This window comes from Denticeps clupeoides, unplaced genomic scaffold, assembly GCF_900700375.1.
Source record: "Denticeps clupeoides unplaced genomic scaffold, fDenClu1.1, whole genome shotgun sequence".
NCBI classification, from domain to species: domain Eukaryota; kingdom Metazoa; phylum Chordata; class Actinopteri; order Clupeiformes; family Denticipitidae; genus Denticeps; species Denticeps clupeoides.
In genome coordinates, this window is record NW_021630087.1 from 354506 (window position 1) to 494646 (window position 140141).

The 140141-nt window shown below is 42.6% G+C and overlaps 8 protein-coding genes, 15 non-coding genes and 1 pseudogene across 32 annotated transcripts in view; 21 read left to right on the forward strand and 3 right to left on the reverse strand.

Moving 5' to 3' along the window:
* Nucleotides 1-8750: 8750 nt before the first annotated feature.
* LOC114782952 (parvalbumin beta-like) lies at nt 8751-11317 on the forward strand. The gene is made up of 5 exons (XM_028968612.1): nt 8751-8829; nt 9709-9789; nt 10434-10566; nt 10684-10793; nt 11033-11317. Exons 2-5 carry the CDS (start codon nt 9729-9731, stop codon nt 11062-11064), a joined length of 336 nt encoding a protein of 111 aa, XP_028824445.1. The 5' UTR covers nt 8751-8829; nt 9709-9728; the 3' UTR covers nt 11065-11317.
* A 782-nt stretch (nt 11318-12099) lies between these two features.
* Nucleotides 12100-13450, forward strand: pvalb4 (parvalbumin 4). The gene is made up of 5 exons (XM_028968613.1): nt 12100-12194; nt 12619-12685; nt 12792-12924; nt 13007-13116; nt 13197-13450. The coding sequence occupies exons 2-5, from the start codon at nt 12625-12627 to the stop codon at nt 13220-13222; spliced, it is 330 nt and encodes a 109-aa protein (XP_028824446.1). The 5' UTR covers nt 12100-12194; nt 12619-12624; the 3' UTR covers nt 13223-13450.
* Nucleotides 13451-25110: 11660 nt separating this feature from the next.
* Nucleotides 25111-27450, forward strand: pvalb8 (parvalbumin 8). Its single transcript, XM_028968581.1, has 5 exons — nt 25111-25179; nt 25359-25423; nt 26109-26241; nt 26344-26453; nt 26760-27450. Exons 2-5 carry the CDS (start codon nt 25363-25365, stop codon nt 26783-26785), a joined length of 330 nt encoding a protein of 109 aa, XP_028824414.1. The 5' UTR covers nt 25111-25179; nt 25359-25362; the 3' UTR covers nt 26786-27450.
* An 11955-nt stretch (nt 27451-39405) lies between these two features.
* aimp2 (aminoacyl tRNA synthetase complex interacting multifunctional protein 2) lies at nt 39406-43105 on the forward strand. Of its 4 annotated transcripts, none has more exons than XM_028968598.1 (4): nt 39406-39543; nt 39780-39989; nt 40080-40314; nt 42517-43105. In XM_028968598.1, the coding sequence occupies exons 1-4, from the start codon at nt 39529-39531 to the stop codon at nt 42903-42905; spliced, it is 849 nt and encodes a 282-aa protein (XP_028824431.1). In that variant the 5' UTR covers nt 39406-39528; the 3' UTR covers nt 42906-43105. The 4 variants fall into 4 exon arrangements, with proteins under 4 accessions (XP_028824431.1, XP_028824428.1, XP_028824429.1 ...); XM_028968595.1 differs by having other exon boundaries at nt 39407-39648; nt 39777-39989; XM_028968596.1 differs by having other exon boundaries at nt 39407-39648.
* A 3062-nt stretch (nt 43106-46167) lies between these two features.
* Nucleotides 46168-55109, forward strand: cacng4b (calcium channel, voltage-dependent, gamma subunit 4b). 2 transcript variants are annotated; one of them, XR_003748281.1, is made up of 5 exons: nt 46168-46465; nt 52277-52360; nt 52458-52598; nt 52767-54435; nt 54918-55109. XR_003748281.1 is itself a non-coding variant. In XM_028968580.1 (4 exons), the coding sequence occupies exons 1-4, from the start codon at nt 46204-46206 to the stop codon at nt 53306-53308; spliced, it is 1029 nt and encodes a 342-aa protein (XP_028824413.1). In that variant the 5' UTR covers nt 46168-46203; the 3' UTR covers nt 53309-54809. The 2 variants fall into 2 exon arrangements, 1 of the variants encoding a protein (XP_028824413.1); XM_028968580.1 differs by lacking the exon at nt 54918-55109 and having other exon boundaries at nt 52767-54809.
* Nucleotides 55110-59770: 4661 nt separating this feature from the next.
* cacng1b (calcium channel, voltage-dependent, gamma subunit 1b) lies at nt 59771-64540 on the forward strand. Its single transcript, XM_028968573.1, has 4 exons — nt 59771-60272; nt 61360-61434; nt 61734-61871; nt 61952-64540. The coding sequence occupies exons 1-4, from the start codon at nt 60032-60034 to the stop codon at nt 62182-62184; spliced, it is 687 nt and encodes a 228-aa protein (XP_028824406.1). The 5' UTR covers nt 59771-60031; the 3' UTR covers nt 62185-64540.
* A 2-nt stretch (nt 64541-64542) lies between these two features.
* helz (helicase with zinc finger) lies at nt 64543-96883 on the reverse strand. Its single transcript, XM_028968572.1, has 31 exons — nt 96616-96883; nt 95620-95811; nt 95109-95145; nt 94194-94318; nt 94056-94112; nt 93930-93978; nt 93764-93839; nt 93292-93490; nt 93082-93189; nt 89776-90082; nt 84359-84626; nt 80158-80494; nt 79795-79925; nt 79477-79656; nt 77573-77674; nt 77322-77497; nt 76327-76445; nt 75743-75888; nt 75494-75641; nt 74982-75165; nt 74146-74374; nt 71236-71443; nt 71035-71089; nt 70455-70639; nt 70180-70378; nt 69795-69874; nt 68047-68596; nt 66161-66365; nt 65691-66087; nt 65411-65606; nt 64543-65311 (listed from the first exon to the last, which is right to left on the reverse strand). Exons 2-31 carry the CDS (start codon nt 95791-95793, stop codon nt 64998-65000), a joined length of 5541 nt encoding a protein of 1846 aa, XP_028824405.1. The 5' UTR covers nt 95794-95811; nt 96616-96883; the 3' UTR covers nt 64543-64997.
* Nucleotides 96884-97327: 444 nt separating this feature from the next.
* slc25a19 (solute carrier family 25 member 19) lies at nt 97328-105072 on the forward strand. 6 transcript variants are annotated; one of them, XR_003748285.1, is made up of 7 exons: nt 97328-97606; nt 98635-98790; nt 98870-99040; nt 99580-99754; nt 99844-103647; nt 103868-103961; nt 104098-104548. XR_003748285.1 is itself a non-coding variant. In XM_028968609.1 (6 exons), exons 1-6 carry the CDS (start codon nt 97475-97477, stop codon nt 104735-104737), a joined length of 945 nt encoding a protein of 314 aa, XP_028824442.1. In that variant the 5' UTR covers nt 97328-97474; the 3' UTR covers nt 104738-105072. The 6 variants fall into 6 exon arrangements, 2 of the variants coding, with proteins under 2 accessions (XP_028824442.1, XP_028824443.1); XR_003748286.1 differs by having other exon boundaries at nt 99844-99974; nt 103562-103647; nt 103868-104548; XR_003748284.1 differs by having other exon boundaries at nt 99844-103961.
* Nucleotides 105073-109888: 4816 nt separating this feature from the next.
* Nucleotides 109889-109995, reverse strand: LOC114782956 (U6 spliceosomal RNA). The gene has a single exon (XR_003748287.1). It is a non-coding gene; the product is annotated as a U6 spliceosomal RNA (small nuclear RNA).
* Nucleotides 109996-121586: 11591 nt separating this feature from the next.
* trnaq-uug (transfer RNA glutamine (anticodon UUG)) lies at nt 121587-121658 on the forward strand. Its single transcript has one exon. It is a non-coding gene; the product is annotated as a tRNA-Gln (tRNA).
* A 487-nt stretch (nt 121659-122145) lies between these two features.
* trnas-uga (transfer RNA serine (anticodon UGA)) lies at nt 122146-122227 on the forward strand. Its single transcript has one exon. It is a non-coding gene; the product is annotated as a tRNA-Ser (tRNA).
* An 826-nt stretch (nt 122228-123053) lies between these two features.
* LOC114782922 (piggyBac transposable element-derived protein 4-like) lies at nt 123054-130913 on the reverse strand (annotated as a pseudogene).
* Nucleotides 130914-133034: 2121 nt separating this feature from the next.
* trnaq-uug (transfer RNA glutamine (anticodon UUG)) lies at nt 133035-133106 on the forward strand. Its single transcript has one exon. It is a non-coding gene; the product is annotated as a tRNA-Gln (tRNA).
* A 516-nt stretch (nt 133107-133622) lies between these two features.
* trnas-uga (transfer RNA serine (anticodon UGA)) lies at nt 133623-133704 on the forward strand. The gene has a single exon. It is a non-coding gene; the product is annotated as a tRNA-Ser (tRNA).
* Nucleotides 133705-134418: 714 nt separating this feature from the next.
* trnaq-cug (transfer RNA glutamine (anticodon CUG)) lies at nt 134419-134490 on the forward strand. Its single transcript has one exon. It is a non-coding gene; the product is annotated as a tRNA-Gln (tRNA).
* Nucleotides 134491-134925: 435 nt separating this feature from the next.
* Nucleotides 134926-134997, forward strand: trnaq-uug (transfer RNA glutamine (anticodon UUG)). The gene has a single exon. It is a non-coding gene; the product is annotated as a tRNA-Gln (tRNA).
* Nucleotides 134998-135513: 516 nt separating this feature from the next.
* On the forward strand, nt 135514-135595 carry trnas-uga (transfer RNA serine (anticodon UGA)). The gene has a single exon. It is a non-coding gene; the product is annotated as a tRNA-Ser (tRNA).
* Nucleotides 135596-136309: 714 nt separating this feature from the next.
* trnaq-cug (transfer RNA glutamine (anticodon CUG)) lies at nt 136310-136381 on the forward strand. Its single transcript has one exon. It is a non-coding gene; the product is annotated as a tRNA-Gln (tRNA).
* A 435-nt stretch (nt 136382-136816) lies between these two features.
* Nucleotides 136817-136888, forward strand: trnaq-uug (transfer RNA glutamine (anticodon UUG)). The gene has a single exon. It is a non-coding gene; the product is annotated as a tRNA-Gln (tRNA).
* A 515-nt stretch (nt 136889-137403) lies between these two features.
* Nucleotides 137404-137485, forward strand: trnas-uga (transfer RNA serine (anticodon UGA)). The gene has a single exon. It is a non-coding gene; the product is annotated as a tRNA-Ser (tRNA).
* Nucleotides 137486-138199: 714 nt separating this feature from the next.
* Nucleotides 138200-138271, forward strand: trnaq-cug (transfer RNA glutamine (anticodon CUG)). The gene has a single exon. It is a non-coding gene; the product is annotated as a tRNA-Gln (tRNA).
* A 435-nt stretch (nt 138272-138706) lies between these two features.
* trnaq-uug (transfer RNA glutamine (anticodon UUG)) lies at nt 138707-138778 on the forward strand. Its single transcript has one exon. It is a non-coding gene; the product is annotated as a tRNA-Gln (tRNA).
* A 516-nt stretch (nt 138779-139294) lies between these two features.
* Nucleotides 139295-139376, forward strand: trnas-uga (transfer RNA serine (anticodon UGA)). The gene has a single exon. It is a non-coding gene; the product is annotated as a tRNA-Ser (tRNA).
* A 714-nt stretch (nt 139377-140090) lies between these two features.
* Nucleotides 140091-140141, forward strand: part of trnaq-cug (transfer RNA glutamine (anticodon CUG)) — a 72-nt gene continuing 21 nt past the window's right edge. Inside the window, exon 1 of the tRNA in view lies at nt 140091-140141. This exon is cut by the window's right edge and continues 21 nt beyond it. This is a non-coding gene — a tRNA (tRNA-Gln).

The following is a 140141-nucleotide window of genomic DNA, read 5'->3' on the forward strand; positions in this document are numbered from 1 at the left end:
CCAGTGCGGCCAAACCATGCTCCAACAAATAAGCTGTTTTCCATTTATTACACCTGGCTTATTGGAATTTACACAATGTGCACTCTGCCTTAAGGGAAAGGTGTTCTTAGTTTCGATGTCATGCTGTACAACATGAGTCTGCGACGGGACATTACCACAAACAGGGAAAAGTCTCTGACAGAGTGACAAGATCAGAGGCTTTATTCATCCGAAAGATGTGCAAAAATAAGATGACAGATCTCAGAATTTCTCAAACAAGGCCCCACAGCCTATGTGGATTCAGTACACTCTTCTCCCACTGTGGAGGCGACTATCCCCACTGTGAGCCGCAACACCACACGGATGTTGTCGTTCGCGTTTAGGGCACAATAAAGGACGTGACAGGACGAAAGGGATGAGTTCAGGATACAGGATCGAAGAAAAGGCAGGAACGGTCTTACTAGGTTTCGACGAGAACGGAGCCGAGTCATGATGACGTAAGTCACTCAATGACTAGCCAATTTATAGGAGTCATGTTACCTTGTTTCTGTGTTACTCCCCCATCCAGGGCCGACCCCCGATGGCCCCGGAGCGGATGCGGTACGCTGCTGGTACTCAGTCACCAGGGAAGTGTCCTGGATAGCCTGAGAGTACGGAGGAATGGCCCCAATGCAGCACATTGGACCGGCAGGTATTGGGGAAGTACAGGCACTCTGGTGTGTTCGCTTAGTCTCCAGGGACCACTGGAGAGGACCCAGGATGCGGTGAGGAGGAAGAATGGGTTCGGGGTCGGACGATTGTGAGTCTGGAGTGTGTCAGCCTTTTGATTTCTTGAACCGGGACGTAGGAGAGCTGGAAGTTAAATTGTTCGAAAAATAGAGCCCACCTCGCCTGGCGGGGATTGAGTTGTTTAGCCGATTTGATGGAGATGAGGTTTTGCTGATCGGTCCAGACCAGAAAGGGGGTGTCACAGCTTTGCCAGCAGCTCACGGTCCCCCACCCCGTAGCTTAGTGAAGTACTTTGCCCCTGAGAGGGCGTCGAGGGCGGTGTTCGTCAGGGGTAATGGTGTTCGATGTTTGATTGTGAGTCCACGATAGTCCACGCACGGTCTCAGACCATCATCCTTCTTGGTAACAAATCATCCGGAGGGCGTGGGTGTCCAGCGGAGTTTTTGCAGCCAGGGTCCAGAATCGTGCGGTGAACTGGCTGACGGTTCAGGAACCCTGGTGCAGATGATAGCGCTGCGACGGCACGTCTTCCACACCGTCCGGATGGCAGAAAGTGTTTCTCAACTCCTCCACGAATTCGGAGTAGGTCATGGACGTGGAACTGGGGGAATTGAGTCGAGCAGCCGCCCACTCCGCCGCCGGACCGGAGAGCAGGGTAAGGAGCAGGTTCGATCTGAGATCGGGAGCTGGGGTAGCGGCGAGGCTGCAACTCGAAAATCAGCAACAGAGTGGTGAGGAGTGCCTCGCCGCTCCCCTCGGTCCCGTTCCAGCGCTCCGGGAGCGCCAAACTGGGTTGGGGAACCACGGGGGGAGAAGCCGCTTCGTGCTCTCGGTGCACGACAGAGACCTCATGTAAACGCTGCCGCAGGACATGTCGCAGGACATGTTTACATCTCCTGCGTTTACATCTCCTGCGACATACATTCAATAAGGATTTCCTGGCGTGCTACTTGATCGCACAAAGCAGCAAAATCGGAGGAATTAACGGGCTCATTCATTCTGTCTGGGATGAGTTCAGGATACAGGATCGAGAAAAAGGGCAGGAACGGTCTTACTAGGTTTCAACGAGAGCGTTTCAAAGTCACTGAATGACTGAGCAGCTGGCAGCTGCTCTCTAGCCAATTTATAGGAGTCACGGGGACCGGACTGGTCCTGATCCATGTGCAGGTATTGTTCAGTGTCTAATGGTGTGAATGTTGTCCCATTGCCCTCAACAAAAGCTACTTCAGGGACAACCCCATCTACAAAAGTATCTGCAAGAGGATACACATTTGGATTGTGCACGAGTACACAGATAGGAAATACAGTCAGCAGCAAAAAGTATCTGCAGGATGAACTACATCCGATACACATTTGGAGTGATGTCAATGGTATATTCGTGGTTGCATAGTTCTGAACAAGTTCTTCAGAGCAATCAGAAAACTTAAAGTGATGTGATACACAGCAGCACAGCACATGGTGCACACAGTGAAATTTGTCTTCTGCATTTATCCCATCACCCTGAGTGAGCAGTGGGCAGCCATGACAGGCGCCCGGGGAGCAGTGTGTGGGGACGGTGCTTTGCTCAGTGGCACCTCAGTAGCACCTTGGCGGATCGGGATTCGAACCGGCAACCTTCTGATTACGGGGCCGCTTCCTTAACCGCTAGGCCATCACCGCCCCACAGAACAGAGGACAGAGCAATCAGAAAAGTTACAGTCATCCAGTCTAGATGTAATGAATGTATGCAGTAATTTTTCTGCATCAGATTTGCAAAGAAAAATGTCCAAACCCTAGCAATATTTCTTAGGTTAAAGTATGCTGTACTGGAAATATTTTAAACGTTTTTGCAGCCAAGCCATTAGCACAATTGCCGTTTGGGAAATAGAAGCTTGTTCTCAAAAAGGGGGACATGCTTGGTAACAGTTATGGAGGCGGTCAGAACACAACAAAGAAGAACATCATACAGAAAATCCATAAGTGCTTCAGATGTGGATCTACTGAATATGCACCTCCCTGCCTCTTCTGGAACTTCTGGTGGGATAATTGTGGGAAATTATGACATTTTGCGAAAGTTGTGAAAGTCAGAGAAGTTGTAATTCTAGACTATTCTCTGTACTTGATGGATGTGAGCTTCGTACAGCCGCTAAAGGCACATGCATTGTGAACATTGGCTACGTGCATGACCTAGAAATAATTGTGGATACAGGAGCTGCTGTTTCACTTCTGTCAAAAGTGATACACAAGAAATGCTCAAAAAACCCTGCTCATCAGTTACTTCAACTTCACATTGTCCTACTGTTCTGGCTTGAGAATGGATTAATACAAAAAGTCTTAATGAAGAAAACTGATGAGTCAAAAATTATGTTAAGCATACGCAAAGACATCTTGGATGCACTTAAGTGTTGATGTGCTGGAATCATTTTGTCAAGTCAAGTTTCTGTCTTTTCTGTATTAATTTCATCAACAAAATCGTTTTTTCTGGAATAGAAATCTTATGCTTAAGACTTCAACTTAACTTTAATAAGGTTATCATGACAAACAGCACATTTATGTTGAATTTAGAAAATAACTGTCAATTACAAGAGCACATTGTTCTTCAGCAGGAGCTGAGTTTAGAGGGGAGAAGAGATTAGGAACATGCATCTGCAATGTCTGGTAGGAACAGTCATACAGGTGCCTCACTGCTCAGGCTCTGAAGCCTCCAGAGATCTAAATACTTAATCTCTGGACTACTCACTGCAACTAATGTGGGAAATGTTCAAAGAAACAGCAGCAGTATCCCAACTGATGTATCCCAACCTCCAACCTGACCTATAACCCCAAATGCATCATACATGCAACAATTGTGGATAACATGTCCTTGGTTGTGCTGCAGCAGGTGCAGAACCTTGTAAAGCAACTACAAGAAATCCTCTCTACTGTGCACATTTCTAAGGCTGGAGAACAATGATGTGTTTAACCCACCATGGAGGAAAACTAGACACTAAACAAGCAGAGCATTTGGGTGAGACCGAGGAGTTACAACGTGATGAGGGTGGCCTTTGGGGACCATAATGACTCATCCTCACCCTGATCCAGGGTCTTCATAGTTGATGCCATATTGTTACAGTGCCATCCTTACAACATCTGAGCACCAACATCTGAGGACAAAATAAATTGTGACAATGGATAGACAGGGAACAGATGAGCAAGGATTTCAATTGATAACACCCACCACATCCCAGACAGTCATGCTGGGCCTCTCCAGGACCTCTGCTCTAAAATGGTATGACTCTAAGGTACTCTGCCTCAAACTCTTAACCTCCTGCTGACTTTTCCATGTACAGAACCCTACATTCCTCAGATGCTTCTCTGGCCTATGATACTACTGACCTGCTCTGTGAACTGAATGGTGCATTCTTGGACTCTGCTCTGCTCCTGTGATGCTGGGTCATACATTCCAAACCCTGCATTTACCTGACAATGTACTGCTCTATCCCTGTGTTGTTATCTGATTCCCCATGCACTGACCTCTGCCTGCCTCTATCTGCTGTCTCAGCCTGAGAGTTTTGCTGCCTGGCTCCATTGCTTCCCTGCTCACTCTCAACTGTTTCTCCATCAGCGATTGTGCATTTTGCCTAATCCTCACTGCAACCTGAAAGATTTTAAGTGTCTTTAATTAAAACTTTTTGATACCAACATGGACCAATACTGAAAACATGTTTGCTATGATACTGGTGAGGCACATTGATTCATATTTTGTACTGAATTGCTGCACGTTGAATATTTGCATATGCAGAACTGGAAAACATACTATAACAGATATAAATATAATGTAAATTTATGATGCCAAAAAATTGTAGGTTACTCAGATTCAAGTCATACATGTTAGACTGTACATAATGAAATGAAACTATGTTTCTTTGGAACCTGGTGCAACAAAAAATCCATAAGTGCTAAAAACAAACCAGGCTACATAAAGTGCAAACATGGAACACAGGCAGTGCATGAATAACATTTAAGGCAAACAAAACAGGTAAAGAACAAGAAGACAGACAGACAAGCAGCACAAAAAAACTGTAAAAAAACAATGAAGCTGCAAAGTAAAAAAAAAATGCAAATACCGCTGTATAGAATAGTGCAATAATAGTAAATATTTTCTAAACATAAAAAGTAGTGTTTGTTTTTCAGTCTAAAGTGGAAAGTACATTTGTGTTCAGTTGTCCACATACAAACAGTTGCACAGAACCAGGAAATTAGGGAAACAGCACAGACAACGTACAAGTCAAGTCAAGTCAATTTTAGTTCTAGAGCACTTAGGCACTTCTAGAGGCATAGAAGGACATACATAAGAGTAACATATAAATAAATAACTAAATAAATAGATAACGACACTGAAGAAAATAACATAAAAATACATAATAGCTTTAAACTTTTAAGCTTTAAAAGTCTGGCAAAGCTAAAGATATGAGTTTTAAGCCTGGATTTAAAAGCAGAGGCTGTAGGGGCAAATTTAATTTATTTTTAGGGGCAGGTAGATGTGAATATCATCAGCATAAAAATTGAATGAAATGTCATATTTTCTTAAAATGGTTCTTAGTAGGAGCATGAACAATAAAAAGAGCAAAGGGCCAAATACAGAGCCCTGGGGATCCCATAGTGAACAGGTGCCCAGGAGGATGTACTGACAGAAAAACCTCTGTCAGAGAGGTAGGATCTAAACCACTCTAGTGCAGTCCCTTTAATACCCACACAATGCTCCAGTTGGGAAATTATACAACTCTAAACTGGAAAAAAATAGGGTGGTAGTAGCCTAGTGGCTAACACACTCACCTAATAACCAGAAGACCCAGGTTCAAATCCCACTTACTACCATTGTGTCCCTGAGCAAGACACTTAACCCTGAGTTGCTCCAGGGGAGGACTGTCCCTGTAAATTCTGATTGTAAGTCGCTCTGGACAAGGGCGTCTGATAAATGTTGTAAATGTAAATGTTGTCAGGATCCGGTCCGGAAGGGGTTACTCCGGATCTGGGGTTCGGACCGGAGTTTCCTTTTTGTCTTGTGAGACTATGTTTCCTGATTGTTTTCACCTGTGACTGCCTGTATAAAGCTGTCCTGTTTGTTTCTGTTCGTCATTGGGTTATTGTATGGTGATGTTTCCCCTGTTGTGTGCTTCATGTAATAAACCCCTGTCTCGTGACGTCGTGTCAAATGCATCCTTCTTCCTTGCCATGTCCAGCCACCTTGACAAAAATGGTATTCTTAATTGTAACTGTTTTATGTTTGTATGTAATGAAGTTGAGTGCCCTTCACAAGGGCAATGTAGCCCTCCAAATCATATAATTAAAATACTGTTAATAAAATAATTACAACTACGATGTAATGTATTCATTACAGCTGTCACAAGCAGGGACAGAGGACCCAGGTGCAAGTGTTGCACAAACAAAACAGATTAGCAGCAACAAAACAAAAAGGCGAGTGACTGCCCAAAACAGGTTTAACAGGTTTAGCAGATTTCATAGGTTTTAGCAGTATAACTGCTTGACACAAGAAACTGCCCTGACATGATAAAAGAACTATTCCTTTTTTCTGTCAACGTCAGTGACACAGTGGTGATGCAGGGTAATGCACGGGCTGATTGGGGCAGACATGTGCAGATGATGAAGTGAGCTGAGATAGGATGAAGGTGAAGTCAGACAGAGCAGGTGAGCTGAGGGCATGACAAAAAGTGAGGATGGACAGGACTGATGAACTGGGGATGTGACAGTACCCCCTCCAAAGGCAGACTGTGGGTGCAAGACCAAATCCCAGAAGGGGAAACAGCACAAAGAAAGACTACCCAAGGCTGCAGCAAGGCAGGAGGCGGCAGAGCACCCCTGCAGACCCGGCCCTGGTGTCATTGGGGTCGTCCTCCGTAGGCTGGGAGTGACTAGGCGGGCCCAGGAACTCAGACACCCTCTTTCCATGCTTCCAGTCAGGAGGCTGGTTCCCCAGCGCCTTTGACGATCTCTCCTTGGGTCTCAGCTTAACAGCCCGTCCCCATGTCTCCTCCAGAATCAAGAATGTCAAGCCCATTTTGTTTTCCTCAATGGTCTGCCCCTTCTCCCCACCTCTATTTGGCCTGTGACCGCAGAAAACAACATAGCATCCCCCCACCTCCCCATGCTGGAAAAGAAAGACTCATTGGGTAAGCTGGCCAGATGCTTGGTCTGTGCCTTGGTCTATGACCAGGCACCAGAGGATTACGTCCCACAGATTTGGATTGCCAGGAAAGGCAGATGCGCAGAGACTGGTAGAGGTGCAAAGGCAGAGACACAGGCAGAGGCAGAAAGATAGGCAGAGACAGTGGGACAAAGTGGCTCACTGTCAGAGACACTTTTGGGAGAGGTGGGGACTTAGTCACAGGTGGACTCACATACTGGGTCACAGGTTAAGTGACAGACTTGGCTGCAGAAGATGCATAGGTGGCAGAGAAGACTGGCTGTGGAGGATTCGTCATGGTCACTTTTACGGCATTCTCCAGTACCTTAGGGAGAAGTTCAGCCCAGTCATGCCAGATTTGTTTGCTGTCAGACTGCATTCCCCATCCTGCTGGAATAGCGGAGAATACAGATGCCTCCTACTTGCAGCCCAGAGGAGTTCCTCACCTCACTGAAGCCTTCAAATACGTTGGGGCAGTGGTGGCCTAGCGCTTAAGGAAGCGGCCTTGTAATCAGAAGTTTGCCACTGCTCCCCAGGCTCCTGTCATGGTGCCCACTGCTCACTCAGGGTGATGGGTTAAATGCAGAGGACAATCACATCACTTTGAACTCCAAAGAGTAGGCATGTGAACCGCTCCTACTTTTCAGTGCTGAAAAACAGGTTGCATTTGAATTGTAAGCGGTGACCGCTGGTGGAGATGTCGGAGGGGAGGTGAAGTGCAGCCTACCTCCCACTCCAGTGTCACAATTTGATCCGCCAACTGCAATAACACCATATTGGGTCTACTCACACAGGTAATTAGTTAAATACAGACATATTTTGTTGTGTGCATCATAAGGACAGTCACTTCACTTTCACAAAGTGGTGGTGCAGGGTAATGCAGGGGCTGAATGGGGCTGTGACAGCAGCCTTATGTACTTTATTTTGCCACATTTTAAAGGTTGATCATGCATCTGTGTCAAATCATGGTGCCTCCAAGACCACCACATGGCGCCCCATATGTGTCTGTCACCCTGTCTTGGTGCCAATTACTAACTCCCTATGTGTCCATCACCTACATGTACATAACCTGCTTTGTATCCTGTCCGTGTCAGTCGTCTGTGTTGATTTTGAAATTTGGGCCTTTTTATGCTCATGTTTAATTAAATCATGTTAAACTTGGGCCCACCTAGCAGCCTTGATGGAATCATCACTCATTTTTTTAATAAAACAATTCATATCATTCTTGGCTGAAAAAGCTAGGCCAGGCTTAGAATATTGAGATTGTAATATGATTTTCTGTGTTGCAATCTGTGATTTGATCTCCTGCAACCTGCTAACAAAATGCAGATTTGTTAGCAGATTGCAGGAAGTGTATGTAGCCAATATAATTTACTGAGCACATATGAAATACTGTAGGTCAGACATGGCCGTCACTTGTGCAACACTGAATTATGCATTCTAGCAGATATGTACTCAATTATTATTAAGATGATAACTAAGTAGCAAATATAATTGTCTCATACATTTGACTGTGTTTTTTTTGACAACATTAATACAAAATAACATAAGAAAAACATAATAAAGCAAAGGAATTTTCTATAAATACATTTTATGACTTATTTTGTGCCTCCAGTTCTGCAGGAAGTGAAATGCTGTGCCACAGTTAATATTAGAATATTTAACATATTGACCACTGTATGAACTGGTCTCCATTATACGTATATGCACATATCTATAGGGGCTGACATATGACAGATGGTTCTCAGCATCTCTCATTTGTAAAGACAAAAATAGCCAGACTTGACGACTGGACACATTTTTTAAACTATTCCTAACCAGTGTAGGTCTGGTATCTATTACTGAGCCTTAAATGCATGTAAATGGTGTTGGAGTAAGGTATATAAGCACAGGCAGAACGATCAGATCACAGCTCAACTTTCCTGCCGGGTTTACACTTGCCTTCCAGAAGTGCTAAGGTGAGTGGCTTGTGCACCCAGACCCTCAGGATACGACTGACTGGTTGAAGGACAGATGAAGAATTTAGTGCACTTTAAATGATTATTTTCATCAACGCTATAATGAAGTACCAGGGTACCTCACATGGAGCAATGCCAGGAACAAGCTACATCAGAACGACTTCCGCTGGGCCTTTTGCTAACACTGGACTAAGGCTTCAGTTAAAAGCTGGATTTTAGATTTATGTGCTCTACAGCAGAGGATTTATTTGTTGCTGAAGGCTTGTGGCTTTGGCTTGGGGTGGGCTTCTTTGAACCTAGCAGCCCATTGCTGAAGCATACAATAGCTGTGGCCAGACAGTACCACAGAATCAGAATCACATTTACTTGAGAAATGTAGTTCTGGGAACTGATGTTTTTATACAATTTAAAGAATGTACAAGAAAATAAGACAAGTTACACTTAAGTTTAGTCTAGTGCAGTGGATGAAATGACAGTCTGAGAGGAATGTTACGCTATTGCAGTTGATGAGTTGATCAGCTGTTTATGAGCTTGATGGCTGAGTTGGCTGGTCCTGGTCTGCAGACTACTGTGTCATTTGCTGAAGGGGAGGAGCTGATGGGTGTGATTTTTCCTGCCTGGGTACAGGCCCTGCAAGTGTGCAGCGCACAAGTGATGGTTTATATGCTGTCTCGACTGTCTACTGCAGCCTGCTTTTATCTAGTTCTATGGATTGGCAGCTCCTATGGCAGATCAAGTTTTTGAAGTTGTCTCATGAAGCATAGTTTCCCTTATTTTACATTTGCAGCATTTTGTATGCATGTATTGCTTATCAAAAGAAATATGCATTCAGGCTTGTTCAGCGGTAGCCTTTAAATTTAAATGTTTGTTGTGTTGCAGCCTAACCAAAAAATATAAAAATGGCCCTTGCTGGTGTTCTCAGTGATGCTGATATTTCTGCAGCCATCTCTGCCTGCTCAGGTACGTTCATTCTATGTATTTGCTAAATTTCTATGTATTTATATATACATTTATCACATAACGTAAAGCTACATTGTAATAATAATAATACAGAGGATTTCAGGAAATGAATTTCAGTGATTCGAATATCACTTTATTGACTTAGACCCTGCTAATGGATGGTCTTGTGATAATATTTTCAAGTTGTGGAGTCCTCAAAGAGTTCTGAATAATATCCAGTGATATCTGTTACCAAGATATTGGCGGCATGTAGTGACATGGGAATCAGACTTGTTTGCCCCACAGATGCTTGACCAGATATTTTTTGCTTCCCATGAGCATCAATGAGCCATTGACGCCAGTGAACTGGTTCTTGAATAAGTTTTGCTATGCTCTCACCATTGTATACCAGGAACATTCATAGAGAGCTGGAGATGTTCTGATCCAGTTATCTATTGACAGATCACAGTCAGATCCTTTACACTATCAATTTTTCCAGTTTCAGGAACTGAGTGTTCAGGATCTGAGGAACAAATGTCATTGTAACAAGAAAATCAATATTTATTGTAGTGACTTTTCAGTTGAGGGTAGTCACAATCAACTCAGAGGCAGTTTGGAACCTTTTATAAATATTATATCATTATTGTCTATTAAACTTGTTCTAGCTGCTGAAAGCTTTGACTACAAGGTCTTCTTCGCCAAGGTTGGCCTGAGCAAGAAATCGGCTGATGAGGTGAAAAAGGCATTTGGCATCATTGACCAGGACAACAGTGGCTTTATTGAGGAGGAGGAGCTCAAGTAAGGACTTAATTAATCAAGGAAGGACACTAATAATTATAATTATATCTGCATTAAAATATCTATTGCATTGTATAACATTTTTGCTCCTATTCATTCCTTCCCAACTCCAAAAAGGCTGTTCCTGCAGAATTTCTCTGCTACTGCCAGGGCATTGACAGACAAGGAGACAAAGACCTTCCTCTCAGCTGGAGACAGTGATGGTGATGGCAAGATTGGTGTTGAAGGTAAATATTAAATCAGTATCTTACTACCAGGTCACTGAAGGCTCTGGCTTTTTACTTAGTGATCATACTCCTCTAAGACTATTCTGATCAATTACTGAAAATGTTTTTAATGATAAAACACCAGTAATCCATTATATGTGCTAATACATTTCACATGTACAATAACATATCTGAATGGTGGTTAGTATAGAGATTGATGGTGTAGATAATTAGAGCTCTCATTTCCTATACCTTCACAGAGTTCACTGCTCTTGTAAAGGCTGCCCAGTGACCAAGTTCCTAAGGGATCTCTTTAAACGGAACCAGAACTCCAAGCAAGCACAACCTTTACAGCTGCCATGTCACCCTTCAGACACAATTTCTGAGTTAATATGGACTGTTTCTCAGCACATAATCTGTCAGTGTTCTGATTATTATTGGGTTGCTGTATTTTATATTGTCCACAAGGGCTTGTGCAATCTCTTTGTGCACAATGGAGGAAGAGTGAAAAACCAGTAATAAATTATAGTTTTGGTGTAAACATATTTGTCATGCTCAGGTTTTTTGTGAATGTTTTTTATTAGTGTGTCTCCTGATTACAGAAAACAGAAACCCTCACACACTTGATGAATAAGAGTCGAAATAATTGACATTTATACATTTTTAAGATGCAAAGAGGAGAAATAAAAAGAGAAGCAATGAATCTGCCACCTCCAAAAACCTAATACAATATTGCACTGCCACCTGTTGTCCACAGGAGAAGAGCCATGCTCCAAACAATTTAGCACTAAAGTACTTAACTTCATTTAAAGTTTACATTACAAATAGAAATATCATTGTTTTGGTTGAAATGAAATATTACAACAAAATTCTACATTGTGACATTTGCAGTGTAACAAATAGTGAAATCTAGTCCAGTGAAAGAATCTATCTATAAATCTCTCTGTTTGTTGGTCGAACTGCCTGTCTGTCTGTCTATCTGCCTGTCTCTCTATTTACAAAAAAAAAATTCAGAGACAGATCTGCAAAATGTTGTTGAGAACATTTTTGACATAATAATAATAACAATATTACTATAGAGACATATTGATGGGATTTCAGTGGAGCTGCTGCGAACCTCATCTGGAAGTGTAGAGCCTGAGCAACTGCCATCAGCCATATGAGTAGAGGGTATTATTAGCATTGCACGATATTAAGGACTTTTTTGAAGCGCACCTTTTAAGCTTCTTCATTTATGAAGTTAAAAATAGTACTGTCCATCCACTGGACAGGAAGACCCCCTCCTTCCCGGTGTCTGTTACATTAGGCCTCATATTTAGAATGAGTGGTGGTATATAAGCCAGAGAGTTGTGGGATCTTGGTTACTGCAGTTGCTCAAGTCTTCTGATTGTACTGAAACCACCAAAAAAACAGACAAGAGAGGTGAGTGCCCTGCTCAAGGACAATAACAAACATAAAATTATTTTCTGGGGGTCCATTTCATTCAAAAGCAAGTATTGAGCTGGGAATATGTCATCTGAACTTCCTATTATCCATTTCTGCCATATAATGGCTTTGTAATATCCAATGAAAAAGGGATGGAATTTTTTGGTCCAATTATCCTTTGGACACCTTCTTGAATGCCAAGAAGGAGTGCTGGGAACCCTGCATTGCTGACAAGAATCTTAATCATAGGTGGTGTAAATGCAATATTGCACGTTATCATAGCAAGAAGACCTAATGGAGAGTTAAAACAGATAATTAGTGCATATCTAGCCCAGCATTTCTTGTCCAGGGGATCCAGGGTAAACATTAAATGCATCTAGGAATCAAGATTTCAGGTCCACCTCTGTTCCACTTCACACAGCTAAAGATGGCATTTGCTGGCGTTTTGAAAGATGCCGACATAACTGCAGCCCTGGAAGCGTGCAAAGGTAAGACATCTTGAAAAGCAATAATATGTCATGAATTTTCATTTGCATACAAAAAAGTTCATTTGCATACACTATGTTCATGAGAAATATTATTGTCTTGGGGCAGCTGCTGATTCATTCAAGCACAAAGACTTCTTTGCCAAGGTTGGACTGGCCAGCAAGTCCTCTGATGAGGTTAAGAAGGCCTTTGCCATTATCGACCAGGACAAGAGTGGCTTCATTGAGGAGGATGAGCTCAAGTAAGGAGTACATTTTAAGACAGAAAGAATGAATGAAAAGTACACAATTTAGAAAGATACATTTGTTCTTTTGTCCCAACAGACTGTTCTTGCAGAACTTCAGTGCAAGCGCAAGGGTACTGACCGAAGCTGAGACCAAGACCTTCCTGAAGGCTGGGGACTCCGATGGTGATGGCAAGATTGGAGTTGATGGTAGGCGGATACTGAAACTAGTTACGTTTACAGATGTATTTCATTGTCTTCATGTATTTAATCTATTTTGATGTTTGCAGAGTTTGCTGCCATGGTTAAGGCATAAACTGAGACTGACCAACACCTCCAACAGGAACAACACTGCCTAAAACCTCTCATGTTCATCTAATTATAAATAATTTTTATACATTTGCTTATGAAGGGTTTCCTCCCATGCTTGTGAATGTAACCTGGTTGTGTTTCATGTCTTAAATTAATTTTGCTTACTGTAAAATCTATAATGCACTTTTCCGGAACGAACAATGAGAAAAGAATAAATATTCTTTTGCAATAACACTGTGTTTTTTTTTTACTCAATGTTATGGGAAAATAATTGCATATACAGAAAAAGACAAAAGAAAAAAGCCTGTGTCACCTCAGATAAAATTGGACATATTTTATGACATGAGGCTCCACAAGCATATTTTTCATAGGCACAAAACCAACAGTGCCTTGAGGTAACTCAGTTAAACCCTTTGATTTAAACCCTTTGACTGTGAAATTTAAGATCCTTTAAGGTCAACTTTTACAACCCTTAATCATACACAGGCATGCATAAGTTCAACAGTGGTAAGCATACTTGTGAACTATAAAAAACATACATTTAATATATTCGAGGGAGGTTTGAAATGACAACAGCATACGTCTAATTTAGTTGAAATATAATGGTATGTGACTGCATACTCTTGAAAAGGTAAAAAAAAAAAAGAAATATATTATTTAACAAATATATGTCCATATTAAATATTGCACTGTTGCATCGTTATTCATTTAATAGTTCCAGCATTTGGTGCCACTGCCATTGTCACAAAGACCAGTGTCTTTTTGTTGTGATGTGACTGACCCTGCTCCAAGTTCACTGGTTTTATTTCCTTGGACCACCTATGGTACAGGTCATTTGAAGTTGAATTTGACTTTTTTTTTTATTTGATGAATATTTTCAATGCATTCTTATACAACAGATATAATAATTGTGATTATCATTGAAAGCCAATAATTATAGATGATAACAGTTTTTGGGATAACAGGGATCTCGCCACTGAAATAGATGGCTTAAAAAGCAGGCAGAGTTTGGGAAGGCAAAAACACACCTAATTTACTTTATAACACATAAAATAGCTGCACAGGTCTGATGAACCAAAGGCCACGCTTCATACTAATGTTTTGTAGAGATTTATTTTTTCATGTTTATAAACACTGTGAAAATGAAATACAAGAAACATAAATAAATTATAGTCTGTTTCTCATTGTCCATACTAAACTATTAACATTTTATCACACGGAAGTGTGCAACAATTTTGCAAAGGCTCTGCAATCACACTTTGCTCGTATAAGCATGTAAACAACATCTGAATCAGAATCAGAATCGTATTTATTGGCCAAGTAAGTGCAAGCACATACAAGGAATTTGATTCTGGTAGATGGTGTACAGAGTAGAAAACAACAACAACAACAACAACAACAACAACAATCAACAATGTCAACAACAATGTGCAAGGGTGTGGTGTTATTGTCCAAGTTGTGGATTGTTTGTGATTTATAAATAAATAACTATCTACTTTTATGAATAAATAGGCAAAAAACAAACTAAATCTTATATACAAGTGAACATAAAGTGCAGTGTGCAATGATGGAGGAGATTTACAGTATCAGCTGTTTATGAGGGACGTGGTGAGGGGGAAGAAGCTGGACCTGGTCTGCAGGCTTCTATAACGTCTGCAAGAGGGCAGCAGGTCAAAAAGTGTGTGTCTAGGGTGTGAGGGGTCTGAGATGATTTTCCTGCCCTGATCTTGAGAGATACAGGTCCTGGATGGAGGGCAGGGGGGCACCGGTGATCCTTTCTGCTGACCGTACAGTCCGCTGCAGTCTGATCCTGTCTCTTTTAGTGGCTGCTCCATACAGGCGGTGATGGAGGAGCACAGGACAGACTCAATGACCGCAGTGTAGAACTGGATCAGCAGCTCTTGTGGAAGACTGTACTTCCCCAGTTGCCTCAGGAAGTACATCCTCTGCTGGGCCTTTTTGAGGATGGAGGAGATGTTGGCCTCCCACTTCAGGTCCTGGGAAATGGTGGTGCCCAGGAACTTGAAGGTCTCCACAATAGACACCGGGTTGTCTGATATGGTGAGGGGGAGCAATGTTGACATCAGACGGAAAAAAACATTGATACCGTGTGGACCAAATGCACATCTATGCTGGGTCTGATTTTCCTCTCCTCTGTCCATGAAGACCCACAATGCAGCACACGCTCTCAACCAAACGCTCATCCTGTGACCAACTACACAGCTATCAGGATTGGCCACAGGTGCTGTTTCCAGCTGTAGCCAATCCAGACAGCTGTTAAAAGTCTGTGACTCTGCCCCTCTGCAGCGGCAGCATTTTGGTAAATTCTTTTGTGGACCGTGTGCAACTGGCTAAACCGATCGTCTGCCATTTGTGTAGAGCCGCCTCCCAGCATGTAGACTATTGACACTGTGTCTTTACCTCGCTCTACTAAAACAAGAGATCTTACAAGAAACATTAAGATTAATAATAATGCTGACACTGTGCCTGTTCCCTGCGCCGGATGGGGTGTCTGTTTTAGTAATTTATTAGCCGTTACTATCATCCTCACTGAACGTACTACCAGCACTTCCGATATAAGAATAGCATTATTAAATGTTACACCTAAACCACTTATTACAGATCAGGGGTTTGATGTACTGTGCCTGAGGATTTATTTAAACAGAAACAAAACCAGGCTCGATGGCCAAAAAAAGGGGAAACAAGAGGAGAACTTAAACTAGCCCGCAGGCATGTGCCGATTGCCAGAACTAAAAACAACACTGCCAAACTGTTGCACAAAGGTCCACAAAGAATGTTGCAGCACCGACCAGCTGCTCCACAGTGCGTAGACCCAGCAGAACCATCAGAGGAGGAGGCGGGGCGAGCGGCAGCAACCACAGGACTCCTGCCCTGCCGTGTCCTCCCACCGGTGGACCTGGACCCTCTGGCTCCCCAATGGTGGCCTCGGTCCCTCCAACCTGCACAGACAAATCAGGGCCGACCCTTCCGGGTACCCTCTTTGCCGCTTCTTGCATCGTTCTCTGCCCCGCACAAGGAGGCAGTACCGGACCCTCCAGCAACTGTTTACTGCGTCTCTGGGTGGTGCATCTGGGCACCCTCTGGGCAGCCCCTCTCTGTGCACATCCCTGCTGGCATTTCGACCAGCTTCTCTCCCTGTGCTGCACAAGTAGGCGGTCCCAGACCCTCCGGCGACAGTTTACAGCACCCCTGGGTGGTGCCTTCTGGGCACATGCAGTCCCTCTCACTGCACGTCCCTGCTGGCAGTGCAACCAGCTTCACTCCCTGCACCACGCAGGGAGGTGGTCCCAGACCCCCCAGCGAAAGTACACCACACCCCTGGCTGGTGCCTTCTGAGCACATTCAACCTCTCCCGCTGCACGTCCCTGCCGGCAGAGTGACCAGCTTCTCTCCCTGCACCGCGCCTGGGGTTCACCGCACCCCAGGTTGGTGCCTTCTGGGCATGTGCAACCCCTCCCGCTGCACATCCCTGGTGCCAGTGTGAGGGCTTCGCCAGACCATCCGGCCAGCCCCTTCTGCGTCCGTTGGGACAAGCAGGCCTTCTTCCTGCCTGTCCCAGCTGGATCCTAATGCCTCTCAGGGGGCTCCGCCCCTCTGCCTCGCCCCTCTGCCCCTCTGCCTCGCCAACCCAAACTGTACACCCCCCCCCCCCCCCAAAATAAAAACAAAAACATTTGGGGAGCACCCCCCCTGGCTGGGCTTAGGGGTACTTAGGGGCTCGTCCACCTCTTTCTGGACCAGTGCAGTCGGGTCAGGAACTTCCTCCTTGGGGTTCTGCTCCACTGCTGGGTCGCCATCTGGTGAAGAGGGGAAGTGGGGGCAACATACGGACACCAGACAAACGCACACACACACAGACAGAGACAGACAAAAGAGGCAACTGCACTCACCACAACTGCATATTGAGGCAGGACATACTGTGAACAAGGCACAAATCCAGACTCTATGGCCAAAAACAGGGGAAACAAAAGGAGAACTTAAACTAGCTTGCAGCGTGTGCCGATTGCCAGAACTCAAAACAACACTACCAAACAGTTGTAAGGTCCACAAAGAATGTTGCAGCACTGACCGGCTGCTCCACAGTGCCTTTTAAACCGGCAGACAATTACATCAAGTACCTCCACCCGACGTCCTGTGGGTGGAGGTGATGAGGGCCGACCGCGCTGTTCTCCAGGCTTTTCGGCAGCCACGGATCAGCTGACGGGCCAAAGGGACCTCACCTGTGGGCACCTGGTGGGCGAAGATGGCAGGTTGAAAGCTGTAACAGACCTCAAACGGGCTGTGTCTGATGGCGGAGGAAACCTACAGGTTATGGGCCAGCTCTGCCCAAAGGAGGTAACCGAGCCAGGTGCATTGATGGTCAGACGCAAAGCACCACAGGTATCGTCCCAGCCGTTGGTTGGTTCTCTCCACCTATCTGTTGGTCTGAGAGTGGTAGCCAGAGGAGAGACTGCAGGTGGAACCAATGAGGTGGCAGAAGATCTTCCACACAGCTGAGAAGCGATCCACTATGGTCAGGATGGTGGTCATTCCGTTTGCTTCTGGGAGACCGGTGATGAAGTCCAAGGAGAGGTGGGTCCAGGGACGACAAGTAATGGGAAGAGGACGCAGGGGACCAACAGCAGGAGTGTTTGGAGTCTTGGCCCGGGCCCAGACATCACAGGCGTCCACATAGGCCTGTACATCCCGCCGTAACGATGGCCACCAGAATGCACGATGAATGAAGGAGAGGGTCCATTGGCTTCCTGGATGGCCCGAGAGCACAGAGGAGTGACCCCAGTGCAGCACATCATACCAGCAGGTGTTAGGGATGTACAGGCACCCTGGTGGGACATTGGTAGGGCCAGGGTCTGACGTCTGTGCGGCCCGGATCTTAGTCTCCAGGGACCACGGGAGAGGGCCTAAGATACGGTGAGGTGGAAGAATGGATTCGGGGTCAGAAGAGTCTGGAGTGTGCTGTCGGGACAGGGCGTCAGCCTTTTGGTTCCTGGAACCATGACGGTAAGACAGATGGAAATTGAATTGTTCAAAGAAAATGGCCAACCTCGCCTGATGGGGATTGAGTTGATTGGATGCTTTGATGGTGATGAGGTCGTGCTGCGACTGTACAGTAGCCACGGATGAAGCGACAATAGAAATTTGCAAACCCAAGAAACCATTGCAGTTCTTTAGGGTCATGGGTAGGGGCCACTTCAAATGTATAGTCAAACCTGACGCTGACATCTTCACAGATATCTTCAACATATCGCTGAGTTCATCTTTGGTACCTACCTGCCTCAAAACCACCAAGATCATCCCAGTGCCAAACAAATTGACTGTGTCCTCAATGACTACTGGCCCATAGCACTCACACCCATCATTATGAATTGCTTTGAGATGCTGGTTCTGAGGCACATGAAGACCCAACCTCCATTGAATCTGGACCCACTGCGGTTCGCCTAACTGGCCAAACCATTCCATAGACGATGCAATCTCATCTGCCCTTCACACAACACTCTCCAACACTTATGCCAGAATGCTGTTTATCGATTTTAGCTCAGCATCCAATACTGTCATTCCCCATAAGGATGCGTGCTCAGCCCACTGCTGACACACGACTGTGCTGTACAGTACATTTTAAACCACATCAAGTTCTGTGGTGGGAATTTTTCCTTCTGGGGAGCTGCAATAAAGAATGTCAACTGAGTTGTAACAAGTTCAATTAACCATGCATGGGGGGACTCGCAAGAAGAACTCCCGAGTCTTGATTACAGTTCAGAAGCATTTATACCATTCTGGAACTTTGGATAGTGCCGCCCATCAAGGTCACAGAACCTTTGCTTTATCAGGTTATGTCCAGCTTTTACGTCAACAAGGTCAGACATAAGATACACAGTTGTCTTCTGACTGTTCCATGACCAAAGGTGAAACACGTGGAGTGTCCGGGCCTACACATTTTTCCCTTTACAGTTTGCAGATCACACAACAGTAGTGGGGCTCATCACCAACAACAATGAGTCTGCCAACAGAGAGGAGACAAAACATCTAGGGGATTGGTGACAGAGCAACAACCTCACTTTCAATGTCTCGAAGAGCAAAGAGATGGTTGTCAACTTCAGTAAGAAACTGACTGTCCCCACCCCACGGACACATCGATGGATCTGCTTTTGAGATTGTCAGCAGTGTGAAGTTCCTGGGTGTGCACATGACAGACGACATCTCCTGGAGCCTCAACACCACCTCTACCATCATGAAACCCCAGCAACATCTGCACTTCCTAAGGAAGCTGAAGAGTGCCAACCTCCCATCCTCACATCATTCTACTGAGGGACCATTGAAAGTGTCTGCTGCTACATCACTGTCTGGTACTGGAACTGCACTGCCACTGAGCAGTAGGCCCTGCAGCGCATAGTGAAGACAGCAGACCGCCTCATCGGGGTTCCACTTCCACCATCTCCCAGCTCTACGAGAAACACCTCATCCATTGAGCTCAGAACATAATGAAGGACTCACACCACCCCTCAAATACCCTGTTCTCCCTCCTACCATCTGGCAGACAGTTCCGCAGCGTCAGAACTGTAACTGCCAAAGCAGTCAGAGCTCTCAATGCACTGCCATCAACAAAAAATGGATAAACTCAACAACAATACACTTACAGCCATATAAGATGAGATAAGATCAACTTTTATTAGTCCCACAAGTGGGAAATTGCATTTGTTACAGCAGAAAGTGGATAGAAACATTTGTGTTATGAGTCCAGTCCAGTTTATTGTTCAGGTGAACCCCAAGGTACTTGTAGCTCTCCACAGCCTCAATGCCCATACTCTGGATGTTCAGTGGTTGCAGTGGAGGATGTTTGTGCCTGCAGAAGTCTACCACCAGCTCCTTGGTTTTTCCAGTGTTAATCTGGAGGTAGTTCTGCTGGCACCAGTCCACACCAGTCGCGTGTCAGTTCTGTGTACTCCCTGTCGTCCCCATCAGTGATGAAGCCGACTATTGCAGAGTCATCAGAGAATTTCTGCAGGAAGCAGTTGGTGGAGTTGTAGGAGAAGTCTGCAGTGTAGATTGTGAAGAGCAACAGCACCAGAACCGTTCCCTGCGGGGCCCCCGTACTACAGACAACCGTGAGTCTGGTTAGTGGTCGGTTAGTGAGGTAGTCCAGGATCCATGTGGCGAGATGATGGTCCACTCCTGTGTACTCCAGCTTGTCCCTCAGGATTGGTGAATGGTGTTGAAAGCACTGGAAAATCAAAGAACATGATTCTCACAGTGCTCTTAGCGGTCTCCTGGTGAGAGAGGGAATGATGTAGGAGGTGGATGATGACATCATTCACTCCAATGCCAGGCTGGTAAGCAAACTGAAGCACCTGATCTTTGAACATCTCAACTCATTTTGCACATATCTGCTATTTTTGCACATTCCTGCACATCTTGCACATATTTGTCTTGTGTGTCCTATTATCCAACATATCCACTCACAAGCACTCCTACATGATGTCCAGTTATGTCCTGTTCAACCTGTTCATTGTACAGAAAAAAAAAACCTGAAAGAGAAACCTGTACAGCTTTAGGTTTAGTTAGTATAGTTTGTTTACTGTGTACAGTACAGGCTAAAAGTTTGGACACCTCTCATTCGATGTTTATTTTCAAGACTATTTACATTTGTAGATTCTCACTGAAGGCATCAAAACTATGAATGAACACATGTGGAGTTCTGTACTTAAAAAAAGTAAAATAACTGAAAATGTTTTACATTCTAGTTTCGTCAAAATAGCCACCCTTTGCTCATTGTCCACTAAACTATTAATATTTTATGACACGGATGTGTGCAGCAATTTTGCAAAGTCTCTGCAACCAGATTTTTCTTATAACCATGTAAACAACATTACATCAGACGAATTAAACATTAATACCATTTGTGCCCTTTGGACCACATGCAGAACCATGCTGGGGCTGGTTTTCCTCTCCTCTGTTCATGATCTGTGATGACCCACAATGCAGCACACGCTCTCAACCAAACGCTAATGTCACGATGGCTGGACATGGCTAGGAAGGAGGATGCATACGCACAACATCACAAAACAGTGGTTCAATACATTGCACACCGGACAGGGGAAGCATCACCAGACAATGACAAAAAACATTAAACCCAATTAAACAAACAAAATGTATTAACTTATTAATACTTAATTCTTTCCAGCACTAGATAGAAGCAAATAAAAAAATATGTATACATCTGCTAACACTACAAACATTACTGATTACTCACTTTCAATTACCAACTATTTGTCACGTGATTCCATCCACATGACCGGGAGCAACACGGAGATGAGGCCACTGCCAGCTGCTCAGTCATTGATTGGCTTTTGTCAACATGAATTGGCTCTCCTTCATCTTAGTAAAAGTAAGATCTGTCCTGTTTTGTCTCAGCTCCTATCAACTTTGCCCTGTCATCCTGGGGTGTTGCAGCATATGTCCACTCATGTTCTCAGATAAAACTGAAACTTACCAGCCTCCTTGCGTATTATTGCACAGGGCTTCCATCACATACTCACTTTCTGGTCCTGCGCTGGTGCCGAGACACAGGCTTGCAGAATATTGGTTTAAGGTGAGGACTTACCCAGGGCGGGGGCCATCATGTGTATACACAAACAGTGTGAAAATCCCCTGGGAATGGTCGGAGACCCTAACTGTTCCCCAGGGTTGCACCAGCTAGTACTGTGTGCGGGGTCCAGTAGGTTTGTCTTGGTTTCGGAATTTGCTGGCTGCAGTGTATGATGCCGCTTCGCTAGACATGTTGGTGCAATGTTTGGGGTTAGATTATGGAAATTTCAGTGTAGGCACTGGCTGTGCAGCATTTAGTGTAAGCGGCACCTTGAAATGCATGGGGAACTATGCAAGATTGTTGTTTGTATGGTTAAGCATTCATGTGTGAAAGTGATTGTTATTGTGAAACACAGCACAGCAAACAGTGCGCACAATGAAATGTGTGCTCTGCCCCACCTAAGTGAGCTATGGGTAGCCATGAAAGGCACCCGGGGAGCAATGTGTGGGGACAGTGCTTTTCTCAGTGGCACCTTGGTGGTTTAGAGATTTCTGATTCTAATTCTGACCCTTTTGATTACGGGTCCACTTCCTTACCCACTAGGTCTCCACTGCCCATTCAACACAATACTTCCCAGTAGACTGTTTAGTAAGTTGAAGGATTTAGGACTGTGTGTGTGGGTGTTGGAAGTCTTCACTGGCAGGCCACAGCTGGTGAGAGTTGGAAACTTTATCTCCAGAAGCACCACCCTCAATACAGGAGATCCGCAAGGGTCGCTTTGTCTTTGTATACCTGGACGTTATCTTTATCGTCTCATTGGACCTACCCATCCATGTGTCACACGTCCAAACAGTTTTACAGTTTGACTTGATCCAGCATCTTCAGCACATGGGCAGTGATGAATCTCTTCAGCTCCACAAAAGCCCCCTGCGCTTCAGATCACCAGGACAATGTGGTTTTCCTTTGTGGAGATTTGTTGATGCGGCAGCGTTCATGCTATAATGGTGAATGAACTTACACATGAAATTTAAGTGCTCCCAGAAACTCCCTAACCCTTTCACTAATATGGGACATGGCCATACTTGCGCTGCCTCCACCCAGGAACCATCCATACTAACCCACCAATGATTTAACCCAGGAATCCGCCAAGGTGACACTGAGGCGCCACTGAGCAACGTACCGTCCCCCCACACTGCTCCCCGGGCACCTGTTATGGCTACCCACTACTCACTCAGGGTGATGGGTTAAAAGACACATTTCGTTGTGTGCACAGTGTACTGTGCTGTGTATCACAATGACAATAACTTCACTTTCTTTCAAATACGGCATTCTGTCTGCATCTTCTTCCCACATCTTTGTGCTAGCAATTGGGTGCCACCTAAAATCTTGCCTTGGGTTCCTAATTAGTGCTTGTGCTGTCATTTATCTTTTACCTGTGTCATGCCTCTGTAAGGGTCCTAGAACACTGTTCATTTATCATTATACCCCTGTGCTTGTGAGCCCTTCTTTCCCTGCCTCATGTTCATGACATAATGAATAAGTCTATCCTTTTAAATGTGAAAAATAAATAGCCCTCTCCACATTATTATTATATTGTTAATTGCTGTGATTAATTTGAACTGTGATTAATTTTAAAATAAATTAATGCTGTAAATGAAAATGTGTTTGTGTACTGCACATTTACACGTTCTGTCAGCTCACAGTTGGTTTAATCTTAGTCAGAATTTTGTGAATGAAACAATGTTTTATATTAAATGTGATCAGATTTCTGTGATCAGCTTAGAGAGGTGTTCAGCAGATTCCTTTCCTGTACTGATGGGTAACACCACCAGATACCTTTCCTAAACTGTTGGTAACACTAACTAAAGGTAACCTGAGCTCCCTGATTCAGCAGTCTGAACCAAAGACACACTGTGGCAATGATATGCTGCAGCAACAATAATAACATGTTAAGAGTTCACTCCCTTCGGATACAAGGGTAAAAGGTCAGACTACTTTGATTCCAAAAGTGCTTTAGTTGGTTACTGGAGAAAAAGTGAGTTTGGCTTTTATACATTTTGCACAAAGGACACAGTTCTTCTATAAATTAAAAGGTGTTAAACTGATATCATTGGGACAGATAGTATAACATTAACAAGCAAATCTAAAATATCTAAAATATTCTTATTTTAAAGATTTGTGAGATCCTTGTGTGGTGCTTATTGGCACCGGAAAACAAACCAATTTGAATGAAATCTACCAATTCTGTGATGAAGAGCGGTTGAATGTCCGAATTGTGTCAGGAGCTTTGTGATGGATAGCAGTCGCAGAGTTTGGTATGGGCAAACTGGTGACCATCCTGGGTAGACTCTTGCTGGGGATGGTACAAGTTGTTTGTCTACCCAGATGTTCGGGTTAACAAGAAGGACCTCAACCAGGGCACCATTCAGGCCTGAATTCACTGAAAAGAAAAAAACACGGGCTACACTGAAAAAATTTAAGCAAATCTGTCACACCTCATTTTTTGCCATTGCCAAACAGACCTGTCAGTAGCTTTATATTAAGTAAAAAAAATGATTTACTCATAAGCATAAATTAGACAGATTAGTATATAAGAGCAAAGTAATATATAAAATATATAAAAACACATTAAACTAACAACAGCTACAGTTGACTTTTCTCAGTGTCGCACCCTGGGTGAGGTCCCCTTTGAAACTGATTTGTGTGAGACCCCTTTTTAGCAGCAGGAAGCCCAAATCACCAAATTCTCTGGGCATGCAAATAAAGCATTAATGCAAAGTTTTTTTTCAACCACTCATGCCGCCCCCAGCAGGATTTTAAATTTGGTGGTTTAGGCACCCACAGCAGACAATCATTCCAGAAAAAGCATAGAAATCTCCAAAACCCCCACTTGAACATGACATTTATTTTCATTATGATTGTATATAAATTTCTGATCACAACTACAGATATTGTATTTTTATATTAATGTAAAAAACGAGAGACCTTAACTCTCCAAATGTTTCTCAGAATAGAAGTTCACAAAGACCACTTTTAAAATGCATGTAGCTTCAATACAGTATTCTGTTATTAGGGACTGGGTTTAGTATGTGTGTGTGTGTGCGTGTGCGTGTGCGTGTGTGTGTGTGTGCGTGCATGTGACGCCGCTTTTACAGTATATTAGGACTCGGGCAGAGTAAGCCACTTTAATTTGTCATTTTGACAGTTCGGGTCACCCCTCTGCTCTCTGCTCTGGCGGCTTTAAACAATAAAGGTTAATTAGTCAAGAAACTAGAGCTGATCCTTTAATTTGATACACAGAGCTCCCGACTGTCAGTGCGGCCAGACGTATATAAATGCAGTGTGACGGACAGCAGCCAGCTCACAGCCTCACCTGTCTGCCACATCAGCCGCTGTCCGAGGATTTGACCGTGTGGGTGAGTGCGGCACGGGCGCGTGTTGGGGCATGAAAACATCTGTACATGGGATTGGGTGCTGGACATGCTAGTAGAATGTGTTAAGGTGCACAGGATTTGGATTTGGGTTTGTGAAGGAGAGATGGTCGTGGTATGTTGACAGATGCATTAAAAATGTATGATACTTGTTTCTCCCACAGGATAATGTCGCTCTCCTCCATTCTTTCCACTGATGCGATCGACCGTGCGATCAAGGACTGCCAAGGTATCCCTTTCCACTAATTTCATTATTCATCTCTTCCGTGCAAATATAATAATCTGGCCAGAAACTTCATCTGTTGTCATAAAATAAGTGAGTTCACACTTTAATGCATGAAAGCAAGCTGTAAATATATGAGCTCATTTCTAGCTCATTACTTATACTTATAAATATTAAATCCATTTTAAATAATCAAAACGATCTCAGTTTGTAAATGTTTTAGTTTTGGCCAGTAGTAATGTTACCTATCAGTCATAGTAGTCCTATTTGCACACACTTTAAAATCTGTCACACCTAATATTTTAGTATTTACGTAATGGTTTGCTTGGTTAATTTACATTATAAATGCTAAAATTAATTTTTACATTTTTTCAGTGTACCTCCATTGAAAAGAAGCAAAGACAAACAATTAAATGCTGTGAATGAAAGGGGCAAGTCTACAGCACTGTGCAAAAGTCAACAGTATAGTCAATCAAAACCCAAAGCATTTATTGCCTTATTTTTGTTAAAAACAGTGGTACAATGTGTGTAGAGAAAGATTCTGAACTGAAATGCAATATTGTTTTCCATCTGTAGACTTTTACTTGTAGATCAAGTTGTTGACTAAAACTTTTGCACAGACCTGTAGGTTTGTGCATGGCTTCTGCAATAACAGTACTGCATTATAAAGGTGCTATATCTTACCATTCAGCTCCTGATTCTTTCAACTGCAAGACGTTTTTCCAACTATGTGGTCTGACCAAGAAGAGTCCACAAGAGATCAAAGACGTCTTCCACATCATTGACTCTGATGGTGATGGCTTCATTGAAGAGAAGGAACTGAGGTGAGATATCTTTAACCACTTCTATATATGTAGCTTGTTGTGATATTGAGTATAATACAGCGATATTCACCTTTAGAGGATGGGTCACGATTTTTTTTTCAGGCTGTTCCTGCAGCAGTTCTCCCCTGGAGCACGGCTTCTCAGTGAGAAGGAGGCCAAGACTTTTCTTTCTGTAGCCGACAATGACAGCGATGGCAAAGTTGGAGCAGATGGTGAGCATTTGAGGCACAATTTTCCTTTTATTTTTAAATTAAAAATATTTCCCAGTATACTGTCTAAAACAAATATTAATATAAGAAAGGAAATAAAAATGTAATATAATATAATGTGCCTATTTATTTTGGGTAAATATGTATGTATTTGTATCAGTGAGTTCTTTAAAGACTTAATTAACCTGTTGAGGTCATCTTAATATTGTCATTTGACCTGAAATATGATGTGAATAATGTAGTATTTGTACTTTATATATAACAGTCAGTTATAAAATGACTAACCCTGCGTCACCTTCTTTTCTGCAGAATTCCAGGCATTGGTCATGTCCTGAAGACCCTCTTGGTTGTTCTTCTCAGCGCCTGTCTACTGAAATCTCTGTCTATTTTGATCATCCCTTCCTCTTTTTGCGTTTGCGAAGCCACTGGGCATGTTGAACCCAGAGATGCATTACTGAATTGACAAAGTATCCTAATAAATGCATTAAACAGGAATTGTGAAAATGTTCCCATTTCCCCTTTCCCATCCCCAAAATGCAGAAAAGATGCTATACTTTTATATAGCTATACTGTGGCTATACTGTGAAAAGCATGATGCCATGCTCTACATGGCATCACCCAGTATAAAGATCAGTGATGCAGCTGTGTAACTGAGCAAGCTCATGATGTTCTGCTCATGATGAATATGGACTGTGATAAATATTTCCAGCTGAGGCTGACCTGATGCCAGCATATGAGAAATGTATAATCATCACATAAGTGCCTTTCCAAATCCTGACTTTTTCTGTATTTTAGAGTGAGGAAAACATTTCAGTAAGGGATGTGTTCTGTTTTTGTTTTTAAATTACATTATATAATAGATCATTAAGTTATAACATGTCACTTTATCTGGTTGCAGTGCAGGGCTTGTGATAATGTGTCGAATCTAGAGAATAATGTATAATGACCTATAACGTATTTCAAAATTAAGCCTGAAAAATAAAAAATAGTAGGCAAATACCAAGAGAATGCTTAGTATTTATCATGCTTTTGGAATTAAATGTCAGCTTGGTCAGTCTATAGCACTGGAACGTTTGCACCCAGCAATTTATGCATGTGTACACCATATCATTTGGGTCTAGACCAAAAACATGTACCATCTCATTTAAACAAAAGCTGTAAGCTACACACCCAACATTTAACTACAGCTTCAGTGGAGCCCACACCACACCTCAGCCTTGCCTGCATTTAGCCTACATTGTGATGAAAAATGCACTGCAGGTACATTTCTTTTAATGCACAAATGCTGATATAAATAGTGTCTGGTTTACAGTCATCCAGTTGTTTCAGAGCCTTACAGAGAATGTGTGAATGTCACCTAAACGCTTTGTCTAGTGTCTTTACCAAACTACTACCACCGGACTCGCCAAGGATTTCAGGCCGCGGTGGAGGCACAGCCACATCTGTCCTATTCCAGCTGAAATGAACTTGTTTAAACTGGGAACTACTTTCCCATGCTGTGCACAGACATATACAGACCTCCTAAATACAACAACAATTTATCAGTGATTTTGCCAATGTTTTATTTTAACTATCTTTTAAAATAGTTGGTGATTTCAATATTCACATGTGTTACCCTGAGAAACCTCTAGCCAAGATTTTTAAATCTTATTGACTCACTTAACCTTGTACAGATCGTGTTATCCTATCTTAAGTAGTGGTCTAACTGTTTGTAACCTTGATGTTTGTGATAATGTATTTTCCGACCACACTCCTATTTTATTTGATCTCATCTCTTCGTGTAATAGTGTTCAGCTTGTCCGCTATCCAGATGGACACGCTGACATGCTTTCATGCCGACAGAGACTCCTGCTTGTCAGGTAAGACGCATGGCGGTGGCCTGTGTGTCTACACCAATAACACCAATAAATTGATCAATTCTGGTTCACTAGGGTGAACTATGAATACATTTTTTGATTAACTCTGTTGTAGTTTCTATACATAAGTCAGACAATAAGTTCATCTAAATATTCTCTAAAGAGGAAGGTCTTGAGCTGCCGTGTGAAGGTGCTCAGTGACTGAGCTGTTCTGACCTCGAGGGGAAGTTCATTCCACCACCGAGGGGCCAAGACGGAGAAGAGTCTAGATGAGCGTCTTTCTTTAACCTTCAGAGATGGAGGGACCAGGCGAGCAGTACTGGAGGCTCGAAGAATATGAGGTGCAGTGTGAGGTATAATGTGGGCTGTGAGGTAGGATGGTGCAACTCCATGTTTGGCTTTGTAGGCCAGCATCAGTATTTTGAACCTGGTGCGTGCAGCTACTGGGAGCCAGTGGAGGGAAGGTAGCAGAGGGGTGGTGTGGGAGAATTTGGGAAGGTTCAAGATTAGTCGTGCTGCTGCATTTTGTATTAGTTGCAGAGGTCGGATGGTACATAGAGGTAGACCAGCTAGAAGGGAGTTGCAGTAGTCTTGAGATTACTAAGGACTGAACCAGTAGTGGCCTGTGTTGACAGATTTGGATTTGTCTGATATTGTAGAGAAGGAATCTAAACGAGCGGGAAAGATTGTTGATGTGAGTCGAGAAGGAGAGTTGGTCGTCTATTGTTACTCCAAGTGTGCACGTTGTTGTAGAAGGAGAGAGCTGTGAGTTGTCCAGGTAAATAGCAAGATCCTTATGTGGTGAAGAATCTGCTGGAATTAATATTAATTCAGTTTTGGTGGGATTGAGTTTGAGGTGATGGGCTGCCATCCAAGACGAGATGTCGGTTAGACATGCAGAGATTTTGGAAGCAGCATGCAGTATCTTCATATAAAAAATCAAAACAAGGGGCAGTGGGGCAGTGGTGGCCTAGCGGATAAGGAAGCGGCCCCCATAATCAGAAGGTTGCTGGTTCAAATCCGCCAAGGTGCCACTGAGGTGTCACTGACCAAAGCACCGTCCCCACACACTGCTCCTCGGGCGCCTGTCATGACTGACGGCTGCTCTCTAAGGGTGATGGTTAAATTCAGAGGACACATTTCACTGTGTGCATCGTGTACTGTGCTGCTGTGAATCACAATCACTTCAATATATATATATATATATATATATACATACACACACACACACATATATATATATATATAAATTAGACAACTCACAAAATTTATATATATATATATATATATATATATATATAAATTAGACAACTCACAAAATTTTATATATATATTTTATATATATATATTAGACAACTCACAAAAAAAAATTTTTTGTAACCCAGTGTTATCCTACCACTGCAATGCCGACAACACACCACTCATCTTTTCCTCCCTCAGATCATATATAAAAAAAAAATTTTCTGAGTTGTCATATATTTTCTAATATATTTATACTGATTTAACACATTTCTGGCCCACAGAACACGAATATGGCATCAGTTTTTGTAGATCAGGTCAGGTTTTTCAGCTAAGTTGATTTTATAATAGTGCGATTTTCTGTCTCGAAAAAATTTAATTTACCACAAAATTAACTTTATATATGCAAATTATATGTTCAATCATCACTGTTCAAAACTTGGGACTTAAATTTCCTTGAAGTTCTGGAATGTCCAGTGGCAGGGATGTCTCTAATCAGATTCCAACAGTAGTCCGCCATCATTACTGCATCCCACCGACCTTGGTACCTGTTCTCCATCTCCTTCATCTCCTGATGGAAACGCTCGCCCTGTTCATCACTCATAGATCCAAGATTTTCCGGAAACCGATCCATATGTGAGTAAAAGTAATGCATTTTGATGCGCATGTTGCATCCGAGGTTCCTGAAAGCAGTCAACATATTTGTGACAAGTTCCACGTAGTTAGGGGAATTATTGTTGCCCAGAACGTTTTTCACAATCATAACAAAAGCCTTCCATGCTTCCAGCTCCACTTCGTTCATTGACTTTTCGAACTGAGGATCTGTGATGAGCTGATGGATTTGAGGACCGTCAAAGATGCCAGCCTTTAACTTCTCAATGGTCAATCCTGGAAAAGCCTGGCACAAGTAAATGAAGCAGCCACCAGCTTTGTCCAATGCTTTAGTGAACTGCTTAATCAAACCAAGTTTGATGTGCAGTGGTGGGAAGAGTATCTTATCTCTGTCCACCAGAGGGTTGTTGATGACGTTCTCTGCTCTGCAAGGCACCAATTCCTTCCGTTCCAAAAATATAATAAAAAATAAAAAAAATTAAGTGAAGTGATTGTCACATGTTATACACAGCAGCATAGCACACAATGCACACAGTGAAATTTGTCCTCTGAATTTAACCCATCACCCTGAGTGAGCAGTGGGCAGCCATGACAGGCGCCCGGGGAGCAGTGTGTGGGGACGGTGCTTTGCTCAGTGGCACCTCAGTGGCACCTTGGCAGATCGGGATTCGAACAACCTTCTGTTACGGGGCCGCTTCCTTAACCACTAGGCCACCACTGCCCCCACTGTTCAGGCCAGTCCTTCTGTATGTGATGATGAGTTCTGTCCCTACTGTCCCACATGCAAAGGAAGCAGGGGTACTTGGTAAACCCCGTCTGTTTTTGTCCCAACAAAAAGTTCACCATCTTTAAGCCAACACAAAAATACCAGTGATGCTGATCATAGCCAATTTTCTTCACTGCTTCATACTTCTCCTTCAGTGTAGTCGAGTGTGCTGCTTGCTGCTGTCAATGAACAGTCTCCAATCTGTGGGTTCGTATTGTGGCACTCCAAGCTTTGTAGAAGTTGTGCAATATCTGAACAGTACACCAAATCCTTCTCTTGAGAGAAATAACATAGGTAGTCTTGATGTCTGTTGCAGAAGAATGTGATGTGAACGCTGTCTGAGAGTAAGTTTTTGTCCTTTAATCTGGATGCTAATAGTTCGGCAGATGATTTTGACAAGCTGAGATCCCGAACTAGATCTTTAAGCTCCATTTGAGAGAAAAGCTCACCGCTTTCATCAACCACATATTCTTCTTCATTTTTTTCAACACTGGAAGAGTCTTGGTCGCTAAGTACAGGAAGTTCTCCAAAGACAGGTATTGGGATTTCATCGCAATGAGCTACAAGTCGACGTGCTGATTCAAGATCAGGATATGTCAGGCTGTTCCGTTTTTTTCTGTTTATCCCAGTCACTTCAATAGCGCAAAAGTAGCAATCAGTGTCATGGTTTCTTGGCTCCCTCCAGACCATGGGTATTCCAAACTTCAGACAACTCTTATGACCCTTGGTCCACTGACGCAGATACTCAGTGCAGTTTTTGCATACCATGTGTGGTGCCCAAGCTTTGTCTTGGTCACCTAGTGCCATACTGAAATAAGCAAGGTATGCACGCTTTACGAAACTTGTGATTGGTTTCCTGTAATGAACAAGAGTGTATTCGCCGCAAATGTAACAGAAGACATCAGGCTTATTTCTGCAAGATCTTCTTAATGATGGCAACTCATTAACTTTGAAACTCTAAATAACAATATTTGTAATATGCAGCAACAAAATTTTAAATATAGGCCTATAAATGAGAAACACACACGCACGCACACAATGTAGTTTACGTAATGCTTTGCATGGCATCAGTTTTTCTAATTTCGACAATAGATCAAAAAGTTGACCTGGTAGCGCAAAACCAATGTGATTTTTGGATTTAGCCATTGATCCTAGATCAGCTATAAAAAGTTAGACCTTTTTTTCACTGTTGACCAGTGCAATCTATGTGAGGAAATGACACAAAACACATCAGGCCTGCAGCAGTAACCCCTTCCTGCCAGATGAGCTGAACTACTTCCTTGCACAGTTTGAGGCAGAGATCAGGGAGTCACAGAGGAAAACGACTCCCTCTCCCAACAACCAGGTCCTCTTTCTTTCCACGGGAGACGTCAGAATGACCCTCCGCAAAGTCAACCCCTGGAAAGCAACAGGACCAGACAACATCCCTGGTCATGTGCAAGGGGAGTGTGCTGACCAGCATGCAGACATCTTCACAGATATCTTCAATATATCGCTGAGTTCAGTCGTGGCTCCCATGGTTCCTGGACCCTTCTCAGGAGCTACATGCCAACCCTTCCTAACATCCTGTGGCGTGTACTTTGCTGCTCTTCCCTCACTCTCAGACGCAGACAAGATCACCACCGTATTCACGCATATGACTGAGTCAGCATGGGGCTGAGGCACAGCCCTTTGGCAGCGAGGAGAGATAGACAAGATGGGTTATCGGGACTTCCTGGAGAGACTGAGGGCGATTGGCCAGAGCCTGAGCCATGGATCGAACCCTGCCCCACCACCACCACACCCAGCACCTGTGCAGGAGGACGAAGCACTGGTGGGCGGTGTGAGGGTCTCGCCTCCCGTGATCCTGTTGGTGCATCCTGTTGGGCAGTGGTGGCCTAGCGGTTAAGGAAGCTACCCCATAACCAGAAGGTTGCTGGTTCGAATCCCGATCCGCCAAGGTGCCACTGAGCAAAGCACCGTCCCCACACACTGCTCCCCGGGTGCCTGTCATGGCAGCCCACTGCTCACTCAGGGTGATGGGTTAAATGCAGAGGACAAATTTCACTGTGTGCACCGAGCTGCTGTGTATCACATGTGACAATCACTTCACTTAACCTCATGAGGAAGTCCCGGAGAGCCCAGAGAGGGAAGCAGATGACCCTCTCTTTTGTCTTCATGCTGCTGATTGTAAGTCAGCAGCATGAAGTTCCTGGGTGCATTTACAGCATTTATCAGACACCCTAATCCAGAGCAACTTACAATCAGTAGTTACAGGGACAGTCCCCCCCTTAGCAACTTAGGGTTAAGTGTCCTGCTCAGGGACACAATGGTAGTAAGTGGGATTTGAACCTGGGTCTTCTGGTGAGTGTGTTACCCACTAGGCTACTACCACCTGGGTGTCCACATGACAGACGACCTCTCCTGGAACCTCAATACCACCTCTACCACCAAGAAAGCCCAGCAACGTATGAACTTCCTCAGGAAGCTGAAGAAGGCCAACCTCCCTCCTCCCAACCTGGCATTGTTCTACCGAGGGACCATTGAAATTGTTCTCTGCTGCTACATCACTGTCTGGTACTGGAACTGCACTGTCGCTGAGCAGAAGGCCCTGCAGCGGATAGTGAAGACAGCAGAACGCACCATCAGGGTTCCACTTCCACCATTTCCCAGCTCTACGAGAAACACTTCATCCGTCAAGCTCAGAACATAATGAAGGACCCTGTTCACCAGCAACAGAACTGTAACACTGCAAGAGCTTCTTCCCACAAGCAGTCAGAGCTCTCAATGCCCTGCCATTACCAAAAAAACAGATAAACTCAACAGCAATACACTTACAGCCTTATGCACCTGATCTCAACTCTTTTTGCACAACTCTGCTCTTTTTGCACATTCCTGCACATCTTTCACATGTTTGTCTTGTTTGTCCTGTTTGAAATATCCAACATATCCACTCACAAGCACTCCTAAATGATGTTGTCCAGTTATGTCCTGTTCAACCTGTTCATTGTACTGAAAGGTTTTACATTTCTCTTATAGAGATACTGTGCAGTAATCAAGTTTACGTTTTAGTTAGTGTGTATTTTAGTGTGTATTTTAGTTTAGTGTGTATATACATACAGTACAAGCCAAAAGTTCAGACACACCTTCTCATTCAATGTGTTTTCTTTATTTATTCATTTACGTTGGTAGATTCTCACTGAAGGCATCAAAACTATGAATGAACACATGTGGAGTTATGTACTTAACAAAAAAAGGTGAAATAACTGAAAACATGTTTTATATTCTAGTTTCTTTGCTCTGATTACTGCTTTGAACACTCTTGGCATTCTCTCGATGAGCTTCAAGAGGTCATCACCTAAAATGCTTTCCAACAGTCTTGAAGGAGTTCCCAGAGGTGTTTAGCACTTGTTGGCCCAGCTCACACCAAACCATCTGGATTGGGTTCAGGTCCAGTAACTGTGGAGGTCAGGTCTCCACTTTTTGTTAAGTACAGAACTCCACATGTGTTCATTCATAGTTTTGATGCCTTCAGTGAGAATCTACCAACGTAAATGGTCATGAAAATAAAGAAAACACATTGAATGAGAAGGTGTGTCCAAACTTTTGGTCTGTACTGTATATTTTTTTCTTTTTTGATTGTACTATGGGGGGCCTGTGTTTCAATACACGATATACTGAGTATACTGTTGTACTGACAATAAACCAATCTTGGATCTTGAATCTTCAGTGTTCAGTCTAAGACCTATTATCAACTCCAGATGTGTGAGAACTTTTTTAACTTTTTTATTAATAAGATCTCAAGTATCAGGTCCTCTTTGTGCCCCGCTGCTTACGATCCCTCCCTACAGATTGCCTGTCCTGCAGTCTTAGAACAGTTTGAGCACATGAAGCCCACAGGCTCTCCCAAAGAACATCAAGTACATTGGTTCCCGCAGACCATCCCACAGAACATCAAGTACATTGGTTCACAAAGAATGTCGGAGCTGCCGATGGGCGGCTGCATGGCGCCTCTTATCCGCTGTCTGGATTGAAGTGAAGTGATTGTCATTGTGATACACTGCAGCACAGCACAGAGTGCACACAAAGAAATGTGTCCTCTGCTTTTAACCCATCACCCTCAGTGAGCAGTGGGCAGCCATGACAGGTGTCTGGGGAGCAGTGTGTGGGGATGGTGCTTTGCTTAGTGGCACCTCAGCGGGTCAGGATTCGAACCAGCAATCTTCTGATTACATGGCCGCTTCCTTAACCGCTAGGCCACCACTTCCTCAAAGGCCACCACTGCCTTTTTGTCCTCATTGTCCATCTGCCAGCTGGTCTGCACATTCTCTGAGCATCTTTACTTTACTTGGCAGGCGCTTTTATCCAAAGCAACAACATCTTCCAGGGATGTTGTCTGGTCCGGCAGGCTTTCCTGAGTTGACTCTATGAAGAGTTTTCCTCACGTTTGCCGTGGTTAGACACAGCACCTGATCACTGGAAGGAGGGTTGTATATCCTTGCACTCCCATTGTTCTGTGTGTCAAATTGCGCATAGAAGTCATTTAGTGCATCTGGTAGGGAGGGGTCACCTTCACAGGTTTTAGTCCTGTAGTTTGTGACTTGTACAACAAACACGTGCATAAAGAACAGACAAAAGGAAATCAGACTGTCCAGACTTTTTCTTCATCCTAGCCAATCAAACCTTCTTACGAATCAAGTTATCTCCAATACAGTGACTGATCACCCTGAGGGTCATTTTCCTCAGCTCTAATGCATCGATCTCACAGAGACTGAGTGTTGATCCCTTCTTTGGGCTGGAAATCCATTGAACAAAAGAAAAATCCAACCCAGTGAGTTCCTTTTATGTTGGTTTATTGGGAGGATTCTGGTAACAGGTGAATGTGCAGACTTAAACACCTGCAAATAAAACAGGTCCGGAGGAATAGGTCTTTTAGGGAACACTGTATTTTTTAGCACTTTTACACCGAAAAAAGGAAGAAAGGCCAGCTGGGAGACGTCTTGCCTGTAAAACTTGTTGCAACATGGGAAATAAGCCAGGAACACAGGATCCTCCTAATACACCAATATGTCAGGATATAAAAAAGAAATTTGTTAATATTTGGTCTGATAAACATTCAGAAATTGTCAGAACAGGTGGATAAGGAATGGGAAAGATTGATGAGCTGTAAGACAGTGAAGTCAAGGTCGGTTGATGCGTGGAAACTACAAAAGAAATGTTGGTCATTGTGGGTTGGAGAAGTGAGAAGTAGGGAAAGAATATATGTTTTAAAAAAAGTGGGTCGTAGGGACTGCAAGAGCAGTTAAGGAAGTGGCCCCATAATCAGAAGGTTGCCGGTTTGAATCCCGACATGCCAAGGTGCCACTGAGCAAAGTACCATACCCACACACTGCTTCCCGTCATGGCTGCCCAGTGCTTACCAAAGGGTGATGGGTTAAATGCAGGGAGTTGTGTGCACCGTGTGCTGTGCTGCAGTGTATCACAATAACAGTCACTTCACTGTCACTTCATCCTTGTCAGCATCAGGTCATCATCAGCAGGAGCATTTCACTGTGCTTCTGGCATGCAAAGCCGAAAGCACCACCCCTTTTCAGAGGTTGTTTTCTGTTGTCTCAACTGTGACTAATAAATTTGCTGGGCCAAGACCTAATGTGCATCAACATCTGCTGGATTGAAAATCACACAGCCCTCCGATGATAAGCAATTTCCTACACTGCACTTCTCATGCTTACCAGTGTAAGATTGCCATCAGTCCCACCTCTGTGTGGCGGCTGTCTCTAACCAAAGCATGCACTGCACCGGGAATGTCAATAATGTCAGTTTACATTAAAGTGGGCTTTATTAATAACTGGCCAACATTTAGGGGGAAGCCTGGTCTTTTTGGGCGAGAAGGCATCCACCCCAACTGAAGTTATCTAAAAATCTGGCTCATAGTCTTAGAACCAAAAAACGAACCTGACTCGCCAGAGCCGACCGGCTAAACCGGCGTCTTCCATTTGCATAGAGTCGCCACCCAGCGTGCACAATATTGACACGGTGTCTTTACCTCGCTCTATTAAAACAAGAGATTCTAAAAGAAACATTAATAATAAAACTCATAAATATGCTGACACTGTGTCTGTTCCCCGGGCTGGACGGGGTGTCTGTTTCAGCAATTTATTAACCGTTACCATCATTCCTACTGAACCTACCACCAGCACCTCCAAATAGGATTATTAAGAGTAGGGTTATTAAATGTTAGATCTCTCACACCTAAAATGCTCATTGTTAATGAAATTATTACAGATCAGGGGTTTGATGTACTGTGCCTGACCGAAACTTGGTTAAAACAAAATGAATTTGTAGCATTGAACGAGTCTAGTCCTCCTGGATACAGCTATGTACCCCAACCTCGCTAAACTGGAAGAGGAGGTTGTGTCGCAGTAATTTATAATGAAAACCTCGGTATTACTCATAAACCCGGACATGGATTTAATGCTTTTGAGATTCTCTATACCAACATAACCCATTTAGTCTAGCAAAAAAAAATCCTAAATTAATTCCATGTATTATTATTTATAGACTCCCTGGACCTTACTCCGAGTTTCTTAGTGAATTTACAGACTTTGTTTTGAATCTGGTTGTATTTGTGGATAAAGCACTAATTGTCAACGACTTTAACATCCACTGTGATAAATTAGAAGACTCACTAAGAACAGCATTCCTGTCTATACTAGACTCAGTTGGAGTTAAACAAAATATAACAGGACCTACTCATGAAGGTGGTCACACACTCAATCTTGTACTGACCTTCGGTTTCAGTATTCTTTGTCGGTATTCTTCAGTAATATGAAATAATCTCAGATCATTTCCTCATCGCTTTTAAAATACGTCTTTGACACAAACTCAACTCCCATCATTATAGAGACAAACGGACAATTACATCAAGTACAGCGCAGAGGTTTATCAATAAACAACCAGATTTATCAACGCTGATCTACTCTAATCCTGGATATTATCATTACTGGTACCCAAAGTACAGAAGGTCACAGCTGGGACCAGATCCTTCTCATATAGAGCTCCACATTTGTTGAATGGCTTGCCAGTCAGTGTCCGGGACTAAGACACAGTCTCAGTGTATAATCTAAACTGAAAACACATCTGTTTTCTCTGGTCTTCTGTTAAAGTCCCAGACATAGTGTCAGTGTCCACTTTATCACACAGTCCCCCTGTTAATCACAGACAGTGTTAAGTTCACTTTAGTTAGGCTGTCCTAGTTAGGGTACCAGACCACTGTTGTACAAATATACGACTATAACCTCATATTTCAGAATCAGTCGTACAATGCCACCGTCTTCCGCTGCTTCTGTCTGTTCTCTCAGAGACACTAAATCGCTTGATTTAGTGGACTTCTGATTACGGGGCCGCTTCCTTAACCGCTAGGCCACTACTGCCTCCCATTGTTGTAAATGTCGGTAACCACATGAGATGGGGGACATTACACGGACCAACCATTTATTTCATACAAAATGAAATAATGAAGAGACCACAGAAGCTTGGACCAGTCTGCTCGGTTGCTCTGACTGGTGCAGAGTTGATGCTGCTATAGTGTTGTGTGCATTTAAAAGAGTACAACCTGCTCGTAGTTAATCAAAGTGTCCACACATGGGTACGAGACCTTAACTCTTGTATTTGAAATTTATAAAATGTATGGTTTAGCATAGTTAAAAAACAGAGAACTGTTCACCAAGGTGCTGTATAGATGAAGTAATAATACAATAAATATTTACAGCATTTATCACAATAAATAAAACCAATGGGTAATGGGTAGTTAACAACAAGTAAAAAATGTAATAGATTTCAAAACGCCTGTGTGTAAAGGAATGTTTTCAGCTGTTTTTAAAAGCTAAGATGGATGGAGAGTGATAAATCTCCAAAATTTCTAAGCTATAGCTGCAAAAGCCCTATCACCCTTGCATTTTAAGCGTGTTTGAGGGATGACCAGAAGCATTAGATGACCACAGGGTTTTGGTTGAAGATTAATTTTGCAGTATTTATTTATCAGGAGTTTCATTTGCTAGTCATTGTTGAAGTGAGTTGAATCACGCACGTGCAGGTCAATGTCAATGTGTGTCAGAAGGATGATGCAGGCTCGTCAAACTTCCATGATGACAATAGTGGGGCAAAACATAACACATAGACACAGTCTGTTTGTCCTCTATTCGTAAAAGAATGTTAGGCAAACTTATTTTTCCTTTTTTTTACAATTGAGCCAAGGTCATGGTCTCACTGTCATAGCTCACTGACTAAGCTAAAAAAAATTATGTTTAGCCACTTTAACTAATGAAAATCATGGCCGCGGGCGCCCTCTACTGGGCCAGTACTGAAACTCACATACTCACCTACAGCTGATGTAAACTTCAGAAACGTTTTGAAACATTTAACGCTTGAATTTACTTGTGCTGTTTTATATTACGTAATGCCTAATAAAACATGTACTTTTCTCCAAGTTGGGGAACACACGGGACTACACCGGATGTGACGAGAGCGGAAGAGGCCTCTACGCGGTGCCGTAAGAAGCGCGACGGGGACTAGTTCTGTTTTATTTACTTGTTTGTTGCGTATAATAACGTCCTCGGAGAATATTATGGCCATGTACCAGGTAAAGCCCTTCGGTGGGGGTGACATAATTCATTTGCCGACCTGCATGTACCGGTTACCGAACATCCACACGCAGACTGTCCGCTGTGCCGACCATGTGCTGCAGGTAATCCCGTTTGGAGCCGTCGCTCCAGACGACTATGATGGGTCAGATTGACGCCTGCTGCTGCTGGCACACTAGTACGCTTATAACGCGTCACGTGTGTAAGTTTGCCTGTGGATGTTTCTGTGAAGCAGAATGGCGAGATTGACACTGGGCTGAAGGCTCTGGAGGAGAGACAGGATGAGATCCTGCGGCGCCTTTGGGAGCTGAAGGCGGCTGTTGACGGTCTGGCCAAGACTGTCACCACCCCCGACGCGGACCTGGACGCGACCACCGTGCCACCCTCTCCTGCCTCGGCCTCTACCTTCCGAGGCTCAGTTGATTTGGACTCCTTGCTGGGCAGAGTAAGTAACCATTTCTGACTAACAGTAAATCGTATACCATGTACCTTGAGTTGTGATCCTGATCATCAGTGGGTCGGATTTCTTCTTCAGGACCTGGGAGCCCTCAGGGACATTGTGATCAATGCCAGTCCATCACGGCCGCCACTGTGTCTGCTGGTGCTCCACAGGCTGCTGTGCCAGCGTTACCAGGTCCTTTCCTCGGTGCATGTGCACTCCTCTGTCTCCTCCGTCCCTCCAAAGCTCGTCAACTGCTTGGGTCTTCGCCGCACCGACAACTTCCAGCGACAGAGATTCCAGCTGGGCTTCACTCTCATATGGAAGGATGGTGAGTAAACTGGACTGGTGCTCTAAACTCTCATCATGATCATGCACTAAATCTTGGCATGAATTAAAGACCTGTACAGGGATGAAATCAGATCCCATATCTGCCTTTCACCTGCCTGTCTCCATAAAAACAATACAAAACCAATTTTATCTATTCAGCAACATACTTTGCAGAATTCTGTGTGTGCGCTTTCTAACATGACCCTATGAGATGGTGCATGACTGTCCCAGAAGTAAACTTAAGGAAGCAAATGGGATGGTTTCATTCAACTGTCTACTTTAAAAGAATCAAGTGAAATGGTAAAACTCTGTATATATGTCCTTTCTGTGCCTCAGTTTGTGGCTTACTGACTCAGACACGACTGATCAGGTTGTGTTTTGAAAGTATCTTCAGTAATTTCTGAAATGTATATTGCATTCTCACCTTAAAGTACAGGATAAATGTCCATAGTTATTTTAGATTAAAGTTCAAGTTGATCTTTTTGGTCTTTTTAGTAGGGCTGCAACTAACGATTATTTTAATAATCGATTAATCTGTCAATTATTTTTTTTTTTATTAATAGTAGAATCGGATAAAAAACAAGAAAAGCATTCATTTCCAACTCTTTATTAAAAAACAGAACCAAAATCTTTAGAAAGTGCACAAACATGTTGCTCCTTGAGCTGTTATAATAATAATAAAATAAAAATGGACTAACACAAAAACATACACATGTATGCTTTACATCTGCCAAATATATAGACTTTTTAAAAAAAAAATAAAGTGCCACCTGAACTGCCAGAACGCTAAATAATTTATAAAAAAATAAAGAACAATACAAATCAGAAAATTTAACAGGATTTGTTTGAATGTCAGAACTTACTCTACACTACACTTACTCTACACTACACTGCAGATACTCACACTCGCAGACGCGCACATTCACAAACTCACACTGACACACACACACACACACACACACACTTACTCTCTCTCTCAAGCTCACTTGAAGCTTATTCATTAAATTATTACCATCAATGTTGTGCAACGTTCATTTATACACCACATTTAAACACAGCTTAAGATGACCAAGTTCTATAAAATAACTTTAAAATTAAAAAGTACAACACACACACATATATTTGTCAATAATAACCTATATGGGACAAAGCACAGAATATACACTGCAAAAAATGCTTTTCTAACATTTTTTTTTTTTTTTTTAGTTTTGTCTTGTTTTCAGTCCAAATATCTAAAAAATCTTTCATCAAGATACATTTACTAGACACATGAAATAGCATAAGAAATTGTCTTGTTTTCTGAAAAAAAAACACCACAAAATTAAGTGATTGTTTAAAACAAGCAAAATTATCTGCCAATGGGGTAAGAAAACTAATCTTAATGAGATATAATCTCAAACAAGTTTTAAGCATCACTTAATTTTCTCGTCTAGTAATCTTGATTTAAGATTTTTTAGATATTTGGACTGGAAACAAGACAAAATTACTAGGTAAGAAAGGCTTTTTTTGCAGTGTAGCTATACATGACAGATTGAAAAATGAATGCTAACGCTAACTTGTCTAGCTGGATAACGAGTAAACACCAGCACCAGGGACATTACGTTCCTCACTTCACAGCGGAACAAAAGTAGGATTCTGTAGTGACTTCCCCTGCTGCTGAACTCCCTTCCTCCTCCTCAAACACTCCAACATGTTTGCCGTGGTGCTCCCGTGCCATGCCATGTCGCTTTTGCATATTTTCAGTTAATTTAGTGTGAAATGCTCCCACACCTTGGATGACCTGGGTCGCACAGATTTCTTTGCCTCCGCCATGTATCTGTCCTCTACCTCCGCTCGTTTGAGACGCCGAACTCTGCTAGCATCTGTGTGCGAGAGAGGCCGAGTGTTTTCTCTCCGCTCTGCACTCAACTAAAGTTTTTTTTTTTTTAATAATCAAATGTCTTCGCGTCGTGTGACACAACGAATCGATTAGGAAATTCGTTGCCAACTCTTTAGTTATCAATTTTTATTGATTTAATCTATTTGTTGTTGCAGCCCTACATTTTAGTTACGTAGATGTTAGACCACATTTCTCCTGGTACTACATGTAATATTTAAACAAAGTTCCATACTTTTTTTATGTTAAGAAAAGTACTTGCTCAGTACTGTACATCATTACGTTGTTATTAATCATCTTTTTTGTTAAATGTTTCTTTGTCTTCAGTGCCAAAGGTACAGATGAAGTTCTGTGTGCCCACCATGTGCACCATTGAGGGAGAGGCAAATGTGGCAAGATTCCTCTTCAGGCTTCTGGGTGTGGAGCCCCAGGATCCTGCTATGGCGACTATGATTGACAGCTGGGTGGACACTGCATTCCTGCAGCTGGCACAGGGAGGAGCAAAGGAGCAGGCGACCGTGGTGCACGCCCTCAACGATTCCCTTAGCCGCAGCCCATGGCTCGTGGGGGCGGAGTACTCCCTGGCCGACATGGCGTGTGCCTCCTGCCTCCTTCAGACAGGGGCGGCCAAGTCAGGCCTTGTTAATGTGCAGCGCTGGCTGAAGGCATGTCAGAACCTCGGCCACTTTAACTTTATACATGCGCTGCTGCAATAATGTCCAGGTGTCTTGAACCATCACTACAAGAACACTCATGCACACCAGCTGTTGAATAATATATTACATTTGTTAATTGGCTGGCATTGTTTTAAATCTTGGGCCTAATGCTGTGTTGGGTTTTATCCAGAGAAGGTGAAGTAAATTAATGTGCTGTGTTCCACTCGTTCTATTAAAATATCCTTTTGGTTCAACCTTTACATTTTTTTGGTTTTCTTTTGATCTGTGTGTCCCTTCCTGCGGACATTTACAGAACATTACAAAAAAAGTTTAACATTAATACTAGGTGGTAGAAGTCCCTGTAGCTACTAATTGTTAGTTGTCTGATACATGTAAACAGCTCTACAGTTAACCAGTAGAAATGTTCAGTGCTAAAAATGATACACAGAAAGCTATAAACCCTGGATTTCTACATTTAAAAAAAATGCTTAAAAAGTCCATCCAGGCAAGCAGGAGTTGTCTGACAGTCTTCAGCAAACTGGTGAGGAGTTATGGTTAGTCTGGGTGCCTGTGCCTGTACTCTAGAACAGAGCAAATGTGTTGGATGGAACATTCTACCTGGTTTAATTACTCCTTCAAATTCTGGGATTTTTACAATTGAAGAATATAAATATAATGTAACCCTCCATGGCAATAACTATGATAATAATATGATAAACTTCTCAAATTGGAGCTGTAAAGGCATTAAAGACTTGGAACACAGAAAGAAAAAGAAGAAAAGACTTTATTCACTTCAATACGGTATTGAATAGATTCTTAGAATATCAACATGTTAAATAAATAGTTAAAATTAAATTAAATCTAATCAAATCAACTTGCAAAGTGTGGTAAAATTCCTTAATCTAAAAACTGCCAAATTACTGCCTAGAATATACAGGACTTTTTCCTAAATAAAATGAAAAGTTGTGAAACACAGCACACACAACGAAATGTGTCCTCTGCATTTAACCCATCACCCTTAGTGAGCAGTGGGCAGCATGACAGGCGCCCGGGGAGCAGTGTGTGGGGACGGTGCTTTACTCAGTGGCACCTCAGCGGATCAAGATTCGAACCAACAATCTTTTGATTATGGGGCCGCTTCCTTAACCGCACCACTGCCCTGCAATCTTAATAAAGTGCACTTTACAGGCCAAATGATGTTAAGAATGGGTTTTACGTCTACTTTACGTCTACTAACTGTTCACACATGAACATCCATGCTCTTTGGTTCTGTCCACCTGTTCAGAGATTTGTGAAGACTAATTAAAGCATCTGAAACGTACCATTCCAGCCTCCCCTTCAGTCTGCTTGTTGGAAGTCCCAGATGGAGTCATCACTGACATTAATACACTCCACATGGCTTTCACTGCCTTATGCATTGATCTGAATCCTCATGATCTGAATATCAAGAAGTACAGAGATGTTTTGCTGGACTATATTGATGCAGCCTCTGCCGCCACCTCAGGTTAATCTCTCTGGGCTCCTTTTATTAACTCCATCACATGGGGGTCGTAGTTTTGCCACGCTTTGGTCATTGTGGTCGACGTGGGGGCTTGGGGGAAATGGGGGTTTCCTGACGGTGGGCTTCCTGGGGGGTTCAGCACTGAGGCTGCGGTCACGGCCAGGATGGGGCTCTGCCCACTCTTGGAGGGAATCGGGGATTAAACCGGCGCTGCTGGGGGATCTGAATCAGTAGACGTAGGTTCCTGGCCTGGTGACTGTGCCACTCAGGGGTTCAACCTCTGGACCGGGGTACGGGCAGAGTTGGCTCTATCAGGGGTGGAGGAGGGACCCAAACAGGGTGTCTATTGTCTTCTGTAGTCTGGGAGTTGACTGAATATTGGGGTGGGTGTAGTTTGTCCTCTCTCCCTTGTTTTAAAAGCATTTTTAGAACAACACACACCAACAGCACATTGGAGCAGGTGAGGGGAGGCCTGGGGTCTTCTCAGACCCTTACTCTCTGTTCACCGTCTGGAGCATTAGTGTTACAAGGTGTCCGGTGTAGGTGTCCATTGTAGTGGCAAAGAACTCTCTCAGAAACTGAAAAAGAATTGTTGCTCTATATAAAGACGCTATCGCCTAGGCTGAATGAAGATTACCATTTCATAAAACATATTTACAACATGCAAAACACCTTTACCAATCACAGAAATGAATTTACAAGCAGTGAATCAAACTATAAGTGGAGTTTGACCATGTGAGTATCTTACCCACTAGGCTACTACCACCGTACTTACCACCCCACACCATTATTTTACTAAGAACAAGCTCTATTACAAAAAACATCAAGTGAAAGTGAAGTGATTGTCATTGTGATACACAGCACAGCACATGGCACACAATGAAATGTGTCCTCTGCTAAAAAAAAAAAGTATCTGCTAGTATTTTTGTTATTTTCAAAACTTTTGGCCACGACTGTACATGAGGGACTGAAATGTTGTCAGGTGATGAAGCTGGGATTTGGACATTGTCCTTATGCTTGCATGTATTTTGAATGAGGCAGTCAGGCTCACTGCAAGCTTTCAAAAGCAGCGGATAATGTTCACTCTTCTCAAACCAGACACAGCAATTTCTTCTATCCTAATGGCATTGTGATGGGCATGGGCACCCTGTAGGGTTAACATGGTCTCCAAGGTGATGTTCAGCTGGGGTGGGTTCTATCAGGTCCAGAAGGGGGTGAGTAGATGCTCCCACACATCCCTGGATGCAGTCTCCTTCCAAAAAGCAGCTTAAACAAGGTAAAGAGCGTGAACGCCTGTGAGATTTCTTAGATGATGAAAAGCACACAAGGCAGCATGAGGTCCCAGTTGTGGCCGTCCTCCTCTACCACCTTCTTCATATTCTTCTGGTGGCAGCGTTCCATGAGTCGGTCTTTCTGAGGTTAGTAAACTGAGGTCTGGAGATGTTGGATCTGTGATTAGGTCCTTCAGGACACCCACATGGCTTATCGGCAGGAAGAGCTCTCAATGGCCTTAGAGGTGTTTTTTTCAGAGGGGAATTGCTTCAGGGTTCTGGGTCACCACCAGTATGTGCTTGATATCCTACCAAAAATGGCCTGTGACGACAGGATTCCTTCCTTTAAAGTGCTGGAAGTGCTTTTATGCCAGTTTGTTAAAGTGCATTCACAATATAAAGTGAATGTGCCACTCTAGAACATTTCAATTATAGTTGTTTTGTAAAATGACACTTTTGTGCACAACTGTGCGTTCTTTATAGATTTGAGTTTGTGCTCCATCTCCATACCAACCGGCTTCCACTGACAGCTTTCTCTCCGATTGGCCAGTTGTGCGGTAGGAAGGGTTGAGGAGATACAGAGCCGATGGGAAGTTTGACACGGCGCTGTGATGCGCCTCGCACCATGGCTCGGTGCGATCGTGGGGTCCAGATGCTGCTGGCCACCATCGGCGCGTTCGCGGCGTTCAGCCTGATGAGCATCGCGATAGGGACGGACTACTGGCTGTATTCGCGGACGTACCTGTGCAATGCGACCAACGTGACCACGGACGACAGTCAGACGCAGCCACGGAAACCCACGGGCGACCTGACGCACTCCGGGCTGTGGAGGATCTGCTGTGTAGAAGGTACACATCGTGGAACCTAGAAGTGTTTTAGGGCCAACTACTACAGGTTGTCTTTTTACCAGCAAGTTCTACGGATTAAATGAACAAAACAAGAAATGAAGTTTTTAGGCGAATAGTTCTGCTCATAAAGAAAAGCTCAGAAAACAAGTATGTTTTTCGTCCTGCGTTCATTCATGTCTTTATTGTATTTGATACTGTTGCTTGGCAACAGCATGTCTGGAATCACTATGGCAACGTTGAGTTCGGTTTAAAAATAGACATATCTGTTGATTTTGGCATTGTTCAGGACGTTTAACCTATCAGGACATTGCATTGATGGTTTGAGATAACAATATAGATGACTGTGGGTCTCCTTTGATTCACTATAAATACCTATATCCATAAAGGATGATATATTTATTAGTTAGTTCTGCTGTCCCTTCGCAGAATGTTCGCTGCAACATTAATTTGTTTTTTTCTTACAGTACATTCCCAAATTGTGATCCTGGCTAGCCAATGGTTTTATCTGCTTTCTGGTCTCCCCCTGACCACAATGGATGAGAGCAGATGTTAGATATTATATGACAAACCAGAAGAAAAACCTGTTGCTTGTCGGGTTTCAAGACTTTTGCTCATCTGAAAAATGTTGTCTTTTAATATGAAATGTGTTTTCTAGCTATACATACTGGGAAATGTTCATATATTCTTCTTTAAGGTGCATCAAGAGCTGGTTCCTGAAAACACAATATTGTTTCAAAATATTAATTCAAATCTTCCAATGATTATGCACACTGGCTTTAAATTATAGGAGGACAGTGTTGCTAGGTCTTAAATATTAAAAGATATTACCACAGATGTCAGTCTAAAACAAAGAGGACAAAATTAGTTTCTTAAACTGTACGATTGAAGGCACCTTAGAGGAAACCCAGTCATTTTTTTTCCACCTGAAGGACAGCCTGAGGTATCTTGTCCAGTGGATGTGTTGGTAAAAAATCTTTAAAGAGCTCACAGCTGGTCTATGTGAACGCAGCACAGGCATAGTTATATTGTGCTCATCATTTATACAAGAAAATTGATATTAGTAGTGAGGTACCCAGGTCTGAGTCTCGTTAAGGGGAAATTGGACATATTTAGGGTAGTTTCATTTCAGAATCTGCAAAATGACGAAGGATCATCTTATTATTATTAGTTGTACCATAGCTCACCAGCTTCAGAACCAACCCAGTGAAAATGCTTGTTGGAATAAACCTGAGGTTGCCATGGAGAAGATGTGTTCAGTGCATTTAGCTTGGCAGATACAGGGACCAAGGGTCTCTCTTCCATCTCTGTCTTCATCGCTCTCATCTGTCAGTCTTTTCTGATCGCTTGGTCTGTATATGTTTCTCTCCCCTTTTCTCTGGACATTTTTCGCACAGCTGCAATTGTAATATTTGTATAACATTTTGAGGTTCTACAGGCAATGGAAGTCCACACACACTCACTAATATTATTATTTATAGATTCTGCATAGAAACCTTATAAAAAGCAGTATAGGAGTCATAGATGTAATGAGCAAATAATAATTTCATTAAGTGTCTAGTAAATGTAACTGCTTCAGGGTTTCAGACTGTACTCACTATGTTTCAGGGTCCTCACTATGATGCTTTACTGAACTGAATATTTCTGAAGCAGGCTAGTCCACATTGTATGCAGGATTGCTTTGAGACAAAGGAATAGGCAGAATTCCACAACATTTAGATTTAGAGCATTTACCAGACGCCCCTTATCCAGAGTGACTTACAATCAGTAGTTACAGGGACAGTCCCCCCCTGGAGACACTTAGGGTTATGTGTCTTGCTCAGGGACACGATGGTAGTAAGTGGGGTTTGAACCTGGGTCTTCTGGTTCATAGACGAGTGTGTTACCCACTAGGCTACTACCACCCTCAAGCCAGGCTCTAGAAAGCACATTTTCACCTTGATTTTTACATTAAGTACGGCACTGTATAGTGTAGGTGGGTGCAATGAGTACCCTAACAAAAAACACAACCTAAATGTGTGTTCCTGTGGCTGGATTTTTATTATGAATTGCGGACATCATATGATGTACACATGCTTAGTCGTGAGTCTTTGTTGGTTATTAAGAGCTTTAAGAGCTTTAAATAGGACATGACAATGACTTCAGTAGCGCAGACGATCCATTTATTCAGACCTATTTAACTCTCATTAATTGGATGGCCCTTATTAAAAAGTTAATGGCAAGCTGTGGCACAAAAGTAATGTCTGGGGGAGCAGGGTGGGGACTTTGACTTATCACCATGACTCACTATGCAATAAGTTTTTGTTTCAAGAAATTATGCTGATGACAAATGTTCTCTTATCACCGTATTTGGTGTCACATTTTGATGTGACACAGAAGTATCACACACACACACACACAACAATATTCTGAGGAATCCTATGAGTGTTCATATCTCACAAGAAGCGTTTGCTGCTTGATAACCTGCAGGCTTATTTCATCTAATGATTCATCTGTTAATTTGTGCTAATAGACAAGTTATTCACTGCAGCTGTTATGTTCTATGTTTGAGAGAATTCTTCTCTCAGGGTCTCAGTCAACCTCTACTAGATTTGAAATGGGCTCCATGCTTTTAGTCTCTTTTGGATTTGAACTCACAGCCATGTATAGTAAACCAGAGTACGAAGGCTATGTAACTCGAATACAGTGGTTTTAAGGTTACATTTACAAGTTTCTTTGACTTTAGAACATGTGGGACAGAGTGAACCAAAGAGCTGCAATATTCGTACATTTTCCTCAGTAAATAAATGACCAAACATAATATTTTTTTTTAATTTGTTAAATTTGGGTTCTTTATCTACTTTTAGGACTTTACTTTACTTTACTTAGCAGACACTTTTATCCCAAGCGACTTACAAGATGAAGACACCAGAAATTCTCAATCAGTTTCTATAAATTTTGAGTTACAAAACTAAAACTTCCAGTTGCTTTTCAGCATTGCTGGCGTGCTGAGAATGCCAAGATGAAATTTTGGAAATCAGCTGTTTGTGGCTTGAGGAGGTTGATAATTGAAGTCTCCCAGTAGAACGAGGGGCAGTTCCTCATCTATAATGGGGATTTTTAATGGATGTGTAATAGTTACTGCATGGAATTCAAAACTGGTAGTATGAGTAGCAGAAACGGGAGTGAATCTCCATTCCTGGGAAATGATCAAGCCTGTGCCCCCTCCCCTACCAGTGGGGCGGGGGGTTTGAGAGAAGTAGAAGTCTGTGGAAAGGGCTCCAGGTCTCAGTCAGTGCGAGTACTTGAAGGTTGTGTTCTGTTGCTTTGTTGACCGCCGACTGACAGCTCCACAGGGAGAGTGTGCGCAGGTTGTGTGGGTTGCGTATTCTGTGTGTATTGAATCTAGGAGGGCGCCTGGAGCGAATGATGGGAATGCTCTGGAAGGACATGATCAGCAGAAGGAATTTGGAGAAGAATATAAGTGATTTTACCACTTTTTTTTTGGTTTTACTGCTCGGTTGAGTCGCGCTGGACGAGTCGCAGGTCTTTACCCAAGTGAGTCTTCCCAAAGTACAGGTCAAATTGTAAAGTGGCTACAGGTGCGGTCCACACGTAGTGGGGTTGACTATAACCCGTTTCACAACAACGCAAGAGTGGGCGTGTATCTAGTTCAGGTAAAACTGATGCCGATTAACAACAACAATGATAGCGAAAACTAATACATTAACTCAGCTCACCTAGTCACGTCAAGAAAAATATATACATCATATATATTCAGAAATATAGAAAATTCTTAATGGTACACAAACTTTCAAGCATTTGAGATTTATTATGATCTAAACTATAAATCATTTGTGTGAGTGACATTACATGTCACTCATATAATATAATATAATATAATATAATATAATATATTTTTTATATTGTAATGTGTAATTTTACTGATATAATATATAATAATAGTTACAATTCCAATAAGAAATTGTCATTGCCCGGTCCGGAAGGGGTCCGGGATCCGGACCGGAGTTTCACGTTAGTCCTGTGTAATGTTCCCTAATCGTTTTCTCCTGTGTCTAATGTATAAAGCTGCCCTGTCCGTTTCTGTTCGCCGTCGGGTCTTTGTTATGTTACATGTTCACCATGTTGCCTGATGTCTCCGCTGTCCTGTTCTTCACCCATTAAACCCTGGTTTTATGACGTTGTGCGAATGTGTCCTTCTTCCTCGTCCAGTTTCGTCATCATCTCCATTCACCTGCCTCGTCATGCCATGGTTGTGACAGAAATGACTTATTCCAAGGGGAAATGTTTTTGCCATTTAAATGCCCAGTGCTAAAACAGATGGAAATATTGCAGAATCAAAAACTAGTTAATTTAACATGCAAAAATAGAGCAACCAATAATAGGTGCAGATAAAGTATAGTTTAACTCTATAAAGGAATTCTATGTAGATTTTTTGTGGCTTTTATTTAAAAGAATACACAGTATATGTACAAACAGGCCTAAAGTGACATAGTGATTACTAGTAAAAACAAGATGAGGGAGGTCAAGTTGGAATGGAATAGAATATTGATGAGACTGTAAAAAGTACAGTGGAGTATGATTGTAGTACTACATGTTTTGTCTGTGAAGATTCTCAGTCATCCAGGTGAATTTGTCTGAAAGTTGAGTCATTGAGTCTGATTGACAGTCAGATTGACAAAGTTCTGTGGGTGCAGATTGAAACGTCTCTACATAAAAGAAAGAAAGTCCAGTTGCCATGAATCTACTTTCAGACATACTACATGTTTTGTGTTTTTTGTATTGTAAGTGTCCCTCAGATAGCATGGAGGAGATATACAATCCGATTTACAGTGAAGTGATTGTTATTGTGATACACTGAAGCACAGCACACAGTGCACACAACAAAATGTGTCCTCTGCTTTTTACCCATCACCCTTAGTGAGCAGTGGGCAGCCATGACAGGCGCCCGGGGAGGAGTGTGTGGGGACGGTGCTTTACTCAGTGGCACCTTGGCGGACCGGGAGTCTTTTACTGTGTGTGTTGTGGATACCAATTATACAAATGAGTACACTGACTGCTGATATAAGAAAAGAAATAAAGCACCCTGCCCCACAGAATACTTCAGTATTACACTGTAAAGCTCTTGTTCAGTTTGAAATGTAATGAATGGAATACGCAGGCAAAAAGCATATACAGTGCATCACTTTTTCCACATTTCTTTCTTCTTTCCACATTCTTTTTTCCTCTCAGAATGCTACACACACACCCCATAATGACAACATGAAAAAATTGTTACATGAGGTTTGGACAAAAAACTGAGAAATCACACATACATAAGTATTCACAGCCTTTGCCATGGAACTCAAAATTGGGCTCAGGTGCATCCTGTTTCCCCTGATCATCCTTGAGATGTTTCTGCAGCTTAGTTGAAGTCCATCTGTGGACAAAAATCAGTTGATTTGACATTATTTGGAAAGACACACGCACGCCTATATACAGTCCCTCAGTCAACAGTTCATGTCAGAGAACTAACCAAGCAGGAAGTTGAAGGAATTGTCAGTACACTGCACCCAGTGTCCAAGAAATGGAGAGTGAGTGAGTTATTTGGTGCAACATAAATTGCACCTTTAAAACACATTATTTCTTCTACCATCGAGATTTCCGATTTCTGCAATTTTTCCGTACAGCTTTTCTCTTTTCCAAAATGTCCTAAAACACATGACGTTGCATTCCAGTTCAACTGATGTATTTACATATCACATATAGTACATGAAGAGTTATAGTATATATATGTTTAGATGCTACTGTATTTTCCTCTATTCTTTTCCTCAGGTATTAATAGAGGAAGTTGTTTCCAAATTAATCATTTCCCAGATGATAATGACTACGATACTGACAGCTCAGAATATCTTTTACGTGAGTCTTTATTTGATTCATTATATTACAATTAATGCTTCTGTATAAATAATAATAAATAATGTGAAATAATGTGTACATTTTTTTTGTTGTTCAGGCATTGTCCGAGCCTCCAGCATATTCCCTATCCTCAGCACCATCCTTCTGCTGCTGGGGAGTGTGTGTGTTGGGGTGGGGAGGGTCTACACCAAGAGGAACAGCATACTCCTTAGTGCTAGCATCTTGTTTGTTGCTGCCGGTAGGTCCATCCATTTTTACTTCACAATGATACTGATCATGATGTAAATGTCTTTCTACAGTTTGTTTCACCTGACTTCTAATAAAAAGTATTGGGGACACTATTGGGGAGTTATAACTGGATAAGATACAGCTTCACTCACTCTCTCCTCTATACGTCTCTTTTAAGGACTCAGTAACATCATAGGCATCATTGTATACATCTCCAGCAACACCGGAGACCCCATTAACAAGAAGGACGAAGACAAGAAGAATCAGTACAGCTATGGCTGGTCCTTCTACTTTGGGGCACTCTCCTTCATCGTGGCAGAGACTGTGGCAGTGCTGGCCATCAACATCTACATCGAGACGAACAAAGAGTCTCTACGCTTTCATTCCCATGGCAACATTAGACACTCGAACTCTTCATCCTCGCCGTACACTTGTATACCCAACTTCCAGAATCGCAGGCAGCGGTCTCGCTCCAGCTCCCGTTCCACTGAAGCATCTTCTCATGAAGCTTCACCCAGCAGCAGTAGTGATGCTATGAAAATGGCTGCCTCTGTGCCTGTGGGTGACATCTCCTTGTATACCCTGACAAGGGACCACTCCCTTAAGGCTGGCATAGATAGCAACTACAGCAATGAGCATGACCCTGGTTTCCTGCAGGTGCACAGCTGCTTCCCCAATGATGTGAATGACACAATCAACAGACGCACCACACCAGTATAAGTCAGGATCCTGAAGCTGAAGAAGGTCCTGCTACAGAACTGACAGTGAGGAACAATAATAACACTGCTGTGTGGGGATAATGGGAAAGTGTTGATTTGATCTTTTTTTCTCAAATGCAATTCTCAAGTATAGCCCAGATCAAGCCCAGACCATAGTTCTCTGAGTTACCATTTTCTTTCCTAGGATAAAATGGTGCTTGAGGCTTAAGGCTTGGACATCTACAGCTACAGGTTTATTCTGTATATAGCCAAGATGGTTGCTGAACACTTCAATGTCATTTGTGAAGCCACAGTTGTATACAGAGTTGTCTCTTTTTGTGTCTGTAAACCAAACGTGTACCACAGTGTCTTATGTGAGCAAAAAAAAAAATACATTTCTTTTTCTATCTGTACAGATAGTACAGATATCTGTACTATCAGTACTATATGTACTGAAGTACCCAAAATATGTTATCAGAAACTCATGATGAGACAGCCATATAATATCTTGTTGTTTCTTGATTTGAAAGTGTAGTTATTATGGAAGACCTTACAAAGCTCCAAGAGTCTGCCATATATGAGACATCCTCAGAAATAGAGCCATGCTTAGCCTGAGATCTGAAACCAGATCAAAGCTAAAGCTTTGAAAGTGAAATGATTGTCATTGTGAAACAAAACACAGCACACAGTGCACACAATGAAATGTGTCCTCTGGTTTTAACCCATCACCCTTAGTGAGCAGTGGGCAGCCATGAAAGGCATGTGTGGGGACGGTATTTTGCTCAGTGGCACATTGACGTTTCGAGACTTGAACCAGCAACCTTCTGATTATGGGTCCGTTTCCGTATCCGCTAGGCCAACCACTGGCCAACCAAGTCACAGATAACAGACCACCTGAAAATTCTATGGGCACCAAATATTGATGACAAAAACTGGAATGTTGGTTAAAATACCTTTCTCCACATGAATTTTTCCTGTTCCACTCAGAGGAGCTCTGTTTGCTCAAAAACGCAGTACAATTCCTCTGTTCCAGGCGCCACTTACCCTGCACACCAGCTCAGATAATGCCTTGGAGGTGACAGATGATGATTGCTGCCTTAACATTGTCACAGCTCCGGGGAAGCCTGCTGTCATGTGGATGACTGCAAGGTGATTACAAGTCCTAGCCCTTTAGAAGAGCCTCAGAAGTGTCTTAGCCTCAGTAGAGCCTTATGCTTGGGCTTCCATCCCTCATTTTCATCACCATGGCATGATGAAAAATGGGTCAACAGTCCCACTTGAGAAAATAAAGCATCAGCTCCATGACATCGACGGCGACCAGCATACCAGCTACACATTCCCAATCAAGTTTAAATATAGTCTTTTTCCAGTCATTAGTGTCCTTATCTGCCTGTTGGGCTTAGTTCCATGCTATGGTGAACATCCTTTGTATTTAGATGAGTTGAAGTGCCATTTCAATTGTATTCTGCTAAAAATATATGTATTTTATATGTATTTTTCTGATAAAGCTATGTTAGTAATAATCAGTGTTATCTTCAGTGTTGCCATCCGTGTCTACACCCAGAAATAAAAAGCCCAGAAAAACAGGGGTACTGAAGACTTTTCTTCATCTGTTGTTTCCTTGACTTCAGACACAAGTGAGGAAAATTCAAGTGGCTGAAAGCTCTGTATTGACAGGTCAGTAAACAGAAGGACACGACTGCTATATTACATCTGTTGGCAGATGGACAATGGTAGTAAACATCTAGTCAACATACCTGCAGCTGGCATAGAAATGTCTATAACACCCTAGCTGAAATGCTGTAGATTAATTATTATTAATTATCAAGGGGTGCCAGCATTACTAATTTCAGGAACTGATACTTTTCACTCAAGTCTTGCCCATACTTTTTAGGCTAATTTCCAGTTTTATGGGCCTACATACTTTGGTGCCATCATTGACAATCATATACAAGAGGAGAAGTTTTGAGGCTTAAATGAGACTAAAGTAATCAATCTGTATGGAAAGTGCAGGATATTTTGGTTGGACAGTGTTGTGAAGGACCAGTGAACATTTTTTCTATAAAAAAACCTAGACACAATCATCACTTCTGACTTAGGCCCCTAATGTCCTCTTGTTGGAGAAATTGTTGGTTAACATGTAAGGTAAGAATAATCAGTATCTGTGCCACAGCACAGAAGCAGGACTTGTTAAAATCTCCTTATATCCTCTGACAGTTTCAGTGTTCACTCTGATAGATCGTAATGAGCCATATAATGCTTAATAGGGAACTGTTGTAGGAATTAGAGGCTGTACACTATTCGGCAAATGTCAATGGACATTTCTGAAATATATAAGGGAGCAGTTAAATGTCCAAGGACATTTTTTCATTTTATATAGTAATACTTGTAAATATAACCTGCAAGCCTAATATCAAATACCATGCAGATGATACACATCTATTTAAGATGTGTTGTATTAACCAAATAGTTTCATATTAGTTTAGATTTGAACATCTTTTATACAGTTCTCTATCTGTGTAATTTCTTAGTAGTGCATTATAAAAGTCTGTTTTGACAAAACAAATAAAAATACAAAAATCTGGCTTATAGTCTTAGAACCAAAAAAGGAATCTGACTCGCCAGAGCCGAGACCAGGGAGCTGACAGACCGGCTAAACCGGCGTCTGCCATTTGCATAGAGTCGCCACCCAGCGTGTACAATATTGACACTGTGTCTTTACCTCGCTCTATTAAAACAAGAGATTCTAAAAGAAACATTAATAATAAAACTGTTTTATTTCAGCAATTTATTACCCGTTACCATAATTCCTACTGAACGTACCACCAACACCTCAGATATAAGAATAGGATTATTAAATGTTAGATCTCTCACACCTAAAATGCTCATTGTTAATGAAATGATTACAGATCAGGAGTTTGATTTACTGTACCTGACCGAAACTTGGTTAAAATGAATTTGTAGCATTAAACAAGTCTAGTCCTCCTGGATACAGCTATGTACACCAACCTCGCTTAACTGGAAGAGGAGGTGGCGTCGCAGTAATTTATAATGAAAACCTCGGTATTACTCATAAACCCGGACATGGATTTAACTATTTTGAGATTCTCTATACTAACATAACCCATTTAGTCTAGCAAAAAAAAAAATGAAATACTGTACACAGACAGTATTACAGTCACCCTAGTTAGGCTGTCCTAGTTAGGGTACCAGACCACTATATGACCACAAATATACCTCTATAACCTCATATTTCAGTATCAGTCGTACAATGCCACCGTCTGCCGCTGCTTCTGTCTGTTCTCTCAGAGACACTAAATCAAGCGTACACACTACTGGCAGACCCCAGTGAAGAGACAAATCCTGGTTCCTGACAACTGCTAAATGAGGACTTAGCATTATACGAACCAGAAGATCACCACGTGCAGGCTCACTCTACCCTGGAAGGGGGTCCCTCTCTGTATCACTCCCTCTCAAGGTTTCTTCCTTTCTTTTTTACTCTCTCCTAGAGTTGTTTTGTTTTTCCTTGTGCGCAGAGGGGTCAAGTGTGGGGGATGTCACCTGTAGGGCCTGTCAAAGCCCATTGAGACAAACTGTATGTGATTTTGGGCTATATAAGAAATAAATGTTGTTGTTGCAGTAAATTAAATTCCAGTTTGTTTACAAAAAAATTATGCTGTTAACATAAAAAGCTCAAAAAGGATTTGACACTGATTATTTATTTGACCTACTATCAGAATATTGCCCTACATGAGAGCTATGCTCTCAAGAGTAGCAAGAATAAATGAAAACTCGGCAAGTGGAAGCGCTATTGTATCGTATATATGTAGGAACCTCTGCTTTAGAACAACTTTCCTCAAGCAGGTTAAAGACACATTTATTCAGTACAACATTCTTTTAAGTTCCCTTTTTCCCTGTTAGATAAATATGCACATTAACTTCCAGCCTCCAACAATGTCTCCCATACAAGGCCTCTCATAGCTGCTCACTACTCACCAAGGGTGATGCGGGCAGTTGGTTAATACAGGTACATCCAGGCATAACAATCACTCACTTTCTATATCAATTTATTCTTAGGCAGATTCCCGGGACCCAGCCTGTGCAGGGAACACACACTGTGAAAATACTTGGTCCTTGCCTTAAATTCAAGTATTTACATCATTGAATGTCCGTGATATCAAAATCCCAGGTTCATGAACTGGACCCCTGGAGACACTTAGGGTTGAGTGCTTTGCTCAGGGAGACAATGGTAGTAGGTGGTGTTTGAACCTGGGTCTTCGGGCAGGGTTTTATTACCCAAACAGTAAACAATACAAAGAGCCCAAACAAATGAAATGGCCCATAAAAGAGGTCAACTGAATGTACCTAAATGAAAATCAGAAAAACTAGGACATCACTTAAACATGAATAAACTGACCTCTTATTTAAAGTGGCTTAGCCAAACCAAATTACACAACAAGGGGAATACCAATTATGAAATACATTAGAAACAGATAACAAAATCCCCACAAGATGGTACAACCAACTTGGTCCCTTTCAGGATATAAGGTTCCTCAGTCCTTGGTCTCGGCTTTGCCCACACCAGAAGGACCACCGCCAATCACCCCAGGTAACTCATACAAAGAGAAGAGTAACAAACCATTTTATCTTCCTAAACCTACTGTGTTCCAATGTGTGCACAGCATATACAAATGTAAGGTTAAAGCAAAACAAAATGATATTAAAGTCAACTATTTTGGGCGGTATGAAGTTATTTTAATAAATTGTAAATAATAAACAAAGTGCAGAGGGTGTTTGTGCACTATTATCCATGCACTGCAACCACAGTCCAAAAAAATGCATATAAACGATTCATGCATAACGTGAAAAAACAGGAACATACTGAATTGCTATCGGTCCTGTATATTGGGCATCATGTTCTCATTCACATCACAACAGCGATCTTCCTTTGCAATCCAAGGTGTCTGCTTTTATATGCCCACACACAGTCACATGTGTATGTGGGTTACTGTCATATACCTTCCAGCTGAAAAGAACTCAATTGGGTTGAGGAATGGGGAATGTGGAGGTTAGAATTCCACTATGGCACTATGGCTGGCAAAGATGGGGTGGATGGAAAGATTATCACAAAGGGGCAGTGATGGCCTAGCAGGTAAGGAAGTGGACCCGTAATCAGAAGGTGGACACATTTTGTTGTGTGCTGTGCTGTGACAATCACTTCACTTTCACTTTTACACAAATGACCATATCTCAATCTCCTCTTCAGAATGAGATCCCTGTAGAGGGTGTTTAAGAAGGTAAGCTGATGTTAGATGATGTATGTCCCCACGAGGAATACGAGTGTGGACCCCATTGTCTGAAATAGTCGTAGTGCTGGTCCCTCCCCCCTGGCCTGGTATTTCAACAGACCCCTTCTTCCTTTGACCAAGTTGAGGCAGCCTCATCCATGCTGGTTCACTTGATTTCAGTTCCATTATACATTGTATTGAACAAGACACTACAGTGAGGTTGTCTTAAATGTAGAAACGCACGTAGAAATACTCTTGACAACCAATGACAACCAACACTTTTGACTGCAGTGACTAACAAGTTCATCTGGAGTGTAGTAGATGGCTGGCGCAATACATACATCAGCAACCACTATTGTATGATATAGCTGGGAATACATAAGCATCTGCCTAAAGCAAATGTAAAACAACAAAATAACCAGAAATTGCTTTTAGAATGTGCACAACTGACTAGGGGTTGTGGTAATTGAACGAGCAGTTTTGAGAACTTTTCTCAACTGAGAAAAACTGTTATAGAAAGGCATCTTTTGCAAGGAACCAATTGCGGTAAAATGACAGTGTACTGGGACCATTCTCATAAAAGGATGGTAGAATACCAAGACAATGAAATTTAGCTTGATACATATTGTCCATCCACATAATACATCTTAATACAATGTTGGCCAGTGGAAATTTCATAAGGGTGAGTCTACTGATGTCAGCCTTTGTGTATTCTTCAGCTCCTCATTCTCTCTTTTGATATGAACCTTAATTAGAAGTGCTGGGTAAAAAAAAAGCAGCATCAACAGTTCCATTGAAGTGTGCCCTCCCAGAATATGTAAATCCATTTGTGATATCAATTAGATACTTTTTGAGAAGCAAGAGCCAGTAAATCCATTGTTCCATATGTCTGTTTTTTAGTTACCTACTTTTTCCTTCTCAAACGGACTGGGAGGAAGAGTTGTCACTAAAATGGGCCAGTGACCAGCAAAAGTAGGACAGAGCTTTTATGAAAACAGCAGACACCCTTGAGCTTTTATTAAAAATGGCAATGGAGCAGAGTTGCTGTACCTGTTTATGTGGACATACTGTTCACCTAAAAATGATATACACAGCTGTTAATAATAATAATAATGCATGTCCGTTAATGGAGTCATTGTTCACATTTCTTCTTATTTGTGCAAAAATGTGAGATTTAGTGAAAAGGATGCCTTCTCTGCTCATGCAAGTGAAAAAATGGCACCTGAAAAGCACACAGCCCACAACATCACTTTAAAAAAAGCGAGCGAGAGAGAGAAGGGTGGAAATCTAGGGCACTATCATCTGGACCCTCTTCCTAAGCAGAAGCAGAGATTTGTGTCCTGCCATCTGTACTGATCAGACAGTAGAGCTTCTCGCACTTGTGGGGAAGCCCACAGGAGTTTCCAGTGAGCAGCAGAGAAAGCGCTCAAGAAGGAGCACCTAACTTTAGAACAGGTATGCTACAGGACAAGAAGAGCAAGGTGAAGGTGACCTTCGTTGCCATCCTACTGGGCATCACTTCCATGTTTGCTGCTGTGGTGACTGACCACTGGGCAGTGCTGAGTCCACGAGTGGAGCATCAGAACACCACCTGTGAGGCAGCACACCTGGGACTGTGGCGTCTCTGCAAAAAGAGCATCTTCATGGTGCAAGAGGAGCCAGGGGGCAAGGGCTGCGGCCCCCTCAGTCTGCCTGGAGGTAAGGGGCGTGGGATGATTTACAGCTGCTGTAGGATGGTTCTGGCGGACTTGTTGGGTCACCGGTTAGATATGTGTGCTCATTTTATTGCCTTTGAGTCTCTGAGTCTGTAATCAGTAGCTCTGGAGAATGACATTCAGGCCTGACAATGTCAGCACATATACTGATGGTTTGATTGTGTGTGTTTTATGTGTGTGTGTGTGTGTGTGTGTGTGTGTGTGTGTGTGTGTGTGTGTGTATATATATATATATATATATATGTATGTATGTATGTATGTATGTATGAATGTATGTATGTGTATATATATATATATATATATATATATTTATATAACTGCTAAATAAGTCAACCTGAAGGCACTGAACTGAATACCTCAGGTAATATCGAACAAGAAGCCAGGACAATCAACCCAGGGAAACTTGAGGAATCTTCATAATTGACTGGGTGTTCAGAAATCTAAAATTTCTATAAACAGCTGCATGTGGCCTTCTTCTGTGCTGCTTTGTGGCAATATCTGGGCATGGCCCAGATATTAACTCTCCATTTTAGAAGCATCCGCTGACCCAGAACTGGTGGAATGCTTCTGCACACTGACATTAATGGTGACAATTTCACAATGAAAAACCAGAACTAATAAAAAAAGAGAATAATTATTGTCAAAATGTAATTAAATTGAAGTGCTAACATTTTTTTCTTTTCATATACTACCATCAGACTCTTTGTTTTAAATGCCACTTCCACCCAATGATATGAATAACAGGACATCCAGACCAAAAAAATACAGACCAAAGTCTGATAAAAGTCTTTTAATTTTTCTAGGATGCATCTCTGTGTCCTGCAAAACATCCACAATCCACTGCATGTGTACAACAGACCTTTATAATGCATACCAGTCTACTATAAATGCTAGAAAGATCCTCTGAAGGATCCGCTTGGTAGGGCGTTTTAAATTAAGACACCAAATCTGAGTCTTAATCGTGATTCACACCGACCATGAGCTGACGTGTAGTCTGGTCATGTTACCATGACCACCGTCAGCTCCATCACCTGCACCTCAGCAACAACCACTGGTCTGATCTCTTGCAGTGAAGAACTGCTCCTACTTCAGACGATTCGTGCCAGGAGAGGAGGCTGACATTTTTGAGGTAAAGACACAGAAAGGTGGGTGTCTGTTCCCTCCGTCTACAGCTCACGTTTTGATCAATCCAACCATCAAACCATATTATTAGTTCGTTTTCAATAATCACAGCTAAATCAAAGGCAGAAATCAGTGCTGTGAACATTTTACCCTTCCTAAATGAAAATTATTTTAACATTTTAATACATTTTTAAATAAAATTTGACAGCAGGTCAAATCCAAAGTAATCTAAAGTTTTTATTTGGAATGTAGATTCAAATGTCATCAATGTGTAAAAAACAATATTCCATAAACACAGCGGATTTAAAACGATTTGTTGTAGAGTACAACATCTCTGCTGCTGCGATCGCCATCTTCAGCCTGGCCTTCATGACCCTCGGAACGTTGTGCCTGGTGGGCGCGTTTGGAAAGGGCCGGGACTACCTGCTCCGTCCAGCCGGCATGTTTTTTGCCTTTGCAGGTATGCAATCATCTGAAAACCTGAGTTCTTCATGCTCTCTGCCTGTAGTCACCATCAATTGATCTGCCCTCCTCCCCCAGGGCTCTGTATCATCATCTCAGTTGAGGTCATGCGTCAGTCCGTGAAGCGGATGATTAGCAGCGATGAGACCATCTGGATCCAGTACTACTACTCCTGGTCGTTCATGTGTGCCTGCACGGCCTTCATCCTCCTCTTCCTCAGCGGTGTCAGCCTCCTTCTCATCTCCATGCCACACATGCCCCGCAACCCGTGGGAGACGTGCATGGATGCTGACCCAGAGACTGTAGAGTAGGACAGGAGAAATGCAGTCAGACATCCCATTCAGACTGTAGGCAGGTAGATATAGAGCTGCACATAGTGCTTACTAATATGAATATTCAGTAGCACCAGATATAGTAAGCAGCATTTATTCTGCGATGAGATAGTAGTTATTATGTAGTAATCGTGTCATGCGAGGTTATTCATATAAAGTGAAGTGATTGTCACATGTGATACACAGCAGCACAGCACACGGTGCACACAGTGAAATTTGTCCTCTGCATTTAACCCATCACCCTGAGTGAGCAGTGGGCAGCCATGACAGGCACCCGGGGAGCAGTGTGTGGGGACAGTGCGTTTAAGCTCTTGGGGTGTTTGATGTGTGCGGTAGCCTTTTCACTTGATTGCTGTCATGGAGGGATTGGATGGTGTAGAATGGTAGGGTGGAAAAGGAAAGAGTGGGAGAAGAAAAGTGTCACTGAGGCAGGAGCATGAGGGATAATGTGCCGAGGGATAATTGTGGTAATAGATGTAAATTATGAAAAAAATTATTAGAAAATTGATTATAAAATAATAAAAATAAAGCATTTAAAATCATTAAAAAAAACAAACAAACATATATTCTTCCTCCAAATTTGCCAAGAGTTCATATATCCATGTTTTTAACATTTAGTGGTTTATTTCACTTATGATGTTCTTAACCCTAAACCAGGAGTTGCCTAATAAAAAAACATCATAATAATCAGAACCAACCAGACCTTGTTTGGGAAAGGCATAATGGCTGTGTAGGTGAACATATCCTCTACAATACATATTTACCCAAAAGTGCTAATATATTAATGAAATGAATAAATGTGCAGTCTTTCATGACAAAAGTATCATTAAAAATACAAATGCCTCGCTTGGAGTTGAACAAATAAATCTAGTCTAGTTCAGATGTAAATACAGTGAAAGAAAGTTCTTTTTCTAAAATGAACCCCTTCTAGAGTAGCAAAAGAGACGAAGAATGACCTTAAACGGATGGTTCATGAGCTGAATTTGTTTTGCATCAAGCAACGTGTCCATACAGTATGGACACATTTAACGTGGAGCCTTATTAAGAGGGGACTTCAAATCTTAGCACTAATCCACCTGAATATGTAGAGCAGCATAGGGTTCAAATCCAAAACCACCGTGGTCCCCTTGACCACCGTCCCCAGCCACTGCTCACTTTCACTTTCATCTTGACACGGGCAAGAGTAAAACATGGAGGTTTCTTTTGTGAAATGACACCTCTAACAGCTATCCTCTGCAGTCCAGTCCTCCACAGCTTCGAGCTTGAGCTTTTGCCGTTTATGTGGGCTCTGGTTATATCAGGTTAGTCAGACAGGATCTACCTCTCTGCCGCTTGTAAATCCATGTTGGCTGTCCTTCAGAATTCAATTAATATGCAGATATTCAATCATTTTATTGATCCCACCAACATTTCAGTTATACAGGAAATTTGAGGCATCACTTAACATAATTTTTCTCCTTGAAGACTGCAGGTAGGAAGCAATCGCGACCATGAGCTTTATTCATGTTGCTTAGCCAGGTCCTGTAGGATATGAGCTTGCAGTCATAATATTAGCACGTTAATTATTTGATTATCTTCTTATAATTGCACCTAACAGTGGGTGGGATGTATTTAGCTGCAAGTAGACACTTTATGGTTCAGATTGGGTCACGAGTAGCCACGGCTCACTGATGGCTGAGGAGTGAAGGCTGCATACAATGGGCACATGAACTGGACCATGGAGGAATGGAAGGTGCAGTGGTTAAATGAATTTTCTTCATGCCGAAGACTGAATGTGTGTATTTTTTACATGAGGCTTTGAATAATAATTTGCTGGGAAATCTTCTAGCTCATCCTGTGAGTTTAAATGCTCACTTAACAACTGCTCTGTTTTTCTCATATTAATTTTTATAAGGAACAAGTGTGAAGTACCCTTGTACTTTTTCAACATTTGGAGATGTTCTCTAGCAACCAACACCAGACCCTTGTCAAAGTTGCTCAAATTCGATTTCAATTTCTCAACGTCAAGGACAAAATGTTCACTGGCCCCTGGCAGTGGACAGGATATATGTAATATTTTTTTAATGTAAATCACTTCATGGCCAAATGTTGTACAGGGTAAGGTACCAGGGTACTGGCTACTCTTCTCCTGTTTTCTTTCTTTTCCTCTCACTGTCATCATTTTGATGTAATTATGTATGTCATGCCTTAGAATTTATATTAGAAAAGACATGTAGTCAAATCCTCCCCAGAGCTCAGGAAGCAGTTTCATTGGCGTGGCGGTATACACTTGGTTTTGTCCTCTTGTTATTGTCACCCAATATGTGAACATGTGAAATGAACCACCTCAACCAACCATAATCTTATTCATATCTTTATTCCTATGTACAGTTTGAAAAAAACGTTTGACTACTTCTATACATTTTTTTTATATATTTTGTTGGGGTCAGCTGACCACTCAGCTACTGGGACAAACACAAACAGCAATGGAACAATCAAAATAACCTGGAAAAAAATCCAGCCAGGAAAATACTTTTCTTCCTATGAATTGATATTGACAGCATTCCAAGGGAGAGAAGATGAGCAGCTGAGTGGTTAACTGACTTGTGTTTTTAAAAATCATTTATGTTTCATTGTTCCATAAATCCTTTATTTGATACTGACGTTTTGGTATAACTTTATATATATATGCTTAATTATCTATTTGTAAAATCACATCAAACTGTAAAATAACTGACTAAACTAAAGGGAAACGTAAAAAAAGCCTACAGACAAAACATTTTTTGTTAATTTTTACACAGGTATATTCTGTATTATTTAAAATACGAGTAATAGCCATTGCTACTATTAGAACTGCCAATGCTGAGTTCCTGTAACAGAGTGATAGGGTCGCTACTCTTCTTGGCAGGCTCAAGACCAGCTCGTGGTTTGGGGGGGTTGCGGAGTGCGCTGGCATATGACATGGTGGGGGGCTTGTGCATGCTGGGCTGTGGGACCCCTCCCACCGCCTCTGGGGGGGTTTGCGAGCTGGGCAGCAGTGGGGGGAACTGTCCGTGATGCTGTAGCAATGGGCTGCTGGGGGCAGGGTCCACCTTCCCATCCTCTGAGGAATTCATTGCTTTAGAACCTGGTTCAGCAATAAAATGTGTTATAGTGAAAATTGCTGTAATTTGAACCAATTTCACTATTCACCCCACCCCCCATACACAGACACACATAACCTTACCTAAAACCTGAAGGCTGAGATGGCTTGCCCCATTGCATGGAATGTTGAGTGAATGGTCAGCGTTACTGTCTGGCCAAAGCTCAGTGGGGTCATGTCTGTAGGAAATTGTGACCGGGGGGCTTTCGGGGTATGCGGGTGACGAGCTAGAAGAGATTCGCCGCTGGTACAGCGGCCGACCGGGACCCCGTGGTTCATACTGCGAGAGTGAGACACACAGACAGCATTATCCACATCGCATTAGAATCATTCTGACCCCTGAAAAAAGCCCTGCAGGGCTCACCTCTTCTACTCCTTGCAGGGTGGAATGTGCAGCCTGCAGCTGCAGCAGGGAGTTGGTGGCTTGCATGCCAAATGGAAGGCTGTGTTGGCCCAACATGTGGCCCCGGTGCGGCTCGGGTATGAAGTACTTGACGGGCACGGGGCCGGCGTGTTCTGGGGGCAGGGGGAAGGCCTGGGGAGGGAAGGTGGTCTGCTGGTGTCCTGGAACTTCAGGGAATGGTACGTGGGTGGCGGAAGAGGAGGAAGATGAGGAGGGGGGTGATGGGAGGTCACCTGGGCCATGGGCCAGGGAAACAGGAGCCGGCATGTTTTGCTGTCTGTACTGTAGGAGGCGGGACTGGGGCGGCGGCATTTCAGGAGCTTCGGGTAGAGCCACATCGCGCTGAAGCCCAGGATATCTGTGATAGAGAAACTAATTATAACAAATCCTTCCATACAGGAGAAGTACGGACATCAGCACCCACACTGTACCTAGCTATGGGTGCCCAAGTCTTCTCGTTCTCAGGCCCAAGGCCCCAGTTTGCATGAAGCAGTTGCTGAGGAAGCCTCAGGCCAGGGTGGGCCAGGTGGGGGAGCTGCTGCAGTGGGAAGCCCACCCCACCCTGCAGAACTGGGTTCTGGTCTCCCCAGTGAGTGAGGCGTGGGTAATGGGTAAGGACCTCTAACCCCTGGCCATCTGTGAGGGTGGAAGGTAAGGGAGGTCATTAGGGCTCTCAATTGTAAACTGGCATGTTAGGCTCACATCATACTCACATCATCCAATGCTGTATCATAAAAGAATAAACTCAATGTGTATGACTCACTTAGTCTCATGCAAATTAATATTTGGTACTAAATTTTAATCCTGTTTTTGAGAAGAATAGTATAGTTTTCTAGTTTGGTAGTAGCCTAGTGGGTAGTAGTCGCCTATGAACCAGAAGACCCAGGTTCAAATCCCACTTACTACCATTGTGTCCCAAGACACTTAACCCTAAGTTGCTCCAGGGGGACTGTCCCTGTAACTACTGATTGTAAGTCGCTCTGGATAAGCGCTTTCCGGGCAACAATTCTCCTCAGCAAAACCTTTCAATTCAAATTGGATCGCTATTGTTAACACCCACGGCATCTGCAAAAAGCCTTGGGGTTTGGATAGATAACAAACTGAGTTTGAACCATCATGTTGCTGCGATCTCCAGATCCTGCAGGTTCACTCTCTACAACATTCGCAAGATTCGGCCTTTTCTCTCACAACAGGCTACGCAGCTCCTCGTCCAGGCAATGGTCATCTCCAAACTCGACTACTGTAACTCTCTCCTGGCTGGAGCCTCTGCAGTCACCATAAAACCACTCCAGATGGTCCAAAATATGGCAGCCCGTCTCATCTTCAATCAGCCAAAATACACCCATGTTACACCTCTTCTTACCTCCCTCCACTGGCTCCCGGTAGCTGCTCGCATTGAGTTCAAATCCTTGATGCTTGCCTACAGGGCTGTAAATGGAACTGCGCCCTCCTACATCAACACACTACTACCTAGCTACACTCCTGCACGCTCTCTCAGATCAGCAAACGAAAGGAGACTAAAAATTCCTTCTTCACGGGGTCTCCGATTCCAATCATGTCTGTTCTCCGTTGTTGTCCCTGGCTGGTGGAACAACCTGCCCTCCTCCACACGACTAGCCGAGACTATCACCACTTTTAAGAAGAAGGTGAAAACCCTCTTATTCCAAAAATATTACAGACACATTTAACACATACACATGCATACACATTGAACAAACAAATACAAAATGTATAAATACATTATAATTTTTCTTAGTCTAGCACCCAACACTCTCCGAGCATGTTCTTCAATGACAAGTCTAAGCCTTATCAGGGCTCTTAGTTTGTATACTTGATATTCTATAGAAATCGAACGAGAATTGCTGGTGTCTTCCCATTGTAAGTCGCTTTGGATAAAAGCGTCTGCCAAATAAAGTAAAGTAAAGTAAATGTAGGTTTAATAAGATCAATTTATATATTAAAAATGTTTAGATTTTCGGTTGTGCTGAAAAAAGCCAGTAACCAGCCAAGGAAGGTCTACTATACCAACAAAAGAAAAATGTTGATGGAAAATTTGGCAAGATAACTGCATTTAAAGCAGCTAAAACAAGCAGAAAGTGTGTTAATTATTACAGTCTTTCTAACGATTTACTACAACCAATTGATTAACCAATCAAAGGTTGACCTATTTGCTTGGGAAGCAACTAGATTAATGATCGGGCATAACTAAATAAATCTCCTTCATCATATATAAACAAATCATAGGTGCTACTCAAGACACGTGATAAAACAGAGGACGGTCCGGAAGTTGTCCTGATCGACCACATGAGGAACTTACCAAGCACCTCTCCCAAGGCGGAATCCATGTTGTCCTCAGTGAAGCCTGACAGATGGGGACCTTGATGCTGGTTGTGGAGATTGGCAGGTGTGGGCAGCTGAGCTGGTGCAGGGATCACTGCCCGCACCATGCCTTTTATATCTTCCGGTGGAAGTGGAGGGTCCCCTGTTTCAAGGTGGTCTGACAGAGGAGTCTGCTGGCTGCAAGGAGGGAGGGGTCCACTAAAAAAGGATGGGTTGAGGGCAGTTGTACGGGGGGGAAACGAACACAGTTGTTGCTGTGGCTGGTGAGGAGGGAGCATTGTCCCTTGGTGGTTTGGCACACGGAGCTGGGAGCGAGGCACACCATATGGAGACTGCTGGAACTGCCCTGCAGTAGGAGGGAAGCCAGGGTGGGTGTGGGGGGACAGGTGGTGGAAATTTAGATGTCTCTGGGCGGCAGGGTTGGAATTTGGAGGGGCAGAGTTTTCTCTCCGGAGAAGTCGGTTGGTGGGGAAGCTCAGAAGTGGTGGGGGTTCAGGACTTTTAGTGGGGCCAGAGTCAATATCTCCCTGCAGACAGACAGAGGTGCTTCACATTAACACAGTGTGCATGGCAACATCACATAGACCATACAACAATCATCCACAATATTAAACCACTTGAAGATGGTTTTAGAAGATAGAGATTTAATGGCTGGTCACATTTAGAGTGATTATCCATCTGGAATGAGCATCATCTGAGGACAGGAATCACCTTTTCTTTCACTGGTTTTGCACAGTTGCCCTGGACTGCCTAACTGGGACACTGACAGCTTATTTGAGTAATCAGAGCAGAATTGACAGGAAGTCCCAGAATTAACATATAACATCATTAACCAATCACACAGAGTCAAACATAGAGTGGGTGTGTCAAAGCCTGAAACTCTCTTCCCCTTTTTAACATCCCACACAATTCTGACCAATGAACCATAGATTGTGGACCGGCTACCTATGCGTGTGGAAACAGAATCCATCATCAGAAGTAGAAGATTCATCACAGCACTCAATCCCTTACCAGGACAGATCACATTTCAGAACTAAGCATCAGACCCATGCACTGGGTCTACTTCTCATCTGCTGGGACTGGGACCAAGTTGAGAGGAAATGGATGGACAAATATTCCACAATATTGCAGGAGAACTTGTTTCACTCTGCAAAGAACCCACTGCTTGGGAGGAGATTCTTCCAACATGGCAAAAATCACAAAATGTCCAGATCTTAACCCAAATGAGAAAGTGTAGCACTATTTGAAAACTGCTGTCCAGATGTGCATCTTTTAAATTTGGGCTAAATTCTGAGGAATTGACATGTATCTTGCACACCCTGCAAATGTGGGCAACGCCAATCCGGCACATGCATGCAAAGTATCGTGTGACAAGAAGTGCTCCATATCCAATCTCCTTATCCAAAGCTGAAATTTTAATGTGGCACGAACCCATATGTGAAAATATAAATCAGGAATATCAAGTAGGTCCACAGCAAGGGTTCAAAGAAACAGTCATAGACGGTGCATTTAAGGCGCTGCAGTTGGGTGTCTTCAAACCATGAGTGTTTTTGGGTGCCTCATGTGATCTGCCCCATGCATAAGTTGCTGCCTTGGTATTGTTTCAGTACCCCCATTTGTGCTCATTATGCTAATTAAAATTTGCTTTGTGATGAAGGTTAAAAACAAAACAAAAAAAAACACAATTCTTTATTTCCAACCATGATCCCGATTTTTTTTCCAGACCTGCTTTTCCTTCAGGACAGGAGCCTTCCTCTCTGGTGTCAATCTGCTGTGCTCGCCCTTCCCATTAATGTCTATTCTTTCTGTGAAGTGAACACACACACACACACACACACACACACACACACACACACAAACAAACAAACAAACAATATTACACAGGGCACTGGAGTCATTGGATCTATTGCATGGTCAGGAGGAGCGAGGCTAGACATGAAATAAACAAGAAGTACCATTTGTATTAACTGCTGAACACTTCGGAAAATTCATACATTTCCTATACAATCCAGAAATTAACCATTTAAAGCACAGGAATAAACAAGTATAGAGTGGAGAGTCAAAAGAGACACTAGTTATGACAACAGCGGATTTAAGTTTTATGTCTCACCATGGGGGCTGCTGTCTAGCAGAAGGTCCTTCTCGTTGGGGGGCTGCTGAGCCAAAGGGGAGGGATGTCCAAGGCCGTAAAGCACCGGCGATGTTCGGCTGGTGGGTGCCCGCAGGTTAAGATTGTAGGCCATGGCAGCCTGATGTCCCATGAGATGTGGGTCTACAGGAAAGCGTCCCTGGTAGGCAGTCCAGGGCAACTGTGCAAAACCGGTGAAAGAAAAAGTGATTCCTGTCCTGAAAAAAAATGACCTGTTTTGGTCATTTTATACTTACCGTCAGAGGCATGGGGACAACCATGTTGGCACCATAAACAGCAGGCACATACAGGATGGATGCACCAGTGTGAGGGTCGAGTCTCTGCACTGGACTGGGAGACTTTCCTCCACCTCCGCTGCCTGCCACCGGAGACGTGTAAGCTTGGATTGGGTTCCCTAAAAGAACGGCAGTGCTGGGCTGGACTGGGGAGAAGGAAACGGATGCTTTAAGATGATTTGGATCATTCAGCCTTGTTGGACGACAGAAGTACTATGACCTCAAAAGTGTAAACCAGTAACGGTTGTACAGGCCGCACAGACACAGATGAGCAAAACCATGTTATTATACGCAGAAGAGAGCTCCTGTAATTCTGAAGAAACTGGTGGTGCAAAGGTAGTCAAATGCAGCTCCCGTTTATTACAAAATGAATACATTTACCAAATATAATTCAAATGACGTGTTACTGCACGTGGTTAAAGGTAATCTGCTGTACTCTTCGTAATTAGTTAGTTCACTACAGTCACCCCGGCCCACACTTAAGAGCATAAAACAGAATAGAAGTGGACAGAAGTAGTGTAGTGAGCAGACGGCCTCTCACCAAAGCCCTCAGCTGGAAAGTGCTCAGTGTGGTTGGTCAGCTGCCCTCCTTTCGCCTGTGTGAAGAGGAGACAGCGGAGATTGACATGCAATTAAAAGGTATTATATACTACAACATGTTTCTTATTAACTAAGAGAGGCTAAATACAGAACATTCCATGCATGCATGTCCAGAGATCCATGGCGGCTGTAGACTCCTCACCTTTGGGGGAGAGTGCAGGTGTTTACCCGAAGTGTGTGGGGGCTGATGGGGCCGCAGAGCCCGTGGGATGAACTCAGGGGCCAAAGGATTCAGCACATATGTTTTTTTCAGCTCCAAGGCTTCTAGCTGGGTTCTGATCTGTGCAAACGTGATGCCGTGGAGGCTACCATTCTCATGGCAAAGGGAGACAAACGTCTCCCAAAACTTCCTGCAGGAGAAACATCAAAACTAGTTATCTAGAACACAAAGTGCTAGAAGGTACCAGAGGGTGCTTTCAATCTGAACTGGCTCATCTCATGACTTGTGTCCATGCCCTTCATCACAATCATGACATGAACTACTTTCTTCCTCAGTAAGCTGTGCCCACAGAGAACCGATGTCAAGTTCATCAACAAAACTACATGCAGCATTCTGCAGGACAGAGGATGACACTTTCTAGAAAAGGTCAGATCTCAAAAACAACTTTAGAAAAGAAATAAATCTAATCCTGCTGATTCAGGCAGGTCTATGCGCTTCCTGCAGCAGCAGCCAGTGTCTTAAAATCAGTGTGAATGAAAGAAAACTACAAAGCTCAAAAAAGACCCTTCAACACGATGTAACTCCAAGTGAATCACACTTCTGTTAAATGAAACTGTCTACTCGAAATTTCACATGCAAAAGGACAGGAGGAGCACTGCCAGAGTCCTGCAAAATGACCTCCAGCAGGCCATTAATGTGTCTGCTCAGACGTCAGAAACCAACTCCATGAGGGTGGTATGAGGGCCCGACGTCCACAGGTGGAGTTTGTGCTTACAGCCCAACACTGTACACCATGTTTGGCATTTGCCAGTGGTGCCCTGTGCCCTTCACAGTGGGTAACACATTTGCCTATGAACCAGAAGACCCAGGTTCAAATCCCACTTACTACCATTGTGTCCCTGAGCAAGACACTTAACCCTGAGTGTCTCCAGGGGGGGACTGTCCCTGTAACTACTGATTGTAAGTCGCTCTGAATAAGGGCATCTGACAAATGCCATAAATGTAAAAGCACATGTGACAGGGTGAACCTGCTGCTGCCTGCAACATCCTCCAGCATGACCGGATTGACAATGGTGTGGAGTGGCATTTTTTTGGGGGGACCGCACAGCCCTTGCCAGAGGTGAGATCCTCAGAGGAGATTGTGAGACCATATGCCGGCATGGTTGGCCCTAAGTTCCTCCTAATGCAAGACATTGATAGACTTCATGTGGCTGGAGTGTGTCAGCAGATCCTGCAAGACGAAGGCATTGATGCTATGGACAAGAGAAGGGGCGAATGGGACAGGATGTCTCACTCCACCCACCAATATGCCATTGTGTTGCACCACAGATAGTCCAGGAGTTGGCAGATACTTTATTCGAGGTCTGGGAGGAGATCCCACAAGAGACCATCCACAACCTCATGCCCAGACATTGTATGGAAGTCATAAAGGCACAAGGAGGGTACACCAACTACTGAGCCTTAGATCATGTTGGATCAGCCTGTAGTGTGTTTCCCAATATGACTCCAAATCCAGACCTCCTTTGGTTTAATAATTTTAATTTCACCAATAATTGTGGTGTGATTTTGTGGTCAGCACATTCAACTATGTAACGAACAAAGTAATTAATACAAATATTTCATTCTTTCAGATCTAGGATGTCTTATTTTTGTGTTCATTCGGTCAGAAAACAGCTTCAAAATAAATAAGCCAAAAGAAAACATCTATTTTCTATAACGGAGTTGATAAAACGCTTAAAAGCTGGGATTTGCTTATTCACTGTTGATTTGTATTACAGTAGAACAATGTCAGTTGAATTCTTTCCCTTCTGTCACTGCATTGAAACATTTTTCTGCTCATTGTATCAAATCAAAGCTTCCACACAGGAGTACGAGACCTTAACTCTCGTATTTGAAGACATCAGGTGACCATGTAGACAATTTATGGCATGCATCGTGATGCGTCGATATCGATGAACTGATAATTGTAATCAAATCGAATCATGAGACCAGTGAAGGTTCACATCTCTACATACCATAGCCAGCACAACCAGTGTTCGGGCCCAAGCTTTTGGCTTTTTATTTCCTGTAACCAAGAACCACACAGCAGTATCCATGGTGATGGGAGAAATAAGGAGTCTAATATCTCCACTACCGGCACAAAACAGACTGTCGGATAAAAGACGGATCGCCGGAGAATAAATTAACTAAAGGAAGGGAAATGGTTATGGTCAGACAGCTGGTTCACAGAATCTCCAAAAAAGCAGCTCCAGTGGGATGTTCCTGGGGTATCCTGTCAGCAGGATAATGGTTCAAGCACGCTTTGAGAAACACAGCAAGTATGTTTAGTGGGCTTGACAAGATCTCAAGTCAAATCCATGTAGCAAGAACCTAGCAACTTGGTACCAGATACCACATTTCTTCGTATCTTCAGAGGTCAGGGCTATTTTGATGGTAACCCCCAAATGTAGTAAAAAAAAAAGTAGTAAAAGTACGCAGCATTATAAATATTTCCCCAAAACACTGCAAACAATTACAACCACGATCTAACATTCCTGACTGCTGGGCATAACCTCAGAACAGGAAATGTTGCCATATGCTGCCAAAAAGCCTGACTCTTGGAACCGAATCGGCAAATATATTGTTTTACTCCTTTGTACCAGACTAGCTCTCAATTTTTCCCACCAACAAAACTAGGCGAACATACACAGTACAACGTGAAATCCAGGTCACAACATTTTTGGCCACATCATCTGCATCAGGTGGGGAAAAAAATTGGCCTGACTGGAATACGTTTAATACGTAATACATTAAACAATTTTACCTAAAATTAATGAAATATGGCAAATGCTGAAAAAAACAAAACATAGAAACCGAGCAGCTGGAAAAGCAGCAGTCATCTTGTTTTCTGACCTGCAGCGTCCCACAGAGCATAGGGCAATGGGGTCTCCCACCACAGCAACCAGGGACTGAGCGCGGGTGATTGCGGTGTTGAGCAGTTTGTAGTTGGACAGGAATCCGTAGTCCAGGTCTTCTGTGCTGTCCTCCACCAGCTGCTCTTTGCGCTTGATAGCCGTCTGCTTGTGCTTGCAAGTGTGCCGCGTGCGAACTGTGCTCAGGAACAACACCCGGAACTGTTTTCCTGCAGGGTTAAAGGTGAAAGGTCATGGAAGAGACTCTCACATTTTGTGGTTTAGGGTGAATAAGACTTTTCCTACTTAAAACTTGGGCAGTAACACAGACATGACAATATGACCACATTATGACCAGTGAAATTAATTATATTTGTTACAATGGAACAGGCAGTGGGAGGAATGTTTATTCCATGGTCCTGTGTTCCCACTGTAGGTGCTTCTGGTTTTGGCCACAGGTCAACAAGGGTTGGTGCCTATGCAGCACCTTGACACCTTTCTGAAAGAAACAGTAACTTTTCAGCAATTTGAGCTACTGTAGCTCTTTTACCGGTTCAAACACGTCCATATCTGGACCACATTTGGTGTGAGGACTCCAGACCCACATGAAACGAAGTTTTAGAGGTGCTATGACCCAGCCATCACAATTTGGTGCCTGTCCATATTTTTCCAGCACATGAATTTGAAGAACAAAACATGCCCTTGCTGATTCATATAACCACAACCACCAGTGCTCGGGCAGAAGCTTCATATAACTCAACCACTGCCAGATGCCACTGCAATTCACTTCGCAGGTGCATAGAGTCCTTATTTGCAGATGCATGGATGCTCTCTCACCCTGGACATTGAGAACTCGCTCCACGCTGACCTCAGGCATCCTTTTCTTGCGCAGTTCTGCTCGAATACGAAAGACCTGGTCAGCATATGGAGACACCACGCCGATGCTGCCCTCATCCAGTTTTCCCCAAGCCACTGGCCACTTCCGCCTCATCTCCTCCACTCGCTCCACGATCTCAAACACCTACAGAGGATTGTGTACAAAAAAAACCCTCATCATCCTCAAGATCTGAATTTCAGACTTAATAAGCCTCCTATACTTTGCTTAATTAGTACCAGTCATTTTCAACACTTACTAATTCAGAGAGCTAAAAGGGACCAAAGTTTACAGGACCACTGGAGAATAGTTATAGATTAATTACATTGATTTAAGTGGTAGAAAAGTGCGTCAGTATATAATGAACAATAGCCTATGACTAACCATTAAACTAAATAAATGATCACTAAAACATCTAAGGTGAGGTCAACCTATGAAATAATGTAGAATGTCTCTGTGAGAAGCCTTTACGCACCTCTGCATTGTTGTAGTATGCCGTGCTGTTCTTTTCCTGAACATCCTCACCCCTTGCAGTGAAGAAGGTCAGTGGGTAGAAGTCCTTATGGGGAGGCTGCTTTCCACTGGCCATTAGCTTACCCTCATAAAACAACTCTGATGTGTAGCTGTGGAATCATGGGCGTAGATCATGAGTGTTCAAGAGTTCTGCACTGAGAGTATATGGAAAATGCCAAACCCATCCACACACACACCACCTCATACTTACTTTATGATGGCTTCGTGCGAACGATAATTCTCACACAGCAAAATTCGACAGGGGAAGTCAGGGGGGTAGTGCTCATACAGGCGGTCTAAAAGGGATACGTGGAGGCTTCTCTCACGGGCAAACTCGCTGTACACAAATGGACTGAGCTGTGGAGAAAACACCAGCAATTAAACTGTGTGCCTTTAACATACTACAAGCCTATACCTGCATTATAAAATATACTACAATGAACAAATGGCTAGCAAATATTTCAATATTTTATTGCTTAAAGCAGTATCCATTTGTGCCACATCTGTTGACAGAAGACTCAAGCCAGCACTGTTTTCAAATGATCTCCAGCACTATGGTGGTCACTTCACAATTTACAATAATTCCTTGTGAATTATGGTACATATTTCAGGATAATATAAAAACTATGATGGAAAGTTCAAATCGATTAACAGGTTAATGACCAAAAAGTGCGTATTTTTTCCGTATTTATTGATTTCGTATAAGAATCCAAATTAAGATCAATAAATCAATAAAAAACAAGATCTTCCACAAAGTCAAACACTGATTCGGCCCATTCTGTCGCTTAGCCTGACCTGCATGTGGTCTCCAGCCAGCACAATGCGTGTGTTCTGATTGGCTAGTGCCAGGGGCATGATGGTCTCACTCTCCATGGCCTGGGCCGCCTCATCCAGCAGGATGTGTGTGAAGAAGCCTGTGGTTGGGAGAGAGATAGATCATCATTAATATTGCATTTCTGCATTTTTACATTCAATTTCCATATGTGCGCTGAAACAATGCCCCAACAATACTAATTTACTTATTCCAGGTCTCCCCAATGTTTCGATAAACACTTTCATTTCATAAAAGGAAGAATGTGTAATACTGTGAAATAGGTCTCAAACGTAAATGGTTTAAAATAAAAAAAAAAAAAAAAAAAAAAAAAAAAGTGCCCAAGCACATTGTTGAAAAGTGATTACATGTGATTTGCCAAATTGCAGGTTATGCTTTTCCCCACCTACTTCATAAGCACGTTTTTTACGTGAAAAAAAAGTATAATGTAAAAACATGGAATTCAGAAGAATAAAATAAAATAAAATAAAAAAAGAATTGAATGGGGCCGTACACATGGTCCAGTGTGCATGTTTTTTGCCTGGGTTGAGCTGGGCCAAGAGCATGAATAATATAGAAAGGAGAGAATGCTGGCAAACCATAAAACACAATGCATATTATTAATGCTTACTTTGACAGAAAGCAGCATCTTAAGCCCTTCTTCTAGTGCTATTCTATGTGAAGAAAACTGGAATAAATAGTCTATAGTCTAATAGTCATTTAACATTGGTAGATTCTCACTGAAGGCATCGGACCAGACCAGCTTTAGGCTACTCATTTCTCTCTGTCGCTGCAGCACTTTCAAAAGCGCAGAAACATCTGGACCACAGTCAATCAGAGGTGGGCCATGCTTTTGCTTTTCAGAATTTCATTTTTGCTTAATATTAAAAACGTTTTTGCCAGTGTATGACCGGTAGCATTTATGCTGCCTCTCCATGCCGTGTGTTAGGCGAGTGAAAGAGGGAGTCTTGTTATTCACCAGGCTCCAGGTCCAGTTGGCAGAGATACTGAGAGGTGCTGAGTGTCACCACCACCACTCGGTGGCGCTCAATGTCCTCCAGCCTGGGCATCTGGAATGTGAAGGTGGGCGAGATCAGGCAGTACTGCTGAACCAGCGGGTGAACAGTCTTCACCCAGCGATTCCTAAAATAAACCCTGTAGAGAGAGGAGGAGAGAGTTTTGGACACTCAGTAGGGCGTGTGTCTGTACACCTATTAAACCGGGAGCTACCTGAGAGGGTAAGCATGTGTATTGCCGGCCTCCACATATGAATGAAGGTAGTCCTTAATGTAGAGATCTGCAGCACTGTTGGAATGGGTACAGATCAGAACCCTGTCAGACAAAAGGAAAAAAAAGATGGATGAATTAACAGATTTAACAAAATTAACAAATAAAAACTGTAATTAAATATTACCATGTTGTGAATTCTCCTTAATACATTAATATGGTCAAAAACAATGCATTATTCTCACAACCATGACAAGTCCTACAAAGACCTAATGATTGGGGTGACTAGTGCTGCTACTTTTTAATAATCGATTCATCTGTCTAATTTTTTTTGGGTGTAATCGGAGAATCGAAGCATTCATTTCCAAATCAAAAACTGAACTAAAATCTTTAGAAAATGCATGAACATGTCGCTGCTTCATCTGTTATAGTAAAAATATAAAAACACCACACACACGTATGCTTTACATCTGCCAAATATAGACTTTAAAAGAACAATACAAAATCAGGAAATTTTACCGGATTTGCTTGAATGTCAGAATTCTAAGAAGAATGCCGACGTAAGAAGTGAAGTGATTGTCATTGTGAAACACTGCAGAGGACATGTGTCCTCCACGCTGTTAACCACCACGCTTGGTGAAACAGGGTGAAAGGGGAGTAGTGTGTGAGGACGGTGCTTTGCTCAGTGGCAGCGTGGCGGTTCGGGATTCAGCGCGCTGGAGTAGAAATGGTCGGGTCAGACCTTGTGTATCACATGGTCTGTTAGCGTGTAAGGCATGGCTGTGTTTATCACGTTCACAGATGACTGCTTGCTGACTGCTTCCACTGGCGCATTGGGAAACTTTTTTTTCCATAAAAACGCACTTGTTTAGCGTAAAAACATGCCTTAAAATGCAGCCGAATTATGGCCTTGTATTTTTCCTCTACTTACGCTCGTTTTTTTTCCCTCCACCCTGTCTATGGGGCACCAACTCTGCAGGCATCAGTGCGCGAGAGAGAGAGAGAGAGAGAGAGAGAGACAGCGTATGTTCGCTGCGCTCCGCGCTCAACTAAAGTATTTTTTTAATCAAATGTCATTATGAAATTAATTGCTGACTCTTTTAGTAATAGATTTTTATCGATTTAATCGATTCATTGTTGCAGCCCTATGGGTGACTGAAACAATATCACCAAAACAATACTGCTGAAAAAGTGCACGCCTTTATGCAGAAACAGCTGAAGAAAAAGGAGTGTTGGATTTAATTTGCATAATCGGTGCATCGCGATGTAGACGTGGACGGGTATGGAGGGAAGTTTAGAAAACCACGCATATCATATTGTGCAGAGGCCCATGGCGAGGGCATGTTCGGTCTGAAAGCGGCTTTAGATTTTCTCCATTTAGCAGTCCATTAAAGTAGGACCACCAGTAACTACCTTGTAACGAATGTTTTTCTCAAGTGTAAAAACACAGTTGTATGAGACCTTAACTGTTATTTGAAAACGTCATGTGACATCATGTAGAAAATGTATGTGATGCATCGTGATGAATCATAATCATAACTGAATCGAATTGTGAGACCAGTGAAGGGTCACACCTCTAATAAAGAAGGTTTTTGGTGTCAAAACAGTCCTTTCACAATCCAATAAAACATCTGTGGCATGTATTAGTATTGGAAAAACTAGAATTTGTATGGCAGGCAGATTTTTTTATTTATACTATACTGCTTGGCTATTATATATTGTACCTCTCCAGCAACCCTGCATTTGCTCCAGTCTGAATCGGGAGACGTTTAGTACTTTCAGTGCTGATAGAAGTCGTGCGCTGTTAGCCTGACAAATCTGGTGGCTGGAGACCAAAAGAGGTGGCTGCAAAAGAGCCCCAGCGTGTTGCCTGGTGACCAATAGAGGCGGTTGTATTAGCAGCTCACCTGGTGTTGGGCTGTTTGAGGATGTGCTTGGCGGCCTGCGCCAGGGTGAAGGTCTTGCCTGTTCCATATGGGCCGATGATCAGCACTGGTGGGAGTTGTACAGACAGCGGTGTGGTGATGGCCAGGATGGCCTCTTTTTGCTTTGCATTTAAACGTGGATCCATCTGCTCATCCCACTGCCTGCACGGCCCCAAACACACACAGAAGCACTTAATTATGCCAATTCTGTGCTTGTACTTCTGCTCCTTGGTTCATTTATGATGCTATATGCTTCATCTTTTATTCCAGGGGAATTGCACTTCTGTACTGCAGACTCACCTATTGGGGCTCCAGGGGATAGTTGGGGTCTGGGAGATGTCAGGGAAGAGCAGCCTAGTGTCCTTGATGCGGTCCAGGGCATAGTGCATCTCGCAAAGGGGCAGGCGGTTCAACTGGAACTGCAACTCCACCTGCAGGGCGGCAAGCAGTAACAACAAGAAAAGGATTTCCTCAAAAAAGCCACAGCATATTTCAACAATACAACCAGCTCCTCCATGCTCCATCTCCTCCATCATCCCTACAATGTTAAGGATTCTGGAAATTTATTATGGAGGAGTTAATGAAACTCATTTACCAAGAAGAGCAAAAAACACCAAGAGTCTCTGGCCTAATCACCATAATCACCAAAAAAGGTCTCCATACCTGCAACTCCCTGTCAGGTACCAGATGGAGCTCTTCACAGCAGTCCTTGCAGATGCGGAGGAAGATGTAGTCCTTGGTCTTCTCCTCGATCAGCGCCTCGTAGACTCGCTCCTTAGCACTGGGCGAGCCCTGGGTGCTGCACTCACGACTGGATGGCAGCAGCAGAACCGAGTTCACCTTGGTCATCACCAGCCGTCCCGCCAGCGTGTCTTCTGATAGAGTCTCCGTCAGTTTAAAGCGAGCAAACAGCTGCCCATTCTGAGCGTACTTGGCACCACCAGAGATCCCAGTAAGCATGAAACTGGTCACCAGCTGCAGATTCACCTTGATGTTAAACCTTGAAGAAAACGTCAAAAACAGAAATCAGGGACCCATTTCAAGGCAGGTCCAGAGGGGGTTAAACATGCCCTGAGAGCAAACATTTCTACAACCTTTCAGTTATGACGCTGTATTAATCATTCTCGAGGGAATAGGGCATTCATGTCTTTTCATACAACTTTTCCATTCAAAAATGCTGTATATGCTATTTACAAGCACATGATACATTTATAAACGTACTCATTTTTAAATTCTGAATTGTAATGATTCAAATAAAAAAAGGAAATCGAGAGAATTGGTTGCCCTGCCCTCCATTTCTTGATCCATTTGTTTGTAATATGTATATTTCTTTATTTATCCATGTTTTCAGGCAACAGTAAACTTAACATACACCTTCTGTACGTTTCATATGCTTTATGTCAAAATGATCTTTTGACTGGCCGCTAACACCTTGCGCTGTGTTTCACAATGACATTCACTTCACTTTTACCTCTCTGCCTCCATCCCCTCTCTCTCTCTCTCTCTCTCTCTCTCTCTCCCTGTACTACATTTATGGCCCCTTCAAAGATGCAAAGTTCTCGATTCATATAAATTTCAGTTTCTTCATTTATACATGCACACACAAGACTAGTTTTAGTAGTTGAACAGTAAAGGAGGAAGTGCTGAATAATATCAGATCAGCCACAAACATTCAATAACACTTTTGTATTATTGATATCTAATAACCAAAGAATGGGTAGTTTCTATCAGCCACCCACAGATTATTTTGAAGGACTTTGAATTGCTTAAAAATGATTCAATTTAATCAAATTTAGCTCCTACCCCGTTGTAATGGGAAATGAATGCATACTGAACAAGAAAACCATAATCTACACCCGGCAACAGAACAAAGAGGTTGTTGGGTCACCATCAAACTGCTGAAAGCTTCTGAGAAGAGTAATGTAGCTACAAAAATAGTCGCGGTCAGACACAAGACAAGACGGGAAACTAGCAGTTACCCAGCAAACGCAGTGTGGGCGTACACTGATGATAACCTTGTATCTTCTGACCCTCATCCCCATGATCCCCCACAGCATTTATATGACTAACACTATATGACCGACTACCGCTTATTTTTACATAGCGACATATGCTCAAAGAGTCACCATGTGTCCTATTCTCTGGTCACAGCTACACTAGTCAGATTCTTCTGGCCAACATGACATAAAAATAGGGCTGTACGATTTGGCATATTACGATAAATTTAACCACCGACGGTAGGCTGTAAATATTGCTGTGTATAAATTTAAATGTAACGTGTGTCCATAGGAAAGGCACTGCAGCAAGAAGTTGTACAGTAAACTTTTATAGATACATCAATATATAGCATAACATTATAACAGATAAAACAATATCTGTGCAATTCTACTCAAAGAAGACCATCACAACCACAGCCAGTGCAATACCAGATATTTTATAAAACACCAGACTTAATATGCAAAATTTTAGGACACACTACACGTGATCATATTTTATGATATTAAGATTTCATTTTATTTAGTAATTTTTTTAAATTATAATGACTTTTTTTGCACAGGGCACCAAACAGACTAGGACCGCCCCTGGTCATTTCCATGCGTGCTGTCAATACCACATCGCAAGCGTGGAACCGTTTGGGGGCGCGGTCCGGATTGGGCACTGACATGCGTGCTGCAGTTAGTAAACCCGGAAGTGCGCAGCGACCGGTGGATTACTGACAGATCGAAGGCGTGTTGTTATTTTAAACCTTTAAACTCTAGATTTAAGGATTACTAGACATTTCTTTTTTTTTACTTTCAGGACCTGCGGAAACCCTGCCATGCGCCCTATGCTCTCACCCAAAACTAATTGCTCATGCTGCAAGTATAATCATAATTATTATTAATCATAATCTCTCAGGTTGGCCAAATTTATATTGCATACTGTCTATGGTCAGCCTGTCTATGGTCCTGCGGTGGCTAGAAATGGCGATCGGAGTAAAGAGGGTTTTGGCCATTCAGAGAGCGGCAACTCAAGACGGTCGGATCTGGAATTTGTCCACTTAAGTAGTCATAAGGGGAAAAGTTCCCTCCTGTTTCCACCCAGAAAATTTACCACCCCTCTCTTAAAAAAATTTACCTCCACTTACGTCATGGCTTGCAAACGTGCAATGCGTTGGATGTAAAAATGTATTTTTTTTTTAGTTCAGTCATGCAAGACTGAACTAAAAAATGCTGACATGACTTTCTGTCTGAACCAAATATTGTGGTTGGTGAATGGTGTTCATTTCCGTGAATGCTCATCACATTCGCATTTAAAGCTACAGACACTGAAACGCCGCATCATGTGCAAATCTCATTGTGGGACTGGATCAAAGTAATTCTGCACCAAGGCACTGCTCACCCACCACTGCTCAGTGGGAAGCAATGGAAGCCGCCCGGGGAGCAGTGTGTGGGGACGGTGCTTTTGCTCAGTGGCACCTCAGTGGCACCATGGGGGATGGGGATTCGAAACGCAACCTTCTGATTATGGGGCCGCTTCCTTAACTGCTAGGCCACCACTTTCAGCACAATTTGCTTCTGCTGACCCAGGCAGCCGTGGAAAATGCCATTTTATGCCTTTGTACCCATCTAAAATTTTCCAGAGGTATTGTAGGAGATTCTCCACATCAGTTTCCACATTATACCAGGGTATTCACCACACCACATGTACATGGAGCCGTGAGGATTTTTCTCTTTTGCTTTGTCTCACTGTGCCACGTAGACACTATGCAGGTATTTCAAGGGCTTTCCATACATTATTCCTGAACAATTTCCAATCTGTGGCAGCTAATTTAATTTCCAGAGCTGAATCCATAGCGCACTGCATTTGTACTCAGATCATGGCTTTTACTCAGGAGGTTTAGCACAAGCCATCAGACAATGGATGGAAGGATGTAAGTCCTGTATTAAAAATTCAGATAAATTAAATGGGTATATTGTCAAATAATCAACCAATTACTAAAATACATTGGGGAAGTGGTGGCCTAGCGGTTAAAGAAGCAGCCCTGTAATCACAGCACCGCACCGGTTCGAATCCCAATCCACCAAGGTGCCACTGAGCAAATCACCGTCCCCACACACTGCTGCCTGGGTGCCTGTCATGGCGCCTGCCCACTTCATTCATTCATTTCATTTACAGCATTTATCAAACGCCCAGAGCGACTTACAATCAGTAGTTACAGGGACAGTCCCCCCCTGGAGACACTCAGGGTTAAGTGTCTTGCTCAGGGACACGATGGAAGTAAGTGGGATTAGAACCTGGGTCTTCTGCTTCATAGGCGAGAGGGCACATTTTGTTGTGTAGTATTAGCAGGGTGCTTCTAACTCTTTACTTCTGCATGTTTCACACACCAATGTACATTTATTGTGTACAATCATTCAAATTATTTAAATTAGGAAAGAATGAAGTTTAAATGTTTTTTTCAGGACTTAATGAGTGTATTATTTTATTAATTCTACATGTAAATCCTGTTTATTGATGAAAATACCAAATCCTGAATTGTGAACATTGTTACCTGGAGCTGAATTAAAGCAGTTTGTGAGGTCAAGAAAAATGACAAAAATAGCTATAATAAGAGTCAAATAGAACACATGTAACTGAGGACAATCCTGGCCATCTGGGAGAGGTTATGTGTAGCAGACCACTCAACAACTCCACACAATGGTGGTTTGGCCACATGATTTGTTGGTTGTGCAGGATGATGTTTATGTGACTTAAGCTGATCATTTGGCAGCTTACACTAAATAATATATAAAATTGTCTAATGAATTAAATTTGGTAGATCAACATAGCCAGTCCCAAATGACCAGTGGCCAGTCTTTTATATGAAAAGTAGGAGACTGACTTGCTGACTTCCTTGTACTGAGCGATCTCCTCAATGTAGAGCAGGTCATGCAGCCGGGACTTGTAGTTCTCCCGGGTCAGTGTCTTGTCCAGGACAGACTGCGTGAACAGCAGGTCGGCCGACAGCGGGATCTGGTACCGAGTCAGCAAGCTGCGCTCCAAGTCGCCTATCTCCCTGGGATCGAAATCCACAATGGTTTTGCATGATGAGTCCCATCGCTTTGCAGTCATCAACAGTTGCTGCCGTGCTTGCATCAGATGTTCCAGGTCTAAAGTATACAAAAATAAAAACCAAAAAAGCAGCATGAAGCAATACAGAACAACCTAATTCACTAGTCAACCCCATGAGAAAAATGATTTACATGAATAAATGATCAGCTTTATCATATATTGTGTGTGATTTATATATATATGTGTGTGTGTGTGTGTGTGTGTGTGTGTGTGTGTGTGTGTGTGTGTGTGGCCATAGGAGGAGAAAAAAAGTGCCATAACAGTATTAAATTTGTTAAGGACCTTCTGGCACTTTTTGCTTTTTATTCTTTCTTCAGTTTGGTCTGCGGCAGAGGCTGAAATTTTCACACACAAATCCATTATTTTGTTAATACATCTTATACTAACATTTTATTAATTTATTTTGTGTATCATCCAATTTAAGTTAATACAAGCAATATAGCTTAATATGTTATGGGAACAAAACCCCCTCCCTCACTGATGGCTTGCCATGTCCCCACTGCTGCAATCTACCTTCTCACCAAATCTGAAGAAACTCTACCTTGACTGGCTAGAAGCAAACAGCTACAGACCAGTATCTCTTCAGTTTGAAAGTGAAGCGAGGTGAAAGTGATGTCAGTCATTATGAAACACTGCAGCACAGCACACGGTGCACACAATGGTATTAACCTAGTGGTATTAACCTAGTGGGTAACACACTCGCCTATGAACCCAGGTTCAAAACCAACTTACTACCATTGTGTCCCTGAGCAAGACACTTAACCTTAACTTGCTCCAACAACTACTGATAAATGCCGTACATGGAGTAGCACCATCCTATCTCAGAGACCTTATTATACCTCACAGTGCACCTCGCACTCTCTGAACCTCCAGCACTGCTCACCTGGTCCCTCCACCGGTGAAGGTACGAGGAAGACTCTCATCTAGACTCTTCTCTGTCTTGGCCCCTAGGTGGAACTTCCCCTCGAGGTCAGAACAGCACAGTCTCTATGTATTTTCAAATGGCAGCTTAAATCCTTCCTAAGAATACTTATGCTAATTTGTGACTTTCTTATAGTCCGACGTATGCAAGAAAAAACTAAAACAGAGTGAAATGTATTGAGTGATTGTATTCATGGTTTGAGTCCGAGTGAAGCAGAACTGATCACCTCATTGATGGTAACACTGATGGCACGTTGCAATCGCTCTGGATAAGTGTGTCTGCCAAATACCATAAATGTTCAGCATCCCATGTATTAAGTTTTATTTTAGTTTTGGACAGTGTTAGTCAGGATGCTCTCACTCGGAGGGACAGCAGAGGACGAGGAATGCCGGTCAGAACTGGATTTTACTATTATCGTTCAAGTAAATTTCCAAACTAGAGATTTTATTTTTTATTGCTTTTTTACAAACAGAATTGTAGTTATCAATTAATCCACATTTACAGACCTGAAATCACTTTGCACAAAATCTTTGCGCTTTTTACTTTTCTTTTTTTTTTTTTTTTATCTTATAAGTTGTCTTTCACTCATTTGCACACCTTCATCCTACCTGTTACACATATTTTATGTTAAAGACGTAAAAGTGTAATATCTGGTTATGTTTGCAATATTTGCATATTGGTTCATTGTATACTTGCAACATTTGCAATACTGTGGTCTGTAGCAGTCGCAAAAACCATTTCACTGCATATCATACCGTAGATGACTATGTATGTGACAAATAAAATTTGAATTGGAAATTGTTTGTGTATGTTTGCTATTATATTTCCAGAGTTTGTTGTAGCCACTTCATGTCAGGATTTCGCTATTCATCATCAGAGATGGTGCAATATCTTTCATACTGCGGTTGTGGCTCTTCACTGGTCTCGCAATTTGATTATGATTATCAGTGCCTCAATATTGATGCATCACAATGCATGCCATACATTTTCCACATGATGTTTTCGAATACAAGAGTTAGGGTCTCATACATTTGTGTGGACGCTTTGATTTGTTACAGTGAGCAGAAAAATGTCTGTAACCACTAGTAACCTTTCAAAACAAAATGTCTAATTTCACTGCAGTGACAGAAGGTAAAGAATTGAACTGACTTTATTGTTCTACTGTAATACAAACCAACGGTAAATAAGTAAATGTCAGATTTTCAGGTGTTTTATCAACTCAGTCACAGCATTGAAATTAGATGTCTTTTGAAAAAGGTTACAGGCAATCACTTGTCAAGATCAAATTAAATAATATTTGTAATTGAAAACAATCTGATGTAACTATAGACCTGATTTATTGAACAATCATTTATTTTAATGTCTAATACCTTTCTATTAACATAATTAAATAATTGTATTATTCATTTAGGTAAACAAATGCATTTCAAAACCTTTATTCAAATATAAACAGTAAACAGCAATACTGAGTGTAAAAAAAATCCCAACCCTGACGTTAGTTCAAAACAGTATTTCTACAGAATTCGACTTTTTTTAATTCAACTACACATCCCATTTCACATGACCCTGATGGAACTATTTAAATAGTGTACAGATTTTGAACTGTACACTGTGTGGACACTTTGATTTGATGAGCAGAAAAATGGTTTGTGTTCAGTGTTGACTCCCCTGATTCCACAAATGCCAGAAAAACGGCTAGTTCAGACGTCCGTGGGGTCCACAGACTGCTCGTTGTAGAAGAATGTGTCATTTTCAGACCGCCGCACGGCGCGGGACTGGGCGTGAAAAATAGGCATGTAAGACGATAATGTTGTGTTGTAGATATCTGGACACATTCTCGCTTCATGTGTGTCGGGTGTCGAGCTGGGTGCCACCCCGCAATATGAAACTATGACCTGGAGCGGAAAAATGTTTTTTATGCTGCCACCAGAAAAATCACCAAGCAACATCATTATAATATGATCGATTGTATTCTGCACAGCATCGAAGCAATATCGTCCATGTCTGCATTGCGATGCATCAATTACATGATTCATTTCAACACCCCTAATAATTAGTCTTTAAAATTATGATCAAAAGCAACCTTTTCAAACCTGCACAACACATATAATGGAAAGGCACATCAATTCTGATGCGTGAGAATCATCTAGGCACAAGTTAAGACAATGTCTGCTCATTCTAAAAAGATTCTAATTGGAAAATGAATGGTATTTTAAAAAAGCAACAATTAACTGATAAGTAAAAAAAAAAAAAAAAAAAAAAAAAAGTTATTTTTGTGTTTCTGAAGCTGTTGATGCAGGATTATCCAGAGGTTAGCCTAGCAGTTAAAGAGTATTATTTCAGCCAACCCTAACCAATGGTCATAAAGAGAAATTGTTGCAGCAGATGAGAAATGCACTCATTTTAACTAATATTAGTATTGTAAATTTCCCACTTGTGGGACTAATAAAGGATCATCTTATCTTATTCAACGATGAGTTCCAATAAGACTGCAACATCAGCAAGGGGACAGCAGTGATGTTTTAGGATGGAGTGAGATGGTAGACCCCTTTAAATTTAATATATTTTAACAATCTACTGCATGTGAGGGACCCACAATTTTAACAGCGCGTGACCCCTAACCCTTTTGACGCCTCCACCACCTGAGTGTGATTGCATAAAGATGGGTTAAAGATAGAGAAGAGCAGAATGATCAATTATCCTGATTTGGAGGTCTCCTCTGACGCAGAGGTCACTGATGACAAAAAAAGGTTACACATCAAATTGTGTGGCTATGGTTTGGTTATGGCTAGGTTATGGCTATTACAATACAAAAATGTAACAGAAAAAACGAAAAAAGAACATTGTCCGAAGGATATGATAAGTGCGTGTGTTCTTATTAGTGTTTCTCGAGATTTTATCTTATTTTGTAATTAACAATGTTGAGCTTCCAGTTTCAGTCCAGTTGATCTCAAACTAGCATATGGGTAAATACACGGTTAAAAAAAAACACCACAATGGTGCAAATCACACTTCTGTGAAATCAAACTGTCCACTTAGGAAGCAACACTGACAATCAATTTCACATGCTGTAGTGCAAATAGAATACAATACAGATGAAATTATAGCCAATTAGCAAGATGTCCCCAATAAAGGCGTGGTTCTGCAGGTGGTGACCACAGACCACTTCAGTTCCTATGCTTTCTGGCTGATGTTTTGGTCACTTTTGAATGGTGCCGGCGCTTTTAGTCTACAACCCACACAAGTGGCTCATGTAGTGCAGCTCATCCAGGACAGCACATCAATGCGAGCTGTGGCAAGAAGGTTTACTGTGTCTGTCAGTGTAGTGTCCAGAGCATTGAGGCGCTACCAGGAGACAGGAGGAGGAAAGTGCAGTCAAAGTAAAGTGATTGTGAGACACTGCAGTCTCTACTTTTAACCACCCTGAGTGAGCAGTGGGCACCATGACAAGCGTCCGGGGAGCAGTGTGTGGGGACGGTGCTTTGCTCAGTGGCACCTCAGGGAATCGAACCAGCAACCTTCTGATTACGGGGCCGCTTCCTTAACTGCTTGACCATGAGGGTGGTATGAGTGCTTACAGCCCAACACTGTGCACCACGTTTGGCATTTGCCACTGGTGCCCTCCACAGATTAAAGCAGGTTCACACTGAGCACATGTGACAGACGTGACTGAGTCTGGAGAAACTGTGAAGAATGTTCTGCTGCCTCCAACATCCTCCAGCATGGCCGGATTGACAGTGGGTCAGTAATGGTGTGGGGTGACAGCACAGCCCTTCATGCGCTTGCCAGAGATAACCTGACAACCATTAGGATACCGAGATCCTCAAACCCCTTGTGAGACTGTATGCCGGTGCGGGTAGCCCTGGGTTCCTCCTAATGCAACACAATGCTTGAAAGGTATTTAATAAGAATATTTCATTCATTCAGATCTAGGATGTTATTATTATTTTTATTATTATGTTCCCTTTATTTTTGAGCAGTGTATATTACAATAAATTTGGTGATTTGCCCATATTGAACCACCCTACCTCCAAAATAAAATCATTGCATTGTCTTGCATGAAAATGTGCATGTAAAACCCATAGTATGACAGGTCTTGGACACGTCCTTTTTTCCAGGGGCAAGCTTGCTGTGACCAGATGAAAATTGAAATATACATTATAGCAAGCTTCAGTCTACAGAATGAATTCATTGTAAAATGTTCAACTGATTTACAGCCCTAATTAAAACGCAAGTGTAATTTGAACCACTGCGTGGTCTCCTACCTTCAATAGAAGCGGCGTCCACCATCACCCTCTGCATGAGAACAGGCTCAGATCCAAAATCGAAGACCACAGTCTGGCGGAAGGTGCCAAAAATCTCAGTGTTGAAGGCCACAGTCACCGTGTACAAGCAGTGGTCCAGGCCATTGGGGGGCAGGGGGCTGGTGCCACTGCTCCACTCCTGACAGCTGCCTAGGCAGACCTCCTGCGGCCTGTGAGCAGAGGTCTCGCCCGCAGAGACGGCCGTTATAGAGAAGTGAGGGCGGTTGGCATCGTAGAGCAGCGCTACCCGGTGGAGAATGCGGGCTGGCTGCAGGATGGAGAAAGAACGGTGACAAATATGAGTAGAATTCAAAACAAAACCCTTTCAATAAAAGGACAAATGTGACAATTTACAATTACATGCATGATATGTCTATCTTTAATTTGCCATGAGACACTCTCCCAATAATATGATAAATTAACTCTGTTTCACCAAGTCAAGAATGCTTCCTTTTTATTACAGGTCCTACAGAGGCTAGGAAACTAAATGCCATCTGGGTACAATTTAAACCTAAATGGACAAACCTAAATTCAAAAGACCACTTCATACTTTTGCATGGCCATTAAATGACGCGATGCTTTGCTGGATTGAGAGCTGGTGATTGTGGAGGTCACTGGAGGACTGTGAACTCCACCATGTTCAACAAAGTCCTGATGGATAACATTTATGTGGTTATTACTGTGGTTATAAAGTGAAAGTGATTGTCATTGTGAAACACGGTTCACAGACACGGTGTCACTGTGAAATGTGCCCTCTGCTTTGAACCCATCACCCTGAGTGAGCAGTGGGCAGCCATGACAGGCACCCTGGCGGACCGCGATTTGAACCGGCAACCTTCTGATTAGGGGGGCGCTTCCTTAACCGCTAGGCCACCACTGCCCTGGCAAAGTGATGGACTACCGAAAACACAAGCAGAATAAGTACACCCCCCAGAGCATGCAGTCTACTTCATCGCTGGACCAGTACTGGACCACTTCTACTTCAGAGATTTTGCTTTTCTGAAAACAAAATGACAGTTTGAAAGTACAAGGCTTAAAAGACTTATATTTTAAAAGAGTGGGCAAACCGGGCCGGGGCAACACCAGAAGCATATCAGACAAACATAAAAAAAAAGCCATTACAGAGTTAGTATTTATATTCACATTTAGTGGGAACAGTGTTGCTGATCTGGAGATTTCAACCATGGCAACCTCAAGTCAGTTCTCCTTCAATTCCATCAACATCTGGACTTTGCAACGAGAGGGGCAGAGGCACCGGAGCCCCGGCCCCCATCTTGGCCTATCAGATCACTGTTATGCTAATTCCAGTCTTCAAGTCCATCACCACAAGACCAACCAAAAGCGGTGGATGACTGCAGAGGTACGTGAACTGCTCCACGTTCAGAAAGGGAGACAAGGTGGCCCTAAGACAGAGGAGACACATGGCGCATGTGACAGGGCATCCTAGCCATCACGAACTACAGGACTACAACAGTGTCCCCTCCCTACGCTACACACTGAATGACTTCTACACACAAATTGACACACATACGACTGTGAGGACATCCAACCCTCCATCTAGTGATCAAGTGCTGTGTCCAACCACGGCGGACGTGAGGAACAGTTAACTCACGAAAGGATGCTGGACCAGACAACATCCCTGGAAGATGCTCAGAGAATGTGCAGACCAGTGCTCAGAGAATCTCACAGAACATCGGCCATCCACCAGCTACCATCCACCATCATTCCAACGTGTCTCAAGGCCACCACCATTGTGCCTATTTTCAATGTCTCAATGACTACTGTTCCATTGCACTTACATCCATCATGCTGAAGTGTTCAAAGAGGCTGGTCATGAAATATATGAACACCCTGCTGCCCTCCACTCTGGACACACTGCAATTACCAATCATTTAAACCATCTCCACCACCCTGGATCTGACCCTCATACACACGAATGCTGTTCATAGCCTTCAGTTCAGCATTCAACACCATCATTCCTCAGCACCCGGTAGCGAGCTGAGAGACCGCAGTCTGTCCGGATCGGCAACAGCATCTCCATCTCCACCAAATTGGATCTCCTCCGGGCTGTGTGCTCAGTCCAATGCCTTTCATCCTTCAGCGATGCACAGCTCCAACCACTTCAAGTTCACAGATGACACAACCATGGTGGGTCTCATCAGCAAGAAGCCTACAGAGGGTAGGTGCACCAGCTGACAGACTGGTTTTAAGTAAACAATCTGTTTCTGAACGTGGACAAAATAAAATAGATAAATGTTGACTTCAAGAAAGAATGGAGGGACAACTCCCCACTGAACATAGGCGAATCTTGTGTGGAGATTGTCAAAAACAAAGTTCATCTAGAGGAGATCCTCTCCTGGAATCTCCACACCAGCTCAACACCCAAGAGAGCCCAGCAGTGTCTACTTCCTACGGAGGCTGAGGAAAGCCCATCTCCCACCACCTTCTATAGAGGGACCATTGAGAGCATTCTAACCAGCTGCATCACTGTCTATACCAGAACTGCACCACATCAAACCGCAAGAGCCTACAGGATGGTGAGGACAGAGTCCTCTTCCCACCATAATGGACATTTACCACACGCTGCATACGGAAAACCACCAGCATTGTGAAGGATTCTACATATCCCTCACGTGCCCTCTTCACCCTCCTACAATCTGGAAAAAAGTACTGAAGCCTTCACTGCCAGACTCTTTCCACAGGCCATCAGACACCTGAACACTCAGGGACTTTCCAGAGAGAGAGGACGCATTCTCATTAGTCAGTAAGCAAAAAGTGAGCATAGTTATGATTTGATTTAGGCATTTCTGTACCAATCTTCGCTGGACTGGATTAACGTTTGTCCGCACCTGCTCTAAAACAACCACATGGGTGCACTGTCCCATTCGGCCTGGTTCTGATGAATCCAGCGGCAAGACACAAACCATTCGTGAGGGGTCCATTTTTGTAGCAATGCATGTTATATTTGCTCCGATTTTACCACCTAGCCTAGCAGACCAGGGAACTGACCCGTAATCTGAAGGTTGTCGGTTCGAATTCCGAACCTCCAAGGTGCCACTGAGAAAAGTACTGTGCCCACACACTGCTCCCCTGGCACCTTTCATGGCTGCCCACTGCTCACCAAGGTAAAAAAGGATTTAAAAGCAGAGGACACCATGTGTTATGCTGTGTTTCATGTTCTTAATTGATTATTGAAAGTGGCCTGTTCAGGGTCCTATCTTGACTGAGAAATTTATGGCCTTGGTTGCATTTCTGAGGCTCACTTACTTTGCAAAGCAGAGAAAATGTCCAGAAGTGGGATGACTTTTTGGTGCTGACAGTGATGGAGAGGTCTGAGCTGTGTTCCACACTTACATCTTCCAAACACTCACACATCTGTCAAGAAAATATTCATATTCACGCAATATGATTATGTAAACAAAAACATTTGGGAAACACACAAGAGAGCTTGTCTGCAAGATTAGATTTCTGCCTCACCACTTTATCTGGGGTGAGCGAGTTGATCCATTTCTCGATGAGGGTTTCCATGTAGTTCTCTGTGAAGTTGCGGCTCTCCTGCTGCTGTTTGAGGCGGATGAGGCGCGAGGCGTAGCGCTGCTGCCACTCCGTCAGCTCCTCCTGCGAATGCGCAGACGTGCACTGTGCTCCGTAACGACACAGACCCTGCTCCAGAAACCTGCACATCGACCAGATCCACACACACATGTTTACAAGCTCTGTCAAAGCCCATTCACAGCAACATTATTTCTCTTATTATCATATGTTTCTACATTTTTGTCCTGAAGCAGTGTGCCGATACCACAGTTTTGTCAGTGAATATTATTGCATTTATTCATAAGTGTGCATTCTAAATTGTGGTGTCACCATTTCATGCAGATCTTAACTTCACCGCCCACCTCCCAATTAAATAGTTCCAGGAGCCATGTAAGTCTGTGTAGGAAACGGTCACCTTTTGCAGAGCGTGTACTCCTCGCTGCTCGTCACCCCTCGAGGTGGAGGCCTGAACTGCCATCCCTGCTGCACGTCTGCCATGCGGACAGAGGAGGAGAATCACAGCGCATTCAGTGAAGAGTAAGTGGGATTTAATCCGATCGGAATGTAAGTGCAACACACACCTTCCTCGGGCTCTTCTGAGAGCGAACTGCTTGCTTTGGTGCTGGCGCCCTGTAAGGGAAAAAAGAAGCAATTTAATACTAATACAGCCGAGAAAAGCGACTAACAAAGAAAAAGCGAAGAGTCACCTGAATTTCAGACAGCAGCATTTTTAACCTGGTCATGTCCTTACTCATGATTCCATTCTGTAGACACAGTTGCATCAGTCCCACTGTCTATTCCATCAGAATTAAGATCAGTTGAGAGGATTTGACCTGAGGACCTACCAGCTGTCCTCCAAACAGGGACCTGGAGAGAACTTTGGACACCTCCTGTAGGGTCCCGTCCATGGCCAGGGACTGTAGATGAGCTTGGAAGGAGCACATGCCCTGGGACAGCTCTTCAACAAACACTGTGGAGATGAACAGAACCTGCAGGCTTCATACTTGCACATGGCTTCTTAACATTTCACAACGTCTTGAGTAAAACCAGACTTATAATATAGGCTGGGGCACTTTATTTATGATATTTCCCATATCTCAGAAATAATTCGTTTTACGTAGAAGCAAGAACAAATGTAGCCATTTGCCAAATAAATGGCATAGCGATTATGAACATTAATAAAGTCATCAATTCTCCCACCACCACAAACATGAATGGGTCTTCCCAGTCTGACGGACTGATGATGTCACTGTTGATTAAAAAAAAACGTCAGCTGTGTGGTGATGGCTGGTTTATGGCCATTACGGGACAAACGTAGCAGAAGAACTGTGCTGAATTTTGAAAAGGCACAGGATTTTGCTCTATTTTTTAGTTTTATAATGTCTAGATTTCACTGCATCTTATATTTGTCTGTATTCATCATGTCGCTTTAAGTGTCAACAACAAAACAGCCCCACAATATTGGGGAATACGGGAAAATGTATCATTATCATTTTTTGGCATCTATCTGACAAACCTCTGACCTGTGGAGCAGGTTCACGGAGATAAAAAGTGACAGCAGCCACTTTATACAAGCGTACATCCAAACCACTGAAAGTCAAGGCTGGATCACGCAGTCCTGGCCTTGCTTTTACCAAACATGAACATACACCAGGAAACCAGCACTGCATGGGTTTCAAGCAGTGAACACACACACACACACACACACACACACACAGCTGCAGAAATGTGATCTGCCAACATGAGGAACACACACTCACCTTGCTTACAGTCTTCATCCGCCTGGTCATAGTTTTTCTGGTTTCAGAAAGACAATAACTGTACAGTTATTATGTGTAATAAAAAATAAGAGACATTTTTTGAAAATACAAGCAATTTTGGTTTAATCAGAGTCTTTCCATACTGCTTCATCTGAAATGTTCAATTCTACTGTATGGGTCAGAGCTACTGCAAGCAGGGACATGGCAATGTAAGACTAATAAAGAATGTCAGGTTTAATATTTCCATAGTAAAGAAGATCTGTAACTTTATTCATTCTAATGTTTTTAAATCAGATGTTGCAAGGAAACCCGAACACTGATTTACCGAAACAAGTCCATTATTTTCATGAAACGGCAACATTATGGGTGTATAAAAAGAGACTCTGAGCTGTGACTAGTGGACAGGTCCATTCCTGCAGCCTCTACTCAACGTCCTCAACGTCCCCTGCCGGAAAGTTCCAGCCTGGTGACTTGCTGGGTTCGGACCGTGTGTAAAGGGACAGGGACTCACCAGCTGGAGCAGGCCCGCGATGCGGTACAGGAGGGCCCGGCAGCGCAGGACAGGGGCGTGGGGTCCGAGCGCCAGCAGGGCATCGGTGCTGTGGGTCACTGCCCCCTCGTAGTCCTGCCTCAACAACGATCCAGCGGCTTCTTCACATGATTTCTGAGGACTTCTGTCCTCCATGACTCTGGGACAGAGTGTCTACAACAGACAAACATGGAGAGCGTAGGGAATCGTGTTATTTCCCTTCAATGATAAATTCTGAAGGGGTATGGATCTTGACACTTGACAGACAAAAGAAAAACATGAAATAAAACTCTTAATTAAAAATGTTAAACTTTTTTTTAAATCATTTTTTGATCATAAATATGAGAATAAATATGCTTTATTTACTTGGCGTTACGCAATCTGGGGTCGCGCCAAATAAGGAAAGACGGACTTAAAAACAAATACTAGCTTCTATATTTGGATTAACGGGTCAGTTAATAATAGATGTGCAGCGCGTGCGTGTGTGTGTGTTGCTCGCGCACTCACACACACACACACACACACACACACGCACGATCGAACCCACAAGGCAGCAGCGGTTCTGCTTCCGAATCGGCACCGAACAACAGAGTGTGATGGGTGGCGGCGGAGGTAGCAAATCTCGCCCGCTCGCCATGGCCGCCACGCCGGCCCTCCGCAGCCCGGCGGCCGGAACTCCGGCGCGATCCAGCGCGGCCGGATCCGAACGAAAAAGAAAGACGTAGAAACGGATGTAATCGCCATTAAACGCGGGCCGATGAGCCCGGCCGAGGTGGCCGAGTATTAGTGGAGGTGTCCGGTTCAGGCTGCGCGGAGGTCCGGGCCTCCGTCGGTCCGGACCGCATCGCGCCGAAATCGCGCCACGAAGCGCCCTTTTCCCGACCCACGCCGCGGCTCCGTGCATCTGCTGCCCCCGATCGGGCTCCACGGCCGCACACACGAGCCGCTGGACGCTCCGCGCAAGAAGTCGGCACTTACCGAGCTACACTTTCTACGCCATCTTGGATCCACTTGTCAGCCTTTCGCAGAGCATCACGGTCCAAAATTTCCGGGTTGCTTCCCGGAAAAAAAATGCTAGTGTGAGTCGGGCGAGAAACGGCGATAGCATGGCTGCTTTCTCATGCTTCACACGGCCATGTGTGCGTTCGTAAGGTGGAATGCTGTAGCTCCTTGTCTCCTCTATTAAAAGCTGCATGAGAGTGGCATTTGGAAACCGACCAACCACATCCACAAACAGTCCTGACCCGCTCAGTGGGGTCTCTCCAGCGCACCCTACAAATATCCAATTATTGATCTGGGGAATGTGGAGGACAAGTCAGGTGCCATGAAGACGTGCACTTGGTCGGATGGTGACCTGTGATTCCCACATGAATGTGCACTACTGTGCAAAGGTTTACGTTCATTTAAAAATCCCTACGCTTCACTCAATATTGGAAAACCCTTTTAATCATCTTCAGTTACACTGATTAAAGAAGCAATAAAACTGGCCAAATTCACACTAATACAGTATCTGGTGCTTCAGTCTATGTGGGTTAGACTATATAATTATTTAAAACTTTGTCAATTACTGTTTTACTGTGCAAAACCCTTTTTGAACGGTGGTGAATGAGCCGAGTTTAGAGGCCCAGGCTCTTATTATGAAACGAAGAGTTTACCGGAAGTGATGTAGGTACGAGTGGGGCGTGTCTGGATGGCTTGGCCGGAACCGTCTTGCTGCTGCAGGCGTGGTGTAGACAGGCTTTCTCATAAGGACACCGGACACAACGTAGAGTCTGTTCTGCTTTAGTAATTATTTATGTGGCACGTGCTTTATAAACACTGATGACTGACAGGACACATGGTGGGCTACAATCCGGCGAGCGAGGAAGCACCGATCACAGCCAAGGAGGCGGCTGCGGCGGGCTCTGCGGCGGGCATGGTAACCCGGGCCATGATCAGTCCCCTGGACGTAATCAAAATCAGGTTCCAGGTAGGACGTTCGCTGTGTGAGGATGGCATTATACCTTTCTAAGTCCGTTGTCAGGTACACTAAAATGTTGAGTATAACGCATGGGCATAATAATTATATTAAAGTCCATTTGTACTTTAAAATTAAAAAGTACAGTCAGTTGTCAACCAACTCTATTGTTCCATTAGGGCAGCAGAGCAATATACACAACACTGACACAAAATATAAGAAATGCCAAAACGGACTTAGGCCAATTATAATGGGCGCAATTAGATCAAACAGCACTTAAAAAAGTGCCAAGGCTACCAGGGATAAAGGAGCAATCTTTTTGCATTGGAAATTATGGAGTTCCATAAGTGTGGTAGAAAAATGAAAATAAAATGCAAGTGGCCTGACCTGCTTCGAGTGCATATGCAAGGTACCGGCCCCACACACTGCTCCCTGGGCGCCTGTCATGGTGCCCACTGTTCACCAAGGGTGATGGTTAAAAGCAGAGGACACATTTACTTGTCACTGTGTGCTGTGCTGTAGTGTATCACAATGACAATCACTTCACTTTCAGACCTGCTGGATGTGAAGCAGAAGAAAGTAGAAATTATACAGCACTAAGCATGTTGATAATTCATTTCTGTAATATTTAATAGTTTGTGGTGTAATTTTGCATGTCACAACGACTCTTAATTAGCATGGCGACCACATGAAGCCCAAAAATTGTCAGGAAAGTAACGAGCGTATAGCATCGTCAGTATATTACAGGAATGCATTATCAACGTGCTAAGTACTGTATAAGGTCCACTACCTCATGCTTCACATCCTGCAGGTCTCAGGTCATTTGCTTTTGTAATCTGCATTGGCTAGCCTCCATTTCAGCGCCTTAACATCCATTTGTGCGCTAAATGAAACACATCTCCTGATTGTTAATTTTCTCGATTAAAATGATAGAAATTAAACAATGCATCATTGTGAAACACACCACAGCACATGGTGCACACAACATAAACCAAAAAGTGAAAGCGCCCAGCCCTGACTCTGTTTTTTTCTCTCCACAGCTTCAGATTGAGAAGGTGTCCCGGGACAGTCCTAGTGGGAAGTACAGAGGTATGTGGCAGGCCTGGCACTGCATCCTGACAGAAGAGGGGTTTTCTTCTTTCTGGAAAGGCCATGTTCCTGCCCAGCTGTTGTCCATCTGCTATGGAGCCGTGCAGGTACTACAGTGGAAAAGACCAGCTAACATTTCATCCTTTTTTTTCCTTAACGTAGTTGTGATTCCGTTCTTTCTTTCAGTTTGCTAGTTTTGAGTTCCTGACAGAGTTGGTGCACAAGAACACCACATACCACAGCCAGGCCCCAGGGGTGCATTTAGTATGTGGAGGTCTGGCTGCGTGCTCTGCCACTGTAGTCTGTCAGCCGCTGGACACCCTGCGCACTCGCTTTGCTGCCCAGGGTGAACCCAAGGTGAACACTGCTTTCGCATTCCACGTTTTCATTACATGCATGCACATGTTGGACAAAATGGATAGACAAAGCTTTGACAATGGTGATTTGTTACTTTTTTTTTTTAAGTAATACAGTGTAATGGCATCATATTTTAAAGGTCCCCTGACATATTTATCTTTGTGAGCTTATTAACATTAGACGTTATCAACATTACCTCTAGCCCAGGGGTGTCAAACGGGCGGATGCCATACAGATCCACAATTATAGCTCTGCAACATGAATCGCCAACAACACACAAACTACAGATCACACAACACAGCGCTTCGGTTGCCTTGCCGAACGCAAAACAGCTGAATCTGTACAAGAGCAGTTCCCACGTCCACAGAAAATGGGTTGTGAAGCAGCTTGAAATTCTTTTGGTGCTTTTTCAGTGCGTAGGGTGCTTCATTTGTCTGCAAAGTTTGCACTGCATTATACTAATTTTTATAACACTAATGGCTTTTTACGAAGTAGGCAAAAGCTGGAGGCTTGGTTTAATGGATATGAATTATGTGCAGATCTATCCAAAGCTCAGGAAGGCAGTACCAATGATGTACAGAAAAGAAGGACTTTGCACTTTCTACCGGGGGCTGACACCCACCTTAGTGGCTGTGTTCCCTTATGCTGGCCTCCAGTTCTTTTCCTACAGAGTGCTGAAAAGACTCATGGGACCAGAACACACTGAGGCCAAAGGTTAGTGCCAGGCCAGAAGATTGGGTATGTTTGTTAATTTGATTCTTAGTTTGTTCATCTGAAATCTGTGATTTTCTCACACCTTCCAGGCAATATTCAGAGTATAATATGTGGTGGAGGTGCTGGAGTCATCAGTAAAACAATCACCTATCCTTTAGACCTCTTCAAAAAGAGGCTTCAAGTTGGTGGCTTTGAGGAGGCCAGGATGCACTTTGGACAGGTAGGTAACAGGCCACTCCCACATGCTCTCAGCATGCTCTTGATCTAGTCTAGTGACCGGAAACATGCTCTAAACATAGACAGGCTGACTGCACTGATCCAGTTTTCTTCAGTTTGGTGGAGTCGGACTATCCTTTCTACTCCTTTGGACAATTCGATTTTGGCATTATATCTTGGATAAGATTGCTTAATTCCGCTCCCCTTGAGAAGCTTGAACTAATACAAAATGTTCACCAGACAGGGATGTCCACTGTGTCCTGTTCTGTTTGCTCGTGCTATTGAACCCCTTGCAAGTGCTTTATGTGCATTTGTGCATTTTTATATGCTGACAACATGCTTTTATTTGTATCTGATCCTAGTGTACCAAAATTCTTAGTCTTTTGTCTGATTTTGGTAAATTATTAGGATACAAGATTCATTTAGAGAACTGAGAACTTATGCCAGTAAACTAAAAATTCATGTTTTACTTAATATTTTAAATATCCCCATATACCTAACAAAATGTTTATTCTTGACATTATATAAGTTGATATCGAGCTTTATCTGGCATAGGAGCAATCCTCACATAGATAAAGACAGATTGCGAAAAACATTATCAATACGGTGATCTTTCATTGCCTAACTTTAAATATTATTATTGGTCTGCCAATATAAGAATTATTTTACACTGGAAGGATTCTGCTAATGATATATGACCTGCATGGCTGATCCTAGTGAGCCAATCGGGCCTCACCTCCTTGTAAAATCACATCTTCTAATCCTGTTGATGGCTGCACCTAAGTACAAAAGTTAGGTGCACCAAATGTTCCACTGCATCACAATTAACAATGCAATTTTACAGGTGCACTTTTCTCTTCTTTTGAACTCGCTGTTCATACAGGCCATACTCACTTGTGAATAATTAAATACCAAAGTTCTTTTACTTGAAGCACAATTCTAGAAGAAAGGGAACTTACTGAATATGTGTTGGTGCTGAAATTAAATCAAGATAAATGAAACCAAAAGCAAATCTACATTAAAAGTACAAGTGAACTTGATTATCATCTTGGTCTGATGATCTGTTTGCTGCTGCCTGTTGCTGAAAGGCAGCGGGGAGAGGAGACACTTGGCCAGTACATTTATCACTGCATGTAATATGATTTATAGATGCATCGTGTTTAATTTCTATCATTTTACTTGGACACGTGCAGTAAATGCATGGTCAGGTGATTCATTTTGATTTCGCACTAAAATGGATGCTGAGGTGGTGAAACAGAGGCTAGCTTCTCCCAATGATGAAAGCAAAGTCTGAGGTGTGTGGGGACAAAAACCTTGACCATGAAAAATAAAAACAAAAAAATTGTATACATAATTGTAATGTCTGGTTCAGGCTTTTAAAAAGCTGCACTTTCGGGCTTGGTTCTGACTGATGAAAGCTCTAATCTGTGGCTACATCCACTCTGCCTATTTGACGAGGCAAGGCTACTCACCTCTCTGTCTGACTTTCCGTACAGGCGTGTTAACCCCACATTGACAATGTGAAAAAGGTTTACTTGAGGTTTTGGCAAATAAAAAAATAAATTGAGAAAGAACTGATTGGTAGCTGCAGGCAGCAGAACATTCTCCACGGCATCTCCAGACTGCTAAGTGTGAACCTTTTGTCTGTGAAGAGCATAGAGCACCAGTGGCAAATGCCAAATGTGGTGCACAGTGTTGGGCTGTAAGCACAAACTCCACCTGTAGACGTTGGGCCCTCATACCACCCTCATGGAGCCGGTTTCTGACTGTTTGAGAAAGACATTGCTCTGCTCTGGCAGTGCTCTTCCTGTTTCTCCTTGCACAAAGCTGGAGTTAGTGGTCCTGCTGCTGGGTTGTTGCCCTTCTATGGCCTCCTCCACCTCTCCTGATGTACTGGCCTGTCTCCTGGTTGCGCCTCCATGCTCTGCACATAACACTGACACACACAGCAAACCTTCTTGCCACAGTCTGCATTGATGTGCCATCTTGGATGAGCTGAACAACTTGAGTCACTTGGGTAGGTTGAAAATTCTGTCTCATGCTACCACTAGAGTGAAAGCAACAAAAGAGACCAAAACATCATAATGCAGAGTCCATCATAACTTCTTCTATTCTTCCCGTCCAGTGGAAGCCCAGGAGCAGCCCATACATTACCTATATAAAAGCAATATGTAAGCTATAATAACATTAGATGTTATCAATTGAATCTGAACATTAATAATAATCATCATCAAACAGCTCCATTAGCTCAAAGGATACACTATTGGCTGAAAGAGCTGCAGCTTCCTGAAGGAGGCATATCTTCGTCACATACTTCATTAGCTGGAGAGTCGAGAACTCCTCCTTCGCCTTAGTAAAACCTTCCAACTGTTTCCTCAGAGCCTTCACCTCTTCATCTCTATGGCCCAGCTCTGTGTTCAACACCTTCTGGCATGCCCTCTGTATATCTCCTCCATCCTCTGGGCCATCTCTTGCTGCAGCTCCACCTTTAAGCAATGAATCTCTCCCTGCAGGGTTCCAGTGGACTGTCTCAGTGTACACAACCTCCTGACAACCTCCATGGGCACCAGGGCTTTAGGCATATTCATGCCAATCCACTGGCGATTGTATCTCAGGCAGATTTATATGCTTCAGATATGGCCATTCATATGGTCTTTTTGCTTCGAGATATTATGGGTATCAACGGTGTTAGGGTGGTAGTAGCCTAGTGGGTAACACACTCGCCTGTGAACCAGAAGACCCAGGTTCAAATCCCATTGTGTCCCTGAGCAAGACACTTAACCGAGTGTCTCCAGGGGGGGACTGTCCCTGTAACTACTGATTGTAAGTCGCTCTGGATAAGGGCGTCTGGTAAATGCCGTAAAATTAAACGGTCATGCTGCACTGTGTAAAGACACCAGGCATTTCATAATACATTTCACTGTTGAAGCCAGATATTATGATGCAATTCACCTCTTTCTCTTGACCCATAGTGCAATACAAAATCTTGGGACATTCAGCTTATCTATAAGGCTCACTGTACAAAAGGATTCTGAACTGCCCTGGTCCAGAAAGGCATATGTTTCCATGATTCTGTGGCTTTTCCTACCTGGAACTTAACTGTGCTTCCATACTAACTGGAACTATGGCAAGCTTACAATGTTGGTCACCAGGCCCAGTAAGGCCACTAGTCTGCACTGTAACAGGGAGGTCCATCCAGTCGATGCCAGTCAATGCCATCCTCATTTTTCTCCTTGGGATGGATATGCAGCATACGTGGATGTCTCAGCCCACAGAATTCACACGAGACATTTCTTACAGTGCCTATTAATGTGCCCCACACGCAAACCAAAGGACATGTTTCTTCTGAGAAAGGAGAGCTTTTCTGCATGAGGCACCTGAATGAGCTGAGTGCACAACTCAAATATATGACTACCTTCACAAACATGATCTTGTGGGAGTGATAATCTTGGACAAAAGCTGCTTCCTTTAGTCCTGGGATGAAGGGACCAATTCCCTTTGTTGCCATCAGTGGTAGGCATTTGCTTCGGTGAAGTACAGCATAAATTACCAAAGATTGGATCTGTGACTATTTTGATTTGGTTCTCCTAGAAATCAACAATATCAATGAATGTGGCTCTCCATTGATGCCTCTCCTGGATGTCACACATCACCGTTCACCATTTATCCAACAATCTGTAAGTTAATCTCTTCAGCACTGCAAGCATATTAGCAGGAGTACCCAATTCACAACATCTTCGCAGGAAGAGGCAGTATGCCTGCAGAGCCTTTCCATCTTCTGCTCCAATCAATGGCCATGAATTAACTTAATCCAGATACGACAAATCCCAAAAAGTTGTTTAGTAAGGTCCCGCTCTCTCACTACCGCCGTCTTCTTCTGATATCTCTGTACGATAGCGTTCAGTGTTGTGCATGGGCCTCGTGTGGCACGTGGGCCTGCAAGTGGCATGGCTGAAGACAAGACGTCCTCCACAGCAACCTGGCTGACAATGTAGGTACAGCTTGCTTGTGGTCGCCGAGTGTACAGGGAGATGGGAGGGTGGATGCACCTTCACGACACGCTTGGTCTTGAAGTAATGGTCTGACAGAAGTCTGTTTCTTTCTGTTGAACGTGGTCCGCAAGGTAGGCTTCCACATCACCGGCTCATCACTTCCGGTTCTGACAGGTGACGCTATAAATGAATCACCAACACCCAACCCAGGTGACCCAATGCACACACCCCTGCAAACACCACTCATTCCAGTCCCCTACACAGATGGACAAGCTACCTTGAAACCTCACCACCAAGCTTCAACTTCATATACTCCACCAAAACAGTACAAATATATTCCTTTCATCTCTTTATGAACTGGGCCAATTCATAAATTAACACATCCTATATTTTTAACCCCTTTGCATCACATGCAATTATCACATTTATCTAGCAGTTGATTAAGGACAACACATGGCCATTTTAGGCAGTTAATGCAATGCTTTTTTTCTTGGAAAATCTGTTTATGGCATGCTAGGTATTTTATGATTATTAAGGTATCAGTGTGAACTAAATGTGTTATTGACTGCAGGTTTTTTTTTTTTATTCTTTTCAGGTGCGGACGTACCAAGGCTTTTTTGACTGTGCATTGCAAATGGCAAAAGAAGAGGGCCCTCTGGCCTTCTTTAAAGGTCTGTCTCCCAGTCTTCTGAAGGCAGCCCTCTCTACAGGCTTCACTTTCTTTTGGTATGAGACTGTCATCAATGTCCTGTCAACCTTGAAGGACCAACACTGAGACTGACAGCCCACAGGATGGAAAACACTTGTGGACATTCAGTTTTGCACTAAGGGCTAACAACTGGCCCCACGTTTCTTTAATTTGCATGGATGTGGCTTTGCACTGGCTTGTCGACGGATGTGACACAAATGTTTCTTCAGACATAATTTACAAAAGTTTTCAGTTTCTTGTCTGTTTGTTATGTCTCTTTTTTTTTTTATTGGGTAATTTAATTTACACACATTCATTCATTTAATACATATACCTATTATATAAAACTTTAAATACATATAGTCCTTTGTCAATATCTGCAACATGTATTGAATGTAAAATACAGTTATATTTTGATTGAGGCCTGGGTTTCTGTGCTCCATTTCACTGTAAAGTGTTATTTTGTAAAGATTTGGTGGATTTACCTCAGGAGTGGTTGCAATCTGATGTGCAACTTGTCACATGACCTCCAAAACAAAGCTTAGTGGCGGAACCCAATTCACCTTCTAAGGTGTCACATGTTGGACCTGTGATGGCTGCTGTTAGAACAGGGTCTGGGAAAGCTGTAGTTAAACCTTGTACAGGGAGTGCAGAATTATTAGGCAAGTTGTATTTTTGAGGAATAATTTTATTATTGAACAACCATGTTTAAAAAAAAAAAAAAAACTCATATCAAAGCTGAATGTTTTTGGAAGTAGTTTAGTTTGTTTTTATTTTTAGCTTTTTTAGGGGGATATCTGTGTGTGCAGGTGACTATTACTGTGCATAATTATTAGGCAACTAAACACATATATACCCATTTCAATTATTTATTTTTACCAGTGAAACCAATATAACATCTCCACATTCACAAATATACATTTCTGACATTCAAAAACAAATCATCGACCAATATAGCCACATTTCTTTGCAAGGACACTCAAAAGCCTGCCATCCATGGATTCTGTCAGTGTTTTGATCTGTTCACCATCAACATTGCGTGCAGCAGCAACCAGAGCCTCCCAGACACTGTTCAGAGAGGTGTACTGCTTTCCCTCCTTGTAAATCTCACATTTGATGATGGACCACAGGTTCTCAATGGGGTTCAGATCAGGTGAACAAGGAGGCCATGTCATTAGTTTTTTTTCTTTTATACCCTTTCTTGCCAGCCACGCTGTGGAGTACTTGGACGCGTGTGATGGAGCATTGTCCTGCATGAAAATCATGTTTTTCTTGAAGGATGCAGACTTCTTCCTGTACCAGAAACTGGCAGTAGGACTGGGAGTTGAGCTTGACTATCCTCAACCCGAAAAGGCCCCACAAGCTCATCTTTGATGATACGGACTGGAGCTCTCTGCCCTTTACCAATCCAGCCACGGGCCCATCCATCTGGCCCATCAAGACTCACTCTCATTTCATCAGTCCATAAAACCTTAGAAAAATCAGTCTTGAGATATTTCTTGGCCCGGTCTTGACGTTTCAGCTTGTGTGTCTTGTTCAGTGGTGGTTGTTTTTCAGCCTTTCTTACCTTGGCCATGTCTCTGAGTATTGCACACCTTGTGCTTCTGGGCACTCCAGTGATGTTGCAGCTCTGAAATATGGCCAAACTGGTGCCAAGTGGCATCTTGGCAGCTGCACGCTTGACTTTTCTCAGTTTATGGGCAGTTATTTTGCACCTTGGTTTTTCCACACGCTTCTTGCGACCCTGTTGACTATTTTGAATGAAACGCTTGATTGTTCGATGATCACGCTTCAGAAGCTTTGCAATTTTAGAGTGCTGCATCCCTCTGCAAGATATCTCACTATTTTTGACTTTTCTGAGCCTGTAAAGTCCTTCTTTTGGCCCATTTTGCCAAAGGAAAGGAAGTTGTCTAATAATTATGCACATATAGGGTGTTGATGTCATTAGACCACACCCCTTCTCATTACAGAGATACACATCACCTAATATGCTTAATTGGTAGTAGGCTTTCGAGCCTATACAGCTTGGAGTAAGACAACATGCATGAAGAGGATGATGTGGACAAAATACTCATTTGCCTAATAATTCTGCACTCCCTGTAGTTTTAATCTGTGGACTAAATTGGACTTTGGGGAAGAGTCACAGAACAAAAAAGACAGGAGTAAATACAATGGTTTTGTTTTTATGCAATAATAACAATAATTCTTGACCCTAAAACATGCTTTAATGACACAGCCAGAACCAGAACATTTGAACACATCACCCCAGACTGACAATCACTGCACTGGCTACCCATCAAATTTAGGATTGACTACAAAATCCAACTTTTGGCCTATGCAATGGACATGAAATATACTCCATGACACTGGAGTACCTACTTTTATACGACACAACATTTGCTCTGCGCACTGTAGGGTTTGTGATTGCATTTAGTGGTAACTAGTTCAGCAAAACTTTTTACTAGTTGAAATAGAATTCTTACATTTACATTTACAGCATTTATCAGACGCCCTTATCCAGAGCTACTTACAATAAGTAGTTACAGCTCTCAACAATCACATCACTTCATAGAACTCCAATACGCTGCCCACCGCTGCCATTATATTATTGGGGCAGTGGTGGCCTAGCGGTTAAGGAAGCGGCCCCGTAATCAGAGGGTTCGAATCCCGATCCGCCTAGGTGCCACTGAGGTACCACTGAGCAAAGCACCGTCCCCACACACTGCTCCCCGGGCACCTGTCATGGCTGCTCACTCAGGGTGATGGGTTAAATGCAGAGGACAAATTTCACCGTGTGCTGTGCTGCTGTGTATCACATGTGACATGACACTTTATTGATTTTTTTTTAATACACTCCGACACTTTCACTTCCACTTTCAATCACTCTGGATTCAACTTTTACACTTCATACCTTACTGTTACACATATTTTATGGTAAAGACATAAAAGTGTAATATTTGCATACTATGTATACTGTGGTCTGTGGTCAAGGAGATGACAGTTTTGCTGATCTGGCAGCATGTAGCTTTTCAGAAACAGCCAGAAGGGCAGTCTCAGTAGAATGAGCTTTTCTGAAGTGAAGTGATTGTCACATGTGATACACAGCAGCACAGCACACGGTGCACGGTGCACACAGTGAAATTTGTCCTCTGCATTTAACCCATCACCCTGAGTAAACAGTGGGCAGCCATGACAGGCACCCGGGGAGCAGTGTGTGGGGACGGTGCTTTGCTCAGTGGCTCCTCAGTGGCACCTTGGCGGATCGGGATTCGAACCGGCAACCTTCTGATTACAGGGCCGATTCCTTAACCACTAGGCCACCACTGCCCCACAGCCAGACTGGATAGGATCCAGGAGGTTGTTCTGTGACAGATTGCAGACACACCGCTCAAGGATGTTGAGAAACCGGTCTGTAGTTGTTGATGTTTGTAGGATCAGCGGTGGGTTTCTTTCGGATTGGAAGAACCCTGGCTGTTTTAAAGGCAGATGGTACATGCCCTTCAGTACTTTAGTACTTCAACACTCTATAAATCCAAGCCGTCTTTGACAGAGGGTGATAGATTCTCATTTGGGTGTGTTTGATGTTGTTTTCCCTCAAATTCAGTGAAAGCATGAAAAATTAACTGTGGTCCATTATCAGTAATGGTACAAGAGTCACCTTCTCCTGCAACAACAGAAGACAAAAAAAGCAATGATAGCAGTTGTTGTTGCCGCTGCTGTAAACGCCACTTGAGGTCATTTGCTCAAAAAGTCAACAAGAGTAATGGCAAACCTGCAGTCACGGGTACCTGTTCGAATGTACTGGAATAGGCTGCAATGGTGCAGAAGCAGTCTTAGCAGTTTTGTCACAGGCCTGGCAGATTGAGCATGAAGACAAGACATGATGTGTGGACTAAGTCATTCTTGCATGGCCACCAGTTCAGCTGTCTGAGGTATTGTTTCATGCAGACAATGCCTTCGTGCCCTTCATATACTAAACATACTATACACTCACCAAGAGATCTGGGAATCACCAGGCGTGTTCCTCTGAAGGCCAGTGACAGCTCCACCACCATTTCATGTCTAACCACAAGGTACGTCTGCAGGTAACCTGGACGAAGATTTCTGACTTTGGGCCACCTGGAGCTGATGACTTGTCTGAGATGAGCTAGTTCAGGGTACTGTTTGGATTCAAATCTGCCAGTGGCAAAGCAACAAGAAGAAGGGACACTTTAGCTATTTCTGCAAACATGTCATACTCAACATCGATGGTAGAGAAGAAGTTCATGTGAGAGGCAATCTGCCTGGACTTCTTGTTGCCGGGGCGGAATTGCACGTCAGCCTTGCTGACCAACGTGCAATCCTCATACTTTTGTATGGAGAAGAGTAGCGAGTGCCTGATGGTCAGTCCGGAGTGAATCTGCAACCCCACACATATGTTTGCCATTTTCAACTGCCCATACACAGACAAATTTTCTCTCTTCAGCTGCAGAATGTGTGTGTGAAGCAGAGGCCACAATGCATTCAGGTAGAACAGGTCACAAGCCATAGTCGAAAGCACTTGTTATGAGAGTAGATAGATCTGGGTCACCCAGAGCAAGTGCAGGGCTTTGCAAGAGCAGTGTTTGGGGACAGTGCTTTGCTCAGTGCCACCTTGGTGGATAGGGATATAAACCAGAAACCTTCTGATTACGGGGCCACTTCCTTAACCACTAGGCCAGCACTGCATAACACCACCATATCTCTTGGCGCAGGAGCCTCAGTTATGGCAGTCAGTACCCATGAAAGTACCCATCTAAAAGTAAACAAATTACTTAATTAAACATTTTCTTTGAGTAAAAGTTATTTAGTTACTTGATGTAAAAATGACCAACACCGCACTAAATTCCAACACCGCACTAGACATTTTTAATAGAAGATTAAGGCAGTATAATGTGCAAACTACCCCATAATGTTCAGACCATCACATGAAACATTTTTAAGCACAGTTGGCCAAAAGTTCCAAATGAAATAAAAAAAATAGAAAATAAAGCCAAAATCAAAGTATCCAAAAGTGTAAAAAAAAATTTTTTTCTTTCTATAGCAAACAGTTTTATATTGGCTGATTTTACTGACAAATGAGCACATTGACTGCTCATATAAGAAATGAAATGCCCCACAGAATACTACAGTATTAGATTGTAATGTTCTTGTAATGTAGAGTGGGTGGTAGTCAGTGTTGGGGAGTAACGGAATACATGTACCGTTAAGTATTTAGAATACAAATTGTGCAAATTCACGGATTTGCGTGTCATCCTTTCGCAGGGGCCATGCTAGTCTTCTCTGTATCAATCCAATTTTAGTATATGTGCAGCCGTAGCAAGCACATTGTCCTGCTTCTCAGCTGCCATTTATAATACCGACCAAATCATTGTTCTGCTCACCAAGACCTTGTATGGAGTATTGTGTAAAAATGTGATCAAATATTTGGAGTGCAAATGCTTAGTTACCCTAATTGCATTTTCCAAGAGGCTGGTAACTTGTGGAGGTGCATGATTAAAGTATGATTAGTTTGTGCATCAAAATAAGAAGAATAATTTGATTGGTGTCAAGAGTCATGGGACCATCATAAAGTGGGCAGGTCAATGCAGGAAATGGGCGTGGTTCCAGGCAGTTTGTTTATTCCATGTGGTGATGTCACTGTCTGGGTCTCTGTGTATAACACCAGGAATTCAACCAAAACATTCAGGCAACATGAACTTTCAAATCATCCAGGTTTTGAAGCCAGGACCTGTCGCACCCAAGGCGAGAATCATACCCATAGACCAACTAGCCAAGCGTTAGTCAAAGTCAACATTATTGTCAATTCTGCCTCATGTACAGGACATACAGAGAATTGAAATTGAGTTACTCTCAGACCCATGGTGCATACAAGTAACATTAAAATACAAAAAGTAACATTAACAGTGCAAACAGTAACATTACATACAACAATAACATTAAATACAAAGGTATAAAAATAAGCATAATATATAAAATTTAAAAACACAATATACAAGTAAGGGCACATGGTGGAGAGTGCAAACCACATAAACAATGTGAACAATGTAGTGCATCAGAGCTTGTAAAGTGTAAAAGTGTCAGAGCAGTCTTGTAACTGACTATGAGTAGTGTGAGGTAGTTGGCAGACCAATGCTGCACAGAGTGACTGGTGCAGGTCAGTTTGTGTGTGTGTGTGTGTGTGTGTGTGTGTGTGTGTGTGTTAGAATTCTGAAATTCAGTTTGTGGGGCAGAGGAGGGGAGTGAGGGGAGTGGGGGCAGAGCCGGAAGAGAGTTAAGCTTCCTGACAGCCTGATGGGTGAAGTCTGCTGGTCCTGGCCTGGAGACTCCGAAGTCTCCTCCCTGATGGCAGCAGGCTGAAGAAAGTTTGCATTGGATGGGTGGGATCGGCTGCTATGCAGAAGGCTTTCTTGGTGAGGCGTGTGCTGTAGATGTCTTGGAGGGAGGGGAGAGGGACACCGATGATTCTCTCAGCTGCTCTGACAAACCACACAGTGATGCAGCTAGACAGGATGCTCTCGATGGTTCCTCGGTAGAATGTGTACATGATGGGGGCTGGTGCTCTTGCTCTTCTTAGTTTGCGGAGGAAGTAGAGACGCTGCTGTGCTTTCTTGGCCAATGCAGTGGTGTTATTTGTCCAGGAGAGATCCTCAGTGATATGCACACCCAGGAACTTGGTGCTGCTCACTCTCTCCACAGATGCACCGTTGATGTTCAGAGGAGCATGCTGAGTATTTCCTCTCCTGAAGTCAACAACAATCTATTTAGTCTTCTCCACATTCAGAGAGAGATTGTTGTCTCCGCACCATATGGCCAGGCGGCTCACCTCGCTGTAGTTAGACTCATCCCTGTTATTAATGAGTCCCACCACAGTCGTGTCATCCACAAACTTGATGAAGAGGTTGGAGCAGTGTGACGGAGTGCAGTCGTGGGTCAGCAGAGTGAAGAGAAGAGAAGGGGGCTCAGCACACATCCCTGAGGAGCCCCCGTGTTTAGAACGATGGTGCTGGATGTGTTACTGCCAACCTGTACTGCTTGTGGTCTTCCTGTGAGGAAGTCCAACAGCCAGTTACACAGTGAGGTGTTGAGCCCCAGCTGGATCAGTTTTTGTGTGAGCTGTTGTGGGATTATAGTGTTAAATGCTGAACTGAAGTCTATGAACAGCATTCGGACATATGAGTCTTTTTTGTCCAGATGTGTGAGTGCTGAGTGGAGTGCAGTGGAGATGGCATCATCGGTCGAGCGGTCCAGTAAGGGGGGAAGGATAGACTTAATGTGCCGTTCAAAGCACTTCATGAGGACGGGGGTAAGTGCAACTGGATGGTAGTCATTAAAGCAGGAAGGAGATGACTTTTTTTGGCACCGGAATGATTGTTGTATCTTTGAAGCAGGTGGGGACGACAGCCTGGGAGAGTGAGATGTTAAAGATGTCTGTGAAGACATCAGTGAGTTCCACTGCACAGTCCTTCAGTACACGACCAGGAATGTTGTCAGGGCCCAGAGCTTTTCGAGCGTTGATCCTGCTGAGGGATCTCCTCACACTGTCCGGGGACAGAGTCAACACCTGGTCACCAGGAGGGGGTGGGGTCTTCTGTGCTGTGGTGCTGTTTTCCACTTCAAATCAAGCAAAAAAGGTGTTCAGCTCTTTCAGCAGGGAGATGGTGCTATCACAGGTCTGTGGAGGGGGCTTGTAATCCGTGATGCCCCGCCACAGGCTCCGTGTGTCACTGCTGTCATTGAAGCGACTAGATATTCCTGCGACTAGATATTCCTGTACTGTCTCTTAGCCTCTCAGATGCCACAGGAAAGGTTGGCCCTAGCTGTCTTCAGGCTCGCCTCGTCTCCAACTCTGAAGGCAGCGTTCCGAGCTTTCAGCAGCCTGTAGACCTCCCCTGTCATCCACACAGTCTTTACTTATAAGCTCTAAACATACTGAAACAAAAATTATGACCAGGTCATATTCTATAATCTGACACTAATGTGCACTAATGTAGATTTCAGCTCGGCAATCAACAGTTATCCCCTCCAAGCTGATCCAGAAGATGCGGGTGCTGGGACTCAGTGCCACTCTGTGCAACTGGGTTCTGGACTTTCTCACCAACACCAGCAGCATGTGAGGATCGGCAAAAACACCTCTACCACAATGATCCTCAACACTGGCACGCCGCAGGGAAGTGTTCTGAGCCCAATGCTGTACTCCCTGTTTACACACGACTGTGTGTCCAGACAAAGCTCCAACACCATCATCAAGTTTGCTGATGATACCACCGTTGTAGGCCTGATCAGCAACAACGACGAGACGGCCTACAGAGAGGAGGTGAGACTGGTGCTGAGTGGTGCTGTGAAGAGGGTCAGCAGCTTCAGGCTCCTTGGGGTCACCCTCAGTGCCAACCTCAAGTCCTCAGAACACACAGCAGCGGTCACCAAAAAAGCCCACCAATTCCACTTCCTCAGATGCCTAAAGAAGACTGGGGTATCCACCTCTGTCCTCACCAGCTTCTACAGGTGCGCTGTGGACTCCATCCTCACGGGCAGTATTGCGTCCTGGTACGGCAGTTGTACTGCTCAGGAGAACAAACAGCATCCTGAAGGACCCCAACCATCCTGTACTGTCACTTTTTACTTTCCTGCCACACACACACACACACACAACACGATTCAGGAACAGTTTCTAACCCAGTGCCATCAGGCTATTCAACACATAGTAATTGTGGCTCTTTATTAGCGATTTACGCTTCCTTGAATGTAACTTACGTAACATTATGGGTAAGCGTTGGACTTGAAATCCAATGGGGTCTCCCTGCGCAGATTCGAACCCTGCTCGCAGCGGAAAAGGAAACTACTTTTTCATTAACTAAGATTGAGATTCTTATTGGAATCATTCACTTATGCCGTTTCACTTATTTTGTATGTACCAGCCACTAATAACTTTAATTTAACTCCTTTCTGAAAAAATCAATAACTTAACAGTTGTCTTTTAAACCAATGAGATCTCCTTGTGCAGGTCAAAGGTCGTTCACATACTTGTTCTTCTTGAATTCATGGAAAAAGCCTGATTGTGGTTTGGATTTTCTTACTGAGCTGGTCTTTTTGTTGGTGAAATGGTAAGTCACCTCATTAAGTAAAAACGTCATGGGGTTCCATGCAGCGATGGTTACCGCTCTGATTCCAATGACATGAGTTCAAAAGTCAGTGTGGCCTTACTCTGAAGTTTGTTGTTGGACACCTAATCAAGAAATGTATTCTAGACATGCTTGAGTTCCCAGCATGATTAGCAACCATTTGATGCAATTCACAGCTGTATGAAGACATTCAGTCTAGTTTCACCACCAATGTACAACTGCGAGGTACCGTCCCCACACACTGCTCACAGGAAGCCTTTCATGGCTGCCCAACACCCACTAAGGGTGATTGGTTAAATCCAGAGGACGCATTTCATTGTGTGCTCCATGTTTTTTGCTGCAGTTTATCACAATGACAATCACTTGCCTGCTCAGGGGTAGGTCTAATCTAGACCATGACACTGGACTACATTCTGGACTTCTCCAACCCTACAACTGTAGGACTTATTATTATATCATCCCCAGCCCTGCACTGACACCATTTGCAGGCTCACTCTACCCTGGAAGGGGGTCCCTCTCTGTATCACTCCTTCCCAAGGTTTCTTCCTTTCTTTTTTTTCTCTCTCCTAGAGTTTTTTTTTTGTGTGGAGTTTTTCCTTGTGTGCAGAAGGGTCAAGTGTGGGGGGTGTCAACTGTAGGGCCTGTCAAAGCCCATTGAGACATACTGTATGTGATTTTGGGCTACATAAGAAAGAAATGTTGTTGTTGTTCCATGGTGTAATGGTTAGCACTCTGGACTCTGAATCCATCAATCCGAGTAGGACCAAGAGCCAGCATCTGCCCAGCTGACTGTTTCAGTTTATTGTCATTTGATGACAGTGTATTGACAGATTTCGGGCAAGGCTTATCTCTCACATCCACATGAGAATAAGGGAAACACATAATTGCACTGTTGAATGTGTCTAAGTTCATTTGCCCTGAAAGCACAAGATTCTTTAAAACACATTTGAGTTCATATGGGACAACACCTTCAAGAATAACATGCATGATGTCTTGTGGGGTTTGATTGATTATATCAAAGTGAGGAGATTCTGTTAACTTGCTTCTCCTGTTTATACCATATGTTATTTTTAGATTGTCTTTCAGAAAGTCAGTACTTGCCTTTTCAATGTCATTACATTGCTGGTTATGACTGGCCATGGTCCTTTTTAACAAACAAATCTTCATTAAATTGTTCCTGCATTTCTTCAAAAAGGCATTCGCAGTGCCTGCATTTACTGTAGGCAAACCCCACTCCTTCCTTAAATCCAGCCACTTCATGCTGAGCTAGGGTGTCTCCACACGAAGACATGACTGCCCTATGAATTGTCCTCTCACCACTTGCAGTGACAACTTGGACACCATTACACACCTCAATTAAGTCATAGTTAATCCTCTCAGATATCTCATTAATACCACGATGGGAAAGATCTTTTGATTTTACCATGGCAAGCAGACAAATAGCAGGAAGTCTTGATCTGTACTTAAGGTTGATGGTAACTTAAGTGTAATATATCAATAACAACTTGTTTTTGTTTGCACGAGATACAAGAGGATTGTATAGCTCAATTTCATCTGTATATAAAATCAACTACAATGCTTTGGGGACTTTCATAAACAGTGGGGTCTCCATCAATGAAATCATGAAAAAAGCCACCCTTGCATGGCTTTGGCCTCTCTTCAATCATTGCAAGACTTCTTGGATGTGACAGCAGCTGCTCCAAACTTTTCACCAATGTATTGAAAACAATGGTCCTTAATGGCAAGAACTCTGGAGTCTCCACGTTTCACATAAAATACTGTTTGTTTTGCGACAATAATCTCTGGTTCAACCGGTTTTAACAGTTCTTTGATAGTCTTGTCCTGCAAATGGGTAGAAGCAATCTGAGTGAATGTGTCAACAAACTGGTCAAATACCCCCATTGCATCACTCTTTAGTTGATCCAGGTCCCCAGAATGTCTCTCAATCATGTCACTCATTTGTTGTTTTAGGTGCTCCAATAATACGGCCTGATATTGCTGAACTCCACTCACAATGTGGTTAACAGCTCTCTGGAGAGGAGGAAAAAAACAAAGGAAAATACTATATTACAGAATTCATATAAAAAACAGTCAACATGCAGACTCACAGAAACACTCTTTTTGAAAACCAAACCCTTCATTTACATAATGTTAATTAAGTTCTCTAACAATGAAATACAATAAATAGTTGCATTGGTAAGTAGCAACCACCAAAAAATATTGCATTAATTAGCTGGGTAAGCTAGCTAGATTCATGCCCTAGTTTCATGATTAAAAAATAACTTATTCATCGGTTTATATGAAGGTAATTAGTCACCAGTTACTTATTGTTGGACAACTTACTGACAATTTGTTACATTCAGTAGTTTCATCTTTAAAAAAAGCAATACTGAAAATAAAAGTAATCAGTTAGTCAAAATCAAAATTTTCTGTTAATGTTAATATTTACATTAATGCTCTTATTAATGTGAAGATGAGTATTTATTTTTGTGTACTTGTTTTTTTTGGCGGTAACTTTGAACACATCATGATGTCATTTTGCTTAGCTAAGATCAACCTTTATAGTTCTGCCTAATAATAATTTTTCTGAGTCAACCTTGGACTCATCAACTCATTAAGTTAGCTGACAGACTTTTACTAGCTGATTTCAACTAACAGGACTTTCTGCAATGTTTGGATGCATTCACCGCAGCGAATGGATGAGTGAAAAAAAGTATGACTAGACCGCAGCGTTTCTGCCACAGGCCCGCAGCTTTCATCTACACTGTAAAGAACGTACTGTAGAATCTACATAATTTACTGGCAAAAAAGTTGCCAATAAAATCCTGTAAAATAGTTGCTAATTGCTGTAAAATTGATTACAGTATAATACTGCTTAGCAATTTACAATAAATTGATGTTTGCAGAATACAGTATTTTTTTGTTTTTTTACAGGATTATAAAATTAAACTTGTAAAAAGGCATTACAGGTTTTTTTTTCTAATTATGCTAAATTACAGTACTTACCTGGCAACAAAAGTTGGCAATAAAATCCTGTGAATTCAACAAAAGCCAAGATGTAGCTGTAACATTTATACTATGAAATTCCTGTACTCAAATTCAAAGCTATGTAAGAAAACTGTTTATTAAAGCTGACACCTGGCAACACTTCAGCACTGTCACTGGTAACATAACTTTACTTTTTCAACTACGGAAAAAAATCAGCTGTTACAAAACAACTACAAACAACTCAAGATTAAAGCATAAAGCAATATGAAAGAAAAAGAAAAATTGTCATTATTTACTCTCCCTTAAGTTGTTTCTTTCTTGTGTTGAATACAAAAGATTATATTTTAATGAAGTTTATAACCAGACAAGCAACGTAGCCATTGACTTCCATAACAGGGCAAAAATATGGAAGTCAATGGCTACTGTCAACTGTCTGGTTACCAACATTTGAAAATATAAAACAAGGAAGAAACTCAGAATTTTGGAACAACTGAAGGTGAGTAAATTATGGTAATCCCTTTAAGCTCAAACAACAAAATGACATTTTGGTACCAAAACGAATCTGACTTAAGCAATGAAGCTGTCAAAATGACAAGCAAAAAAGGTTCTCATATAACCTACTTATTGATGTCTATGGAAGAGGAAAATCATCTTGGACTTCTTTAAAAAATATTTATTTGTGTTCCAAAGATGAACAACATTTTATTTATTTCTTATATAGCCCAAAATCACATACAGTATGTCTCAATGGGCTTTGACAGGCCCTACAGTTGACACCCCCCACACATTTACATTTACATCATTTATCAGACGCCCTTATCCAGAGCGACTTACAATCAGTAGTTACAGGGACAGTCTCCCTGGAGCAACTTAAGGTTAAGTGTCTTGCTCAGGGACACAATGGTAGTAAGTGGGATTTGAACCTGGGTCTCCTGGTTCACAGGCGAGTTTTTTACCTACTACCACTAGGCTACAAGGAAAAACTCCACACAAAAAAAAGAAAGGAAGAAACCTTGGGAAGGAGTGATACAGAGAGGTACCCCCTTCCAGGGTAGAGTGAGCCTGCAAATGGTGTCAGTGATGATATAATAATAAGTTCTACAGTTGTAGGGTTGGAAAAGTCCAGGATGTAGTCCAGTGCCATGGTCTAGATTACGTGTCCATAATGATGTTACTGGTCCATTTGAAGATCCCTGAAGCTGTAGTTGTAACGGTGGTGGTGGCTGTGGTGACCCTCTGGTTTGTTTCATGGCATGTCCTTGTTAAGCAGTTGTCAGGAACCAGGATTTATTTGCTGGTCTCTTCACTGGGGTCTGCCAGTAGTCTGGGTGCTTGATTCCATGTCTCGGAGAAAAACAAACAGAAGCAGCGGCAGACGGTTGCACTGTACTATCACTCCTTCTGAACCTACCACCAGCACCCCAGACATAAGAATAGGATTATTAAATGTTAGATCTCTCACACCTAAAACGCTCATTGTCAATGAAATGATTACAGATCAGGGGTTCGATGTACTGTGCCTGACCGAAACTTGGTTAAAACAAAATGAATTTGTAGCATTAAACGAGTCTAGTCCTCCTGGATACAGCTATGTACACCAACCTCGCTTAACTGGAAGAGGAGGTGGCGTCGCAGTAATTTATAAGGATAACCTCGGTATTACTCATAAACCCGGACAAGGATTTAACTCTTTTGAGATTCTATATACCAATATAACTCATGTAGTCTCACAAAATAAAAATCCTAAATTCATTCCATTGATTATTATTTATAGACCCCCAGGACCTTATTCTGAGTTTACAGATTTTGTCTCCAACTTAGTTGTATCTGTGGATAAAGCCCTAATTGTCGGCGACTTTAACATCCACTGTGATAAATTAGAAGACTCACTAAGAATCGCATTCCTGTCTTTATTAGACTCAGTTGGAGTTAACCAACATGTAACAGGACCTACTCACGAAGGTGGTCACACGCTCGATCTCGTACTGACCTTCGGTTTAAATATAGAAGATATAGTCACTCTTCCGCAATCTGAAATGGTCTCAGATCATTTCCTCATCGCTTTTAAAATATGTATCAAACACAACAAACTCAATCCCCCTCGTTATAGAGACAAACGGACAATTACATCAAGTACGGCACAGAGGTTTATTAATACCTTACCAGATTTATCAACGCTGATAAACTCACCGTCAGACCCCGCTGAACTTGACCAAGCGACCAAATGTCTAGAATTAACACTGCGTAGTACGTTAGATATAGTCGCTCCCCTCAAAAGGAAGATAGTAAGAGATAAAAACTTAATTCCTTGGTATAATGATCACACGCGCTCGCTTAAGAAGACCGCCCGGAAATTAGAACGCAAATGGCGTCAAAGTAAATTAAATATATTCCGAATAGCTTGGAAGGAGAGCCTACTTAACTATAAGAAGGCACTTATTGATCACGCTATTCTCCTTGCCAGGTTAGAGAATGTTATCGGGATTAAGGGAACAGCCCTTGAATGGTTCAGATCATATTTGACCAACCGATATCAGTTTGTGGACATCAATGGTGTTTCGTCTTCACATAGTAAAGTAGAGTTTGGTGTTCCACAAGGCTCTGTCCTAGGTCCGTTACTTTTTTCTCTATACATGTTACCTTTAGGCAACGTCATCCGCAAACACGGTATTAGCTTTCATTGCTACGCTGACGACACACAGCTGTATCTGTCAGCAATGCCAGACCAGAGGCAGCAGCTGAACAAAATAGAGAATTGTCTGAAGGACATTAGACAGTGGATGCTCACCAACTTTCTCCTGCTAAACCCTGACAAGACAGAAGCGCTTGTAATCGGGCCTCAAGCAGCCAGGCATAAACTGGCTGACTACACAATAACCCTGGATAGCCTTTGTATCTCACCGAGTATTGAAGTGAAGGATCTAGGTGTCATCATTGATGCAGGTCTCTCATTCAGTTCGCACGTAGATCATGTCACTAGAATAGCATTCTTTCACCTTAGAAATATTGCGAAAATAAGAAATATCATTTCAATGCATGATGCAGAAAAGTTGGTCCATGCATTTATTACATCAAGGTTAGATTACTGCAATGCATTATTGTCTGGATGCTCTAGTAGGTGCATGAGTAAACTCCAGCTAGTACAGAATGCTGCAGCCAGAGTTCTAACCAGAACCAGGAAATTTGACCACATCACCCCAGTCTTACAATCACTGCACTGGTTACCCATTAAATGTAGGATTGACTACAAAATCCTACTTTTAACCTATAAAGCTCTAAATGGTCTTGCCCCGCAATACATGAGTGTACTTTTGGTTCCTTACGAACCGCCACGCCCCCTTCGATCAATGGGTGCGGGGTCACTACTGGTACCAAAAGTACAGAAGGTCACAGCTGGGAGCAGATCCTTCTCCTATAGAGCTCCGCAGTTGTGGAACGGCTTGCCTGTCAGTGTCCGGGATTCAGACACAGTCTCAGTGTTTAAATCCAATCTCAAAACCTATCTGTTTTCTCTGGCTTTTTGCTAAAGTCCTAGACCCTCATTTCACTTGATTTTGACGCAGTGTCAATTATAAAGTCCAGTTTATCACAGAGTCCCCCTGTTAGACACAGACAAAGTTAAATTCACCAGTTAGGCTGTCCTAGTTAGGGTACCGGGCCACTGTAGCACCAATATACCATTATAACCACAGATTTCAGTATCAGTCGTACAGTGCAACCGTCTGCCGCTGCTTCTGTTTGTTTTTCTCCGAGACACGGAATCAAGCACCCAGACTACTGGCAGACCCCAGTGAAGAGACAAGCAGATACATCCTGGTTCCTGACAACTGCTTTACAAGGACAAAACATAAAACAAACCAGAGGGTCACCACAGCCACCACCACCACTACAACTACAGCTTCAGGGATCTTCAAATGGACCAGTAACATCGTTACAGACACCTTATCTAGACCATGACACTGAATACATCCTGGACTTCTCCAACCCTACAGCTGTAGGACTCATTATATCATATCCAACCCTGCACTGAGACCATTTGCAGGCTCACTCTACCCTGGAAGGGGGTCCCTCTCTGTATCACTCCTTCCCAAGGTTTCTTCCTTTCCTTTTTTCTCTCTCCTAGAGTTTTTTTTGTGTGGAGTTTTTCCTTGTGTGCAGAAGGGTCAAGTCTGGGGGTGTCAACTGTAGGGCCTGTCAAAGCCCATTGAGACATACTGTATGTGATTTTGGGCTATATAAGAAATAAATGTTGTTGTTGCTGTACGACCGATACTGAAATATGTGGTTAATATATATATATATATTTGAACATTTGAATATAAAGTACACATGGAACGGAGGATATGGAAAATACGCATTCGGTATTTTCACGCATTTTCGTTTATTATCTAATTTCTGCACATGTCCGTATCTCAAGATATGCAAAACCACCAACATATTCTGCTGACATACTGCCCGTCAGATTATCAACATTCATAATTTGGCTGGAGGGCGAGAGGGGTGGATAGTAATGGATAGTGTTTTTTAAAAGAAAAACTGAACCAAAAATGAACACCTGGACCTTCATCCTCAGCAATTTGTATGAAAACTTATCAAATAAATCAATAAAGTAAATTCCAGAAGCACAAAAGTGCGTCTGAGGGCATCATAGGGTTTTAATACAGCAAACCAAGCCGTCCTTGTCATTGCCTGTATGCTTGTTGATTTAAAATGAACCTCTTCCAAAAATGCTTTTATAGAACTTTCTTGTAAACTTGTGTGGATTGCCCATCTGATGCAATTGTTAACTGAAAAGTGAGGTTACTTGTGGTTCCATGGTGTAATGGTTAGCACTCTGGACTTTGAATCCAGTGATCTGAATTCAACTCTCGGTGGAACCTACCTTGCCTTTGATCTTTTTAATTTCTTATACTGGAACCTTTAATGAAATGATCTTAAAAAAATAATTATTTTGATTTACTCTCCAATACATTTTTAATCTTAGCATACAGTTTGGAGCCGAATGTCATGAGGGAAAAAAAACAACAGTTTCTGTTTTTAACAATGCTCATAATGTTTTTTAAGCATTTTACTCTCATACAGTGACATTGTATGGAACTGAAAGTTCACATTCGGGATGTCCAGTTCACTAATATAAAAGCTATTCGCATTTTGAAGCAATCACGAGCACTATTTAGTTGCAATGGCAGAGTGGTTAAGGTGTTGAATATCAATTGTCTTCTTTCACATGCTTGAACACTGCTTGAAGCGTTTGTAGGAACTGCCCACCAGGAGTTGTCCCAAATCGGACGAGGTGTGTGACTTCAAGAGGATCACCTGGTACAATGTCAAGACCTGCTCAGAGAGTTGCTTGTTTCAGATTTAAAAGCTGCGATGGCCGAGTGGTTAAGGCGTTGGACTTGACATCCAATGTGGTCTCCCTGCGCAGGTTCGAACCCTGCTCGCAGCGGAAAAAGAAACTACTTTTACATTAACTAAAAATGAGCCACTGATGCTTATTGGAATCATTCACTTACTTTGTTTGTACCAGCCGCTAATAAGTTTAAATGAACTCCTTTCTGAAAGAATCATAAACTTAACAGTTGCACTTTTGTCTCGTCTTTGTTTATGATGTCTACGTGCTTAGGGTGTCTGTCTTTTAAACCAATGAGATGTCCTTGTGCAGGATTAAAGGCCGTTCACATACTTGTTCTTCTTGAATTCATGGAAAAAGCCTGACTGTGGTTTGGATTTTCTTACTGAGTTGGTCTTTTTGTTGGTCAAATGGTAAGTCACCTCAAGTAAAAACATCATGGGGTTCCATGCAGCGATGGTTACCGCTCTGAATCCAATGACTTGAGTTCAAAAGTCAGTGTGGCCTTACTCTGAAGTTTGTTGTTGGACACCTAATCAAGAAATGTATTCTAGACATGCTTGAGTTCCCAGCATGTTCAGCAAATAATTTTTTTTGTTGTTTACCCAAGGATCTGACCTATCCATAGATACCAAACATTCATGGATTTTAACCCTTTATTCCCCAATTTTATGTACAAATGTACCTCTAGTTCCTGGCTAAAAAACACAAAAAAGAGCAGAGACATTGATTTACATTACTTCTTTATTGTTGTAGATTACTACAACTACTGTTGTAGATTTTTTTTTTTTTTTTAACATGAAAGTTAACAATTACAACAACAACACTAAGTTCAGGGGAAGGCACTGAAATGTGCCTTACAAAGTCCTATTCCACATTTCTTGTAGTTGAAGGTGCAGACTTTGCGTGTGGGGCAGAGAGCTTACTGCCTCCTGCGTGAGAAAGTGTCTGTGTTGCTGGCTGTTGGTGGGAGGTTGGGCGGACCCATGGTGAGGTCACCTGAGCTTCTGCGGGCTTGTACGATGAGGCTGATGGCTTCTGGAGTCCATGGGAGGCGCTGTCTGAGGGTCATCTCTGGCATGACCAGCATTTTCCCTAGCTGATCCAGGAACAGCCTTCATCTGCAGGATTTTCCAATATTCCATGTAGGGTCAATGACCGTCCAGACAATGTAGGCATTGAGGGCACTGATGAAAAAACATCACTAGTGGCCAACGTCTGGTCTTTCTTCTGCAACTGTACATTGCAATCATCTGCAAAATAAAAAAAGTACCAGGGACACAGATATTGAAATATATTTTATATAAAAGATATGCTGAATAGTAAACACTTCAGCCTGGATTGTGTAAATTTACCTGGTCCATCGTATCCACGGCTCCTTGGCAGTGGTTGTATTCAAGGATGATCTGGGGCTTCATCATCCCCCCGCTGCTGATCTCCGGCTCCCGGTGCTTTGTGCTGAGGAGAAGTACGTTCTTTCCCCACTTTGGTATGTAAGACACCAAGGTGTGTGTTTCCGTAAAAGCAAACTCTGAGGAGAGAGACTCTCTCCCCCGGACCCTCAGGAGCTCAGGTGGAAGTTCAGGTTTATTTTTTTTATTGTGCCGACCATGGCGATCTTCCTTTTGAGCAACTGCTCTGCCAGCCCATAGGAGGAGAAAAAGTTGTCACATGTGACAGTGACACCTGTCAGCCCCTCCGTCATCTCCAGCACAACTCGTCCACCTTGACACAAAAGTGTGTTTCAATATAAGCAAACTATAAAAAGACTATAAATAATTACCTTTTAGCCAATTTTTTTTTGTTGTTTTCCCCAGGATCTGACCTATCCATAGATACCAAACATTCATGAATTTGTAATTTTTTTAACCCTTTATTCACCAAGTTCATGTCACATGTGCATAAAAACTAAAAATTATTCATTTTCAATATACGTCATGCAAAATAAATTATTTCTGCACTGACTGTTGCAGGATGATATATGTGAAAGATTAGAAGAGACATTGATTTATATAACTTATTTATTATTCGATTTTTTTTTATTTTACATAAGAGTTAACAATTACAACAACAACACAAAGTTCAGGGGAGGCAGGATTTGCAAACTGCACTGAAATGTGCCTTACACACTCCTACTCCACATTTTTTGCAAGTGAATGTGCAGGCTTTGCGTCTGGGGCAGAGAGCACACTGCCTCCTGCGTGGGACAGTGTCTGTGTTGCTGGCTGTTGGTGGGGGGTTGGGCAGATCGATGGTGAGGTTGTCTGAGCTTCTGCAGGCTCGTACTATGAGGCTGACTGCTTCTGGAGTCTGTGGGAGGTGCTGTCTTCGGGTCATCTCTGGCATGACCAGCATTTTCCCTAGCTGATCCAGGAACAGCCTTTGTCTGTAGGATTTCCCTGCATTCCATCTTGGGTCAATGGCCATCCAGACAATGTATGCGTTGAGGGCACTGATGTCCAACATATTGAAGAACATCGCTAGTGGCCAGCGTCTCGTCTTTCTTCGGCAACGATATATTGCAATCATCTGAAAAACAAAAAAGGACCAGAGACACAGATATTGAAATGTTTTATATAAAAGATATGCTGAAAAGTAAGCACCTTAGCCTGGATTGTGTAAATTTACCTGGTCCATTGTATCCACAGCTCCTTTGCAGCGGTTGTAATCAAGAATGACCTGGGGTTTCATCTTCCCCCCGCTGCTGATCAACGGCTCCTGGTGCTTTGTGCTGAGGAGCAGCACATTCTTTCCCCGCTTTGGTACATAAGACACCAGGGTATGTGTTGCTGTGAAAGCGAACACTGATGAGAGAGACTCTCTCCCCCGGACCTTGGAAGTTCTGGCTTGTTCTTCCATATGGTGCCGACCATGGTTATCTTTTTCTTGAGCAACTGCTCTGCCAGCCCGTAGGAGGAGAAAAAGATGTCACATGTGACAGTGACACCTGTTAGCCCCTCCATCATCTCCAGCACAACTCTTTGTCCCTGCTGTTTTTCTGGAGGGGCACCGGCTGATCGGCCGGTGTAGACCGAAAGTCTCCAAACATAGGACGTTGCTACATCGCAGGTTGCCCAAATTGTAAAACCATACCTCCCTGGCTTCTTCGGCATGTACTGCCTGAACCTGAATCGCCCACGATAGGGCACCTGTTGCTCGTCCACGCAGATGTCTGATCCGGGGTTAAAAATCCGTGGGAGCTGTTCAGTCCACACTGTAACAAGGATAATGTGAAATCTACAGTAACTAGCTGGCAGCTTTTAGCAAGTAAGTTGCTGTAGAACATTCTACAGTATGCTTACTGTAAATTTAATCACAGTACCTACAAAATACTGTAATTGTTATTACAGCAATAATCTGAATACTGTAATCATTGTTACAGTAGTAAGCACAGACTGTATTTGCAATCACAGTAATAAAGTGCTGTATATTTCATTACAGCACATATTAGGCTACTGCAATATGCATGACTGCATTATTTGTTGTAATAAGTAATTTATAATTTGTTATAAAATAAAAATTATAGCATACAATACAATGAAGATGCGTTTTTTGTCGCAAAACATTTCATTTATTTTTTTAAAGCAGTTTACAAAAAGTTTTACTTTGTAAAAAACACTATTTTCCCAAACAACCCTTTCTCTTCAAGTAAACCAATTTAAACACCATGGCCTAGAATTATATAATTACTTCAATGCTTATACAGATAATTTAAAAAAATACTGTTTTGTACTGTTTACATTTCCCTTTTCAGACATTGGATTGTATGTATGCCAGGGGTTCCAGAGCCAGCGCAAACAAGAGAGGGCTCAGCGGGCATCCCTGTCTGGTGCCCCTGGCAAGTGGGAAAGGATCAGACCTTAGGCCATTAGTAATAACACAAGACATAGGAGAATGGTAGATAGTTTGAATCCATCTTAGAAAATCTCCCTCTATACTGAATCTCTGCAAAGTTCCAAACAGGTATCCCCATTCAACTCTGTCAAAAGCCTTCTCTGCATCCAGAGATACAGAAATTGCCTCACAGTTTTGTTGACTAGTATATTGTATGACATTCAAGAGTCTCCTTATATTTGTGATAGAAAAACGCTTCTGTATAAATCCCGTCTGGTCTGGGTTTATAAGGTTAGGAAGAACCACCTCAAGTCTTTTAGCCAGCAACTTAGAAAGTATCTTAGCATCAACCCCAATTAGGCTAATAGGTCTATAAGAACTGCATGAGTCAGGTGGTTTATTCTTTTTAAGAATTAAAGAAATATTTGCCAAGTTCAAAGTGGGTGGAAGCTGACCATTTTTCAATGAGTCTACAAACATTTCAGTAAGTGATCCAGCTATTTCTTTATCCATTTTTTTTATAAAATTCTGGACAATAACCATCCGGCCCAGGGGCCTTTCCACCTATAAGAGACTTTATAGAATGAAGAACTTCTTCTTTTGTAATTGGCCTACAGAGGTCTGCTTGCTCTTCAGCTGTGAGAGAGGGCAGTCCAATTTTATTTAAAAAAAAAATCAATTCTTTGCTCTGTCGAGTGGCATTCTGACGAGTAAAGATTCTGGTAATATTGTTTCATAATTTGGTTAATGTATTTGTTTTCAAACCTATGAGTCCCAAAAGTATCTTTTAAGGATGAGATTGCATTAGTCTCCGTCCTCCCTCTAGCCAAACGTGCAAGAAGTCGACCAGGTTTATTCCCTGACTCATAGAGTCTATGCCTGGCAAAGAAGATCGATGATTCAACCTTCTTGGTTAATAGCTGATCTAAAGCCAGACGGGCTGCAGTAAGCTGCTGGGACACACATTTGGAAGGTGACAGTTTGAAATCTCCTTCCAGAGTCAGAATTTTCTTTTCAAGTTCCACTATATTTTTCATTGCCCCTTTCTTTTTGGCTGAGGTGTAAGATATAATTACACCTCTTAAGTAAGCTTTTGCCGTCTCCCATAAGACTGACGGAGTGACTTCAGGAGATTTATTAGTTTCAATAAAGAAATTCCATTGTTGTTTGAGAAGCTGCAGAAACTTAGGACAGCTCAATAATGAGGGGTTAAGTCGCCACTGTCTACAATATGGATCTCTATATGGAGGACAGACAATCACTGTAATTGGAGAGTGGTCAGACAGAGTCCTAATCCCGATGGAGCAATCCCCTGTTCTATCCAATAACTCTTGCGATATTAGGAATAAGTCAATGCATGAAAATGTTTGATGGGGCTGAGAATAAAAAGTATAATCTTTCTCACTCATATGAGTTAACCTCCAAACATCAAACAATTCCAGATCCTTGCAAAATTCTGAGAGCCTGAGACTTTTCCTTTGCCTAACTCCTTTTGGAGGGGAAAGATCTATGGATGGTTCTAGAACGCAGTTAAAATCACCTCCCAAGAGTATACGAGAGCATGAGAATAAGGAAATGTCAGCCAATAATTTAGAAATAAATTGAGGCTCATATACCGTGGGAGCATAGATACAGCCAATCACAACATGCTCCCCATATAAAATGCCTGAGAGCAATACATAATGACCTTCATTATCTGTAATAGATTTTTCAAATTTAAATGACAGATTTTTATGGAGAAGAATTGCAACTCCCCTACTATTAGACCTATAAGAGGAAAAAAAAACCTGGCCAATCCGCAGCTTCATATGCTCTGTATCAGAGAGGTGAGTTTCTTGCAACAATGCAATTTGACATTTTTCCTTCTGGAAAAAAGAAAGAAGTTTTTGCCTTTTAATAACATGGTTAATACCTTTTACATTAAGGCTTATACATTTAAGGTCACTCATATTCAGAATGTGCCACTATATTGAAATAGACTTTATAATATAGAAGTCCAAGCATGAAAGGGTTTTGTGTTGTTGGAACAGCAGAGAATGGTCAAAATAGAAAACAACAAAACACACAAAACAGAACCATAACCACCCCACCCCCTTATCAAAAACGAATTTTGATAAACACCACCCACCCCCACAAACAAACTCAAATCCCAAAGTATGGAGAACGTGAAAAAAAGTAGCCACACCACACCGAAAGACAGAGTAAAAAAACTCTATCTACCCCCCCGCTTCCACCACGCTAAATTTTGTATAACAGTAACTAAGCGGCTATGGCATATGTGCTCTAACCAGGAAGCACATATCTCTAACCATTATAGAACAGTAAACTCAGCATCAAATCAGTACAGGTACAAAAATGAGAACAACTATGAATTAACTGTGAAGTGTCTTTAAAGTACCTGTCTGTCCACGTTTTTTACCTCTTGTATACTCCTCCCCTTCATCCTTGTAAACGGAGCAATATCAGTCCAGCCTGCTCAGAAACGTCTGTGCATCCTGTGCACAGTGAAAGGAGTAGTCCGATCCGTTCAAGTTGAAGCGGAGGTTGGCAGGGTATCGCATCGCGAAACGGACTCCTCTCTGAATGAGCTGACCGCAGACGTTGTTAAATGCCCGTCTCGCCTCCCTGACCCTCACAGACAGATCCTGTGTGATAAAAATATTACTGCCCTCGTATGTGAGATGACCCTTCCTCTTCGCCGCTGCCAGAATCTTCGTCTTGTCCGTGTAGTTATGCAGCTTGATCACCACAGGCCGTGTGCGGTTGGGTTTGAGCGGACCAAACGTTCGATGCGCCCGGTCAATTTTAACTGCGTTATGTTTGGTCTCAATTCCCAGCAGTTTCGGCAGAAAAGTCTGGAAAAACTCAACAGGTCTGCCACCCTCTGCTCCTTCCTTCAGACCTACAATGCAGATGTTGTCTCGCCGACTGCGGTTTTCGGCGTCCTCTGCCTTCTCCGAGAGGGACTGTACAGCTTTTTCCAGCGCCGCAATCTTGTTATGAAGTTCCACTACTTCGTCTTCAGTATGAGAGACGCGACTCTCCGCTTCTGTGATACGTTTTGTATTATCCTCTAGACAGGTTGTTATTGAGTTTAGCGTCACTTCAAGACGAGGGAATTTCTCATCCAATAAGGAACTTAAATGATCAGTTACCGTCTGTGCTAGGCTGGGCTGTTTGGCCGGGGAGCCGACATCTTTGTTAGCTTGATTAGCGGCTGCTTGACCTTTTGTCGTCGCGCGGCCCCGTCTAGTTTCTGGTTGTGAGGCACCTGAACCGGTTGTAATGCTGAAAATTCCACAATAAAATAGCCACTTATTTCAGCGTAAAAAAGTAGAAATGTTGTACGAAAATATTTCAATATTCAACCAATAAACTGTTCAAGACTGACTTTACTGGTCCCAATGACATATATGGTTCCTGCGCTGTTTCTTCCTATACTGAATATGTCTTCTAGGGCTGGAATCTTCTTCCCTGAAATGGAAGGACAAAGAGGCATTAGTTACTAATGTAGAGTAGAAATGCAAAGGCAGCATTAATCCACACTATTGGCTCATTTGGAGATCCCACATTGAAACCTAAAGTTTGCGCGGTTTCTGTGCACTTTAACATGCTTAATATAACTGAGGATTGTCCCTGCAAAGAAATAACATTCTTTGCATTTGAAAGACATACTGATTACAGTATATAGTTGAACTTACTGTTTGGCTGGTGTTTGCTACAGATTCATATCCTGAAAAAAAAGTATTTGACAGACTTAAACATGTAAAGCCAAAATCAATAATGTGTCAAAATGTATTCACTAGTTGGAAATGACACTCCTGTGTCCTCAGATTAGATGATCAAAGTCCAAAAATGCAGCGTCTTACCTGTTGCAGTGTCCTGTGTCGCCTAGGTCGGTTACCGTTGACAATACCAACGGTTGCTAGCGAAGAAGAAAACAATTGTCAAGCTAATTAGCTGTAGCTAGCTAACAGACCAAGAAGCAACACTACAAGCATAAGCGCACACAATTGCAAATAAACATCTATCATGTGATGCTTCCCCTGAACCAGACTTACGAGACCAGATAGCACATAATAATGTATAATTATTTTGGAGCTCAGAAGATATACGGCGTCTTAGCTGTTGCAGTGTCCTGTGTCGCCTATGTCGGTTACCGTTGACAATACCAACGGTCGCTAGCAAAGGAGAAGACGAATGTCAAGCTAATTAGCTGTAGCTAGCTAATAGACCGACAAGCAAAACTTGAAAAAATTAACATTAAGCTAAATTAGTGCTAGGTTAAGCTAATACACGTACTGTTGCAAAAAATAATGAGTTGATTTACCTTTCTGAAGTCAAAGGACGAGGAAAGTGTCGAATCTTCTTTCATGAAAATAATGCGAAGCTGGCCATCAGCACTTCATTTCTTAATATTGAGGATGTAAAATTAAAAACGCTGGGTCGTCCTCTGGCTTCATGAAATATATCCTAGAAATATGCTTTCTGTGTTCCGAATAACTCAAAGATGAGAAATATGAAAATTTCCGCTCAAAATTACTGTATTATGATATACAGCAATATGGTTTTACTGTAAAACAACAGCCGCCTAGGAATTTTACCATGATGCTTTGCAAATCTACAGCAACATGCTGTATACAGGTTCTACAGTAAGGATTTGTTCATTATACAGTAATAATGCTGTGAAAACTACAGAAATTTGTTACAGTGCATTCGTCCCATATTTCCCGGATTGCGGCCAGTTTATCATCCAGACGCCGAGGTCTGGAGAGACGGTCGTCAAAGCGCAGCGATCTGGAAATATTTTCAAAGGTTTTTCTGGGCATGGTCGCCCGAAAAACCTTTGAAAAAGCAACGCGCAGTCCCAGAGGCTGCGCGTTGCTTCTCCCCGGGACCGATAGACGCCGACCAGGAGGAGGAGGAGTCCGAAGTACGCATTGTTGTGGCGTCAAGGTCCTTCCACCCCCGTCCTTCTCCCGTCCTTCTTCCATGCAGGTTGGTGCACCTGGTTATGGATTGCGTTATTTCCTTGGTGAAAAATAACTCAAGAGTCAGGAAGGTCACCTACTCTTGTCACTGCAAATCGGGTGGGTCCTGGCCTCAGTCCGGTTCCTGGAGGGTCATATCGGAGGGTCGCGGAATTTGTGGGTGCCCACATAATGTCTCAGTTTTTGGACCTCCATAACATGTCCGCTGTCTCTCCTTCTTCTGTGTCCGCTGACTCAGTGGAGCTGGTGGAGGATGAGGCAGGTGAGCTCCTCATCCATCGTGGACTCGTCTGTCTCCGTGTCAGATTCTGATCTGGCGCTCTCCGGCCGGGGGGGTTTGAGTTCGAGATTGGAAATGGGTTCCATCACAATCACAGCCGCCTCCTCTGCACTGTATAATCTCGCCATCTCGCTCTGAAATGAGGAGCGCTCCTCTTTTATCATCCCGTACAATGCGCTGTAATCAGCAGCTGCATAAACAAAAGCGGGTTTGTTTGGGTTCTGGAAAAAATGTTTAGTCTGCCTAAAACTGATCAGCCTGTGTGTAGATATGTATTTTATAATAAAAATCTTGCAAAGCTTTGAACGTGCGCTGCACTGTGTTTGACCCTGCAGACGCGTAAAACAAAATGTGGGTCTGTTTTGATTAGGATTTTGGGGGTGTTGGTTCTGTGCTGGGAAATGTCTAGTTTGTCGTTTACTTCAAAGTTGTGCATGTGCCCCTGTGTAGAGGTATATTTCATGCATTTTAGATTTAAAAAAAAAAAAAATATATATATATATATATATATATATATATATATATATATATATATATATATATATATATATACACACACACACATACATATATATACATATATATATATTTCAGTGGATATATATTTCATATATATCCAATGATCCGAGTGCAACTCTCGGTGGAACCTACCTTGCCTGTAATCTTTTTAATTTCTTATACTGGAACCATTAATGAAATGATCTGAAAAAAAAATATTATTTTGATTTACTCTCCAATACATTTTTAATCTTAGCATACAGTTTGGAGCTGATTGTCATGAGGGTAAAAACAACAGCTTCTGTTTTTAAAAAATGAACATTTGCATATAAAGTACACACCGGTTCAGGCCTGCAGCGGCAAGGCAGAGGAGCAATGCGAGTCTGGAAAAACGCACGGTTGTTCGTGGTGTTTTATCAGGATTAAAAATAGTGACTATAATGGGTTTCTATGTGCACATTTCTGTGTCGAGGTGGACAAGGGCTTGTTTTTTTGTTTATTTTGTAAACAAATGTCGCGAGAAAAAAAACAGTTTTTTTAAATGAAAACTGAGCCCAAAAGGAGCACCTGGACCTTCATCCCGAACAATTTGTATGACAAATGATCAAATAAATCAATTTTATACAGTTTATCGACACACAAATGTGCAGCGGAGGGCCTTTCACATGCTTGTTCTTCTTGAATTCATGGAAAAAGCATGACTGTGGTTTGGATTTTCTTACTGAGTTGGTCTTTTTGTTGGTGAAATGTTAAGTCACCTCATTAAGTAAAAACGTCATGGGGTTACATGCAGCGATGGTTACCGCTCTGATTCCAATGACATGAGTTCAAAAGTCAGTGTGGCCTTACTCTGAAGTTTGTTGTTGGACACCTAATCAAGAAATGTATTCTAGACATGCTTGAGTTCCCAGCATGTTTAGCAACTATTTGATGCAATTCACAGCTGTATGAAGACTATCAGTCTAGTTATACCTTTGTATTCAATGTTATACCTTTGTATTCAATGTTACTGTTTTTGTATTTAATGTTACTTGAATGGGTCTGAGAGTAACGTAATTTCAATTCTCTGCATGTCCTGTACATGTGGCAGAATTGACAATAAAGCTGACTTGACTTGACTTTCACCACCAATGTACAACTGCGAGGTACCGTCCCCACACACTGCTCACAGGAAGCCTTTCATGGCTGCCCAACACCCACTAAGGGTGATTGGTTAAATCCAGAGGACGCATTTCATTGTGTGCTCCATGTTTTTTACTGAAGTTTATCACAATGACAATCACTTGCTTGCTCAGGGGTAGGTTCCATGGTGTAATGGTTAGCACTCTGGACTTTGAATCCAGTGATCCGAGTTCAACTCTCGGTGGAACCTACCTCGCCTGTAATCTTTTGAATTTCTTATACTGGAACCATTAATGAATTGATCTAAAAGTAATAATTCTTTTAATTTACTCTCCATTAAATTTTTAATCTCAGCATACAGTTTGGAGCCGATTGTCATGAGGGAAAAAACAACAGTTTCTGTTTTTAACAATGCTCATAATGTTTTTTAAGCATTTTACTCTCATACAGTGACATTGTATGGAACTGAAAGTTCACATTCAGGATGTCCAGTTCACTAATATAAAAGCTATTTGCATTTTGAAGCAATCACGAGCACTATTTAGTTGCAATGGCCGAGTGGTTAAGGTGTTGGATATCAATTGTCTTCTTTCACATGCTTGAACACTGCTTGAAGCGTTTGTAGGAACTGCCCTCTTCACCAAATTAATGGCGGTCATTGTAACACCAGGAGTTGTCCCCAATCGGATGAGGTGTGTGACTTCAACAGGATCTCCTGGTTCAATGTCAAGACCTGCTCAGAGAGTTGCTTGTTTCAGATTTAAAAGCTGCGATGGCCGAGTGGTTAAGGTGTTGGACTTGAAATCCAATGGGGTCTCCCTGCGCAGGTTCGAACCCTGCTCGCAGCGGCAAAGGGAACTAGTTTTTTATTAACTAAAATGAGCCACTGATGCTTATTGGAATCATTCACTTACTTTGTATGTACCAGCCGCTAATAACTTGAATTTAACTCCTTTCTGAAAGAATCAATAACTAAACAGTTGCACTTTTGTCTTGTCTTTGTTTATGATGTCTACGTGCTTAGGGAGTCTGTCTTTTAAACCAATGAGATCTCCTTGTGCAGGTTCAAAAGTCGTTCACATACTTGTTCTTCTTGAATTCATTGAAAAAGCCTGATTGTGGTTTGGATTTTCTTACTGAGCTGGTCTTTTTGTTGGTGAAATGGTAAGTCACCTCATTAAGTAAAAACGTCATGGGGTTCCATGCAGCGATGGTTACCGCTCTGAATCCAATGACTTGAGTTCAAAAGTCAGTGTGGCCTTACTCTGAAGTTTGTTGTTGGACACCTAATCAAGAAATGTATTCTAGACATGCTTGAGTTCCCAGCATGATTAGCAACCATTTGATGCAATTCACAGCTGTATGAAGACATTCAGTCTAGTTTCACCACCAATGTACAACTGCGAGGTACCGTCCCCACACACTGCTCACAGGAAGCCTTTCATGGCTGCCCAACACCCACTAAGGGTGATTGGTTAAATCCAGAGGACGCATTTCATTGTGTGCTCCATGTTTTTTACTGCAGTTTATCACAATGACAATCACTTGCTTGCTCAGGGTTAGGTTCCATGGTGTAATGGTTAGCACTCTGGACTCTGAATCCAGCGATCCGAGTTCAAATCTCGGTGGGACCTTTACTGAAGCAGTTTGTTCAAATTGAATTGCATGTGTTTTGCAATTCAAAACTGTAAGAAGTTGCTTATTGTCAGTTTCATGGTTTAACGTTTAACAATCAGCACTCTAAATCCAGTGATCACAGTTCAACCCTCAGTGAGAACTCGTGTTCACGCTCATAGTTTCAAGCTTGAGCAAATTATGTAACCCACTCATTCATACTGTATGTTGCCAGAATGTTATGTTGCCATTAATTCAAGATCAAATCTCCAGTACATGTTGCTTTTTATGGTGGTGTGCAAATAAAATAAATTACCAATCCGTCCTTGTCATTGCCTGTATGCTTGTTGATTTAAAATGAACCTCTTCCAAAAATGCTTTTATAGAACTTTCTTGTAAACTTGTGTGGATTGCCCATCTAATGCAATTGTTAACTGAAAAGTGAGGTTACTTGCGGTTCCATGGTGTAATGGTTAGCACTCTGGACTTTGAATCCAGTGATCCGAGTTCAACTCTCGGTGGAACCTACCTCGCCTGTAATCTTTTGAATTTCTTATACTGGAACCATTAATGAATTGATCTAAAAGTAATAATTCTTTTAATTTACTCTCCATTAAATTTTTAATCTCAGCATACAGTTTGGAGCCGATTGTCATGAGGGAAAAAACAACAGTTTCTGTTTTTAACAATGCTCATAATGTTTTTTAAGCATTTTACTCTCATACAGTGACATTGTATGGAACTGAAAGTTCACATTCAGGATGTCCAGTTCACTAATATAAAAGCTATTTGCATTTTGAAGCAATCACGAGCACTATTTAGTTGCAATGGCCGAGTGGTTAAGGTGTTGAATATCAATTGTCTTCTTTCACATGCTTGAACACTGCTTGAAGCGTTTGTAGGAACTGCCCTCTTCACCAAATTAATGGCGGTCATTGTAACACCAGGAGTTGTCCCCAATCGGATGAGGTGTGTGACTTCAACAGGATCTCCTGGTTCAATGTCAAGACCTGCTCAGAGAGTTGCTTGTTTCAGATTTAAAAGCTGCGATGGCCGAGTGGTTAAGGCGTTGGACTTGAAATCCAATGGGGTCTCCCTGCGCAGGTTCGAACCCTGCTCGCAGCGGCAAAGGAAACTAGTTTTTCATTAACTAAAATGAGCCACTGATGCTTATTGGAATCATTCACTTTCTTTGTATGTACCAGCCGCTAACAACTTGAATTTAACTCCTTTCTGAAAGAATCAATAACTAAACAGTTGCACTTTTGTCTTGTCTTTGTTTATGATGTCTACGTGCTTAGGGAGTCTGTCTTTTAAACCAATGAGATCTCCTTGTGCAGGTTCAAAAGTCGTTCACATACTTGTTCTTCTTGAATTCATGGAAAAAGCCTGATTGTGGTTTGGAATTTCTTACTGAGCTGGTCTTTTTGTTGGTGAAATGGTAAGTCACCTCATTAAGTAAAAACGTCATGGGGTTCCATGCAGCGATGGTTACCGCTCTGAATCCAATGACTTGAGTTCAAAAGTCAGTGTGGCCTTACTCTGAAGTTTGTTGTTGGACACCTAATCAAGAAATGTATTCTAGACATGCTTGAGTTCCCAGCATGATTAGCAACCATTTGATGCAATTCACAGCTGTATGAAGACATTCAGTCTAGTTTCACCACCAACGTACAACTGCGAGGTACCGTCCCCACACACTGCTCACAGGAAGCCTTTCATGGCTGCCCAACACCCACTAAGGGTGATTGGTTAAATCCAGAGGACGCATTTCATTGTGTGCTCCATGTTTTTTACTGCAGTTTATCACAATGACAATCACTTGCTTGCTCAGGGGTAGGTTCCATGGTGTAATGGTTAGCACTCTGGACTCTGAATCCAGCGATCCGAGTTCAAATCTCGGTGGGCCCTTTACTGAAGCAGTTTGTTCAAATTGAATTGCAGGTGTTTTGCAATTTAAAACTGTAAGAAGTTGCTTATTGTCAGTTTCATGGTTTAACGTTTAACAATCAGCACTCTAAATCCAGTGATCACAGTTCAACCCTCAGTGAGAACTCGTGTTCACGCTCATAGTTTCAAGGTTGAGCAAATTATGTAACCCACTCATTCATACTGTATGTTGCCAGAATGTTATGTTGCCATTAATTCAAGATCAAATCTCCAGTACATGTTGCTTTTTATGGTGGTGTGCAAATAAAATAAATTACCAATCCGTCCTTGTCATTGCCTGTATGCTTGTTGATTTAAAATGAACCTCTTCCAAAAATGCTTTTATAGAACTTTCTTGTAAACTTGTGTGGATTGCCCATCTGATGCAATTGTTAACTGAAAAGTGAGGTTACTTGCGGTTCCATGGTGTAATGGTTAGCACTTTGGACTTTGAATCCTGTGATCCGAGTTCAACTCTCGGTGGAACCTACCTCGCCTGTAATCTTTTGAATTTCTTATACTGGAACCATTAATGAATTGATCTAAAAGTAATAATTCTTTTAATTTACTCTCCATTAAATTTTTAATCTCAGCATACAGTTTGGAGCCGATTGTCATAAGGGGAAAACCAACAGTTTCTGTTTTTAACAATGCTCATAATGTTTTTTAAGCATTTTACTCTCATACAGTGACATTGTATGGAACTGAAAGTTCACATTCAGGATGTCCAGTTCACTAATATAAAAGCTATTTGCATTTTGAAGCAATCACGAGCACTATTTAGTTGCAATGGCGAGTGGTTAAGGTGTTGAATATCAATTGTCTTCTTTCACATGCTTGAACACTGCTTGAAGCGTTTGTAGGAACTGCCCTCTTCACCAAATTAATGGCGGTCATTGTAACACCAGGAGTTGTCCCCAATCGGATGAGGTGTGTGACTTCAACAGGATCTCCTGGTTCAATGTCAAGACCTGCTCAGAGAGTTGCTTGTTTCAGATTTAAAAGCTGCGATGGCCGAGTGGTTAAGGTGTTGGACTTGAAATCCAATGGGGTCTCCCTGCGCAGGTTCGAACCCTGCTCGCAGCGGCAAAGGGAACTAGTTTTTTATTAACTAAAATGAGCCACTGATGCTTATTGGAATCATTCACTTACTTTGTATGTACCAGCCGCTAATAACTTGAATTTAACTCCTTTCTGAAAGAATCAATAACTAAACAGTTGCACTTTTGTCTTGTCTTTGTTTATGATGTCTACGTGCTTAGGGAGTCTGTCTTTTAAACCAATGAGATCTCCTTGTGCAGGTTCAAAAGTCGTTCACATACTTGTTCTTCTTGAATTCATGGAAAAAGCCTGATTGTGGTTTGGATTTTCTTACTGAGCTGGTCTTTTTGTTGGTGAAATGGTAAGTCACCTCATTAAGTAAAAACGTCATGGGGTTCCATGCAGCGATGGTTACCGCTCTGAATCCAATGACTTGAGTTCAAAAGTCAGTGTGGCCTTACTCTGAAGTTTGTTGTTGGACACCTAATCAAGAAATGTATTCTAGACATGCTTGAGTTCCCAGCATGATTAGCAACCATTTGATGCAATTCACAGCTGTATGAAGACATTCAGTCTAGTTTCACCACCAATGTACAACTGCGAGGTACCGTCCCCACACACTGCTCACAGGAAGCCTTTCATGGCTGCCCAACACCCACTAAGGGTGATTGGTTAAATCCAGAGGACGCATTTCATTGTGTGCTCCATGTTTTTTACTGCAGTTTATCACAATGACAATCACTTGCTTGCTCAGGGGTAGGTTCCATGGTGTAATGGTTAGCACTCTGGACTCTGAATCCAGCGATCCGAGTTCAAATCTCGGTGGGACCTTTACTGAAGCAGTTTGTTCAAATTGAATTGCATGTGTTTTGCAATTCAAAACTGTAAGAAGTTGCTTATTGTCAGTTTCATGGTTTAACGTTTAACAATCAGCACTCTAAATCCAGTGATCACAGTTCAACCCTCAGTGAGAACTCGTGTTCACGCTCATAGTTTCAAGCTTGAGCAAATTATGTAACCCACTCATTCATACTGTATGTTGCCAGAATGTTATGTTGCCATTAATTCAAGATCAAATCTCCAGTACATGTTGCTTTTTATGGTGGTGTGCAAATAAAATAAATTACCAATCCGTCCTTGTCATTGCCTGTATGCTTGTTGATTTAAAATGAACCTCTTCCAAAAATGCTTTTATAGAACTTTCTTGTAAACTTGTGTGGATTGCCCATCTAATGCAATTGTTAACTGAAAAGTGAGGTTACTTGCGGTTCCATGGTGTAATGGTTAGCACTCTGGACTTTGAATCCAGTGATCCGAGTTCAACTCTCGGTGGAACCTACCTCGCCTGTAATCTTTTGAATTTCTTATACTGGAACCATTAATGAATTGATCTAAAAGTAATAATTCTTTTAATTTACTCTCCATTAAATTTTTAATCTCAGCATACAGTTTGGAGCCGATTGTCATGAGGGAAAAAACAAACAGTTTCTGTTTTTAACAATGCTCATAATGTTTTTTAAGCATTTTACTCTCATACAGTGACATTGTATGGAACTGAAAGTTCACATTCAGGATGTCCAGTTCACTAATATAAAGCTATTTGCATTTTGAAGCAATCACGAGCACTATTTAGTTGCAATGGCCGAGTGGTTAAGGTGTTGAATATCAATTGTCTTCTTTCACATGCTTGAACACTGCTTGAAGCGTTTGTAGGAACTGCCCTCTTCACCAAATTAATGGCGGTCATTGTAACACCAGGAGTTGTCCCCAATCGGATGAGGTGTGTGACTTCAACAGGATCTCCTGGTTCAATTTCAAGACCTGCTCAGAGAGTTGCTTGTTTGAGATTTAAAAGCTGCGATGGCCGAGTGGTTAAGGCGTTGGACTTGAAATCCAATGGGGTCTCCCTGCGCAGGTTCGAACCCTGCTCGCAGCGGCAAAGGAAACTAGTTTTTCATTAACTAAAATGAGCCACTGATGCTTATTGGAATCATTCACTTTCTTTGTATGTACCAGCCGCTAACAACTTGAATTTAACTCCTTTCTGAAAGAATCAATAACTAAACAGTTGCACTTTTTTCTTGTCTTTGTTTATGATGTCTACGTGCTTAGGGAGTCTGTCTTTTAAACCAATGAGATCTCCTTGTGCAGGTTCAAAAGTCGTTCACATACTTGTTCTTCTTGAATTCATGGAAAAAGCCTGATTGTGGTTTGGAATTTCTTACTGAGCTGGTCTTTTTGTTGGTGAAATGGTAAGTCACCTCATTAAGTAAAAACGTCATGGGGTTCCATGCAGCGATGGTTACCGCTCTGAATCCAATGACTTGAGTTCAAAAGTCAGTGTGGCCTTACTCTGAAGTTTGTTGTTGGACACCTAATCAAGAAATGTATTCTAGACATGCTTGAGTTCCCAGCATGATTAGCAACCATTTGATGCAATTCACAGCTGTATGAAGACATTCAGTCTAGTTTCACCACCAACGTACAACTGCGAGGTACCGTCCCCACACACTGCTCACAGGAAGCCTTTCATGGCTGCCCAACACCCACTAAGGGTGATTGGTTAAATCCAGAGGACGCATTTCATTGTGTGCTCCATGTTTTTTACTGCAGTTTATCACAATGACAATCACTTGCTTGCTCAGGGGTAGGTTCCATGGTGTAATGGTTAGCACTCTGGACTCTGAATCCAGCGATCCGA

Excerpts from the sequence above, each read along its gene's own strand:
- aimp2 (XM_028968595.1), top strand. The coding sequence starts at position 39,529 with ATGGCCATGTACCAGGTAAAGCCCTTCGGTGGGGGTGACATAATTCAT. Across the intron at positions 39,990-40,079 it reads TGGACTCCTTGCTGGGCAGA|GACCTGGGAGCCCTCAGGGA; the intron begins GTAAGTAACCAT and ends TTTCTTCTTCAG. Across the intron at positions 40,315-42,516 it reads CACTCTCATATGGAAGGATG|TGCCAAAGGTACAGATGAAG; the intron begins GTGAGTAAACTG and ends CTTTGTCTTCAG.
- helz (XM_028968572.1), bottom strand. The coding sequence starts at position 95,793 with ATGGAGGACAGAAGTCCTCAGAAATCATGTGAAGAAGCCGCTGGATCG. Across the intron at positions 75,642-75,742 it reads TCGCACGAAGCCATCATAAA|CTACACATCAGAGTTGTTTT; the intron begins GTAAGTATGAGG and ends ATGATTCCACAG. Across the intron at positions 71,090-71,235 it reads ACCTGCACTCTCCCCCAAAG|GCGAAAGGAGGGCAGCTGAC; the intron begins GTGAGGAGTCTA and ends CTCTTCACACAG.
- cacng4b (XM_028968580.1), top strand. The coding sequence starts at position 46,204 with ATGGGAAGTTTGACACGGCGCTGTGATGCGCCTCGCACCATGGCTCGG. Across the intron at positions 46,466-52,276 it reads GAGGATCTGCTGTGTAGAAG|GTATTAATAGAGGAAGTTGT; the intron begins GTACACATCGTG and ends TCTTTTCCTCAG. Across the intron at positions 52,361-52,457 it reads CAGCTCAGAATATCTTTTAC|GCATTGTCCGAGCCTCCAGC; the intron begins GTGAGTCTTTAT and ends TTTGTTGTTCAG.
- pvalb8 (XM_028968581.1), top strand. The coding sequence starts at position 25,363 with ATGTCGCTCTCCTCCATTCTTTCCACTGATGCGATCGACCGTGCGATC. Across the intron at positions 26,242-26,343 it reads ATTGAAGAGAAGGAACTGAG|GCTGTTCCTGCAGCAGTTCT; the intron begins GTGAGATATCTT and ends TTTTTTTTTCAG. Across the intron at positions 26,454-26,759 it reads TGGCAAAGTTGGAGCAGATG|AATTCCAGGCATTGGTCATG; the intron begins GTGAGCATTTGA and ends TCTTTTCTGCAG.
- slc25a19 (XM_028968609.1), top strand. The coding sequence starts at position 97,475 with ATGGTGGGCTACAATCCGGCGAGCGAGGAAGCACCGATCACAGCCAAG. Across the intron at positions 98,791-98,869 it reads TCTGCTATGGAGCCGTGCAG|TTTGCTAGTTTTGAGTTCCT; the intron begins GTACTACAGTGG and ends TCTTTCTTTCAG. Across the intron at positions 99,975-104,557 it reads CCAGGATGCACTTTGGACAG|GTGCGGACGTACCAAGGCTT; the intron begins GTAGGTAACAGG and ends TATTCTTTTCAG.
- LOC114782952 (XM_028968612.1), top strand. The coding sequence starts at position 9,729 with ATGGCCCTTGCTGGTGTTCTCAGTGATGCTGATATTTCTGCAGCCATC. Across the intron at positions 9,790-10,433 it reads AGCCATCTCTGCCTGCTCAG|CTGCTGAAAGCTTTGACTAC; the intron begins GTACGTTCATTC and ends AACTTGTTCTAG. Across the intron at positions 10,794-11,032 it reads TGGCAAGATTGGTGTTGAAG|AGTTCACTGCTCTTGTAAAG; the intron begins GTAAATATTAAA and ends ATACCTTCACAG.
- pvalb4 (XM_028968613.1), top strand. The coding sequence starts at position 12,625 with ATGGCATTTGCTGGCGTTTTGAAAGATGCCGACATAACTGCAGCCCTG. Across the intron at positions 12,686-12,791 it reads AGCCCTGGAAGCGTGCAAAG|CTGCTGATTCATTCAAGCAC; the intron begins GTAAGACATCTT and ends GTCTTGGGGCAG. Across the intron at positions 13,117-13,196 it reads TGGCAAGATTGGAGTTGATG|AGTTTGCTGCCATGGTTAAG; the intron begins GTAGGCGGATAC and ends TGATGTTTGCAG.
- cacng1b (XM_028968573.1), top strand. The coding sequence starts at position 60,032 with ATGCTACAGGACAAGAAGAGCAAGGTGAAGGTGACCTTCGTTGCCATC. Across the intron at positions 61,435-61,733 it reads TGAGGTAAAGACACAGAAAG|AGTACAACATCTCTGCTGCT; the intron begins GTGGGTGTCTGT and ends GATTTGTTGTAG. Across the intron at positions 61,872-61,951 it reads CATGTTTTTTGCCTTTGCAG|GGCTCTGTATCATCATCTCA; the intron begins GTATGCAATCAT and ends CTCCTCCCCCAG.